The sequence below is a fragment of the Notechis scutatus genome, chromosome 2 (assembly GCF_049901735.1).
Source record: "Notechis scutatus isolate UNSWTSFEM ecotype Mainland chromosome 2, rNotScu1.2, whole genome shotgun sequence".
Taxonomy (NCBI): Eukaryota; Metazoa; Chordata; class Lepidosauria; order Squamata; family Elapidae; genus Notechis; species Notechis scutatus.
Window position 1 is genome coordinate 75,535,120 of NC_142010.1, and position 133,121 is coordinate 75,668,240.

Below are 133,121 nucleotides of genomic sequence, written 5' to 3' on the forward strand. Positions count from 1 at the left end.
GGGAAATAAGCAAACTTTGGGAGAATTGAGCTTCCAACATGGATTAAAAAATTGGGAGGGATTCAAAGAAATGCTCAGAGAATCATTGCAGAACATGTTGGTACAGTTAAATAATGTTAGATTCTGGACTGAGTTTTATGCCTCTCTTGCCTTATTTAGCTCCATGTACTAATCCTTGAGTGTTCTATCAAGTGTGCTGTACTCAGAGGCTACTGTAATCAACTTCATTGAGGTTTGTTTTTGCTCCCAAAGGTTTTTGCTCTAAAGTTATTATTGTAAAAACCTAACAGAGTTCTTACAGCTATCTTGGAGAGGAGTTGAGGAAAACACTGAACTCCATTACTCAATGTTGCACATCTACACAAAGGGAACATCAGTCTGTATGCAATACACTGCCATTTAAAAAAAAAACACAAGCCAAGGCTTTAAGCATTCAGGATCACAAATTTACTTGGGAGGAGTGGTCTTCCCCCACCCATCCAGAGTAGATTTTTGTGGGTACATAAAAGGGTGTTTGGATAGGAGAAAACAGATTCTTCTGCATTCTGCTGACAAATGTATTCCCATCAGCTGAAGCATGTAATAGAATTATATTGAATATTTCTTTCTAGTGCTTGAGCTATAGTGTATATATCTACATGATGTTGTTGCTCTCATGGACTATGAATGTTTATAATTGCAATATAAACAGGTATTTTTCACTAGTTCATAGTGTTAGTAAATGAAAGTGCATGTGACTTAACACGTTATACTACACCAATTTTTTTGTCTAAATAAACAAATCTCTATGGCTTTCCCAACAAAAAAGCAATACCAAATTCCAGTTGTTTAAATGAACAAGAATTTTGCCCTTGTTACAGCTCATCCAGGTTCCTTATCCAGTGGTGAATAATAAAAAGACTGCAGCGAACAGATTTTGTTTTCATTTATAAATCTTAATTGGGTTCAACTGGGATTTTAAAGAATCTCCTTTCCAGGTTTTAGGTCAGAAGTGGTACTATTCACAACAGGATTCTATATTGAAGGGCATCAGTTGGTTTGATCAAAGACCTATTGATACCCACAGCTCATTCTTTGCATATTCCCTCTGCATATTATTTAGGAAGTTTTAATCGCTGACAAGATGCATGGGAATCCAAATTTATGTAACCCTCTTCCTATATTCTGTACTGCATGTAACATTCATAAGCCCTCATTAACCTCATGACAGGCCAAGCTTCCTAGCTGTCACTGATTGCAAACGGTATGAGAGAGTAGTTTGTTTAAGCAAATCATGGTGTACAGAAATGAACATTTGTTACTTCCAGTTTATATCTGATGCTTATCACAGGCTCTTCTAGAGGGACCTTAGACATTGTGTGTGTGTGAGGGCTCCAACAAATCCCCCTCATTCAAAGCAAAAGTCTCTAGCTGCATCTCAGAAAAAGTAAATTGGTTTATTAGAAATTGTCATGTTGGCGTGTGACTGTGTGCAGCCGATACTAAATCACATCATACATTTCCCCCTTGACCCTGGTCTTCCCCCCCCCCGATATGACTTCTCCAATAGGACACATCAGTCTCCAAGTGTCATCCATCATGATCTCCAATAACTTTCTTACGCTCCAACAACTTTGGGCTGCTGAGTTGATTATCTAGGCATTTCAAGAATGCCTTGTTTTCTCCCATTCCCTTTTTCTGGTAGCTAAAAAGATCAAAGGAGTATCTTTTTAGTTGACAGTGTGACTGAAAGAGCCGTCTTGCTAGCAATGTCAGATATCCCAGAAGCTTCTTCAGAAATTCATGTTCTTCTGTACAGGTAGTCCTCAACATACACAGCAGTGCATTTAATGACCATTCAAAGTTACAATGACACTGAAAGGAATGACGTATGACCGTTTTTTCACACGTATGACTATTGTGATGTCTCCATGGTCACATGATCAAAATTCAGACTGGCAACTGACTCATATCATTTATGACCGTTGCAGTGTCCAAAGGTCATGTGATTCCTTTTTGTGACTTTCTGACAAGCAAAATCAGTGGGGAAGCCAGATTCATTTAAACAACTGTTTTACTAACTTAACAACTGCAGTGACTCACTTAACAATTGTGGCAAGAAAGATTTTAAAATGGGACAAAACTTACTTGATACATGTCTTATGTAGCAACAGGGGCTAAATTGTGATCAAATGGAGGACTACCTGTATTTATAGAGCATGTAGTGTCTCTTCCCAGAAACACTTTTAGATAACTAATTGGGCTTTTATAACAATGTTGGAGAAAAATAATAGCATAACAACCGAGATAAGGAAAGGGAAAAGAAAGCCACTTCTATGTAATTCTTCTTTTTTCCTTCTCCTTGATCAAGCCAACACAGATTATTTGCACAATGAAGGAGAAAAAAGGAAGGCTGCACTGCTGGAGAAGCAGATGGAGGAGACCACTAGGCTCCAGCAACAACTACAGGAAGAGGAAGGTTGTCTGAAGGAAGTTCACCATGCTGAGACTCACAGACTTAGCCAGGATATTCAACTCCAGGTTAGAGTTGCCCTAACTCGCCAATTCAATATGTATCTAATCAGGTGCTCACATATATTTCCTTTCAGTTTGGAATTTTGTTTCTTCTGTTTTCTGAAGTAATCAGATTCAGATAAGCCCCTAATACACTCCTTGGGGATGCCAACAAACTCAGGATTTATATGGCTCCCCTTTTTGTGTCACCTGAGTAGAGTACTTCTGTATTTGAAGATGAACAACCTTGTTATATTATTTCAGTTGGTTTAAATTCACGGTTTTTAAAGACCACATATTTGGACTCACTTGGGATCTTTAAAAAAAACTACGAATACAAATGTTAGCTTCTCCTCTGTATGCTGTAAACGTCACCAATTTCACAATTGCTTATTCCCTTTCCTGCTATTTCCCATTTTCTTGTTCTTTGTGGAGAGTGGTACTGCAAGAGAAATCCCTGTGGGTTTTCCCAAAGTTAGGGGAAGTTTGCCTACTTCCTTCTTTCTCCTTTAATTGAAGCTGTTCAAACTGAGGAGAGTTGTTTTTCCCCCCAAAGTGCACTAAGATAGTGTTGCTTGGGTAAATATGGAGACAAAGTTAACAGCTTTACTATTTGGCTCCTTTGTCAGATGACCATGGGGCAGTTTCTGCTAATGGTAACTAGCTGATTTACAGTAGTTGCCACCCAAGATTTGTGAGATAGGGCATCATTACTGAAAACAAGCTATGCTATTTCTACCTAAATCATCATATGTGTTGTGACCCACCAGCAGCTAGTGGAGCTGGAAGCAGAGTCGGACAGTGAGGAGGTTGGGGAGGAACATGAATCAGTCCTGGAGGCTGAGGAAGACTCGGATGAGGGCTCTGCGTCAGAGGCAGAGATGGGGCCAGGGCAGGCTAGCAGCCATCAGTTGCCTTTGGAGTCGGACAGCAGTGAGGCGGGGGAGCAGCTGGAGCCAGTTCCCAGCCTGCACATGTGCAGAGCTGCCAAAAGAAAAGAACATTTACAAACAAAGGGTCAACGTGGGAGTAATGCCACAGGTGGACAGTGAATGCCCCCTCCTGTAGGATTTAAACAGGGAGGGGGCTTTTGTAGGAAACAATTAATTCTTTGCAGCAGTGTGAAGATCTTTCTGTGCATCTCAGAGACTCTATACTGAGTCCTTCCTTGTCAGCACTGCGTTTGAAAATATTTATTTGGCAGCTCTCCAAGCTAGATAAGGTCTGTGCTTCTAATTACATCTTTGAAAGACTGTTTACCAGGCCTTTGACTGAATGTGAATGCAAGAAATTCACCTTCATTTAATAAAAGGGATTTTGCCTTTTATGGGGAAGCCAAAGAGTCTGCTTAGTGCTTTTTGGGGAAGCCTAGGTCAGAACAATATGTTAACATCAGACTCCACTGAAGATGTTACCTAGCCTGGTAATGATACATTCAGACACCAACCCACATGCTTGGAGAACGAACCTTCACTCTCATCCTATACCCAAGCTGCAGATATTCACCACTATTGCAGATTAGAATATCCTTAACAGCCACCAGTTGTTGGTTGACTATGGATATGAACTAAACACTAAGTAATCTATCATTTTTCATCCATCAAGTCTGCTTCTTTATCTCTGTGCCATAGTGCTCTTGTTAATAATTAACAATTTTCCATGATAAAAACATACTTTTTGCAATTGATCCTTTTTTTTTTTTTTTTTTGCATGGGTTTTTTCCCCCTCATACTTTAAAAGCCTACCAAACCTGTTTGATCTGATATTCAAGTAGGGGAAAAGAATGCTTCTAACATCATCAGTCTCTATTCAAAATTCTATGTAAGTATATTCAGATGCAGATTCATTAGGGTTATTCACAAAGCTGCATAAAATTAAAATGCTAATCTGGCCACTCCCATTTCAGTCAACTGGGAGTTTGGGAGTTGTAATTTAGAAGAGAGCAATATGAGGGAAACTCCTCAAAATTCTTTTTGGATGATTACAATGCAGAATGTTTTATGATAATGTTTTATTTTTGTTTATCTACAGCTTTACCTTTTATACCTTTCTCTCCTTTAGGTAGAGAAAGAGGACTTACAGCACAAACAATTCTCTGAAAAATATGATATGTTGAAGAGAGAACAGGAGGACACACTGCAAAGTAAGAATCTAAAACATGTTTACGGTATTTATGACACTTCTTCTGTTTCTGACTTTTTAAAAATAAAGTACCAATGTATGCCACCCTGAATTATATATAAAAAGGGCAGAAATAATAATCCAGATTAGTGTAAAACGAGTCTGTGGCAAGTCTCTACCATTAAAGATGAAGGCTGGGAATGAAATAAGTATGGCTCCCCACATCTAGACAGGATCAAGTTTTATTTATTTACTTAAAACATGTATATACCCACCCCTCTTATAAACAACTCTGGGCACCCCTCAATCAAACGTTCAGATAACATGAAAACCACAGTGAACTGTAAAACCAAATACATTAAAACATAATAGCATCATTGACTGAGTTGAGTGGCCATAGAAATTTAACAAATAAATGAATAAAAATTAAAAACAATAAACACCTGACACCAAGTCAAACTTCTAATGTGCACTTACCTATTCTTATCCCATCACTTGGGGGGAAAGCTGGGTCTTCAAAGCTTTATGAAAGGCTAGGAGGTCAGAGGCCCGTCTGTTCAGAGTGGGAGAGTGTTCCTTAGGGCAGGGTAGGGGCTGTCACAGAAAAGGCAGCCATCAGAAGGCAATATGTAGGGGAAGGGAATAGGACACTGGCCACCTATCTGACCTGGTATGAGGTGCAAATGTCCTTTGGGGCTTTGAATAGAGCCTCGGTGGTGCAATGGTTAGAGTGCAGTACTACTGCTGACAGCCAGCTGCCTGCAATTTGGCAGATCGAATCCCACTCAAGGTTGACTCAGCCTTCCATCCTTCCGAGGTGGGTAAAATGAGGACCCAGATTGTTGGGGGCAATATACTGACTTTGTAAACTGCTTAGAGAGGGCTTTAGAGCACTATAAAGCGGTATATAAGTCTAAGGGCTATTGGGGCTCCCTTGCCTTGCAGTTTAACATTTTGTTTGAATGAGAGACCTTCGGAAGAACAAGCTTCAATTTACACATACTGTACGTGTTGATAATAATACAGATTCTATTGCTTTTCTTCATGGGCTTGGTTCTGGTGGTCTAACATTCCTACAGTGAGATTGCCAAATTGTCCATTGGATCTTCTGCCTCTCAGTGCTTTCCCTTTGGGTCCTACCTGTCACAGATAGTTGTCTTTTATTAACAGCAGAATTAAGCCTCTTTCTCCAGTTTGATGGGAAGGATGCCAAAAGATGGCTGAGTGACCAAAGCGTAAGTAATAACCACAGAGACTCAGCAAGAAATGGCAGCAATAGCATCACATTTATGAGCACAGGTTTTAATGACTGATCACTTATCACCTCTAAAAAAGCTTTAGTTGTAATTTTGCTATAAAGAAAGAGGTGCCTTCAATTGCTTCTCTGGCAATTGGTGATGCTTGCAGGAAACTCTTGGCTCATCACCAGTATGACATCTCCCCAAACCAATTTGCCATCATTCAGTTCTTGTTCCCTATAGAAAGCTCATATTCACTTGAGATGCACAATACTTTAATAATGTGGCTCATCCTGTTTTTCAGCGCCTTCTGGCTCTTTGTCTATCCAATTTCCTATGCTCTGTTTGCTTACTCCATCTGCCTCCTGGATGTGACTCATTACGAGTGATTTCTCAGTCACTGCATATAAAGAGATCATGGATACATCAAAATGGAGCTTGTGTTTTCTCTTGTTTGGACCCCCATTTTGTCTTTCTCTTGCAGAACTCCAGAAAACGCATGATCAAGAGAAGCTGTTCCTAACTGAATCCTACCAAAAAACTCAGGCATCTTTGCAGGTACCAGTTTCTCCGCTTCAGGGAAGCAGAAAGCTCTAGATTCAGTACAGTGGGGATCAAAATGGCAGCCAAAAAGGCTATCCTTATCCCACCCCTTCACCATCCTAGCCCTAACACAGTGGCGTGTATGAATATTCATCTATAAATTGCTACCAGTAATCCTCAGTGAACAGTCATTTGTTTAGTGACCATTCGAAATTATGATGGCGCAGAACAGAAAGGTTTACCGCCTATCCTTGAGGTTGCAACCCTCACAGTGTACCTACAATCCCATGATTGTGATTCAGGCATTTACTGACTCACACTTATGAGGCTCACAGTATCCTGCAGTCACGTGATCGCCATTGGCAATCTTCACTGCTGGCTTCTGACAGCAAAGGAAGTTGCAAAAGGAAATCGTGACATCACTGATACCTGGTGGTGCAGCAGTTAGAGTGCAGTCCTACAGGCTACTTCTGCTGCCTGCCAGCTGCCTGCAATTTAGCAGTTCGAATGTCACCAGGCTCAAGGTTGACTCAGCCTTCCATCCTTCTGAGGTCGGTAAAATGAGGATCCAGATTGTCGGGGGCAAAATGCTGACTCTCTAAACCGCTTAGAGAGGGCTCTAAAGCACTTTGAAGCAGCACATAAGTCTAAATGCTATTGCTATCACACTTAACGGTTATGAGGGATTCACCTAATGACCTCAACTGAAACTGCCAATCATAAGGTTGGCACAATCATGTGACAGTTCACTTCACAATCGCGTCGCCTAGCTAGCTATTACATTTCCCAGCTGTAATTATTGTAGTTGACTAAGGACAGTATAGGTCTGGGTGCTTTCATGTGTGTAAGTATGATGTGAAGATTTGCATTTTTGGGATGATTTGGAAGGAGGGGTGGCACTGGTGCCTCATAAGTTTTGGTGCCCTAAGCCAGTATATTCCTGGCCATTTAGGTAGCCCTTGCCTTATCAACTGCCTCAATTAGCAACCATTCAAAGTTATGATGTTATGAAAAAAAAACAGCTTTGCAACTAATCTTTGCATTGACATCCATTGCAGTAATCCCATGATCATGTGATTCCCGTTTGGACATTTTGCAACCAATGTGCATTTACACCTGTTGCATGTCCCATGGTTGTTACATGATCACCATTTGCTGTGCTTCCCAGCTCACTTCTGACAAGCAGAGTAACATTGGAGAATACAGAAGTCATTGTAAGTTGCAGTCTTGTGATGCATCAATTTTGAACTCTGTTTATAATGAAGTACATGGTTTGTACTCTTGAATGTATGACAGTTGAAAAATCTGTTGCTAAAAATTGAAATATGGTATCAGGAGGTTATCATTAACAGCAGAACTGACAGACCTGACAAATCAGTTTGCTTAAATAACTGTATAAACTGCTCCTGTATTATTAAATATATTACTTTTGAAGGAATCATCTCTCTGCCATGACAAAGAAAGGAGCCATTAAAGTTACCTGTTGATAATTACAATACAGAGTTCAGTAAATCATAGTGAAGTATATTTGTCTAATAATGATAAAAACGTCCTAAACTTTCATCTCTGTTTTGATCTGCATTGTTCTACCTGGTCCCTTCCCAATTATACTTTCGTACTTCTATAGGACACAATGTTGGGGGATATAAATTGGATCATTCTATTATAGATTGTACTTGGAGGAATTGGGGATCATGAAACTAGCTGTACTATAGGTGTGTAGTGGTAGAAAATTATTATTGCTATTCTGTTCTTGATTGGAAACACCAACATTCTTATTAATGGCCTATGGCATCTTCCAGAGTCTTCTACTCATAATAAAGAAGAAACAGGGGAGGTCTTGTGATATCACAAAAATGGATGGATACTGCTATAATATCACTGGTGGAGAAATGTCCAAAACCAGTAATATGCTAGTATAGCATTCCAACTGCTATGGCTTCTGTATCAGAAACGGCAAAAGGAAATTTTGCTCCAAATCATTAACCTTTGAGGTTCTGATGAAATTAAAAATGAGGTAGCCAATGGTGAAAACAACTCATTCCAGCACTATGGCACTGAGTGTGGAGAGCAGGGAAAATCCGATGAAAGTCATCAAGAAAGAATAATCTGTCTTATTTTTCTGCTCCAGGAGACTATTGACAAGCTGACTTCCCAGCTGAAGGCCTTTCAGGAGAAAATGAAACGGGTAGAAGAGTCAATTCTGAGCAGAGATTATAAAAAGCACATTCAGGTGACTTTACCACTGTGCGGGGTAGCTTGATCTGTTCATTTAAAGACAGCAAGTAAGAAAGTCTAAACAGCAGGGTCTTCTGAATATACCAAAATAAAACCACAATAAAAAAGTTGGAGGAAGGATATTTATATTCTTTTGCTTTCAGCAGCCATTGTGCACTACCAGGTCATAAGAACAATTATTTTTCCCAGTTCCCATTGCTGCTTGGTTTAGTGTGCTTAAAACTGTTTACAGATAGTCCTTGAATTACAACTAACTAACGTGGTCATAAAGCATAATGTCACATGATCACATCACTTGGCAACGGTAAACCCTGCAGTCCTTGTTGCTATTGTCATTAAGTGAAAATAGTGGGTTGTTAAGTAAATATTTTCTCTCAACTTCCTGTTGGTTTCCCACAAACAAACTCGACATGGAAGTCAGCAGGAAGTTGCAAACCCCAGGTGGCTTGCAAACAGGACAGAGACTGGCAAGTGGCTACTGCTGGGTGGGAGAAGGAGAAAAGGAATGCAAAGATGGCTGCAGGTGGGGTGCAAGCATACATAAGTAGCAAAGGACACACAGCGGAGCATGGTGGGGCTTGGGGTGACTGCTGCTGGGTAGGGGAGGGTGCACAAGTTTGTGCAGGTGACCAGAAAACAAGCACAAGCACACAGTCTCAGAGAGGGTACACAGGTGGGAAAGACTTACCCAAGAAACTTGCAGCTTTCTCTGCTGGCTACCACATGACTTTGCTCGTGGGAAGCCAGCAGGGAAAGTTGCAAATCGTAGTCACCTGATTGAACGATGCTGCAATTATTGTAAATGCAAGTCAATTGTCAAGTTCTTGGATTGCAATTATTGTCCACAGTGGTGGTGGGATGGCCAGAATTTCAAGGAACAATCATGATCACCATTGGTTCAGTGCCATTGTAACTTTAAACAGTTGCTGAATGAGTGATCATTAAACAAGGACACCTGCTCTTATTATGCTACCTGAGATTCAATTACTGTACTTTGTATGGCTCACAACAATCAAACAAGAAATTACAATAAAACAAATGAAATAAAAAAGATGGCATGCATATTGAAGTGAGAGGTCTCATCCTCTCTTGCCAAAGGCTTACAGTGGGTGAAGTGGGGATCATCTGGATCTTCGGGGGAATCTCATTCCAGAGGGCAAATGCAGAGATGTGCACTTCCAGGATCCTTATAGGGGATATTGCTTCATTAAAGGAAACTGGAGTGTGTCAATTCTGCAGGACTGAATCAACAGGGCAGACACTATAGGAAATAGCCAACCTCCCAAATAACCAGGTCCTATGCTATGTAAGGCTTTCTAGGAAGCAGCCACCTCCCTGGAAGCAAATTGGCAACCAGTGTAGCTTGCAGAGCACAGGTGTCACAGGGATCAACCAAAGCATGCCCATTCCTGCTTTGGACTAGTTGAAGCTTAATGCCTTTTGTTGCTAGCTATTTTGGCAACTTATATTGGGGGGTGGGGGGAAACAGAGCCGCTACAAACAAATAAATTCATTTCTCTCTTTTTAAAAATAAAAACCTTTATTTTAAAAGGACTATGGGACCCCCAGCCAGTTCTGGGAGCAAGAACTAGAGAGTCTACATTTTGTCATTGAGATGAAGAATGAACGCATCCACAGCTTGGACAAGAAGCTGCTGAACCTGGAAATAGTGGTGGGTTACTTGTATGAATTCTAAATGTAACTGAAAAGACTAATAAAAGAGCTGTATTGTGCTTCAAAAGAGAGAGAGAATCGCCTGTTCCCATTTTGTGCCACTAGATACTCTGGAATGAAAAGATAGGAATACAGGTAACTGCCTTATTCTTCCAAATGACCAATTTTTTCATGGCCCAAATCATCTAATCTCACTATTAAAATGAAGAATGGCTTGAGAGGCTCTTTTAGGACACTGCGATGCAGCAGGTACTGGTATTTTCACATGTTTATGAATATGCAGTATTTTCAGAGAACGGACAGTCCAGTTGAGAAAGTCCAGAAATATTTCACAAGAAGAGTTATCCGCTCCTCTACTCGTTGCAGAATACCTTATCCCACCAGACTTGAAACTCTAGACCTAGAAAATCTAGAACTATGCTGCCTTCGGTCCGATCTAAGTATAGTATATAAAATTATACATTGCAATGTCCTACCTGTCAATACTTCAGCTTCAACTATAACAATACAAGAGCACACAATAGATGCAAACTCAAGGTTAACCACACCAAACTTGATTGCAGGAAATATGACTTCAGCAACAGAGTGGTCAATGTCTGGAATACTCTACCTGACTCTGTGGTTTCTTCACCAAACCCCAAAAACTTTAACTTTAGACTGTCTACTATTGACCTCACCCCTTTCCTAAGAGGCCTGTAGGGGACATGCATAAGCGCATCAATCGTGCCAACCGTCCTTGTCCTATTGTTTCTTTTTTTTATTTTTCTTATACATATCCATTTCATGTATTCATAACTATGTTTATACTTATGCCTGTTATCTTGTAAGCGATTGACAGATCAAATAAAATAAAATAAAATAAAATTTCCCCTTCCTGGTCATTAGATAAGCAAAGAAACATCTCAGCCAATCAGTGGTCATCTACCAGCCTAATTAGGGATGCCTTATAATCCCACCCCTCTGATTTGTGAGGAATTACAACAAAGCCCTTCCTTCTATTCTCCAGAATGAGCAAGAAACCACAAGCCTTTTATCAACTGGCCATAGCAGGATCCCTTTATGGAAACCTGCCATTCCCCTCTTTGCCTTATGAGATAATGGGAGCAGGGAGGTGGAATCAGGGGTCTCCTACAGCCTCATAGGCTGCTTGCTCTTTGCAAGACAAGGCTGTGATTCACTTCCACTTTGGCAATGGTACTTGTTTCCATTTTGCACAAAACCTCCCAAGTGCAATGGTAGGGAGGAGGTGACAGGCTAAGCATCTAGTGATTATGTTGACAGATCACTAGGGGACTCAGTTCTCCTTGTGAGCAGATCCATGTAGAACTCAAAGTCAGATCACTGATAATATTGAATATGTTTTATTTATACTGGTAAGGATTCTTGAGGGTTATGGATAAGCATTTTTCAGCCCGAATTGGAACTGTTGGGAATTGGAACCTTTGACCTTCCCTGAAAATCATGTGCTTTTTCATAAAAATACATGCTAATGTTTGGAGTTGTAATCCAAGACTTTTGGAAGGTGCATTTGGGCTTGAAAAATGCTTTACAACCAGTAATGTTCTTCCGTTTCCTTCAAAAGGCAAGTGATTCCCAGTTCTTGACAGATATGAAGGCAGAGACCAGGATTTTATTAGTGCACTTATAAATCTACAGTTTCTAGGATGAAAATGTGTTTAGGGTGATCACATTCCTATATAAAGTTCCGTGGCTTGCTCCTTTGTCTTTATGTGACTGTGAACTTCTTGTGTGCTGTACCTTCATTGTATCTGAGGTTTGTCACCCTTCTGATCCTCTTTTAGATGGAGTCAAACTTACTACTTGAAGAGAAAATTAAAATTCTACAACAGGAAAATGAAGATCTCCAAGTACGGATGCAGAACCACATGACAGTGACAAGGTGGAGTCTTCACTACAGTAACAACCCTTAAAAGATTTTATTTTATTTTATTTATTAGATTTTTATCTCACCTATATTACTTTATAAGTAACTCAAGGAGCAGAAGAACCTATTTTCCACAGAACAAGAAAACTGTGAATTGGGTGGAGTCCAGAGCTACCGCACTTAGTAGCATTACAAACATGTAAAGAACTACTCAATTGGGCAGTTTTTTAAAAAACAATGTTTATTTTCAACAATATATTACATGTGCTTTTCTCCCCAGTCAGTAATTTCTCCTAGTAGAGAAATGGGTGCATGCTTCGTGGCTTCCATATGTTTTTAAACTGCAGCTTTCCATTATTCCTCCCAACTGATAGACTAGCTGGGCTCATACCACACGCTAAGCCATAATGGCATTACTCTGGCTTTGTCTTAAAAGCCACTAGGGTTTGGAAATCATGGTTTATGACTTATAATGATGTATTCAAGAAATTATGATCAAGGAAATCATGGCTTAGCATCTTGGGCAAACTCAGGCTACAGCTGATGACAATTAAGAGTTCAGTAACATTTGAAGAGCCACAAATAAGAACAGACTCTATAGGACTTTCTGACCCTGGAATTAACTGAGCTTGTCATTTTTGAGGCCGCAAGGATTTTCCTCCAGAGAGTGAGACATGTATTTTGGGGACAATGCAGAATACCAGCTATTTAAAGGGGTAAATTGGCCATTTTAAAATATCTTCAAGGAATCAAGAACCTGTTATGGTAATCCCCAACCCTTCCCCAATGCAGAAAATAAAACAAATTATTAGATCCAATTAGAAAGGCTTTGAAGACCACACAAGCTTCAAAGCCTTTCTAATTGGAAAGTCTTTAAATGTAGCCACTAAGCAGTGGAAGTTTTACACCTGGTTTATATAGAAGAAGTGGCAAATCCTTGGAATGAAAACTGATGCATACTTCTTCCTTCCTTTCTGTACAACGTAGTCTAAGAATTGTAATTCTTACCATGCTTTAATAGGCAGCTGTCTGAGGAGCTTCTGACCATTCGTGATGCCCTGGAGAAGGAGACCCAGCTGAGGGAGCAAGGTCACCGAGAGAAAGAGGAGCTCTTGTACAGGGTGCTTCATGGCGATTCAGGCCACTCCTTTGCTATCTCTACTGAGACCTCACTCATTGCCACATAGCACTTTGAGAGGCCAAAGACACTGACGTGGTATAAAACCAGAAAAGGAGGGAAGGAGACCACAATGTGACTGTTTCATCATTGCATTCTACTCCAGAGGTGTTCAGATATTTTTTTTTAAATCCCATGGACTAAGGTGGCCTTCAAGGGACATGCCGTAAGTCACACTCCTCCCCAACAAATGAGGGCCAATTTAAGAAATGGGAGTAGAGATAACGTTCACATTAAATGAATTAAATAATTATTCCCTGATTATTTAAGAATTTTCCATTTCTGCCACATTAATAATTGCAATGTATTGGTGTAGAGGGGATCATGCCGAAGGCTGGCAAGGGAGGGCTTGGGTCCAGGTTGTACATCACTATGCTGGCCCTGGTGTTATTCTATGGCCTAAGGACAATTCTTGTCGGGATTTTCTCTTAAGCCCTTATTCCTTGAAATCTTGAAGAATGGGATTTTTGCATCTTCCTTTCAATTTCAGTGCTAGTCAAGGAGTTCATCCTTTGGATATTTTGTGGTATTCAGCAGTCAGATCAGGTTTTGTCCCTCTCCCAAGAAGTAGCAGAATTAACTACCTCATATAATAGACCATGTGAGGGGTAAAAAAAAAAATAGAGAAGAAGGAGTAGGAGCTACAAATAAAGTGCACTTCACAAAGTCACACATCTGTGAGATACTAGATTCTAAATGCAAGGTTTACACTTGATTTCAGTCAATGGAACTAGAGCTATACCAAAATTCTAAAGTAATTGCTTTAGAGCCAATGCTTTGTAAATTTGAACAGATTTATAACTAAGTTTCTTTCTCCATTGCATCTTTCGCCTGTTGTGTGTCTCCATGATATTTCTTTTATCTTGTGCCTAGCTCATGTGTGACTCAAAAGCTTAAGTCATCCTTAGCTGTGCTTGGATTAAAGTAGTACAATATTTTCACCTTATTCCAGTCTGGTCAAGGATGACCTTTCTCATCTAGTAAAATCAGGGGACTATATGAGTAGTGCCTTAAAACTAGGACAATTGTAAGATTGTCACCATAGACTTAGGATATAAATTACCAGTGGGGCAACAAATTTATGATGTTCTACTGATTTAAGGATGGTTGGATAGCACTTAACACAATAATGGAAAAAGACCTTAAGGAAGAGGTTCTTAACCTGGGGTGACTGCATTCTCAGGAAATGTGAGATGCAATTTCAGGAGGCATGACAAAGAGTGACTTGTGTTCCTTAGTGACAGGTCCAAGTCATAATTACTTTTTTAGGGGGTGCAAATATTAATCAAACATTTTTTGGGGGCATGGGGCATCATAAACAAGTTTGGCAACCACTGCTTTAAGGGAAGATGTTGTACTTTTTCCTGCCACATGGGGCTGCTTATCCTTGATCACTTTTCATCTCCCTAAGAAAAGGATTTAAAAATTTCTCAGTTATGTGAGCTTGATTGTTCTGGATCTCCCCATTTTCTCAGTTGTTAGAATTATGACCAGTCCCTGCCAACATCTTCTTATCTAATCTTCTAGAATCTGGATAAAATACCTGGTTCTCACAGATTTGGAAGACAACAGAAAAAAAGCATCATTTTAGTTCATTTGCTTCCAGAACCAAACTCTTTTGTCTTGTTTGACAGGGCCTCTCTGTGCTGGTTCAAAATTTTGAGGATGGTATATTAGAATGGTCCTCAAAAATTGAACAGAGATCGAAATTCTTATTGTATGATTGTTTTGTAAAGCTGATAAATGACAATGCCCTCTACTGATTGTAGGGTGGTGCTACAAGTTATATAAAAAGTAATTGTCAAATTGGAAGTACTATTATAGACATGTAATAATTTAAATTCAAAGACATTGGATGTTAAAATGTATTGTTCTAATGAAGAGATTATATTGGTGTTTATTGTGGTTCTAGTGCAATGTAGACACTGAATGAAGTGAATAAATATTGATAGTTAGCATTGCAATATATTGAAGGAAAGTTGATTTAGTTTTATCTGGAAAAAACATTAGATTCAATTAACTTCTGAACTACTCTCTAACTAAATGCAATGATCTGTGTGACCCTCTCCAACATATAATAATTTCTATCCAACCGAACTAATTGTTTAGGGCAAAACTGTTCCCAGGTAATTTTTCCACTCTATTCTGCCCTGATTAGACCACATGTGGAATATCACATCCAGTTGTGACATTGCAGTTCAAAAAGGATATCAAACTGGAGCAGGTTCAGTGGAGGGTGACCAAGATGGAGAACAGTTAAAGAATCTTGGTGTATTTAGCCTACATAAAGGAGGAGATATATGACAGCAGCTTTCGAATATTTGAAGAACTATCACATAGAAGAAAGAATGGATGTATTCTCTGTTGCCTAATAGTATAGAACCAATGGATTAAAACTACAAGGCAGTAGATTCAGGCTAGATATTAGGAATATCTTTCTGACTGATATCCTTCGGTAGAATAGGCTGCTACATGAAGTGGTGAGTTCTACCTCACCAAATTGTTGGTCAGCTGTCAGAGATGCTTTAGTGCACAGGTGTCACACCCATGGTGTCACATTGCTGTCACATGATGTTTCATGATGTTTTTTCCCCTTCACGGAGCTGGGGTGGGTGTGGCCTGCACATGATGCATCTGGCCCTGTGAGCCGCCAGTTTGACACCCCTGCTCTAGTCTAGTGGATCCTGTATCAGCAGGAACTAGATGACCAAGTTGTACTATGATTCTAGGAAAACTCCATAAAAGCTCTTTTTATTCAACACCAGCACTTAGGCAATAACTGATTAAAAATTTCCTGGGCAACATCACTCTACCCATTATTTTGATTGGTTCTCTTGACTTACCATATTGGCCAAGCCTAGTTCTCAAGAAGTGAGTTTTATAGGAACATCTACTGTTTTTCAGAATGAAAGATTTATACAAAGGAATGTACAGGCTTATGTACCATGGCACTACATTATGCCAACAGACAATGGATAAATGTTATCCTATAGATAAATATTGAAGCCCAACGGAACATAGGATTGCAGCTTGTAGGACCAAGTCATATACCTGGGTTCTGAAATAAGGTAATGAAAGATAAGAATAGCTTATTGAAAAAACAGCAGGTGAGAAGTCAACCCCAGTGCAACAGACACACCTTTGGCCCCAATGATACCTACCACTTTTGTCAATCCCATTTACAATCATAAACTCTTTATTTCCCTGATCTTGAAAATCTGGTACAGGAGAGGTATTTGGTTTTGATTCTTTGCTTGTCATAAGATGTTAAAATTAGGAATTATATTATTGCAAGTATGAATCACTGTGACATGAGTAACATTTGAAATTATCATCATAGCTCCAAAGCTTACAAAAACTCTAGTAATAGTTCAGATTACAGGAAATATGTATTTATTTAATCTCATCTTTATTATTTTGATGAGTAATTTATAAAGATTCACTCTGGATAGTGAGATAGATGACATATAAATTTAATAAATAAATAAATAACTCAAGGCAGCAAACATACCTAATACTCCTTTCTCCTGATATTTTCCCTACAACTCTGTGAAGTAAGTTGATATAAGAGAGAGTAACATCCAGCTGACTTACATGCCTAAGGTGGGACCAGAACTCTCAGTCTCTTGGTTTTTAAAAAGCCTGATACTGTAATCACTAGACCCAACTGGCTAGCTAGAATCACTAGATCTGAAATACTAATTCCAGATAAATCACAGATGGCAACAAAAAAATTATACTTTTATCTCCTTACTGCCATCTACTGCCAGAGTTATTAGCTCAGTTCTCAAAGTTTTCATTATTTCCAGCAGTAGCTATTCACTCATATAATTATGCATTTAGAAAACCACTTTATTAGCAAGTACATTATCTGACTTTACTGCCTGCTCTGTATTTCAACTAGAGATCCTTCCATTTACAGTACTACTAGTTACAGAACTAAAGTTTTAATAAGAACAAATGGAAGTCTTATTCCTGGACTAACTCAGAAAAAGGCACAAATCAGCCACTGCTGTTTTTCCCTATTTTTTTGTGCAGAAAACCAATGAATACAGTTTTTTTTTAAATGAAAAAAAATAATATTTATACAAGTATTTGCATTTTTAAATATATATTCTCAAAAAGTTCTTTGGGCTTTTCCCTATAATGCCTTAACAGATGCCGTAAGATATGCTACTTAGAAATGGTGGAGACAAATGATACAATATCAAAAATATTCACAACTTTTACTGACATTATTTTAAAATGCTATTTTATAGATACCTATTTTTCTTACTGTGTGAATTTTTTTTCTGTCAACACATCTTTTTTTCATTAAAGCACTTCAGAAAAAAAACTGATGTTTATGATTAAAAATATGAGGAAGGTGGTATTTGCATATTGGTGCAGTTAAAAGTGAGGGCTAGACTTGGTCTGATCTACAACTGGTAATGGTCCTTTCCTTGAGGTGCAACCATTTAGTAATGACAATACCTTCTGTTCAGTAACAAAAGAATATTTCTGCCCATTTCCTAAAAGAGACCCTCTTCTTAATGCAAATTCCAAAACCATAGAAAGCAAATATCTTCTATTATGAAAAGGAGTTGAGAAAGTATTTCCAGAAACGAGTTTTCTGTTTGGAGGAGCTATATATAAATAGCCAGCAAACTCTCTTATTCCTATTATTTTCCCTACTATTGCTTTTCTTTGTGTTTTAAATTTGCACAAGCTGTCTTGTTATTGTTATTATGAAAGACAGAATAATGAATTGAAAAATATAACTGAAGGCTTACATAAGACTATAGGTAAAACAAGTGTGGATCCTTGACAATGTAATTCTTTTCCTACTCTTAATGCTGGTACTTATAAGAAAAGGAAATTATTTAAGGGTAGGCTAACCAGCCAGCAAGACGAGTCATTGCTTATCATTGTTTTATTTTACTTTTTTAGCCATCCTGAGAAAACAGCCCCATCATTATTCGTGGATCATGATAGCCTTTTGTTCATTTTTCAAAGAGAGTAATGCCAGAGATCACCCATAGACCAAAGATTTGGAAAAATTGTTCTGCAAGACAAGCTCCCCTCACTACCTACTTGTATCTCCTGTCCTAGTAGCCCCAAGTGAAAACAAGAACAATTTTTGGCTCTCCAAAAACAGCACAAGGGACACTGCAATTGTTTCTGGTCTGAAAGGATGCTGTTAAAGGGTTGCTTGTGATTTAGGAGCTGAGGAGGTTTGGAAAAAGTAGAAACCAAAGACAAATATGTCTCCTTTTTTCCAACACTTTGGCCATTATAGATTCAAATATCAGCTGCCTCTACACTCAGAAGTGCTTAACCATAGCTATGAAGATACCAAAGTGATGGTTTCTTTTACATTACAGAAAAATATGTAAGGGGTAGGGAACGTTCAGGATGATGTTCATGGCACTGTGATTTGACCTCCACCATTTTGGTAATGTGTAGGTTTTCTGCACTGGCACTGCGGTCGTCCAACCAGCAAGCAAGCCAAAGTCCAGAGATCTGCAAACTCAAGAGGTTTTGGAAGCCAAGAGTCCTTTTTGCCTAGAGCTTAGAGATGATAACTGTAACAAAATAAAGGCATGGCACAGGTCAAGTCTGACAAACATAACAAATCCCTCCTCCCCCCAAAAAGACAAGAGGCACAATATTGTGGAACATGATATTCAAAGTACCACAGTAAGCATGGCAAACATGACATGAAATTCAAAGTACTAAGGTAAGCATGGCAGAACTTGAGACTTGAAAAGTTTTTCCACGTTTTTTTTCAGGGAGGGAGGCCAATCAAGAAGCCAGGCTGAACCACCTCCCAGAAGCGCAGATCAGCTATGTTGCTCATTGGAGTCTATTCTCCTGTCTGCCAGCTTTCTTGGCTGGTCTGACTTGTGAAGATCAGCCCTCTGATTCTGTATCTTTAAAACATGCCTCTGCTTGGGACTGGGTGGGTAAACCTCAGAATCTGAAAGGTTTGTTAGTAGGTTCAGGCAAAGATTCCTGCAGGCTTGCCAGACCTGCCTCAGCAAGAATGGAGTCATTGGTTTCAACACCGCTACAATCACCTTCTCTAGTGTAGCTTATAAAATATACTGTATTTGAGATTCTTGTAACTTTGGTTCCCCTTTACCTTGTTTAGCACAAACAGTTCTGTTCTTTCAGTTGTTACCTTGTTTCTGTTGTTTCTATAGCTGTTTCTTTTAACAATTGTTGGATTGTTATTATCCAATCCCTATATGCAGGTTGTGGGAACACCAGAGTTTAAGAATACTTGGTTAGTTTATGGGTTAATTTGTCCTTTGCCACTCTGCTGCAGCCTTCATCTAGAGCAGTGGTTCCCAACCTTTTTTTCGCCCCGCACCCCTAAAGAAATTTCACTCGAACCTTGCACCCCCTGAAATTTATATTTTGCTCAAGGATAAATTATGCTAATTCCGAATAATATTTTATCAAAAAAAGATTGTTACTTTATTCTTTAATATAATTTACCTGGACTTTTCTCGTACCCCCTGGAATATCGTCTCGCACCCCCAGGGGGTGCGAGCACCCCAGGTTGGGAACCCCTGATCAGGACAAGGGTCTTCAGACTTGACAAATTTAAGACTTGTAGACTTCAACTGCCAGAATTCCTGAGCTAACATGACTGGAGGAGGAATTCTGGAAGTTGAAGTCCACAAGTCTTAAAGCTGTCAAGTTTGAAGACCCCTGATCTAGTGGATATGAACGATTAATTAATTATATGTTGTTCTAATTTTCTTCCAAGTCAGTTTTTGATTCTTGGTAACTGCCTGGACTAGCCCCTTTGTTGGCAAGGGTTTTTGGGGGGAGGGTGGGGGATAGCTTGCTCTTGCCTCCTTCCTCAGGTTGAGAGAAGGACTTTCTTAAAGTCACAAAGATGTGAGATTTGTGCTTAAGGTGGGACTTGAATTCATCGACTTCAGGTTTCTAGCCTAATGCCTTAATTTCTACACTAAACTGACTTTCATTTCTGTTACCTATTGAGAAATAGAAGTAAATGGATAACATTGAAAGCATTGTTATGAAATAAGCCATTTCACGCCATGGTTTCTTTAGAGTCATTTTTAAAAAGTGACATTTGAATCTGTGCTGTTTGTTAAATGAGTTGGTTTCTCTAGAGATGAATCTTTGTTCTTCTTCTCCTCTGTGCTGTGACAAATTCCGTAGCCAAAGTAAATGAGAAAACCTGCAACACATAGGACCGCAGCATCACTCTTTTCCTTTCAAAACATAAAATAAATAGAATAACCCCATAACAAACACCCATATAAAATAACATTTATAGTAATATAGTCTATGGTTGACTTTGTAAATAAAACACTTGTTATCAAGATTATGAAAGTTAATACCTCATCCCTGAGTCATAATTTATTTTACCTACAATTGACCAAAATCGACATAACGGTAAGCCAAAATGTGCCTTAGTTGCTTTCAACTCCAGCCAGTTGTGGTTTGTCCAGTAAACCAAGATTAAACAATGGTTCACAACTCACTAAATCAAAACCCCAAACCAAACCATAGCAGCACAATAAGTAAATGAAGTACATTTCTTGTGGTGCTATGGGCTAGTTATTTTTTATGAGTTGTATGTGATTTGGATCTGATTACACTGCACAGGCCCTTGATGGCCTGCACATCTCATTGTTCTGACGGGGTACAAACAAATTTAATTTAAAAGCATCGGTGATACCCCAGTCAGATGCATTAACCAATGTTTTAATTTAAAATTTAACCTGCCCTATAGCCTCAGAAACAAAAAAAAGAAAAGAAAAAAGAAGAGGTTATTTAGACAATAGAATCCATCTCCCTGCTCAATGCAGAAATCCATATTCAAGCATCTCAGACAAATGGCAGTTTAGCCTCCATTTGGACACATTCAATGAAGGAGAATCAACCACTCTTCCGGGTAACTGACTCCACTGTCAAATAGCTCTGTGAACCCTGAGGGAAAAAAAAGAGCTGCAACCAAGTTAAAGGTGATATAAGCAGGAATGGAATTTGAAAAGTGTCTCAGAATTGACCTGCCTCATTCCACAATCCTTTCTTCTGTCAAAGAATAAGCCATAATTATAATTTAGCAACTCTAGTGAGATAATAACCAAGGACTTTGCCTTATCAGTATTCAAGGGACACAGATGGACAAATCATGATTGATTTGAAGCCTATTGAGTACATCTCTGCACTTACCAATAAGCAACCATATTGAGAACAGAACCCAGGTCTCGTAGCTCAGTTGGGCCATCAGAAAAATATTGACGAAGATACTGAAGATGGGTAGGAATGGCAGGCATGGTACCTAAATTAACACACATATATTTAGGCATTCAACTTTAATAAAAGTGTGGCCTTCTACAGGCTTCATAAGACATATCAACATTCCTTTTAGGATTCCCAGACTCTTCAAAAATGGGTGAAGTCAAAATTGTTGGATCTTTTTCTGCAGTATGAGAGGGTGGTTAATGGGTGTTTTAAGCTTTGCATAGACTTAAAATATCCAATGTATTTCTTAAAATCTATGCAAACTCACAAAAAGATCAGGTACTTTTCCCAGGTTGATGGATTTTAATGAAATAAATAGAAGCGTACCTTTTTATAGTTAACTATTTCACCCTTCAAATTTCCCCCAGTTTCCCCTCAAAAACAAAAAAAGTATCACCTCCTATGATGATTTTCTTTTCTAATTCTTGTCCTTTTAATCATTAGGAGCTAAATGGGTGGTGGGGGTGGAAATCATAATAGTCTTTGTTTATGAGAATGACTTCGCTATATTATTATAAAATAAAAATAATAGAAGGAAAAAAACAAAATAAAGGGAAAGAGTGCGCCTGCCAATTTTTTGAGTTTGCTCCTGACATGTTATATGAAGGTTATCACCTCATCATAGGAGGTGACACATTTTTTTGTTTCTGAGGGGAAACCAGGGGAAATTTGACTTTGGCTGATCTTGTATACTTAAATCAAATACAGTAGGACAAACAGTACTTGAAAAGGACACATCCAGAAAAAAACAGGACTGGGAAGAAAAAATGGTGCTGGAAGAAGGCAGTGGTAAATCACTTGTTTTTTGTCAGGAAAACTACATGGATGCACCCATAAAATTGTCAGGATCAAGTTAGATTAAAAAGAACTTACTGTGTTTTTTTCCGAATCATTATAAAGAAAAACCAACTAATTAATTAGAGAAACTTTAGTATATCAGAATTGAGTCGGGACAACTGTCAAAAGGAGAAAGTCAATCATTCTACTAGGGGAGGGGTTCCCAACTGGGGTGCTCATGCCCCCTGTGAGTGCAAGACAATATTCCAGAGGGTGCGAAAACTTGGGTTTAGCAGTTTTAAAATTATAGTGTATATGCATAATTATATGCATATAATTATTTACTTTTGTAAAGGGTGTGAGAATATATCAGAAGCATTCTAGGGGTGTGGGGTATAGAAAAGGTTGGGAACTCCTGTATTGGGAGGGGGGTCAGCATTCCTCCGGATTAAACTCATGAAAATCTGCATATTGTAGAAGTGATTACAGAACTCCTATCTTATGCCTAAATATCATGTCGTCATCACTGCTCCACCACAGTTCTTAACAACACTATCTCCATGGGCAGAATTCTTCAAATCATTGAGAAAATGCTAAACCGCTGAAAGTGTAGAACAGCTTTGAATCATGAGAAGAACAAAAGAAGAAGAGGCAGCTCCATTTTAAAAATGTACACTTTGACTTAAAGAAAAACTAGAGGAAAAGAACAGACTACAAAGAAACCTATTAGGCCTTCTCTTCCCAGGTCTTCAGGAGATTCCACCCAGCTAAACCTAATCTCAGCATTAACAAACATAACCTACCCAGGAAACATGTTTTTGTTTTTAGCCTATCTCCATGAAGTTACCTTCATTTTGTTTCCATTCCAACAAATGAAATAGGGTTAAGGTCCCTTTAGGTGTTAACAGTGTCAAAGTGGTTTTTTTTACTCCATTCTGCCATTGTAACATGTTAGGGTACATAAAACTTGTTAGCTTTGTCAACCATAGGTTTGAGTGAAGTCAAGTGACCGTAGTGATTTGAAATAAGGACTGGATAGAGACTGATAATAGGGAAAAAAATCAAACAAATCTGCTTCATTTGTAGATGAAGATTACTTCAGTTCATGAATGGGTGGCTGCCCAGTGTTCATACCTCATGCACATATTTGGCTTGCTAACCAAGTATTTTGCTGCTTACCTTGAAATCTACTTTCTTCTGACTTTGAGGCTGTCTCCAGATGACCAAAGATGCCAGTAGAATCCCCAGCAAGTTGGAACAAAGGCAGATAACACACCACAGAGTTCCAGATGTCAAACATGGCAATTTTGTGGAGATCAGCATGCACACAGCACAGATGAAAAGAACTGGATAGAATATAATCTGTGAAAAGCATGCAGGGGACAGGCACATTTTCCTCATACAAGACTAGACTATCCTATACATCCCTTTATATGCAATGGAAAAGCATGAGACAGAATGGTGTGACTGTTTAATCTAAAACCCTTTAGGAACTAGTAAAGCTGTTGTAAATCATTAAGCTAGTTATGCCTTTTTTTCTAGGGTTATTTAGCGGTTTTGAATGTTGTTCAGCACACATATGATCTGACTGTTTCTACTCCAAGGGATGGCTGTAATATTTAATCCATATTTATGCATTTATCTGATGCAACACTTTTCTTATCTGATTTTTATACATTCAGTGAACAACAACTCAGAGATAATGGTGCCCAAGATGGATGTTATGTTTGGTCATGGGCTCAATGACGATGAACAAAATGAAATATAGACTAGATAGGATGTTAGTGATCAGATTTTTATCATCTTAAAACAACTGCTTGTAGTCTGAGAGAGCATTTTTCTTTTAAGGTGGTTGCTTTTAAGGTGGTTAGATTTAGCCAGAGGAATTCACACCATGATTATGTTTTAATTTAAAAGCATATCTATACATTTTAAATGGTGCAAACTACAACAGTTAGCTTTCTAACTAGTGCATGATAATGTATGTGATTAAATTATAAATCTGCATACATTTCCACACATCGATCTTAACTTTCAAATATTTTAAAGCTTAGCTATATTCAGAAACCTGTTATAAAACTATTTGAATGCTTTGATGGTAGTGTTTTGAAAATACATTAATATACTTTTGTTATTATCCATACAAGAAATAACATTCTCCTATGTTGTTCCAATTTATGGAATGTACTTTTTCAGGGATTATATTGGACCAAATGTTCTTTGCCTTTAGAAGAATAGTCAAGGGATAACTTTCTTTTCTTATGTTGATTCTTAATAAATTTAGTGTTTTTTTAAACCTTGCTGTAATGGGCCAAATCCATTGTGTGCCAAGCCTCACGTGAGCAACCTCAATGGTTCCGGTGCATGCTAGGTCTCACGTAGGCTGAAAACAGACACCAGGAACAAGACCATAAAACACGTCACAAGGGCAGTTAACTGAAATGCAGTTTGGTTTGCTAGTTTAAATTTACCATGGCATTGTTATTGGGAGATGCGATGCATCCACTAACATTCCTACGCATGTAACATAATGATTGGATAAACTCACCCCCTTTGTGTGTTCCCAATAAAAGGAGTTCCCCAAACCCTGATCGGGCAGCTCACCCAAGATAGAACTTGTGTTAGTGTCTTTCTTGATGCATTCGGCCACCCAGTGGGCAGCCTTCCAAATGCGGAGCAAAACCGCAATTGGTGACCCCGACGTGATCCACTAAAAGGAACGGGTGCGTCTCTCTTCGACTGCCTATCTCACCCGGCCGGGCGAGCCAGTTGCAACTCAGGGAAGCCGTCTCGTGTCACGGATCCCTCCCCAGGAATCTTCATCAAAGAAGACATCCTCCTTTCAGGTGAGTATGGGCGGAAAATTCTCCAAAGAGCAGATGGCACATTTGCAGGAATTGGAAGAATTAACGAAGAGTTCAATTCGTATTTTTGGGAGTCAGGGCAAGATGCTCCTGATTCCAACTAAAAAGGACCTTATCACCCTTTTGACTTACATTTACATACAATATCCGGCTTATCCGGATAAAGGGTCCTTGACAGTCTCCACATGGCAACGTTTGGGTGATTATTTTCATAGATAACCCCAGGGCTCCACCAAAAATTCTGACCACGTGGAGGACAGTCATGGAATGCTTAACAATCCATGGCTCAGCGCTGACTAAAGCCCCCTGGGGATCCTCCTCCTCCCTATGCAGCTGAAACCAAGACAAAGGACGCTTCCCATTAAAAACTCCCCCCCACTGCTCCTGAACCCATGAGTTCTCCTAACTTAAATTCAGCGGAGGATCAAACACCCATGGGAGCATTCGCACAAGCCATGGTGCAGGGACGCAGAGAAGGCTCTCTTACTCTAGAGGAGGTCTCTCTCTGTCCCTTTGATGCCGAGTTCGTAGAGAAGCTTCAGAAAGCCATTCATAGGCAAATCTCTAATGAAGAAGCTTCTGTTAAAACTGGCTGTTGAAAATGCTAATGAGGATTGCAAGAGGATCCTGCAGCCTCTATCTGCCCGAGGGGGTTTCCCTCTCCGGACTATATGTTTGAAAGTAAACAAGAAAGCAGCAAGGAAAAAGAAATGGGAGGGCAACCCTAGTGGGCTGGCCTTTCCAGAGAACACAGATTGATTTCACCGGAGTACTAACTCCATACGCATATCTGGGCTATAAAATGCTTTCTGCTACTGCCTATCCTTCACTTCCCTCTTTGTCTCTACCTTCTCAACCCACCTTGGTTCAACTATCTGGGTACCATAAACTGGTACCATAAATCTTTCCTGTCTTTAACCACTGATATTCTTTCTCCATTGTTTGAAGCCCTTACTTGGGGGAAAAGCCTGCTGACACAATATCCTTGCAGCAACCTAAGCTTCAAGCAATACATCACCACAAAGAGCTGAGCTTGCTGCAACCATATTAGTCTTCCAGAATTTTAACGAACCCATCAACTTGATCTTAGACAGCCTATATGTTACTCAAATAGTCTCTACTATCCATGACTCTTACCTCTCTCCTGCAATTGATAAAACCTCCTCTCTCTTTTTGTTACATTACAACACCTTGTTGCACAGCGTCAACATCCTTTCTTTGTAGCACACATTCGTAGCCACCAACCCTTCCCAGGAATCCTCCAGGAAGGCAATGATGTGGCGGATCAAGCAGCTGCAGGCATCATGACATCACACACATTGACTCCTTGGGAGAGTCATTCTTATTTCCATCAAAACACCAAAGCTCTCATGAAACATTTCAACCTCACGATGGCTGAAGCCTCAGCCATTAGGCAACAATGCCCCACTTGCAGTCAACAAGCCCATTCCATTCCCTTAGGGGTAAATCCCGCGGGTTGAAAGCCTGCGAAATATGGCAAATGGATGTTACTCAATTTCCTTCATTTGCCCCCTGGAAGTATCTGCATGTTACAATTGATACTTATTCAGGGTTCATAATGGCAACTCCGCAAAGAGGAGAAGCCTCCAAACATGTCATCAATCATTGCATTCGCACTTTTGCATCGTTGGGACGCCCAAATGAAATAAAAACAGATAATGGTCCTGCATACACTAGCACAGCTATGTCAGAATTTTGCGCTAAGTGGCAAATTACCCACAAGTTTGGTATTCCTTATAACAGCCAGGGACAAGCCCTGGCAGAGAGAGCTAACTTAACGCTAAAAACAGCGTTAGAACGACATTTGATCAAAGGGAAAGAACCCTTGGCCTCCCGGCGATGCAAGACACTCTTAATCTCTGTCTTTATACCCTCAACTTCCTCAACCTCTCTGGCACCCCTGCTATGACAGCAGCGGAGCGGCATTTTTCCTCCCCCTCCTCTGATTCTCCCAAACCACAGGTATACTACCGCCAACTGCCAGACCCTACTTGGAAGGGTCCTGCTGCTCTCCTCACCTGGGGTCGTGGCTACGCAGCTATCCAGCTTCCAGATCGTGTCCTGTGGGTTCCTGGACGGCACATCAGACCATACCACCCCAAAGTAGAAAAGTCACCACCTGCAGACATATCAACATAATTCGTCTCGTTGCCTTGCCAACCCTCTTCCTCTTTCTTGCTGCACATGCCTCCAAGGTCTCCATTCCATCTCGAGTGACATACTTCACGCCAGGCACTCCCCTCCTGCTGACCTGCACTGCATCTGGGGACATCTTTCCCCTTACCTCAGATGGTCAACGCTCCCTAAGCCGTGGCCCCACATCTCCAGCAATGCTTCCTTCCAGATCAACACTTTTGAACATCCCCTCGAACTACACTCCTCATACTTCGCCCCACTGCCACCACCTATTATTGCTCCGGTCGACGCCTCTATGATTCCATAAGCAACATTTATGAATCCTGGACAGTCCTTAGACCCCGTTCATCTCGTCATTATCACAGACAATTCGCAAGTCAGCCTGACATTTATGCTCAGGCCACCCCTTTTCTACATCGAATTAAGAGATCGCAGAACTCTGCCAGCGCATCAGATGGTTGCACCCCTGCCTGACCAAAACCACGCAGGCAGGTTCCACTCAAATAACTCTCATCTACCATACCCAACAACCGCAGAAGTGCCTTCCTACGGGAAAAACTTGCCAAAACAATGGGACCATGTACCATCTATGCAAGATGAACTCAAAAACCATTTGCTACGATCCCAAGGCAGCTGTACGTCTCAACGTCACCTTATGGGCAGGACTTCCAAAAACCTCTGGCAGATCCGATCCTGAAGGGGAAGGAAAACTTTATTACCTAAACCACACCACCGTGCTCAAGGACGGTACTAACCCAATTGTTTTAACCTTTGATGTTTGTGTTGCTTGTTCTAAACCAGGGGGACATTCATGCGGGTCGGATGACTGGAAATCAACGTACGCCCACAATCATAAATACTTGTGTCATACACCCATTAACTGGGCCATGGGGAACCCCAACCACTGGACCCCTTGTGGAGGTTCCGTTGAGTGCTCGGGTTGGTCTTGTGTCTGTGATTATACCGGGGAGGGTACTCAGGTTGCAATCATCTGTCACATTTCAAACGAATATCAGGGTCTACCACAGACAATAAGGTAGAAATCACTATCTCCAGGCAACACCCTGCCTTGGAAACTTATGGTATAGGGATTGATGGCACAGGAACAGACCCAAATACTTACATTACCATAAAAACTGAAATAATTTATGAAGGCGAGGAAACATCATTAGGCTGGTCAGTATATAATAATTTAAGGAAATTAGAAAAAGCCCCTGATACCAGCATTATTGCAAAAAACTTGTTCATGGATATGGCAGAAAAATTGCAAAACAACTTGCAGTAACCAATTGTTTTGTCTGTGGGGAACCACCACAGGAGAACAATGGCCATGGCAAGCCTTAGAAGCCTCGCCATCTCTGTTTAATAACATGTCTTCTGTAGGAAACATAACAGCTAGAATAGCTTCCGATCCACTTATCTGGACAATTACCACTAACTTAATCGGTAGAAACTGTTTTTCCCGAAATGGATCCACTCCAGTAGGACACCTCCTTTGCTTAGGTACATGGGATAACTCCTACCAGACTTGGACAGCACCTGACAATGCTACCACCACACCTGCCAAATTCAACACCTCTCTCCTACCTTATCTGTATGACACATCCTCTCAAATTTGGACAGCTCCAAATAACATGTATTGGATTTGTGGTAACCTAGCCTATCCGTCCCTTCCAGCAGATTGGCAAGGGTCATGTGTATTGGGGTGGATAAGACCTTCCTTTTTCCTCCTACCGATCTCCATCAAGCAAGAACTGGGCATCCCTGTGTATGATACATTATCCCACAAGAAAAGAGACACCGATAATACCTTTGCAGGTTTCCCCTGTCAATCAGAATATGAAGGGGACACCTGGACCTCAGAAAGAATCGTCTGCACCTTCAGCATTGCTAGTTGGGCCCAAGACGGCTCCTGGGGTACAGAACCCCCATATACATGATTAATAGAATTATGCGTTTACAAGCTGTTTTAGATTTAGCAGGACAACGTATAGACAAGGCTCTAAACACTCTAGCAACTGCTACGGACAAATTACGCACAGCTGTCTACCAAAATCGTTTAGCTTTAGACTACATACTAGCCAAAGAAGGAGGGGTATGTGGTAGGTTCAATCTTACGAACTGTTGTCTTCAAATTGACAAAGTTGGCAAAGTAGTAGCACAATTAACAACTGAGATGCGACAATTAACCTACAATCCTAATCAAGTATGGCAAGGTATTGATTTTAAGAATATTTTTAGTTCTTGGTTCCCTAAACTACCAGGATTACAAGCCATAGTAGCTCTCATAGGTATGATTGCTGCAGGATGCGTTATTCTTCCATGTGTATTACCAATATTTGTTCGTACCATCTCCAATAGTCTGTCTTTATTAGCTGAAAAGCGTGCCATTGCACAGGTTAATGCCCTCTGGGAAAAAGAACCTCTGTACAAAGTCATACCCTCAGAAGACCCTGATGCGTGCGCCGCACAAGTTTTTGCATGGGTAGTGATGAAGATCCAGAAGAAATTCCTCCATATAAAACTAAAACAGAGGAGATGCTGTAATGGGCCAAATCCATTGTGTGCCAAGCCTCACGTGAGCAACCTCAATGGTTCCGGTGCATGCTAGGTCTCACGTAGGCTGAAAACAGACACCAGGAACAAGACCATAAAACACGTCACAAGGGCAGTTAACTGAAATGCAGTTTGGTTTGCTAGTTTAAATTTACCATGGCATTGTTATTGGGAGATGCGATGCATCCACTAACATTCCTACGCATGTAACATAATGATTGGATAAACTCACCCCTTTGTGTGTTCCCAATAAAAGGAGTTCCCCAAACCCTGATCGGGGCAGCTCACCCAAGATAGAACTTGCGTTAGTGTCTTTCTTGATGCATTCGCCACCCAGTGGGCAGCCTTCCAAATGCGGAGCAAAACCGCAACCTGTGTTTCCTTATTTTTCTACTTGGTATTTTATATTTTAGATGTTATCTGTCAATTGAACCCATGAATATGCCCATGGACATTTCAGGCTCCTTATTACTTAAATTTTAAAGATTATTAAAAAATAATTGGAAGGAAAGGAAAGAAAAAAGCTGGCTAACTTCAAAACAAAACCTCTAATATTCTTTTATTGACAAGAATGGCTCCAGGATTCTCATAGGCATAATTAGAAAAAAATAAAAATGAAAAGAGTGGGTAGCTGCAGATTTAAAGAAAAAGAAGGAGCATTAGAGAATATCCTGAAGGGCTACAGGTGATGATAGAAAGCAACCAATTGACTATGGAAGTAAAAAGGGAAACTTAATTTTCTGTTTTTCTTTCTCTCTTTGGTATATACATGAAATAGAAAATGTAATTGTTTATATAAAGGATATGAGGAAACAGAAAATATGATAAATTAGAAGGGACTATATGGGAATATAAAGTATTTATAATGAGAGTATATTTGATGATTAAAAGCAGGGGAATGGGAATTTATAAAATTATATAGGCAAACTTTGGCCAAGCAGAAATAAAGAAAAAATATGACTAGGGATTGCATTGGAATATAAAGTATTTATAATGAGAGTATTCTATTATGACTAAAAGTAGGGGAATGGAAAACTATTAAATTGCATAGGTAGATTTTGGCTAAGTGGAATTATAGAAAGGGCAAAAAAGGGAAATATGGAATGATTATAGGCACATGTTTTGGAATAAATATAAGATATAATGTAGATTGGGGGGATATGCCATGTGGATCCCAATTCCATTAGTTTTATTTTATTTTTACTCTTTTTCAATTGTTTATTATATATGATCATGACGTATAAAGTAAAATAAAATAGGTGGTAAGCTGAGAATGGAAATAATAGGGGATAAAGAATTGAAAATATATCTGCGGATGAAATGATATAGATATTGGATTAATGAATTGAAATATGAAATGGAAATTTATTTAAAGATTAGTGGATGATTTGAGGTGATGTTAAATAAAATAGATGGAAATGCAACTATGACTATGTATAAATGTAATCTGGAACCACGTTGCTCACGTGAAGAGATGTGTTAAAAACAAAAATAAAAAATCTTTTATTAAAAAAAAAGAAAGCAACCAATTGACTATCTATCTAATGAATGCTTCTGACAGGTCATGCCTACTATTTTAACTAGTTAAACCTTTCTCCATGACAGCCATTTTCTGAAGAGACCAAAAGCATGCTCTCAGAATTCTAAATGTGCCCAGCCCAACATTTACCAAGAATAAACACTGTCCATGCCACTAGTCTGGAAGAGTGATGGGATGGAATTATGTCAGGGTGTATTAGGAGGTCTGTCCAGGCCATTCTGCTTACAGTTGTCTTTTCTATAGAGGCTGGAGAACTAGGATCAGGTTGGTACCTACAAAAGAATTTAACAAAAAATAAATGGTGTCTTATTTGTGCCCGATGGAATTGGCATCTCCAGATGGTGTTAGAAATATGTCAGAGCCATTGCAACTAAAGTCATTTTCAGATAATTAAAAAGGCTAAGGGAGGCCATGGAGACATATGAGTATACTAAACTACAGCTTAGTTTTTGTGGTTTTGGATTCTGATTCAAATTCCTCACTAAAATTTACACAATAACATAACAGTTGCGTAGAGAGAGAAAGGGAGATGCAGAAATATGAAACTGCAAAGAAAATCTCCATGGGAGTAATGGTCCAATGGTCCAGGAGCATCAATGCTATTTGTGGAAATGAACTGAATATGAAAATAATATATCACATTACATCATTAGTATTCTTCTAATATTGAGTCATTCTATATCCAAAGAATTGTATGAATATCTGGAACCTTCTACAATCATATATACATTTTCAATATTTTAGTTTGGTAACAATAGCTAAAAGTGCAGCTTATTACCTGAGAAGTAGAATGGAGACAGCAACTAAACTGTAGGCCAGCAGTGTTCCAATAGACATCACATTAACCAAGACCTTCAGATCAAAAAGGACAGCCAGCAGTGCTGTGAAAACAGAAAAGGGTGCCTACTGCAAGCAGAATCAGTTGAATAATTTCTGTTCTGATAGACATCTGTATAAGGACAAGATCTTCAATATTTTGCCAAAACAGCTCTTGAAAATACTTGCCCTGATTTCAGTCTCTTGAGTTAGAAATTAGGCAAGGGAGAAATTATGTATGAACTTTGAAAATAATTCAGAGTACTCTGCAATGAGTACCTCTCTGCTATTCAATAAAGCACTCAACTTTCTGGTTTTGAGTGAGACTATTAAAAAAGGCACTACTTTAGGAAGACAACTTAAGATGAGGGTCAAAAGCATCTCTAAACTGTTTTGGAAGTATGGACAACCCTAGTCATGATTCAGCAACTCAAGGAATATTTATGTTCATTATTTTTTTATGGAAAAAGAATACCTAGACTTACCTGAAACTGCTCCAGATACCAAAGTTGCAATAACTGGATTTTGTTGGCTGTTCACTCTGGCCAAAACATGAAAGAGAAGTCCATCCCTTGCCATTGCAAATAGAATTCGTGGCATTGGGAACATAGAACCCAACAAGCTGCAAAAGAACCCCAAGAAAAAAAGTAAAGTATCCATGTTAATAACTCTTTGTTTCCTGTGGCAACCTGCATTAAATGTGTTATGCAAGGAACAGATTTTGAAAGGGAAAAAATCTTCAGTAGAATCATGGAATTGATATTTTGAGAATGTTATACTTCCATAGAGCTTGATGATAAATTAACGTTTTAGGAAACCATTGTATTTTAACCTCCATTATGTCATACCTGATAATAAGTAAAATAATCTGCAACATGTGTGGGAATAACTCTGACTCCAGTATTGAGTAATGATTAATCTAAGACCTTATACATACATGTCTGCCTAAAGGTCACCTAGATAAAACAAGGAAATTAAAAGTAAACACCAGAAACAATCAAGCAGCTCAGACAATTGTAAATAATTCTGTGTATTATGTTTAATTATTGTAATCCACAATGTGAATGCTTACTATGTGTAAAATTCTCAATAAAAAGGGAGCACTAGAAATTGCTCTAGACTCCCATCCCGAGTTCACTCGCTTGTGTCTCATCCTTTCCATGGGAGTCCACCACAAGTGGTGACCCCGACGTGATCCACTGCAGGTGGTACGTGTCCGGACCTCCGTGTTTCCTCGCCTGGAATAGGTAAAGTACATACTTAACTATTGCTGGACAATAGGTTTTTTTCAGGGAACATGGGGGGAAAACTTTCTCAGCCACAGGAATAGCATGTTAGTGAGCTGCTGAAGTTAGTCAGGACAAACTTATTTATCTTTAAACCCTCTGGGGGGGAGCAAATAGTTCTTTCAAAAGGTAATGTGAAAGAGCTGCTGCAAGAGATCTGGCGACAATGTCCCTGCTATCCAGAGAAGGGATCTTTAAAGTTAGACACATGGAGGAGAATTGGAACTATCCTTCATGAAGAGCCACGGGCAACAGCTGAAATTTTGATATATTGGAAGGTTGTTATGACTGCTTTAGAAACTCAGCAACAACCTCTTTTAAAAACTTTAGTAGAACCTCCTCCTTATGAAGGAGTTGTGTTGCACCCCCCAATTTCTAAATTGGAATATGCCTTCTCAACCCTAACAGCGCTTACGCCTGTAGAGGAGAAAATCCAATCACAAACAGGGAAAGTTCAAGCAATGATGCATCAGGCTTTCAATGAAGGGAAATTAGAGCCTGACGAGATTACCCAGATGAATTTGTTTCCAGTTAACAGAAAAATAAATACTCAAGGCAATATGGAAATTGAATGGATTCCGATTCCTTTGGCTGTTCTTAGGGAAATTAAAAAAGCAGTTAAAGATTATGGTATTCAAAGTCCTTTTACAAAGGGGCTTCTGACAAGTTTGGCTACCTCACGTATGATTCCTAGTGACTGGAAAGATTTAATGAGAATGATATTGAGCTCTACTCAGTATGTGGTCTTTGACTCAGAATACCAAAGAGAAGCTATCACTAGGGGAAGGAATTCAGGGGGGCTGTATACGCCAGACCAAATCTACGGGGCAGGCTTGTTTGAATCCACTGTTGATCAAGCTACTAATTTGCCTGATCACGTATTTCCAGTGGTTATGGCAGCTGTCCTTGGGGCATTGTCCCGCATCCAGGATGTGGGAACCCCAGCACAGTCTTTTTCTCAAATTAAGCAAACAGCATCTGAATCTTATAATGATTTTGTGGAAAGGCTACAATTGGCTATTTCCAGACAAATATCTAATGAAGAAGCAGCAAAGGAACTTTTGCTGAAATTGGCAGTTGAAAATGCAAACGCTGACTGCAAGTGTATCTTTGGTGGCTAGAGGTGAGGTTACTCTGGCTGATCTGTTAAAGGCATGTGCAGTGGTGGGTTCTCAGGCTTACAACATGGAGACTTTGGCTATGGCATTACAAAAAGGGATGAAACCTACAGGGAATTGTTTTAATTGTGGGAAACCTGGCCATTTTAAAGCCCAGTGCCGTGCCCCTGGGGGGGGAATGGCATTTAACAAAAACAAAATTAAGGACGTTCGCCCAAAATCAGTCTGTCCAAAATGCAAAAAAGGGTTTCATTGGGCAAATCAATGTCACTCTGATCAGAACCAAAATCCGGGAAACTAAATTTGGAGCGTGCAGCTAGCCCCGCTCCCAAGGCTGTCACAAAAGCATTGCCTGCAATTACTGGGAGTACAGGTTTGAGTTTAAAAATGTTGAACTCAATTGATGTGACCTTTCCTAATCAAGTGTACATTGAGGACACTCATTTGCATGGGCCACTGCCAGAAAAAACAGTGGGATTGGTACTTCCCAGGTCTTCTGCATCAGAAAAAGGGTTTTTTGTTATTCCAGGAGTTATTGATCAAGATTATAAAGGGGTTATTAAGATACAATTGTACACTGATACTCCTACATCATTAATGGCCGGTGAATCTATTGCACAGTTATTATTGCTTCCATACATTCCTATGAATCCTTTAATTGGGATCCCACGAACTGGCGGTTTTGGGTCCACTGAAATGACCAGTTCTCCAGTTGCTGCAGAATTGCTAGCGCTGAGAAAAAATTTGACTACAGACCAACCAAAAATGACAATTGAAATTCAAGAAAAATCATTTTCTGGCCTTATAGATTCCGGAGCAGATGTCTCTGTGATACGCCAAAAGGAATGGCCAAATGAATGGGAGCTTGAGGACTCTTCGGCTGTTTGTGGAGTGGGTGGTATGCAGTTTGCTAGAAGTAGTGTACATTGGTTGAAGGCATTGCATAGAGAAACTGGTGAGACCGCAAGGATTCAACCTCTTGTGTTGCCCTTGCATATAAACTTGTGGGGTAGAGATTTGCTATCACAATTTCGCACAAAAATTGTTATTGGATAATGGAAAAATTACAATTGTTAACCTCTCAGCCAGTTGGGATTGACCAATGGCCATTTCCAAAGGACACTCCTTCACATAAAAACAAAAACGGGGGAAGTGGATGGATATAGCTTGCCTTACATACAAAACATTCTTAATATTACATTATATACTTAAAATTTTCTAAACATGACAGCTGCTACAGCAGCCAGTAGGCATTTTGCTTCCTCCCCTTCTGCAGGTGCGCCAAGACCGAAAGTTCGGTATAGGAGACTACCAGATCCAATGTGGAGAGGACCTGTCCCGCTGATAACTTGGGGCAGAGGATACGCTGCTGTTGAAGATGAGGGGACAGTTGTTTGGGTTCCTGCTCGCTGTGTTCGTCCTTATCATCAGCCAAAGGGGCAAGGGGATGGATTTGGGGGAATGGAAAAGAAACACGTTGATCCAGGACATGGGAAAGCTAGCAAACCTTCATAATAAAACTGATTGTTGGATATGTATGCACATGCCAACTCACAAAACATCAGGGCTTCCAATGGTTGCAGTACCTCTGGCTGAAGGTGACTGGTATAAGGGACAATGCTATGGTTGTTCAGGGACGTGGTCTAACAGTTGGACTACAAGTAACATAAATACATTGCACCTTGGAAGCCGAATCCAAGAGGTGGCGGGTATCTGTTGGACCCACAATGAGACAGTAGAGAATATGACTTACTTGGGGACATATCCGTTTTGCAATAAAACAATTGTTATTAGCAATGGAAGTCAGGTTTATCCGGATGACATGAAAACTAAAAATCTCACTTACTTTGTGCATAACATCACTAAATTTTCTATCACAACTTTGATCAATGAAAATGGGTGCCCATATATTCCTGCTACATGTTGTCCCAACCACGGAGGACAGCAACCGGTTGCCTAAATGTGCAAATGGGGAATACGCACCACCGTCCACTTATTTGGCTATGTTAATGGAATCCTTTGCACAATTAATCTATGCTGAACCAAATACGGTTGGTCATCTCCTGGGAGCAAATCTATGGTTGCTGTGTGGACGGATGGCTTATGATCGCATGCCAGCACGATGGAAAGGAGTCTGCACCTTTGGGAAAGTAATCCCATCTCATTTCATTCAAAAATCATTGGGGACTGCTCATATCCGCAATGCGCGTTCCGCAACGGAAGTAAACTCTGTTTTGACTCATGACTACTGGACACAAATATCGAGGGGAGTTATTCCTCCTTTAGGAGTCATGATGAACTATAGAGATTTACATCATTTAAACAATTGGACAATTACTATGTTTAAAGAAACCATTAAAACTCTAAAGCTGCTTGAAGAAGAGCAAGGAAAAATCCTTGACTTTGTCCTGCAAACCAGATATGCGGTGGACACTATTTTGGCAGCGCAAGGGGGAGTTTGCGCTGTGATTCATACGCATTGTTGCATGTATATCTCTGATTTTTCTCCAAACATTACAGCTACTATACAGCATATGGAACAAACCCTGAATGAGAATCCATTACGATTGGAAGACGAGGGACTGGACGTGTGGTCTGCACTTTGGTCCTGGTTGCCAGATGGTTCATGGATTCGTCATTTAATTGTTGGAGTGATATTGCTTTTTATACTTTCTCTTTGTGTATGCTGTTGTATCCAATGTCTCCCTGGACTTTTAGGAATGTGTCGGGTGAAGCCTACGGAAGGAGAGCTGTTGTTGCAGATGGCGAAAAGCTACCGAGGCATCCGCGATCATCAAAAAACTAAAACAGGGGAGATGTGGGAATAACTCTGACTCCAGTATTGAGTAATGATTAATCTAAGACCTTATACATACATGTCTGCCTAAAGGTCACCTAGATAAAACAAGGAAATTAAAAGTAAACACCAGAAACAATCAAGCAGCTCAGACAATTGTAAATAATTCTGTGCATTATGTTTAATTATTGTAATCCACAATGTGAATGCTTACTATGTGTAAAATTCTCAATAAAAAGGGAGCACTAGAAATTGCTCTAGACTCCCATCCCGAGTTCACTCGCTTGTGTCTCATCCTTTCCATGGGAGTCCACCACAACATGTACTTGACATACCTGAGACACATGAGAAAGGAAGTTTTGTACTTATAGTGATTTGTTCTTATAATGAGCAAAACGGGTCAATTAAAAAGCTGATCACATAAAGGATGGACAAGCTAAAATGTATTATGTACAGTATCTGCCCTCTTTTGTTCCATTGTTATGTTTTGTTTTAATCCTGTTCTTATGTAAACTGCTCCAAGTCCCTTTCTACTAGAGCAGCAGAGAAGCCTAGTAAAATAAACAATAATCAATTACTGTATTATGTCTCAAAAAAAAATATCAGTGAATTATAATGAATGGCTGTATACTCAAAATAATCAGATGGAAAAACCTGCTCATAAAATGCATCATTCATTCATTTACAGAATTTGCTATTCCAAAATATAATGATTGCCACATATAAATTTATTAAGCACTGATCTACCAGTGTCTGTTAATGACAGTTAAATGGAACCCAAGTTTCAGAATCTTTAAAATAAAGGGTTATCAAGCCAACATTGTGTAACATGTTGCCTTCCTGCCTTTGTCATGGTCTTGGACATATCTGTAGGGTTATAGTTAGGACATCCTAGATAAGATGGTTCTTGTTACTGTATGTTCTTAAAACATAAGCATACAAGGTAGCTCTACCTGGTTGTAAGCGCACAGAGTGACCCCACAGCAACAACGTACTTGGCTGATCTCCATCGAACATATTCAAAAGCCATTGGTAATGGGCTTAGTGGATCCAAAAGGTGGTAGGGCATCATGAGGGTCAAGGCAGCAGAAACACCAAAATATATCAGGAAACAGATGAGAAGTGAGAAAACGATTCCCAGGGGGATAGATTTATGAGGATCCTTCACTTCTTCACCTGTTAAATGCAGACATGAGATGCCCTAAGATCACTTTGAAATATACACTTTCATACATCTGATTGTTTATTTAATAATTAATTATGCACAGATATAAAACCAAATTATGAAAGAGAAATGAAGCCCAAGTAATTTCCTTTTCTCAGTATCACTGGGATTGGAAGCACACTGAAATAATATGGCTTTAAGTTACTTCTAGACTCAGTGAGTATGGGACATAAATGCCTCAGGGAAAGAGCTCTGAAAAAGGCCTGTCTGATAATCTATCCCCTTCTTTCAGTGGCGTGGGGGGGGGGGTGTGAGCCTTACCACTCCATCTCTAGATGACCAGATTTCATGGGCTGATTCAAATCTGGTAAAGTATTGTCTAATTATCTTATTTCAGACACCAAAAATGAGAGCATTTTCCATCTTCTCCTTAGGAGAACAGAACATAGGATAACTTTTAAAAGACCTATATTTCTTCTTGAAATCACACCAAGTTTTATAATAATAATAATTTGTTAAATTTGTATGCTGCTCAACTCTCAACATCTCTGGCTCACAACAATTAAACAAATAAATTCCAATAAAGATTAAAAAAAGTAAGCTCAATGAATTAAGGGGTCTCACTCTTCCTCCCCAAAGGTCTGGGTCTTCACAGCTCATCTAAACAACAGCAGAGCGATGGCCATCCAGATCTTAGGGGAGGGGGGCAACCTTATGCCAAGAGGCAGGCACTGATATAGAAGAGGTACATTTCCAGCATCCAAATAGATGATATTGTTTAATCAAAGGAACCCAGAGTGTGTAAACTCTGTAGGATCAGATCAGCCAGGCAGGTATTATGAGAAATAATTATCTCAAATAAGCAGGCCTCATGCCATATAACTGCCAAACAGGAATATCAATAATTCAGCAATTGCATTGCTCTATACTCTTACCTATCCATGGACTAACCATTAAGCAAAATAAGTACATGTTTATGGCACCAAGGGAAGGGGGCACCATAGGGTTTCCATCCCTGGCTATCTTGCTCTTAACTTTTTCACTGCCGTGCTCTGTTTTCCAGCTCTTGTTGAGACTTAGAAGAGCCATGTGCACCATTGTTGGGCCATGTGTAGGACATCAGTTGGCTTTAATCTGGCACTGTTCTTACCTATAGTTGCAATGCAATCAAATCCAACAAAAGCATAGAAGCATGTAGCAGCTCCAGCCAGAGTGCCTGAAAAGCCATATGGCATGAACCCTCCAGTTCCATATTTCCAGGTTCCATTGCCAGCCAGAGTTTGGTTACTTTGAAGAAAAATTACATTAAATAAATCAATCTGAGAAAGAGCTGAATGGGTATAGTTGATTTAATTTGGGCCTTTGAACAACAAATGAAGGATATACAAAAAACTATAAATGGGAAAACTGTACAACAAAACTATAAATGGGAAAATGCTCAAGGATAGAAAGAAAGTATTTTAAAGGAGAGTTGTTTTTCTGGGATGTTCTTGTTGAATTTAATTACCAAAATCAATTAGAGTGCTATGGGGATAGAAGAAGGAATGTTAAATTGGGAAAAGTTAAATTCAAATCCTAGTTTAACTGTAAAATTTATCATTCTTCTTTAGCTTAAGCTATTTCCCCAGATACATGCTATCCTGATTTCTCTAGAGAAGGGGAGGTTCACCTCACAAATGAAATAAATTCTAGCTAATCCTCTAACTATAAATAGAAATATCATGAATACGGTACCTTGCAGAAAACATTCACATACTCAAAGCTTTTTTTTTTTCTTTTAACTGACCCTAAATCTTTTGAAAACGTATTTTGTGGATATTTGTTGGTTTTTACTTGAGCACTGATCAAACTATTTTTTTACCTAAGGTTACTGTCAATTAGCCTTCGCAGATCATCTTCACTTAATCTCCAATTTTTCAGGTCTCCTTTGAATAACCCACTAATTATTATGAAGATAAGAATGGCCAGATTAATAGTTGTAAAGACTTTATTCACTGTGGTAGATTCTTTTATACCTATGGAGAGGAGGCCTGTAAAGTGAAAAAAAAGCAGAATTATATTTGTGCTAAGATCTTATTATTGTCAGGTATTATGCTATATGAATGCATATGGCACAGTCTGAAAGCATGTCAAGAATATCTGGACATGGTGTAGAAAAAGCTCCAAACTGAAAGTACACTTGCTGGTTCTAAATAGCTTGTAAAATATAATTGCCAAAAGAACCAGCAAGAGATATTCCCTGCACTATTGTATTTATTTATTGGACTTGTGAATGCTACCTAACGCCAAAAAGATTCTGAGCGGCATTCAATAAGTCTAATACATAGATTAAAAATTAAAACCACCTAATTGCCCAGACCAAAACAATACTCCCCAATATACAAAACTTCAGCAGCCCCCAGGCCTAGAACCCAAGCCCTGTCTTAGGAACTTCTAGAAACCAAGGAAAGTGGGAGTCCTGAGTATCTCTGGGTTAGGGCTCATTACAATCTTAAAGGATGGGACTACATCAAGCACGCCAAATAATGTAATAATGGATTGTGGAGGTGCTCATTGTTAAACTACAGATCAGAATGCAGGTTTTCTATGTCAAGTATCTTCAGTGCAATCTTTAATATCTCCCAGCAATGCTGTGAAAGGTTTCTGAAGTTCTGAAAGCAGTCCATATAACCCCAATGGAACCTGGTCTGCTCTGAAATAAGGCAGGCATGTTACATTGTTGCACAAAACGTGTTCAGGAAGATAGCTAGAAAGTAGTCAGAGGAATCTTACTTTTTTGGTTCCTACAGAACTCCGAGAAGATTTGGAAAGCAAATAACAAACTTTTATGTAGTACTTTAATGTCAATGTCAACGACTTCCTGCAGCCTTTTCAAATCCTACGTCCTCCCAATGAGTTGGAATTTAACACCCAAAATTCATAGCCATGCATATTAATTTAATAATGAATAAGAAGCTATTCCTTGCCCTGGAAACAGGCATAGTAACAATAGCTGCAGTAAACCTAGTGAGTGTGTGAGTGGCAGCTGCAAGGTTGGGAAACTGTAACTGAGATTCTGATATCATCATTTAGGGCTGCCTGAGATGAAGAACAAAGGGCATAGAAGAATATAAAATTGCTTGCTTCTAGAAAAATGGGCTTGGTTTCTAATAGTCACAAGATTGAGAAACAATCATGCAAACATACCTGTCACCAGAAAAATGAGGCAAACAGCGAAGATATCTGGATATTCAGCCAGACCTGGGATGCTCAGGGTCAGATGTATGTTGAAAACATTCCCCAGGTTTTTGCCCAAAATCTCATCAAAAGTAGCACTCCATGCTCTGGCTATACTGGAAGCTCCTATAGAGAACAAACCAGGTGTACCAAACATTGTCATATATCAGGCAGAGCATATCAAAATTTTAAGAACAACATATTTTGCACAGTTCTATCACCTCTTTTTTGAGCACACATTTACATTGCACAGGAAGATGTTGATAATTGCTGGGTTCTATGTGGGGGGCGGGGGGAGGAGGAAGAGGAGAAGAAAAGAGGAAGAGGTAGAAGGAATTGTAAGTCCAGAGGCCGCCTAAGACAAAAGTTTAGTATATGACTTGAGATGGGTGACTCTAGAAACTGAATAAATAAACAAAGTCACTCTATCACTTTTAATATCCCACTCATATACAATCTAAGAGTCCAATTCTTCTATTTCACACAGGCCTCCAATTGCACACAGACACACACAATCAGAAGGAAGCTTACTACAAAGCTGCCACTTCAGTGCATTTAAAACACCTTGAAATATACAGTGAATTGACTTTGTGCCTCCTAGCATTCACAGGCCAATAAAGAAACCTCATGGGTTGAATTACGCTAGAGCAATAGTTATGCTGTATGGCTTTAGATTCTTTAGATTCTTTAGATTCTACAGCATTTTCAACAATGGCCTGCCCCAGGGCAGCCCAAAGAGATGGGGGTTCGGAGCTAAATGGGCTATAATACTGAACTTCATTCTCTCTAAAAATTCAGATCTACTTAAGCATTGTCTGGCTATCTTTTCTTAGGCCCAAAGCCCTGATATAATTGAAATCTAACACAGTACTAGAATGGAGAGGCCCAAGCCATGATAATACCAATTACATAGGACAATAGCAGGTTCCACCCAGTGACGAATGCACATAGCTCTCCAACTGTGACGTAGCTGTACAAATAGGCTGATCCTGCCAGAGGCACCCGGGCTCCAAATTCAGCATAACAAAATCCTGCCAAAATGGATACCATAGCAGCAATAAAAAAGGAAACGATAATACTAGGTCCTGAGGTATTCTTGGCTACTTCCCCTGCTAAGACATATACCCCTGCACCTAGAGTACTGCCCACCCCAAAGGCTACTAAATCCAAGACAGTGAGGCAGCGGTTCAGGTGTGATTCTCCGTAGCCATTGGCAGTTATTACTTTCTGACGAGAAACCATCTGAAAGAGGGAGATGATGGAACTCCAGACTGGCATCTGAAACAGAAAGAGAAGATCCAGATTTTCTTCTATATGTGATATCCTTTCAGATATTTGAAGAGTGCTATCATATCCATCCTGCATCATCTCTTCTGATGACACATAATGGCAACGTATGGTCCAGATTTGATGATAAATCTCAACTATTGAGTTCATTCATATAGTTATTTGTATTTATCTTATGAATCTTTTTGGTTTTTATTTTTTGTCTTTTTCTTTAGTATTCAGTGTATAATTTTTTACTTTTGTATGTCACTTATTAATTTTTTTTAAAAAAGCACACTTTTTTTGCAGGTTCATGGCTACAAGGAAAAGAATCAGAATGGAAAATATTTTTACATGTAAGTTGTTACCGTACGGTTAGATGCATGGACAAGCAAATGGAAACAAAACCAAAGATGTTGAAATAATTATATACTATTACATAAAAGCTTGTTCTGGTGTACTGTGCAAAGAACATTTCCTTAATCATTTTAATGCATCTGCCATATTTTAATTTAGGTGAATCAATCTTAGAAAAAGCTAATTTGGAGGGCTGTGTAGAAAATAATCTCCTGATATATTCAATTAATCTGAGGGTTTATAGGTGGTCCATATAGGACTTTGGAGCCAGTTCCAGATTGGTGTAAATCACATGATATCCCACAATGGTCTTATTGTAGAGCAGCTACAGCATAGTCCATGCAGAATTGCAAAGTTTATTTTGGAAATGGGCATGCTGGAACTCTGCAAAGCTTGGGGGTGTGGGGCATTTCTCATTCTTAGAAATGCCTGTTTGCTGTTTTTTTTCCTCTTTTCTCTTCTAACTCTGCAATGTCCTTATGCTGAAGATTGTGAATCGAGAGAGAGAGAGAAAGCTATACATAGTTTGTCCATCTAAGGAAAATATGCACAGTGGCTGAGGGAAGGAGGGCACTAGTTGAATTGTATAGTCTGTGCTCTTCTAATGGGCAGCTGCTGAATCATCTGGTCGTCTTGGAGGCTGTGCAAAGGACAGCTGCAGGCCATTGAGAAACTGGTGAAAAAGATCTGGGGAAAGTTCAGGAAGTGACATGGGCAGTTGTGTATAAAAATACTCTCAGATATTCTCAGACAAAACTGACTGAGTAGAAAGGTTGACTCTGTTGCTGTTCTCTCTTCAATCAGCAGGTTGCAGAGTTCTGTAACATAGTAACCAAAGGCTGATTTATTTGAAGATGGGTTTTAAAAATAGACTTTAAAAAAAACACTATTCATACAATAAGCCATCATGGTGGCTATTCATGAATATGAAGAGAAAATACTGAAGACTGATGCTTTAATCAGAATGATCAAAGCTGGAATACATAAGCAAATTAATCTGACTACCTGTACTTGATCTGAAGTCAGGTAATATTTTTCAATTGTTCTTGATCAAGCACAGAAAATTGTTTTGGCTACGCCTTTTTCTTTATCTTGCTTTCTAGCAATTAATTTGCCTTTATACTTGTATCTTATTTTCTTTCATACTTCTCCAGACTTTCAAGATGCCCACTTTAGATCCTAAATATGGATTTTTATTTATAAACATGCCAAATGATAAAGTAGTGTTTTTAGAAGTGAAGATTGTTATTTCAAATTCATCTAGCCACTTAGTCTGTTTATAAATTCCCAAGTCAACATTCTAATAATCACTCTACAGTTGGTTCTCGATTTACAGTCCCAATTGGGACCAGAATCTTGGTCATTGAACAAAGCGGTCCTTAAGTCGGTGCTTTGTTCAATGATCACAATCCCAGCTCTCCCAATTGTGATTGCTAAATGACCATATGGCTCACGCAATGACCACAAAAGATTGGCCCAGGGGGTGAGGGAGGCTCTGGGAGGCCTGCCATGGTAGAGGTAAAGGTATCTGTAATTGTACCTGTACTGTTTAAAGCAGGGGTGTCCAACCTTGGCAACTTTAAGACTTGTGGACTTCAACTCCCAAAATTCCTCAGCCAGCAAAGCTTTGGTCTAGTGGTTAAGGCAACAGGCTAGAAAGAGAGATGTGTTCTAGTCCCGCTTTAGCCATGAAAGTCAGGTGAGTGACCTAGGGCTAGTCATTCTCTCTCAGCTCAACCCACCTCACAGGGTTGTTGTTGTGGGGGAAATAGGAGAAGGAAGATATGTTGAATGTTTCCTATCTTGAGTTATTTGTAAAAATAATAAAGACAAATAAAATACAGGCCCGTTGGCATGAGGAAACTGCCAGAGCTAGGAGGACTGGGCCCTCTCCACACCCAACCACACCAGGGAAGCCCGAACCCTCTCCCCAACCCTACTTATGTCTACTTACATTTGCCTTTTCCTACCACTGCTGATAAAGCCTTTCTAGCGTACACAAAAAAAGTGAAAGCCTAGCTTTCACTAGGCCTGAAAAGAGCCTTTCTACCTATTATCTTTCTAGAACAAAAGAGAAAAGAGACTTTCTAGCATTCGGAATGAAATAGAAAAATTGCCTTTCTAGCCTTCAGAACTTTTCTGGTCCTTTTGGCCTAGAAGCTAGAGAAAGCAATCATTCTGAAGGCTAGATAAGTAAACTTGTGCAAGGCAGGGTGGGAAGAAGGCCTGGGCAGTGGAGGAAGCTAGTCAGGGAGCAGACCAAGGCCTAAAGAGCTATGGCACTTTGTGCATACCAATGGGCCAAGTCGGCTGCTGAGATAGAGGAGAGAGACAGGCAGTTGGGGGTGAATCCTTGTGCTCCTACAGCTCTAGAGGTGGGCACCTTGTCAAATGCTCAAATTTGGATCATGTGACTATAGGGGTGCTGCAACATCTGTAACTTCAAGCAGGGACATTTAATGAATACTTGTAAATTGGGGATTACCTATATTCCAAAATAATTTTTAAAATTCTTAAATTTGCATAAAATGTTTTTCCCTAAAGATTGTGGGAGTCTCATCCAGGGTATGAAACTTGCCATTCTGATGATTTCTAATATCAAAAAAACCCAAAACCAGTTAACAGGTCATTTCCAAAAGTAATTAAGAAACAAAGTATGCAAACCTTTTGAGAGTGCCAAACCATGGCTTGGCCCAAGATGGTGACTGGTGACCCCTTGATCCCCAGAACAATAAATCTGCTGCGGACTGCTGCTTTGTATTTCCTGGCAGAGAGCTTTCCTTTTCTAGAGAACAGGGAGTATAATCATCCGAAATACAGTAGAGCAAGCTAATTATGTCAAGGAATTCATTAATCCTTATTCCCAAATACTCATGGATAATAGCTCTGAAATGTTATTACAAAAGTGTATTGAGTCCCAAAAAAAACAATGTAAAGTAAAACAAATGTTGATTTAAAAAAAACTTATATCATGTAAAAGATTTTCAGAAAAGGGAGCAGAATTATAATAGAGATATGCTTTAGAGCAACTCCCAATCTGGCGGTTATAATTACTGGGAATAATAGCAAAAAAGTAGTTTAACATAAATGGAAGACACTAGGTTGGGAAGAGTACTTTGAAGAAGGAAAGCTGCTTTGGAATAAACTGAAGATTCTGGCTTTGGAATAATTAGCAGTTAATGTTTATGATGAGAAGTAATGTTAAGTTAGTCTTTAACATAATGTGAGTTATACAGATGCCCAATTTTCATACCAGAGTGCAGTTTTAGAAATAAATTACTCATAGTAGGTTAATCAGATTAACCTTCCCTTTTTTTTAAAAAAACAAACAAACTGTATTGAATATACAATTAAAATAAACAAACAAATACATACACAACATAGAAAAATAGAGAGAAAAAAACGAATAAAAGGCAATTCCATTATCGACAGTTTGTGGTTCCTTATTTGTTATCATTATTGGTGTCATATTTACAATAAAATCTTAAAGCGAGTATATAGTTACTACCTTCTTTACGGTTTAATAATGTTTACTATTATATTATCTATCTTTGTTCTATCCAATCATATCAACATTCCCAGCTCTTGTAATATTCTGATGATTCTTTATCCTTAAGTGCTAGGGTCAATTTATCCATTTCTGCACAGCTTACTATTTTCTGAATAGTTATTTCCTCTGCTAGAATATCAGCTTGTTTCCAACATTGTGCAAAAGCTAATCTAGCTGCAGTAAGTATGTGTAATATTATATATTTATCTTTTTTGGGGAGTTGTCTATTGAATATCCCTAATAGGAAGAATTCTGGTTTTAATTCAATCTGCTCAGCCATTATTTCCTCCAACCATTTTTTGATTATCCATCAGTATCTTTGGGCTTCTGTGCAAGACCACCACAAATGGTAGAAATGTTCCGTGTTTCTTTTCACATTTCCAGCAATTCGGATTCATGTTAGGAGACATCTTCACTAATCTCGAAGGAGAGAGATGCCATCTGTAAAACATTTAATAGGCATTTTCTTTATATGTTGCTGATTTTGTGATTTTATTATTCCTGATCCAGACCTTTTCCTATTCTATTAAGGTAATGCTACATCCTATATTTCTACTCCAAGCTATCATATTGCCTTTGACTACTTCCTAGATAAAATCTTACTAGGTTCAGACAAAAAAATATAACCAAATTTTACAACTACCTATTAGAGATAGAACTAGAGGAGGAATCCTTTTTCAATGGATTTAAGAAAACCCATGCTTAGAGGACAAGGAGGAATTTATACTAGTTACCAAGCTACTGTTATTGCGAGAATGAAATGGCTGCTCTGCATCTGGCATAAAGGCGCACACTGTTGTTTACAGATCTCAGCAGTGAAAACTAAAAACACAAGCAAACCAAGTATGCCACATTAGAAGAATGAAACATTCAGTGTTATACTTTATTTAATGAAACAGCATCTGCTAAGGGACGGGAGGCTAGCAAAGCTTTTTCCTAAGAGATCGTATTTCATTGAGCCAAAAGAAAATGTTCTTTTAAAAAAAGTGGGAAAGTTATAGTTATCCATATATGGTCAGAAAGTTAGATTTAGTGAGATGTTGTCTTCAATTTAGATCATGTGACCCATCTGAGATTTTTGAACTCTTGTCCATTGCTGCAGCTGGTGCTAATGCTTACTAGAGCCAAGTCTGAGGAAAATCCTCTCTGGTGGGACTTCCCTTGACTTTTGGCAAGCAGGATCAGCCCTATTGTTAGGCTGAAGCTGTCAATTTTGGCAGCTATTTTGGAGTAACCTCGCATAAGTAATTAGTATATTTGTTGTGATGGCTTTTAGGAAGGAAGGATTTTTCTGCCTTAGGTGTCAATAGAACTTGGTTATTCTTGTGCGAGTCAATTTAGAAAAGGGAGTATAATTTCTTTTTTCTACCTTCTGTGGCAGTAGCAGCAGCTACTACTGCAGCCAAAAACTTTTCATTAGCACCATCTTGCAGGTTATGTGGCAATACTCAGCATTTTTCCAGGCTGTTAAATCTACTTTCCATTTTAATTTTCTTCAGGACTTTGGAAAGATGCTGCACCAACAACATAGCATCTCCATGTCATTCATTATCTAGATGGAGACAGAATTAAAGAAGATCACGACAAATCTCTGTGGTGGGCTCATGACAACTGCTCAAGGATGCTGGTCCCAGTCCTAATTAGGTTATTTAGATATTCATATCATTCTACCTAGATGATATGGACTAACTTGAGTCAGTCTTCCCCAGCCTGGGCCCTTCATATGGTGAGATGAACACTCCCAGCATGACCTACCAACTGAAAGTGATTTTCTCTGGATATTCGATATATTAATCTAATCGCTTTCTTGACACAGTGAAGGCAAGTGATTTAAGTTTAAAGGTTGTGTTTTTATTTAAACCCAAGACAGAGTCATTTTCCAGCATCGGTGGGGAAAACATTGGATGAAGTAGGTTGCATTTTATTAAGGACTATACATTTTTTGTGTGTGTGCTAGAGGGGGCCCATTCACGTTCTTGCTGCAGCCTCATAAACATGCTTACTCAGAAACAATTCAACAGAAATCCATCTGCCTTAAGGCTGGGTCCATGTGCAGAAATTGCAATTGACCAATTATTCAGAACCCCCTCCTCTCTCCAAACCCTGCGAGGAAGGCGATCCTAATGTTGTCTGAATTCAGAGACAAGATACATCTTATGCAAGCCATTTTCCTTACTGTTGTACTCTGCTGCCTCTTTTCTCGGAGTGTTGGAGATGTGTAAAAAAGAGGCTCGCCTGCTATAGCGAGCGTGGCGCTTCTCTGCAGCAAACACCATTCTCTCCCACCCCTCCCCAATCCCGCGCGAGAGGGGAGCGAGGGTGGTGCCAAGGGCCGTCCAGAATTGGAAGATTCCGAGGCTTGTGACGTCGCGACTCGAGCGGAGTTCGGAGGAAACAGCTGCATTGCGCCGAGGCCGGCCTGCCTGCCTTTGATCCCTGCCCTAGGAAGAGCCCGGTTGCCTCGCGGTGGATCCTGCGGCCTCTCCCTTCGACAGCCTTAGGAAGCAAAAAGAGGCCTCGGCCCAGCAAGGTAAGGATTTGCTTGCTTGTATCTTTCTCTCCCTCTCTCCCTCTCCCTCTGTGTGTGTGTGTTTGCACACGCGTGTTGTCCTGAAGAGGATACGAACAATCCACCAATTGTACTGGAAGCAGCTGCTAAACAAACTCATAACTCATTTAAGAGGGGAATACTGCCACATGGATTCACACGGGGGGGAGACGGGACACACCCATCGCTGGTGACTTTTCTCAATAAATTTATATTTGTAAGGTGCCGGTGAGGATGGCTCAAATCCAGGGTATGCGTTGTTTGTTTGATGATTCTGTCATAGAGCACTTTTTCTTTTCTTTTCTCCACTTTCTCCTTTTTCTTTTTTTAAGCCTTTTATACGGAGGAGGATAAATTAGGGAGTAATTTAGGATGGTCTTGTTGAACTAAAGGAAAATCTTTTGGGGGGATTTTGTCAACGTGGTTCCTGTGAGTGAAAATAGTTCCAATAAATTGGTGATCCCCCTCCCAGTGTAATTCAGTCTTTGCATCCCTTCATCAAAACAAAATAGGCGTTTGTTTAAACTGTCACCACCAATCTGAGAGGTGAAACAGTACCTTTCATCTGTAGGATCTTGAAAAATCAATTTTTTGTAAACCGACTGATAAACTGAAAGAAGGCAGATACTGCCTATTTTGGGGGCTTTGTTTCTAGTATTTATTGTTACTATTGTACAGTTGCTTTTGAAAATTATCTTTTCCTTTGTTTTTTACCACTGTAGTAAGCAGGCACAGTTGAAATCTTATGGGCCCTTTTTGAGGGAAACCATTTTTGGCCTTATAATCTAAACATCAGTAGGATGTATTCGACAGAGACTGTTAGTTGTAGGAATTAAATCTCATGGAATTAAGTATCAAAAAAGAGAAAATAAAGCATTTCTAGTGTTATTTTATTTTTTTTGCTTTCAAGGCCTTAGCATCTCTGAAAATATTTATTATAATTGATTTATTAGGGGAAATTTACCCAGCTATGCTCTCTTCCAAATGTTCCACAGAATTTCCAGCCAGCATGGAAAAGACTTTATCCCATTTAATACAGAATAATACTTTTCAGTTAAAATTCTTGCCATATGTTGCAAAGGCATCAGAATGATAACTCTAAGCCCCCTATTGCCCTATTCCCCTCTCGAATCCCTAGGGGCTGGGTGGGGTCCTGAGTATCATACAGCTCTGGAAAGATTTTTTGCACGCTGACTTGGAAAGAATTCCTTCTGAAATGTATGCTATACTGTTTATTTAAATTGGGAAGCTGTTTTCTGATGCTGCAGGCAACAACTGTTTTTAATTATTGCTTTCCTAAGTGCTGCACTGTATTAGACTGTTGATTTATTAATGAAAACTTTATTTTGCTACAGATTTTTTAGTTACATTAAGTAATGGTGAGTGAGTACTTGGACAATAGTTTAAAATCCGAGCCTTTGTGTAACTTTTTTCCCCTCACTATCTTTAAGAGATTTGGCAGTTCTCAGTAAGGGACAAAAGAGATAAGGCATAGTTACTTTGCAGTGTCTATGGTGGAGACCTTGGATGCTTGAAGGGAAAAAACCCTGACTGTTATCAAAAGACGGTGCTCCTATTTATTATTTAATTTCTTGCTGAATTTTCCTCTAAGAAAAAAAAGCAATAGAGAGACAGGGAAAGGAGGATCAGACTTTTTTTTAAAAAAAAGAGACCTATGACTGCCTTCATCCAAAGTTTTGTTAAAGAAGCAGGGTAATAATCATATTAAAAGCTTTAATCTTGAAATACCTGCAGACTGTTCTTAAAAGGTTAATTATGGTTCCTTGAGTCAACTTTTTTCTCCCTTTGTGGACATAGCTGCAATTTCATTCATTTAGCATAATCTGGCAAATCATTTATGAAGCTGCTTTCAACATTGCTGTTTAAACTCCTGAAAAAGAGTTTTCTCTTTTAGACCAGATTTAAAAAAAAGTTTTCCAGACCAGTATTCCTGGACAAAATCCAATTGAACATACAATGAATCTGGGAACAAAGGGCTCAATGTTTCTTTCTTGACTTCAGTTAATGAGAACCAGGCTTACAATTTCATTGTCTGCTTCAATGGATCCTCTTGGGATGTTGTGTATCTTTGTGAATGGATTTTTTATACAGTAGATGTATTTTAGAACTACACCTTTGATGCCTGTTGTAATGCTTCATGGTGCCTCCTTTCTCTGGCTTCTGTTTATCCTTTTATATTTACCTAACTTGGTGTATTTGTCAGAGGACGGGAAAGAGTCTGATTTTTTTTTTCCAGAATGGAAAAATGGCAATCTAATGTTTCATAGGATCTTAGTTCTTACTCATCTAGCTTTAATGAATCACTAACTTTGACACAAATGTGGGTCACCATAATAAACTGAAAAGGATGTTTGTCTAATACCCTCACCCCAGTGCAGCTTTCCCTGCAGTAGTGCATATGAGAATTCTAGTGTGTTCCATTTTATTTTATGTGAGTGCAGAATATCTCCCTCAGAATACTAAGAAGTATGTATGCAGAAGGAAGAATGTCTTAGTCATGTAATTTAGGTTCTTAGATACCTGGATGATTTGTCAATTTTAATTCCCACCAGGTTGTGTTTTACTGGATGTCAGCATTGGACAAGATGCTTTTTTCTCCTCTGGCCATGTTAAAAAGTTATGCAAATGAGTTTTCTCAATTTGGCAACGTGAAATGCAAGATACATTATTTTAGATAATAAACATATAAACTTGGAACAGGAAATGAACTACAGTCTGTGTGCATCCAAACTAAAAGTACTAATTTCTCACAAGCATTCTTACCACTAAATTATATTATTCTGAACGTAGCAACAGCCTTATTTGATCAATATGTCATCCTTGATGGATCAATGCCAAATCTTTCTTACCAGAAGTACAAAGCATTGTTTTCTTCCTACAAGTGCATTCAGTAAGCTGTGGAGAAGGGCAGCTGTTGTTTCCCTCTCATCCTGGCTCAGTTATTTTCTGTTTCTGTCGTTTCATATGTTTAAGCATGCCTCATGTCCATCCCTTTATGCTGATTTTTCTTGACCACATTTTGGGAGATATGCCAAAGAAGACATTGAAACATTACTTTGTTCACCATGGAGAGCATGTGCTGACTGTGATATTGTCTATGGGAAAATTGAACAAAGCCCAAACTGGTTTAGCTTTATGCATATGCCACACAGCTACTCACATTTGGTTACATGTCTCTATCTATCTAGGTTAGAGTGAAGACCAAATTTCTTGCCTGCTCTTATTAGAGCCAAGATAAACATGGCACAATTAATTACAAGCATGCATATATTCTAAGCAAGAATCATAAATGGTTAGCAAGGGAGTTTTATAGAATAACATGAAAATTTTGGTTTTATTAAACATGTCTTTTCATATTCCACCCATCTCTTTTATGTTTTTTTTTCTTTGCTTTAGGGATGACCTGGATGGCTGAAGTTTTTTCTATTTTAATAGCCAGCACAGTTTATGGTTTCAATCAGATCATCTGTAGTATGCAGCCATCCTCTGTTTGAGTGGAGTCTCTTCTTCTTCCCGGTTATATAAATTATACTCATATCAGTCAATACAAAGCAGTGATTGTTATTCCAGCTTTGAAAGTTCTCACAGATTTCTGTTGTAGTATTACACCACTAACATTTCAGGTGCTTCCCAATACCACAGGATGTTACAGACTAAGGGAAGTGAGAATTCATAGTCTGGATTCATACATCTTGCTAAATAATAATTTGTTGGTTTGGACTTTGGAATCCATGGGAATCTTAATTCATTTTTACTTATTCAGCAAATTATTAGTTAAAATAAATTGTGATTTAGTATGATAGAAGAACTTAGTGGTATATTTACTAAGTTCCAATCAAAAACCATTCATAGCTAAATTCTACCATAACCAGGAAATATAGCTAGTATTACAGATACATGTTAAAGGGTAGAAAATGTACCTGCAATCTAATGTATGTATGGCTGATGTGTGATGATCACAAATGCCTTAATGAGTACTGTATGTTTCTTAATTGTTAAATTCACACATTTCATGCACCATTATATTTTTATGAATTTCTGTGAAATACTGAAGATAAGCAAGTAGTTAGTAAGAAGAAATAGGTGCCATATTTCTTTACACTGACAGTTTTGCTAAAGGCTTTAAGGGTCTTCTCATTGAATCATATCCTTGTAGACCAGGATGTGTGTGTCAAACTCACATTGTCACTGTGACATCACGTGACTCATCTGGCCTGTGGGCTGGGAGTCTTACAGTCCTGCTGTAGACCTACTGCAGTGCAGTGATGTGTTGCCATGCATTTTTACTAGCTAGTGAGGCCTCCTGTATCATAGAAATAGTTGTGCTTAACAGTGATCGTTATGCAGCTGTGCAGGGTAGAAAAAATATCCACCTTTGTATTTAACAAGCTGATCCTGACCTGCCTTTGTTAATCCTGGATTTTTTGCTTGTCCTTTCCATAAATATTTAAATGCTTCAGCATAAAACACCTGAATTTATTTAATAGATGTGGCTTCCAATTAAATATATTGTCTTTTTTGCCATCAGCAATGATTTTTTTATGCCTTTATTATCACACATGTCTTGCCAAATCCAAAAGTTAAGAATTCAGAACAAATGCCAAGGATCAACAAGTATTATTTATTGTAAAAAAGATATCTATAAATAGCAAAATTGCAAATCACTCCTGAATATATGCTACATATATACCTTTCTCAATACTGGAGCAATAAAGCAAGGTATTGAAAAATAAGTCAGTGTTCCTATTCAGATATATTTGGTATATTTTATGACTACGTATTTCATTAGCTTTTACAAAGTTAGCCAAGAATTTGAGGAATTATAGCTGCAACTCAACTGCAAGGGGCCAGATGGCGGAGTCTGATTTGAGTTATGTAGCTTTTCATAAGCTTTATTTCTGTATATTTTAGAACCATGCTTTCAAAGAATAACCAGTTTTTTTATTATTTACAGCATCCCAAACTTCTGTAATATTGGAACAGAAAACATGTCAAACAAAGGAAAGGTAAGAAACATTTGGTATCTAGTTATGGAAAAACCCAAGAAGTGATGTGTCAGACGCTGCTTGAACACAGAACCTCTCTGCTCTTCATTAAGGCACATGAGCTTGAGAAACTATTATGGCTGTCTTTTAGAGTCTGCTGCTAGAACAAGTTAGCTTATTCAAGCAGCATGATATTTTTTTTCCGGGTTGTGCACATAAGTAGCAGAGATTCTGTGCTCACACAACAACTAAAGCACTTGTTTGGAATTATTTTAAAATGTAGACAATCCTAATACAGGTAGCCCATGACTTACAATTGCATTTGAGTCCAACAGTTCTATTAATGTGAGACAGTTAAGTGAATTTTGCCCCATTATATGACCTTTCCTGCCATAGTGACTGTTAATAACACAATTGTCAAGTGAATCTAGCTTTCCCTTAACTTTGCTTATCGGAAGGCTGTAAAAGGTGATCGCATGACCCTGCAACCATCATAAATATCAGTCAGTTGCCAAGCATCTGAATTTTGATCACATGACCATGAGGATGCTGCAGTGAACATAAGTGTGAAAAACAGTTATAAGTCACTTTTTTCAGCACCATTGTTAACTTTGAATGGTCACTAAATAAACTGTTGTAAGTTGAGGACTACCTTAGTTACTTAGTGGGTACAATGGGAATGAGTGCAATATGGCAGAAAGAGAAGAGAAGATTTTGCAAAACCATGCGAAACCATAAACAGATAAACATAGGAAGTAGACAGTTTGATTACTAAAAGTACAGTGCTCCTTATGCAGAGCATGGCTTTGAAATCCCATTTGATTATGTAGACTTATTCTGAATGTTTCTGTCTTCTGATGGGTTTTCTATTGCCTCTTTTGCCTCCTGATACCTTTTTGTGAAAAAGTAAGTCTTGATTACAAAACAGTGAGTATTGTGCATGTTGGAGTAGGCTGTGTTTAAACGATTCTTTTGAAGTAGTATATAAGACCTTATTGCAGAGAGTTAATATATACAATAATGATTATAACAATTGAGGTACCTCTTGTAGTTTTCTGAGATTTGGATATGTAAACAGAAGATTAACACATTCAGATCTGTATTTAAAAGGGCAGAAAAAAAGGATTATGTAGTAACTAATAAAAAGAGTCCAAAACAGTCATTTGAAAACACACCATCTTAAAACATAGGTGTTGCTTAAGCAAATACATTTCAGAGGCAGAGAAGCAGAATCTTGAGTGTATGTAATTGTGTGAAGATGTTGCTTTGTTTCAAGGTAAGCTGCATCTGTAGAAAAAGAATTGATATTTGAGTTCTAAAATCAAAGACACTAACTACTCTATAGAAAAGCTTTATATTTCTTATAAGACTCTGTGGGAGGCCAATAATATACATTTAACAGAGTTGAGCATGAGTTTAGGATTTCCTTAGGCTTAGGTTTGCTGTCTGCAAAAATAAGAGGCAATATCTGAAGAGAATAATGTCTATGCTAGTGGAAACAATAAGTTGCAAAATTGAATTAGAATGCATATGTGAAGAACAGAACAAGAAGATACATTTAGTCATTAAGTTCCAAGTTTCTATTTGTGCTAGTGCAGGTCTATCACATAAACATTATAAAAAGATGCTAATGCTACATAGAGTGCAGATTTCAAAGAGACATGTATATCTGAAGGTTTGAAAGTTTTGTATATTTAATGTAGTGCAAGATTGTTATCAAGTAAGAACTTGATGCAGGCTTTCTTTATGAAGATAATGGTGTAAAAGAAAATAACTGAACTTTAAAATCCATGGTGATACTATAACATTTTTTCCAAGCATCTGGACAAGAGCTTGTTTGGGGAAAATTAATTTGTGTCTGAAAATGCATGAAGTTTTAGGATGAAAACAGCAAGATTTGAGAATGGCAGCTGAGGTCATGTGGATACCATAGCACCCCAGATAATTGATTTATGATGCACCAAATGTGCTGCTGTTCTGCTATTAGGAATTTGTTGCCATATGTTTTTCCTCATATTGCATTTCTTTTCCTTAAATTAAACTACAATTTTATAAGTGTGTTGACAAAAATTGTAAACATGTATATTGTTTTATGTTCAGGTTAAGTGTTAGCAATAGTGAGGAATGCCATATACAGTGCAATTTCTGAAACTAATGTATGTGTTTGGATCACCATCATCCTGCATTACAATTATTATTTAATTCTTTAATGTGCACTCCTTTAAAAATAAAAAGCTGAATGTTCTCTTGCTATACCAGAAAGTGCTGATATGGTTTTTCAAATAACGAAAAAGATGTCATTCCTTGATGATGTTTGCAATTTTGAGAACTTTTGTGTTACATCTTGTTGTAAAAATGTCCTTTCTATGAGACATACCAGAAGAAAATTATTATTTTGGAGTACATTCAAGTGTCAAATCCTTTGCTGTGCATGTTTCATATTTATTTAAAACTTAAGAATAACTGGTAGGGATGCAATTCAAGTATTACCTGACAGCTGAAACAATGCATTATAGATAGCATCTGGTGTCAAAGGAAAAATTATGTATTACTGGAGTGCCTCTTTTCAAAAATTGCTATTTAAAAAAAAAGTGTGATTTCTGTTAAAAAATGGGTGCCCGTAGAAGATTTACAGAGAAAGATTGTATTGTCACATTTGCATAATCACATCTGTTAAAGAATACAGATATGCCTGAAGCATTCTTCCTTCTTGTGATCAGTCTAATGTATGATCTGGTAAATAGAACCATTGTGATATAATATAAATGAATTAATCAATGAATTTATTTAGGATATAAAATTACACTTGGAGCTGTATTCTGTCCAATTTAAAATTGTGGTCATATCAATAAATAAAAATGTCACAACATATCTGAAGCTTGCAAGGGTTGGCAAATCCTGTTCCTTCACGACAAGGACAACCAATAGAGTATAGGAGCATAGGAGATGGTAGGAAGACAATTAGCAGTTTCCCCATCTGGTGGTTATGTGTGATTATTGTATTAATGATTCCAGAAGAGACAGAGAGAGGAATAGTTGAGAAATGATTCACCCTAACTCACTTTCAAATATCTCAACAAATATTGTAGAAAATGGAAGTATAGAAAGTGGAGGAAGATTACAATCTGGATGAGAGAAGGCAGTGAATCAGAGTCTGGGTCCTGTTCTTTTTGTGGTAGTACTAGAAGAGGTGAAGATGTGGAGGCATGGCACAAACATGGTATATAAGAAGTCGGCATTACCAATAGAAGAACCTAGGACAAAGTAGTTCTATTTATAACTTCAAGGCTCTGGCCATCTGTCAGAAAGCCAGAGTGACTCATAGATGTGGGGGAAGGGATATGGAGTAAGAAGATCTATTTTAATTATACAAGTGAGATTTCAGTTGGAGTCTGTTACTCAGATGCTTTAAGGTTCTTCCAATGTTATATCCCTACTTTGCCATGGTCATTTCCACACCATTATTTGCTTTTTTCACATGAATAGTTCCTAGCCCAAGGCCAGGTGCATCCTGGGGAAGTAAAGGAATTGTGTTATAAAGAAATGTGGAGTGTGATAGTTCCCATAAACACAAAGAACAGAGGTTTCAACTCAGTCATGGAAATCAAAATGGGATGTATTCTGTGACTGTCCTGTTGGTATGTGGTTCTAAGTGTATATGCAGCCAAGTGGCAGTCACAGCTGTCAATGTGGAAAAGAAATTGTGAAATTGTATGTGCCACAGTATCATTTATAATCCTACATTTACCTTTATCATCACACAGGCTGCATCTAGTGAGAAACAGCTGGGAGCTGGCTGTGGAAATTGCTTTCTGAAAACAATTTGCTACAGTCTTTATTATGATTTGAATCAGGGAATGGCTGAATGGAGGGAAGGTGGTGTAATAGGCTACAGTGAAGCGGCAGTTTCCCAGGAAGGAGGGAGCATATTCCAAGGAGGGGAGGGACAGACAAGAGATAGTTCATATCAGAGCTGGACTGGATCGTGAGAAGAAGAGGAGATTTAGGATATCCATTCCCTAGAATCTCCCATGATATATCCATTAGGCTAGGCTTAGTCTTGCAAGATTCTTTCTATATGGTGTAAGCAAGTAAAGAATTGAACTTTGGTTGGATTGTGTTATAGCATTCTTGGCTTAAGCTTGACAGATATTTGTGAAGAGAACTGTTCCATATCTATGGAGATTCTCGGTCATCTAGGTCATGGTTGTCCCAAAGAGTCTTTTCAAAAGACAACTGAGCTTTCTTTATTTTTTTCTTAAAGATGTTTCACTTCTCATCCAAGAAGCTTCTTGAGTTCTGCAATAAGCTTCTTCAGTTCTCTTCTTTCACGTCTTGGGTGAGAAGTGAAATATCTTCAAGGAAAAAACAAAGTCCAGTTGCCTTTTGGAAACCACCTTTGGAGAACTGTTCCAACTTTTCTCTCAGAACATGTGATGATCAGCAGCTCAATAAATGTTCCACTGATCTGCATTGTTATTTCATACATTTCTATATTATATATTCATCTCTAACTACCCCAAAGGGAAAAGACAAAAAGACTCTTTTGCAAGAATACATGTAATAGATAATTTTCTTACTGTGAATTAATCCAATGTTTAAAATTGGATTGGGGAATGCCACAGTTCTGAAATTCTTGCTTTGGTTGAGTCTTGTAATCTTAAAAATATCTGTTGGATCATATGAGTTAATTGTTCTATTACTACTATGCAGTTTAAATACTACAAGTCCATATAACTTTAGATTTTAATGAAATTCCAAGAGGAACACTCTACAGTTCTGGAACTACTAGTTGCATACTGTTTTATTGTAATATTATCACAGGAAATTATAGTTCCACTCTATGGTACATTGTTTAGACCCGGCCTGCATCCACTTCTGATTACCACAATACAAAGAGGACATTGAGTAAGTAGAAAGAACATAGAGCAGAGTTACAAAGATGATGATGAGGTTTTAAGGCTAGATAAAAAAAATTTAGCTAAGGAAGGGAAGGGAAGAACAGAGATTTGTTAGTTGTTTTCAAATATTTGAAAGTCTTTCATAAAAATAAGGTATGGATTTATTCTGCATAGATCCTGAGGTAGGACAAGAACCAACAGGTAGAAGTTTTGAGGGAGATCCAAGCTTGAAATAAGAAGGGACTTCCTGACCATGAAAGTTTTTAAGCGTTAGAGCAGCCTTCTTCCTGAAGTCATGCATGTTCCATCACTGGAGGTTTTCAAGCAGAGGTTAAGTTATTTGTCTGGAATGGCCGGAGGAAGAGAGGGGATTGAAGAAGTAGCTCTCCAGTAGCTCTCTCTTTTGAATCTATCATTCTATGATTATTGTACCTGTTTTGAAATTATTAATTTTATTTTTATCATCTTTTTTTTATTCTAGGCTGGAAGATATAGGGGTTCGGTGAAGGATTTCCCAAACTTTGATCCCAACCAGGATGCAGAGGCACTTTACAATGCTATGAAGGGATTTGGTATGTCTTCAATATTAACTCTTATCACTCTGAATGAAAATTGATTTAAAAAATCAACAGCAGTGTTTTAGGCATGCAGCCAACTAGAACAACGCAGTGGCAAATCATATCTATAAATGTTGCTTAGAAAACTGCAGGGAATTGTCCAGATAGTTGCCAGGATTAAAAAACTTTAAAATGCCCCTCCCACCAACACCAAAAATAAATTCAGTAAGAGCAATCCATATCAGTGACATCATCTGCACATTTTCTTTTTCTATGAAAATTGTGTGCAAGAATGGTGAGAAGAAGAGATAGATTATATATTTTCTAGGTTTGGCATACAAGTAGACCTCGATTTACAGGAGTTCATTTAGTGACTGTTCAGAATTACTACGGCACTGAAAAAGTGACTTCTGACTATTTTTTATACTTACTACCATTGCAGCATCCTATAGTTATGTGATCAAAATTCAGACACTTGGCAATTGGTTCATATTTATGACGGTGTCAAGTGATCACCTTTTGCGACTTTCTGACAATCAAAGTCAATGGGGAAACCAAATTTACTGAACCATGTTATTAACTACTGCAGTGATTCACTTAACAACTGTGGCAAGAAAGGCCGTAAAATGGGACAAAATTACACTTAAAAACTGTCTTACTTAGCAACAGAAATTTTGGGTTCAATTGTGGTCGTAAGTTCAAGACTGCCTGTATATATTTTGTACCTGCTCGGCTTTGAAGAAGATGAAATAACACTGATCCAGTGATGACCAATCTTTTTGACGAGGAACTTGCTCATCACATGCTGATGAGCAAGTCATTGAGTCATTGAGACAATTAGTCATTGAGACAATTAGATGTGACTCAGCAGCAGACCTACAAACTAGCATCCCTACTTGAAAGTCACCTAGAAAAATGTTTCAAATCTTGCACAAGGTCAAACAAAGTTATACGCTATTTTATAAGCCGCTTGCCTGAGAAATTTGTTGTAATTCTTCTAATAAATTCACTTATTAAAATTGTGATGGTTCTTAAAGCAGGCAAAGTCCTTTCTCAAGCTTGCTGATAACCTAGAAGCAACAGATTGTTTTAATGAATAGCACACACGTCCTCGGCTTAAAAAGGTGTAAAGTACTTTTTCCAAAATATTTTCAAAATATGTACAACTCTACTATAATCTTTTATTCTTGTCCAATTCCTCATTTCTTTGTCAAATTAAATATTTAGAGCACAAAAGAAATTTTGCAACTTAAAAAAATCATAGTAAACATTTTAGCTCAGATTAGTTTGAGGAGAAAGTGGTAGGTTAGGCATTCTGATAATTCTGAAGGGAGAGAGAAATTTAGGAATTTATGTTTATGCTGATGTGCCAACAAAGTTAAAATTTCAAAGTGGAACTGTTCAAAATGGTAAAATAGTTCTTTTAAAGACCAGGAGAGATAATATATAAGAATTGCTTCTCCTTTCCCATAATACACTAAGCTACTTTCTTTTTCTCTCATTTTCCATGGACTGGAGTAGAATGTATTTTACTCTTCCAGCTAATCATGGCTGTCAATGTGCTTCCTGTTTTCTCAGTTTCAATTCAAACCAGAAATGGGACTGTTAACCAGATTTTTTCAAAGGCGATTCTAATACATGTTATATAACTTTGCTGTCAGTTTTAAGACCGTGTTATCTTAAAATGACTGAAGCTTTTTTCTTCCTGCAGGCAGTGATAAAGAAGCTATACTAGATCTCATAATATCCAGGAGCAATAAACAAAGAATCGAGATCTGCCAAGTGTATAAGGCTCTCTATGGAAAGGTCAGTCTCAGAATGGACAGGAAAACTAGAATCTTATACAAGGGTTGTAATTTCATATTTGAATACTGGATTGTGAATGGCTGACTTCCATTCCTCCAGATATCTTGATCTCTTCCATATATGAGAGGAATTTTATCTGATGTTATAGACATGGATACACTTCATTACATTACTTCTCTACATCAGAGATGGGGAATGATGGCCCCTTTATTACTTGTGGACTTCAACTCCCTGAATTCCTGAGCCAGTATGAGCTCAGGAAAAGGTTTACAATTCATAAATGGGCTATCTTTTCCCATCCCTACTCTACATTACATACATCTGATTCTTAAGGTTTTATTCCACAGTCATGATATGCCAGGAATCAGACTGAGTTTTTACTTCTTTCAACTAAGGAACCAAGGATATACTTAAAACAGAATTTTAGGATCTGTTAATCATGATGCAAAATTGCCAGTGGTGAGCATATATTTTACTCTGGCAGCTGCTCCCATACTCCAAGGCAGATACCCCTCCCATCTTTCCAATCTATTGTACAATATATACATACATCTACCTATATGACCCTTTCTTGTTGAGGTATAAGAGTAAATAGGTCCTAATAGGTCATGATAAGTGAGTGCCCCAAGCACATAAGTTGCACAAATAGAATAGAAACAGTTTGTAATGTAAAAATTTCTTACTTTTAGCCACCACCTCTTTGAGTCTCTGGAATTCAGGAGATCAAGTGGGGTCTATTTCCCTTTGCAATACATGTCTTCCAAGAGATGCAAACATTCACAAAATTTAAGGGGAATGGGAAGAGTTGTGGCAGCCACAACTAATGAATTACTAGTGTAAGAAATTGTTGATCGTTTTATGACATTTAAATCTCATAACAGTTCTTTCACATGTTGTGTAATAATAAGTTTGTCCTTAACAGTGGTACTCATGCAGATTAGATTTTAAATTAAAAAAACATTTGTTTTTTTGCTTTCCGCTAGGGAGATTCTAATTAATATTTTAACAAAATTAAGTATATTTGTTTCTGCTTCCAGTGTTGAATTCAGTTTTTAACGATCCTAAGACTTTATACTTTTTTACGATGAATGGTCTTCTAACAAACTCATCTTGTGGGGTGGAGTCTGGGCAACTGAATGGTGCTAGCAGAGTGTTTTAATGGTGGATGACCTTCCTGTCACCAATGCAGGTTTTGTTCAGCAGATATATTCTCAGTGTGCCCACAGAGAGAAATATCTGCCTCTACCTAGGGTTGAACTCACAGCCTCCTGATTGTGAGGTGAGAGCCCCACCTCTAGGCCACCACACCACTTGGGTCTTCTAACAAAAACAAAACAAAACAATTTGCTTTGCTCAGTTTGGTCTTCTAACAAACAGCAAAGCAAATTGTGGTTTGTTTTTTATTCCTTACCTTGTCTTCCTTTTTATTAGGATCTGATTGCAGACTTGAAGTATGAATTGACTGGAAAATTTGAACGACTGATTGTGGGTCTAATGAGGCCCTTGGAGTACTTTGATGCCAAGGAAATCAAAGATGCCCTAAAGGTAAAGAAAGAATTTGATTATGGTTGTCATTATTTCTGGAGCTCATGAGAATATTGGTCTTTTTACTTTTAAAGTACTTTTTTTGTTTTGGGGAGCATTTATTTTTTCATCTTTTTAAGTAACGACACATTGTGGCTGATACAGATAAGTTGTGTTCTTTATTCCTAGGGGATTGGGACTGATGAGAAGAGCTTGATTGAGATTCTGGCATCTCGGACCAATCAACAGATTCATGCTCTGGTCGAGGCTTACAAAGATGGTGATTACTGCAAGATCTTTGTATTGAGTTGGTTTCAGCTACTCTTAATCCACGGCTGTTCAGGTTGCAATAAGATTGACAGGATCATGCTGGAGAGATTATCACTAAAATGAAGGGGTCTTCTTTCTGTCTCTAATGCAGGGGTGTCAAACTCAATTTCATTGAAGGCCGCATCAGGGTTGTGCTTGACCTTGGAGGGCCAGGGGTGGTGTGTGTGGGGTGTGTGTGGGGTGGGCATGGCCATGGTGGCATGGGACTGCACCTCCGCACACATGGTTTTATACACTTATAAAAATAGAGAGGCATACATTTGTGTGATTTTGTTTTTTTTAATACTTACTTGATTTACTTGATTACCCTATGAGAGAGAAAACAGATCAAGAAACCGACTCTGTAGGATGACTAGAACTATACATTATTGACATAGGCCAGCGGTGGCTAACCTTTTGGGACTCCTGTGGCAAAAATTGTGCACTCACCAGGGTGTGGGCACTTGCTTGCCAGCACCCAGAATGCGCGCCCTCCCTATGTCCCTTGTGCATGTGCGTGCAGCCCCCCCCACTCCCTTACCTGCACTGCGCCTCACAGCTGATTTTTCGGCTGGTTTGAGGCCTTTTTCGGCTTTTCAGGTTGAATTATAGGCCTGTTTCATCACTTCCGGTATTACAGGAAGTGATGAAATGGGCCTATAATTTGGCCTGAGGCCCACGCAAGTGCACTGAGATAAGTATGCTTGCGGCTCACGTGCCAGCACAACTGGCTCTGTGTGCCACTCGTGGCACGCATGCCATAGGTTCGCCATCACGGACATAAATTATAGTAGCAGAATCCTGCAAGCCTGAAAGGTAAAATATTTTACCTTCCCTCCCTTTTATAACCATTTGAATCAAGGACGGCCTCCTGCAGCACTCTGGCAACTAAAACGGGGGGAGGGGGGGATCTAAGCACTCCGCAGGCCGGTTTCAGCCCGTGGACCTGGAGTTTGACATCCCTGCTCTAATGGATATTTTATCCTGAATATCCTGGAATAGTTTACAAATAACAAGTTTCAGCTTTACCTCAGTGATGATGAACAAAGTGTCCTTTCAGCTTTTTGTTCAGTTTATGTAATTATCTTGTTATATTGCTTTTGTCCTTGTGCTGTTAGCTTGTGGATGGAATGCATTTATGAATGCTTGCTCAGTTTTGTTTTTGGCTGTGTTAACATACAATGCATTTGTGTATCAGATGAGGAAAACAGCAAGATTTGTTTTGTATGGGTTTTTTTTAGCATATGAAAGGGATTTGGAGGAAGATGTCATAGCAGATACCTCAGGACACTTCAAGAAGATGGTCATTGTACTGCTTCAGGTGTGTTGGTCTTTATGCTCTTTTTTAGCGTTTATTACATCCTTTATTTAGCATACTAATAGAACTGATGCATTGTTGTTTTTTTCTATAGGGAAACAGAGAAGAAGATGATGTTGTGAGTGAAGATTTAGTGGAACAAGATGCCAACGTAAGTGATGGTACTGCCTAAGTGATGATTCAACAAAGGAAGAATTTGATCTTTTTTCAAAGAACAAATCTAGACCTAGAAAAGAAAGCATATTCTAGAGGGTGTTCTAAGTCCTGTGTAGATAATTGTTGTAAGTTCTGACATACTCTTTCTCTGCCAATTCAACAGTGTATGGCCCTCTGTAGTAATAAAAACTTAATACTCAGAAACACCCATTTTAGTGTAAATGAGAATAGATCTGATAAATGCTTGTTTATATTATCTCCATCAATAAACAAACTCCTAATACTGTATTGGTCAAATTTTTGGCAGCCTAGCTCTGATTGGTTTCCTAAGCCATTATTCTTTTGATGTAGATAATATTTATAGTTTGTCAATGTAAAAGGATAAAGAATAGGACTTCAGAAATTCTTAATTGAATACTAAATTCAAGGAGATATTCTTATTGGACTTTATAGCCCCAGAATTTAGATTGATCTGTAGATATATTCCTGAGGCTCTGACAATCTGCTATACATTTGATATATTGTTTTGTTACATATTTAGTTATTATATTTATATAGTACTTTTTCATCAGGAATTGAAAGTGGCATGCATAACAATCCTTTCTCCAATTTTCCTCACAATAACTATATAATATAGGTACGTTGCCTTGAGAGAAAATGATTAGTTAAAAATTGTCTAGTAAATGTTAACATAAAGTCTTAATTTTTATTGAGCTATCAGATCAATATTACATATCAGTTTTGAGAATTCAGTAATGCTAATTCAAATTATATGGATCATTATTTTATGCTGGTTTAGCGCTTCCAGATAAGATGCTTAGAAAATGTTGATGGTAACAGTAGTTGTTTCCTTTTTCAAATTGTCCTGTGTACTTATGTTTTCAAAAAGGACTTGTTAGAAGCTGGAGAGCAGAAATGGGGCACAGATGAGGCCCAATTTGTCTACATTCTTGGAAACCGAAGCAAGCAACACCTTCGGCTAGGTGAGCTGGAACATTGTTGTACAAGAAATAATAAAAACAATTTGAATCTCAAGAATCTCAGAAAATTTTTCGCAACATGTGATCTCTTTCAGTAAGGCATCATGTGTTTTCCTAGTATGATAGTGATGCATAAGTGATGAGTAGTGGGTAGGTAGGTTGATAGGTAGGTAGGTAGGTAGGTAGGTAGGTAGGTAGGTAAGGAAGGAAGGAAGGAAGGAAGGAAGGAAGGAAGGAAGGAAGGAAGGAAGGAAGGAAGGAACTTACATTAAGATCATTCTTTGAATCTTATCACTAGGCAACATGGACTGCTGAGAGTAGCTTTCAGTTGCATCAGAATCTGATCTGTGATATTGTATTTGAATATCTTTGTCACCAAAATACAGATCCATGATTCTTATTCTTCTTCCATAAATGTGAAAAGGTAATGCAAAAGGAACTGATTCTTACTGCTTATTTGCTTGTTGCTTGTTAATCATTTCTTTGTTTTACCTTGCCCTGTAGGAAATTGCTTTATGATGAAACTATTCTGGTTCCTGTTTTTTTTTTTAAATGCGGAATCTTCTTCTATTTAGTATTTGGCTGGGTTTACTTATTATGCTAAGCAATTGGTGGTTTCTTTATTTTTTTATTTAGCATATTATATGAACTACCATTCTGGTTGTAAGCTATTGATGATAGTTTAGCATTATTTCTAAACTCAGTATTGCATTTTATTCAAAGCCTTTTATGAAACAAATAATAGTTTAACTTAATTTTTCAATAAACTAAAAAACAAAGTTAATTATTAACGCAATAAGTGACCCTTATGATATTTTAGTACTGTCAAAGCTAAGAACACTTTATGGAGTAATGTTTGTTAAAAAAGATACGTTTGAAGGCATAAGTAAGCATTAGTGTTTAAAGTATCTTAAACTCTGTATTCTTTTTGCTGCAAAAGAATGATGTCCTTCTGAAAAAAAATAGTTAACCAAGATTGAAATAAAACAGCTATTAATAAACAGCCACGTATAACCGCAATGTTGAAGGTTCTTTGGGAAATATTTTAATTGCAGTTATTTCATTGATGTAAATTGAGGAATATATTGTTTCATAATCTCTGCTATATAAATATATGAGTTTTTCTATTGTATTGCCAAAAATAGTTAAATTGAAATATTGTGCATGATTCAAATGTTTCCTAAAACAAAACTAACATTTGTAGAATGTTTTAAAATGTTTAGGGTATGTTAGATGAGTCAGATTCTCTATCCTTGCATCATTTACATATTAGTAGCATAATACAACTTGTCTTTACCAGAAAACTTGAATCTAAGAAGAGAAAAGTGAAAGTCTAAAATGTTTTTTTAAAGATTATGAATTGTTGTGCTTATAAATTTAGCTTGCTCTTTGGCATTTTTAAAACATAAAAAAAAACCTCATGGACCAATATATTCGCTGAAGTATTTTCTATTGCAGAACATTTCCACCTCATTTTATTACATAGCTAGAGATCGGTGGTTGTAAAGGTTATTAATTTTCTGAAACAAATAAAAATAAATAGAACAATGGCGTTGCAGGATGCATCAAAGTTAATTGGCCATTTACTGCTTTTGTTTTCACATTGGGTTGGCAAAGGAAGTAGCTACCGTTTCATGAGTTCATTTAGAGTTTTGGATGCTAACACATTTAAAAAAAATAGCCAAACTAAAGATATTTTAAGACTTTTAAAATGTAAAACATGTCCAAAATCTCCTGAGATCCCAGACGATGACATAGAGATATTTCTAGACTTTGCTATCTCCTAAGTCTTGGTTTGTTTTTCAAAATTCTGTTACATATAATTATAGTTACAGGGCTTCCTCTAGTAGTAATGGATGCATGATGCTGCTAATCCCAGTTTTAAACACTATGAAATGGCTGTAATGTTAAGTATTCCATTCAAGTTACTGTACATTGTGATAATGAGGTAGCTCTATATACTGTAAGACAGGTGTCATTTGGAATTCAGCTGAAGATACTTTAGATATATCAATGAGCCAAATGCATATGTGTGTATGAGAGAGTCTGAATATCTGTCTCCCATTTTTTTCAGTCTTTAATGAGTATCAGAAGATTTCGGGAAAATCCATTGAGATGAGCATCCGAGGAGAACTATCTGGGGACTTTGAAAAATTGATGCTGGCTGTAGGTGAGCTAGATCCTATATTTTAAAGTATTTTTGAAGAACAAAAGCAGGGATGAAGGGACTTCAAAAGCCAAATTAAATCTGGGCATGCATGTAAAACAAGTACAAGCCTCAAAACACCAGGTTCCATACTTTGAAAACACTATATGTATATATCAAGAGGCGCTTTCCTCAATTCTTCTTCAGGGTTAAACAACTTTGATTAAGATGAGGTAGATACAGAATGCCTGTAACTAACTTCTATTAAAAAGATGTAGATGATTTCCAAACATCTAGAAAATTCATACAATTTTTTTGAGATAGAAATAAGGAGAGAGGGGGGCATGTCTTTCTCTGATTGCTAATAATTACACCATTCATGGTTAAGGGTAGTAGTTGTATGTGCAGAGAGAAATGTGGGTTGTTCAGAATAAAACTTGGCAGTAACATCTGAGATATGAGCATTTTCTTTGTGAGTTGAGCATATGGAAATCATGTTGTAAATAATGTGATTTGGTGTCCAAGAGGAGGGAATGGCTGCCTGTAACTCTACTCAGGAGTGCATTACAGTGCAAGATTGAACAGCATTTTTTTTATCATTTATGATGCCAGATGGTAGCTTTTGAGGAGCTTCAGAAAATGCATTTTTGACCTAAAAAACTCTCTCAATGCCCTCTCCACAGTGAAAAATATCAGGAGTACAGCTGAGTATTTTGCTGAAAGATTGTTCAAAGCAATGAAGGTGAGTACCACTCCAGGTATTCTAGAGAATAGCTTTCGTCTCCTACTATATGTACTGTATCTTCTGAACATTAGAAGTACCACTGCTGACATCTCTAGATTTTAACTGTTTGGACTTTTCTAGTATCAAGATTAAAACATTGAGTGGAAATTTAAATCCATTTCCACCTATTCAATTCCAAGGAATGAACACTTAGCCAATTTTAATAATTATACCCTGTGACCTTTTACTATGATAGTTCATAAAAATGAGATGCTAGCCTTTAACAAGTGTGCTTTGAATCAGTGTCAGCTCAACTATACAGATTCTAACTGTGCACAGGATATTATGCCACCACATGTTTTTGAAAACGGGTTTGGAGTTACTGAATAAATTAAGTCTATTTAAACAGCCAAGTTTGTATCATAAATGTTATTGCAACAAGAAGTAACTTGCTTTAGCTTTCACCAGTCACAATTCATTATAGGCATAATGTGTAATCAGCATTCGTACAAAGAGTGATACAGATAAATGTTTGATGTTTTAAAAAAGAAGGTCAGAGAACAAGAAAATTAAGAAAATGTGTTTTAACATAATTCATATTTCTAATATAGGGTTTTAAAAAATTTCTTAGCCAAAAATTGACTTTAGCAAATAGTATTAAGAAGCCATATTTAGAGGAATGTATTCAGAATAACATATGCAATTAATAAAGAATAAAATATAATCAATTTATCATAAAATAAAGGTTAAAGAATATTGACAGAATATTAATCAGTTACTACTATTATAGTTAATAACTGTATTCTTCTGCTAATAAAACTATTGCAAATCCATTCCTTTCAGTTGGGTTTATAGGTTATGAATACTATTCAAAATATTCCAGCAGTATTTTGTCTATAAATTTTTCCATGACTGAAAAAACTCTGACTCTTCTACAGTTATGAGGCACAGATAGCATGTGCTCTTCATATTATATCTGACATTTTGAAAAATAATGAATTCTGCTGATAGACGAACTATTATACAGGTCGCATGTAGAAAGAAGAAAAAGCCTTTGAAGGTTTTTTTGAGATGCATGTGACGATTGGGAATAGCCTCTCATATTGGATTCCAGCATCTTCTATAAACAACTGTACTCATTAAAACTTTTGAACATCCCATGTTCCTTTGGGATCTTTGTGACCTTAAATGATTCATTCTAGGGCTTGGGAACAAGGGATAACACGCTGATTCGCATCATGGTGTCACGGAGTGAGATTGATATGTTGGATATTCGGGAAATATTCCGGACTAAGTATGAAAAATCTTTGCATCATATGATTGAGGTAAATACTGTATATTTGCACTGCAGAAGTTGTGCAAAATTTATCATAGCTTTTTGTTTGCTTTTATAACGCACTGAATATTACTAAGAAGGGATCTAGTACTCCTGAAGGTATCTGGTATCTCATTCTTCATGTTATGCTTGGAAGAGATCATCAACACAGAATGATTCAGGCAACCTTAAAGAGAGATGATTGGGTTAAATTTGTTTTGTGAGAGCTTAGGTTAGTTTTCGTGACATGCCATTTAGGTAATATAGCTTCCATCTTAAGGATGATTTGCACTTTGGTTATAATTGTGAAGAGCTGAGTTTTCCTCTCTCCCTTTTACAGAGTGACACATCAGGTGATTACAAAAAAGCACTACTGAAACTGTGCGGGGGAGATGATGAGTAAGTCCAATTCTGAAGCATGGTTTCTTATGGGGGAGGAATGCTTTTTAAATGGCCCTCAGTTGCTGAAACTTCTTTGGGGCCTGTACCTCTAATAATGTTATTTCCCAAGTGGAATATTTTTTTTTCCCCTTGCAGGGCTAGTTTCTATCATAGCAAATACCTTCTCCCAAAATTTCAGTAGTTTTTCTAGAAGTGAGGTTTTTCATCTGAAGATGGTCAGTTGAATTATCCTTGAACAGCAGGCCCTTCACCTCAATTTTTGTTGATAAGCTAAATATGTGTTTGTCTGCTTAGAAGGACTTCGAGCCTTTTAAAATACTCCTAATATTCATATTATAATTATGGGAGAAATCTATGTGTTCACTAAGAGTTGACACAGTCTTGATGGCACATAATCAGTCATATTGTAATGTGTTTTTAATCATAATGTCTCAGCCACAAAATGCAGTAGGAGCATATTGCTATGTGTTTTGAAATGCTCTGATCAGCAAAGAACTGATTATTATCCTTTTCCATGATTAAGCCTCCATAAACTAGATCTAAGCAGGTTCAGCTTCCTCTCTCTTTCTCTATAAATGCATATCAGAACTTGATCCAGTGTGTGGGTATATACTGCTACTGCCCAAATTCAGTAGTTGAACCTGTGAGATTTTATAGATTTGATGTACATTTTGGACCAGCCTTCACTAACCTATTGCATTTCAGATACATTAAATATTAACTCTCACCACAGTTGTGATAGCTACAAATATTAAGTAGTGTAGTTGGGACACCTAGAAAGTAGAAGAATGGATGGGAGGATAGCTTGGGCAAATTGCATATGTCAACATTAGTGCTGACCAATATTGAATGATCAATGATTTACTAAGCATGAGGACTACAGATATATCTTTTACATGGAAATCAATGCAGAGAAGAGTGGAAGGAATAGCATTTTATTTTAAAGAGATCTTAGAATCACTTGCACTACCCTATTCATGTACTATTTTTTGCAATTCTCAAATGGCATTGAAATAAAGTATTCAATTGAAGAAGTAGCCTTACAGGCTACATTTGGTATAAAGGGTACCTTCATTAATTGTTTTCCCACCTTTTCATTCAAAGCCCAACGCTATATTGATGTTTCCTTTTTATTCAAAAGCAAAAGATTGGGCTCAATCAAGATTAGACCTAATTAAGGTTTTAGAGTTGGGCTAACATAGGCTTTTAATAATTTCCCTATGATCTTAGTGCGGATTAAGAAGGACTGCAGCTGCCTTTTGCAAAAAGAAAGAAAAAAAGACCCTCACCTTTTTCTTAGGAAAAATTCTTAGGCAAACACATCAACTAGCCTTCTTTCTACCATGCCTCTTATGAAAATGTACCAAGTTATTACAGAAAAGGATGGATGGATGGATGGATGGATGGATGGATGGATGGATAGATGGGCGGGTAGATGGATAGATGGGCGGGTAGATGAATAGATGTTGTTTGGACATTTAGGTGGGAGGGGGTGGATGGGACAGTGTGACTGGCACCAGCTAATTTGCACTGGATTTGCATCTTCACATTTTACTGTGTCTCTGCAAATGTCACCCACCTTGTATCTTTCCATCCCTCCCCTTCCAGTGCTGCAGGTGAGTTCTTCCCTGAAGCTGCGCAGGTGGCCTATCAGATGTGGGAACTTAGTGCAGTGGCCAAATTGGAGGTTAGAAGCCAGCCTTCCCTTCCCCTACCTGTGGCTTGCTGGCTCAAAACTACAACTGCTTCACTCTATCCGCTGCTAACGCTCTAGACCTCTTGGATATCTTGCCTACTCAACAATTCTCCCTTTCTAACATTTTCTAAACATGCCACTTTAACTAATATGCATTCATAGTTAGAAAAATTATTTTCCCCTTCCTTAGTTTTCTGTATTGTTAAGAATTAACATTTGAGGATATTGGTTATTCCCCAACAATAGGCTATCTGACGATAACACTAAAAAACAGTTCAATGGAAGTGCCCATACACACCCAGGAGAATCACTGCAGCTTCATAAATGCATCTGCAATATGGATCCGTAGAGCTATGTTAAGAAAACAATCCATAGCTTCTGTTATAAAATCAGATTAGCAATAGAGGGGTTTTCTTCCTTGGCTTGTTTTTCTGTGTGAGCTAGTCAACTTACTAAACATTTCACTTATTGTTTTTAAAGGGTGAATTCACAATGCCCCTTATTAGTGGATTATTTTACCAAGTAAACCTCCTCCTTTCTCAGACTGTTCTTCTATCATGACTTGTACTGCCCAGTACAAGGAAACACACAATGATTAGATTACTCTATGTAATCACTGGAATGGGCTCTGTGAATTCATCCTAGGCTTTTTGCATGTAAAACGGTTGGAGAGTCAGTCCTAAAGAAACCACGTCTTTTTGAATTAATGTCTAGAACATTGCTGATGTAAATCAGAAATAGGCACTGCGAATTTGAAATATCGCTGAAAGATGCCCTCCACATGCTGACTTTGGGAGATGCATGAGCATGGAATTTATCCAGTTGTTCTCCAATTGTTTTATTATATTTTCTTTGTTTTAAATAAAATAGCAATAGTTAGGAGATAGATGGAGTTGCCTTATTTGGAAGCCCTTCTGCTTGGCCCCCTTTCTACGCCTTTCCCCTATTAAAATACATAATTTTAATTTAAACCACTCTTAACTTTTCTACAGCTGAAAGGAACCATTAGTCCAGCTGCAAATTTCAATGCTGATGATGATGCAAAAGTGCTCAGGAAAGCCATGAAGGGATTTGGTAAGTGACTCTTTGTAATGCCCTGATGCAGAGCAAGAAACAATTACTCTTCTTTTTATTTGGTGGTAAAGTAGTAACATTTGTAGGTTTTCCGGATAAGAAGCATTATTTCTTGGCCTGATTTCTTCCTAAGGCAGGCTTTTTTGGCTGAATGATTTTAAAGTGTAGGTAATTTTCTAAATCCATTCCCCGTTTCCAGTCACATTCAGTGAACGATGTAACCTGCATCTCAACCTTGCCATGTAGAACTCCACCGCTAGGTTTTGTTCTACTAGAATCAATACCCAATGTTAAAAACACTCTAAAACAGTGGTTTGAAACCTGTGGTCCGCGGACCTCTGGAGGACTATGATGTTGTCACAGGTTGTCCACGAAGACATTATTTAAATCTTGGGTTAAGTCTTGGTGGTCCGTGGTCATGGTACATGCCACAAAAGGTACGCAATAGCAATAGCAATAGCACTTAGACTTATATACCATTTCATAGTGCTTTACAGCCCTCTCTAAATGGTTTACCGAGTCAACATATTGCCCTCAATAATTTGGGTCCTCATTTTAACCGATCTTGGAAGGATGGAAGGCTGAGTCAATCTTGAGCCTGGTTAAACTTGAACTGTTGGTAGCCAGCAGTCAGCAGAAGTAGCCTGCAGTACTGTATTCGTACCACTGTGCCACCATGGCGGGTTCGTGATGAAGAAAAGGTTGAGAACCATCACTCTAAAACAGGGGTGGGCAAACTACGGCCCGCGGGCCACATCCGGCCCGTTGGTCTGTCCAATCCGGCCCGCCCCTGAAAAAAAATAGCTGGGCGTGGCGTATTGCCCTGTGCCGCGTGGCCCCCAAAGCTGCAAAACAGTGCGGAGCGCTCTCGGGGTAGGAAAGAAAAGAACTTTGCAAAGGCCTCGGCTGGGAGTTCGAAATCACCTTCGAGTGTGACCTCTCCAAAGGTGAGTCCCCGCTGATCATCCTTTTTTTTCCGGGGCTTCCAGGCTTAAACTTTGCAAAGGCAAAGTTTGCAGGCTGGAGCGTCTTCCCGCCAAGGAGCGGGAAGGGTTCCGCCCGGCGGGCGGGCGGGCTGCTTAAACTTTGCTCGGGCGGCACTTTAAAAGCCTGCTCCCAGCACCCGAGCAACTTCCCAGCAACTTTCGGCTTCCTTTTTCTCGCGGGCGCGCCTGGCCCTGAGCGCCGCCGGGTCGCCTCCTCCAAGCAGCCCGTCCGCCCACGGGCGGAAACCTTCCGCTCCTTGGCGGGAAGACGCTCCCGCCTGCAAACTTTGCCTGTGCAAAGTTTAAGCCTGAAGCCCGGAAACCCGAGCAACTTCCCAGCAACTTGCGGCTTCCTTTTTCCTCGCGGGCGCCGCGCCTGGCCCCAAGCCGTGCGCGGCGGAGGGAAGCCCGGGCGGGCGGGCTGCTTGGAGGAGGCTCTGGGCTTCCCCTCCACCAGGCGTGAGCGCCTGCGAGTTAAAAGGAAGCCGAAAGTTGCTGGGAAGTTGCTCGGGTTTCCGGGGCTTCCAGGCTTAAACTTTGCAAAGGCAAAGTTTGCAGGCTGGAGCGTCTTCCCGCCGAGGAGCGGGAAGGGTTCCGCCCGGCAGGCGGGCGGGCTGCTTAAACTTTGCTCGGGCGGCACTTTAAAAGCCTGCTCCCAGCACCCGAGCAACTTCCCAGCATCTTTCGGCTTCCTTTTAACTCGCGGGCGCTCACGCCTGGCCCCAAGCTGCGCGGCAGAGGGGAAGCCCGGCGGGTGGGCGGGCTGCTTGGAGGAGGCGACCCGGCGGTGCTCTGGCAGCAGCAACAGGCAGTTCCGCCCGGGCTCCGCTCAGGTGTCCGGCTGGGGCTGTCAGGAGTTGCTACCGCCGGCGCAGCTCCGCGCAGCTCCAGTCCCACGTTGCCTTGGGAAGGAAAAGGCAAAACCAGGAGCCGCTGAGCCTGAGCCTCCGGTGCCGCTGCTCCTGTTGCAAAGCACCGCCGTGGCTCTTCCTTTTTGCCTTTCCCTTCCCGAGGCAACGCGGGACTGGAGCCGCGCAGAGCCGCGCCGGCGGTAGCAACTTCTGATTCAGGGGGCCTCCGAGGGGAGGGGAAGGAGGAGAAGAGGGGGGGAAGGGGGGGGCGATTCCCAAAAAATCTTGTGCTGACCCGGCCCGTCTGTCAAATTTTAAAAGTCAATGCGGCCCCCGAGCCAAAAAGTTTGCCCACCCCTGCTCTAAAACATTTGTTGGGTATCAGTGGCTGATAGTTCTCCCTCAGGCCATTTGCCTCATGTAGCTGATTGGAGAGATTGATAATCTGACTAAATCCTAGGCAGCCATGAGAGAGAAGCCAGTGCAATGCCAGCAGTGTACAGTGCTGAACTTGCTGCACATCACAACTGCCTATGTTTTTAAGGAAGATGATACACAGTTGTGAAGTATGTTACTATGTCTGTTATGCCATTTAGTCACATTTGATACAAGGCTGTGCAACTGTGTAATAATGCAAAAAGGAATATTTTAAAATTAAATAAGCAGAAAATGGAAAAAAAACAACACCTCCACAAATGTTGGGAGGGGGCCTTGTTACTAGATTTACAAAAAGGATATTTTGAGATATATAGGTCACATTCCTGAATCTTCATTCATGGAAGAAGAAGTGGTTACTCTTCTGATTTTGTGATTCTGGAAAGAGAAGAATGGTTCTGGTGATCGGTCACCATCTGCAAGTCATCCAGGCAGCAAATGCTCCATAAAAACCGTATCAATGCAGAGTCCTTGCATCCTGACAGTGACCAAATGATATTCTGCTTCCTCTTAAGACCCAGGAGACCGCACTGTTGTATCAAGAAGCTCATTATAATTAGGAAAAATGTTCAGGATAGAGAACCCATTGCCTCTCAAGCCATTGCCTAGTCTTGATACTCTTATCAGTAGCTCTTGCCATTCTGTTTAACTTCAATGTGGTAGGAAGAAAATGAAGAATATAGTCAGAGTGATGTCTAAAAACAGCTGAATGTTTCTATTTGTTATGCTTCTATATTGCTAAGTAAGAGACATTCCCTCAGCATTCAGTTAGAATACCATAAACCAGGGGTCTCCAACCTTGGCAACTTTGAGACTTGTGGACTTCAACTCCCAGAATTCCTCAGCCAGCTTGCTGAGGAATTCTGGGAGTTGAAGTCCACAAGTCTCAAAGTTGCCAAGGTTGGAGACCCCTGCCATAAACCATATTGCATTGGTTCATTGATTTATACTTGGAAACCTGACAAGAGACTTATTCACTTCCTGAGACTTAACAGGTGGCTTACAGGTCTTTTAAAAAAATAAACAGAATAATAAGCTATATTTTTATTCATTAAAATAATAAAATCCAAAATACAACCTCTCAAATTAGGTAGTAAAATCAATGAACTAAGATTTATTTGGTGTGACCCTGTTGCATATAATTACTCCCCAAAAGCTTTCTGGAAAAGCCACATTTTACCTCAGAGAAGGCCGGTGGGGAGGGGGCATCCATGCTTTGCGGGGCGGGAAGCTATTCCTAAGGAAGGAGCTATTGCAAAGAACATCAACAGTCACATTCCTTCCTGCTCTATAACAACTGTAATCAGTAAGATGTGGGCTTGCAAAATACTTGACAAGTTAGAGATCATGGTTTGCATTGAATAGCATGAGCATGATTGGGGTTTGAGTTGTATTAATGGTAATAGTTCATATGCAGTTGCATCTCAAGCTAATTAAGTGTGTTTCTCCTTGCCACTCCCAAATCTATTTTTAAGACGGGAATGAAGTTACAGTCTTTAGGGCCATGTGGTAACCATCTGAGCAAACTGCAGTAAATCATACCCCACAGGAATAATTCAGGAATTTTCCACACAGAAACCAGAAGCAAAGTGCTGCGGTTATTGAGCTTATCCACTGATTTGATTTTTCTTCAATCAGTTGTAATAGGGATAAAAAAAACTCTAAGGATGGTGAGTTTGTAAGGGATCAGAAAATAATAGGATTTTTTTTAAAAAAAATCCTATAGGCAGTAAGTTGAGTAATTGATCTTAACAAAGAGCGAATATGCTCTCTCTCAACCCAGTGGTGGACAGTTTCCTTTTTGTTCTTTCTTGGGGTTACTTCCCTGACTAAGTGCAAGAGTCAAGATTAAATATTATTGAACTGGAAAAAAAAATGGTTGAATGTGTTCTGTTTACTGGGTTCCAGGCACAGATGAAGATGCCATCATTGAAGTTGTCACACAGCGGAGTAATGACCAGAGACAAGATATCATAAAAGCATACAAGTCTCATTATGGCCGGGTAATTAGTACAATCTCTTCTTTTGTATCTCATTCCTTTTCCCCAACATTCAATTGATTGATTTATTGCAGGAGCTCTTATGCAATAACTCTTACAGATGGCCTATTGTAAGTTTGGTGTTACTTTTAAAAATAAAGAATTAAGATCATTCTTTCACTGGTTGCCTTCCCCAATTAGATGCCTTCTAGACCTTCTGCATAACCATTTCAACTGCTAGTTCAAATCTATGGTGTGTGTGCATGTGCATGCATGCGTGCATGTGTGTGTGTGTGTGTGTGTTTGTGTGTATGTAGCTGAATACATATTAAAGATCTGTTGATATCAGGATGCTTATATAAATATGTAAGGTATGCTGGAGGTCCATGTGTCAATATTTGTTCTTTTTTTAAAAAAAGGAAAACAACAAGCTGCACAGGAGGAGGAACATGATTATAATACTCTGGAAATTTGTAGAACTTCCCCCATTATCTTTCTGAAGTTTTTGTTTGTTTTATGCCATAAAATTCTTTGCATGCATGAGGCATTCAGGATGAAAAAAACATATTAAAATAAAAATTCATTCTCCCTGCTTTGTTGGGTATCATGGACCAATCTTTACTCAAATCACCATCAATGTCTGTTAGTCTTTTTTTTTAAAGACCATCTTTTACCATCTTACTCAGACAAGATGTCTGAATGCCTAACCTTCTGAATGCCTGAATGCCTAACCTTCAGTTGACACTTGTAAGCAGGAGATGAAAAGGATGAGTTGTTATATATCTTCCATGTATCTGGCAAACTGACCTATAAATATAGAACGATATTGAAGGATGCAGTGTATAACAGATTACTTTTAATCTGTATGCAGATTTTGACTCTGGAGAAAAGCCTCTTATCAAAGCAATAATTATTAAGCTCTTATTATTATGCTCTACCTGCATGTGGAGGCAACTACATCTAGAGTCTGTTCTTAAGTTAAAGCAGGTCTTCTCTATTTGCTGCCATTCTTCCTTCCTGCTCTAATCACAGAAAAAGTTAGCATTCCAGAATATTGCATGCATTATTAACACAGATCTAATGAGCCTGAGGGGTAATAATCAGCCCAATAGAAGTAGATGGACTTTCATTTCATAAAGCCTCACTGTTGATCATGCTTGCTAGGACTAATGTGAGATAAAATTTAAGAATAATTGAGTGGCCACAAGTGGCCAATCCCTGTCCCATTTTGTTATGTCAGAACCTTTCTTCTAAACATCGTCTTCCTGAACTGGCATCAGCTTTTTGGAGTGTCTTCTTTTAAATAAAAATTTATTAGAATTTTGAATACAGAGAAGGAAGGAAGGAAAATGCAGAGATCAAAGAAAGGATTTTAAAGAAAAAACTTCTAGTTTTCTCTTATTGCAGTTATAAGCATAAATATAAATTAACATCTTACTCTATGATTATAGCATTGTTTACATTTTCTCTATAATATGTTACATAAAACCATATATCATTTTTACTGTTTCCTAAAAAAAAAGTCAATAAGGGGTTTCCAATCATTATTAAATGTCCTGTGTCTAATTTGGCCATACTTCTTTGGAGCTTCCGATTCGTTTTCCTTCATGAGTGTCTCTTCTGACAGGACCTTATGGCAGACCTGAAATCTGAAATATCTGGACCTTTAGCTAAGGTTATTCTTGGACTGATGATGCCACCTGCCTTCTATGATGCAAAACAGCTGAAGAAAGCCATGGAGGTAGAACACCTTTTTTAAAAAATATTGTATTTGAAGAACAGAAAGATAAATTTGACCCATACGGAGAAGGAGAGGAGAAAAACCTTCTTTTGCCTTTATCTCAAAGAGTAATTAAGAGAGAATAGGGGATTTCCTTCTTGCTAAAGATTGCCAACTCAGGCTGATAGGTTCAATTCTGAGCCAACCATTAATTTTTTCAGAAGTGGAAATATCAGGATGTCAGCGCACTAGGCATTTCCTATAAATGTGAGCGCTTAGCTGACCTGAAATATTAACAATGACTAAATGATCAAATATCTTTACATCACTCCAGGGGGCTGGAACTGATGAGAGTGCTCTCATTGAAATTTTGGCCACACGGAATAACCAAGAGATTCAAGCAATTAATGCAGCCTATAAAGAAGGTAAAAAGAGTTTCTTCAATAATTCTTCAAGGGGAAATGACGTAGGAGACTAAGAAACAGGAAAATATTTATCAGTTGTTGCATAAAATGCTTAAATTTTGCCAGTACACATTTTATTTACTTGCTTGCTTACTCATTGGCATTTTCTATAGGGCTCCCAATCTAACAGGATGACAAATCACTTCTATATGGGCAAAAAAAAGCAAGGTAGACTGTCCTTATAAATAGCAGGAGTTGAGCTTGACTCAAAGGAAATAGTCACCTCTCACATTGCGTCAGATCAAGGTTGGAAGCTACTGACCTTCAAGGGTAGAAGCTACTCAGAACAGAGCATTCGCGTGGGCTTCATTCCATGTGAATATCCTATTCACACACTAAGAAATGGAATCAGTACTTGGATGGATGTTTTCTAGTGTTAAGTCTGCATGTAGCTGACCTTAAAGGATTAAACAGGGCCAGGCATACAGTAGGTAATTTTTGGAGAGGAGAGCACTGGAAGATCTCAGGGCTACAGGCTAAACCAAAAAAAAAAAAAAACATTCTGGCAACCCAATTTGCATTTTTTTAAAACAACAACAACAACACGGGTATATCTTTTTAATCACCCAGGAATTGCATAGGAATCTAGGGTGTCTCGAACACTTTCTTCTTCTTTTGTGTTTTTCCAGCCTATCATAAATCTTTAGAGGATGCACTGAGTTCTGACACTTCAGGGCATTTCAAAAGGATCCTGGTCTCTCTGGCACTGGTAAGAGTTCCCCCCCCCCAATACATTCTTAAATCTCCTTTAGTTAAAGATAAGTGTTTTCTGTCTGATACTTCTGAATATCTAATGATCTGAATCCGTTGTTAAACCACCTTTAAAAGTTGCCATTCTTTTTATTTATTTCTTTTTTAATTCATCAAGGAATCTTGTGCATTTGATAGTGGTACATTCAATTGAGAAAAAACAAAAAACACTTCTATGCATATTTTTGCATGCAGGGACAGTAATGCTGCCGAGCTGTAATGGACCCAGGTTCAAATGATAATTTCTGCCTCAGTTCATATAGTCAACACCAGAAAGCAAGCAGGTTGCATAGGACTTGAAAGCAGCTTCTAGCTGTTCAGTTTTTATTTATTGTGCAACAGCAGATAAAATCTAAAATTGCTCAGCACATGAAAACACTTCAGATAGCATTCATTTGGTGTCTATAATTTGTTTATCCTCAATAAGAATGAAAGAAATCTCATTTTGAAAAAATAACTCAGTACAGTGTTTTCTGAAAAAGGAGTGGAAGTAAACTACTGTATATGCTTCCCAGGCCTGTGCTCTTTTCATAATTGCTGCCAAAAACATATTTTAAGATATAAATATCCTCCCATGTCGTTTATTTTGCTGGATATGTGCAACAGGGAGGGGACCATACTTAAAGAAGGATAAAGGCCAGTGCTAGAGGACATTTTCTACTAATAAGCATCAGGTGGTGGCATTGTAATTGACCATGTTGCCTAGGTCAGAATATATATGGCACACTGGATATTATGAGGTTCAATTATCAGTTGCTCAATTGCTCTAGAAAATATGGCCAGTGATAAACAAGCCAGTAGTAGAGCATATAAAATCAGATGTATCACTGGGGGGCAAAATAGCAAAATTCAGGCTATGGCATATAATCAAACCCTTTGGGGAAAAAATAGCTATGCTCAGAATGGTCAACAGGAAAAGGAAACAAGGCTGCCAAAAAACATAAGACACCATCAAAGCTGACATCAGTCAGAGCATTAAACAACTGAAAGAAGCTGTACAAGATTGGAAAATATGGAGAGGGCTGGTCCATAGAATTGTCAAGAACTGGACATGATTGAATGGATATCATCATCATCATCAAAGAATGCTGGGAGTTGTAGTTCTGCAGTAGATGGCATGTGGAGCTGTCTGATCCAGCTGCAAAAATCTAAACAATTAAATTGCAGCAAGTGAATACAGAAAACTCTAATTCTTTGGTGTCATCTAGTGGGCATCTACATTTTTAAAACGCAGATTTTGTAGCTCATAGCATTGCTCCAGGCCTATGGGCAATTAAACTAGTAGTTGCCAAAAAAGGTAGTGAATTATTTAAAGATGTTAATTTCTGCCCCCTTCCCAGGGGCCTATTTTTTGCATCTTATTAATAGTTCTCAATGTCTAACTGCAGGGTAACCGCAATGAAGGAGGAGAAGATTTTACAAAGGCTCATGCTGATGCTCAGGTAAGTAGAGATACATGTGCAGGAAGGATTCTGCTGTGCCTGCTGCCTTTCTTCCATGATGTAGATTTGGAGATTCTAGAGTTGATAATAGGTTAATGTTGGGTGGCATGAGCTATGCTTTGCCATAAAAGATACTCCCAGAGCAGACAGGAGTAGAGAACATGTGAAAAAGCTCCATTGAAGTTCTTGCTCTAAGCCAAGGGCCTTCAAACTTGGCAAGTTTAAGACTTGTGGATTTCAGCTCCCAGAATTCCTGAGCTAACATGACTGGAGGAGGAATTCTGGGAGTTGAAGTCCACAGGTCTTAAAGCTGTCAAGTTTGAAGACCCCTGCTATAAGGTATAGAAACAGATTTGGGACAACACCATGCAAACACGATTTATTTAGGCTTTGCAATTATTTTGCTGCAATTGTTTGGGTTCACACAACACACTAAGCCCATGCCAATGCCTTAGTATCATGTGTGAACCCAGTTGCACTGTGCAGGTAATTCATGCATGTCAAATTTTAATGTGGGTTTTTTGATTGAAGCTTTTCATTTCCCAAAAAGTAATAACCGTAACTCATCATATATATTTTTTGCAATTCCATGTTAAGGGACACTCATAATGTTAAATTGGTTAAGTAATCCATTTTTAATACATGCCATATTCAGGAAGAAGAGCAAATGTTTATAAGTCACCAACTGAACTCTGGATAATGTGAAGTGATGCAAGTAGGACTGTTTCCACGAGAGGGAGTTCTAATATTTCTGCAGGCTATTGCATGATTTTGAAAGCAATGCTTGTGGCTGCTGCATCTAAGTAAGCAGGAAAAAGAGTAGCAGAGGCAAAAGAGTAGCCCAAGTGTGAACTTTTTAGCCAGATCATAGGAACTTAACTGTATTTATTCAATGATTAAAACAAGCTGGGAAAACAGAACTGCTTCAGATCAACATACCGCATTGTCCTTAATCTGCTGTAATTTTAGCATGGGTGGCATGTTCTCATGCTGAAGCTGGAAGTATTTTTCGCAGGCCTTTTTTCTTCACCTAAAAATTAATCTTTTTTTGCACAAGTTAATTTCTGTTATCTTCCACATTTCTTTGCCTAAATATTTTTTCTGCTGATGTCTTCAGTTAGCTCATTGTTCCTTTTTCTTTGCTGTGTTTTCCTTTCCTATTGAAAGATGTGGGGAGCAAAGACTTTAGCCTTTTTTCAGATATTCAGGAAACTGTTGACAGTTTACTTCCTGTCCCTACATTCCTCACATAGAGGCATATACCAGTAGCAATAGCATTTAGACTTATATTTGTGCTTTATATTACTCCCTAAGCTTTTTACAAAGTTAGCATATTGTCCCCAACAATCTATCTCTTCTGTCTGTGACAAATCAAGGGGAAAATTATGGTCTTTGGTTGAATGCTGAGGTTCTAAGGATAAAGAAAGTTTTCTGGTCACAAATTGAAAGTTTAAACAAAATCCCGAAGACAGTTTTCTATGCTGCTATTTGAAAATGTGGGACCTCTTTTAACAATTTTTTTTGGGTGAAGTTAGGAAAATGTATTTTTAAACATTATTGTTTCAGAAAAAACCACCTACTACCGTAATAATATATAGTAAAAATGGATAGGTATGCATGCTACATGTGCACATTATGTCATATATGCTGCAGCTTTTTAATCTTCCTTTCCCTCCCACCCACCCTGGAAATATTCAAAGAGCTGTCTCTGGAGCAGGGAGGGATATCAGCAGACTGCTAGCAGTTTCCTAAAATGCTGGAAAGAGGCTCCTTACGCCAAATACATGTAATCAGAAAGCATTAGTACAAACATCACTTATGTGCCACGGGTGACCTTCCTTTATGTAGTCCTGCTTATTTCTGTTTCCATGCTCCTTTCAAGATCTCCTGTCCCCCTCTGCTTTTGCATTAATTGGGAAGATGGCATAACTTTTCAAAATAGAGAATTTCTAGCCATTGTCAAAAATAAAGTTAAGGGATGTGTGCATAATTAGCCCCTTCAATATTGAGGAACTGCATCTGATAAGAGTATCTGAATAAAACATGACAATGGGACTCCCTTTGTTGCCATAATTAAGCAGGCTATATTGGTGCCAATGTCATCTTGAGATCTTAGAATGATGCAATTTAATCATGAAATCCGTGGAGTGACCTGTGCCACACCATCTCTGACTTTGTTCCCTTCCTCTCCCTCCCTCCCTCTCTTTCTCTTTCTTTCTGTTATCAGGTGGTTGCTGAAACCCTGGTGAGTGCCGGCCCTTTATTTTTCCTTGACATGTTCTGAATGTCTATGACTAGTTTTCCCAACTACATTGCCTAAAAATTCTTGAAAGCAGCTTTAGCACATTTGCAAGATGCAGGTTGGGGAAGGATGATCTACAAATACATTTGCTTTTCTTACATCAGGTTTTAGGGAATGGTAGAATTAATGCATTAAGTGTAAAGTGTGGGTGAAGGTAAAGTTGAATTAAGTGAAGGGTCTGTGATCTCATCACCAAGAAAGCCCTTTGGGCAACAAGTGGCAGAATACATCAAGGTTGACAAAACAGCAACCAAGGGTCCATATATTCTATAATTTTATTGTATCTGCTTGGGAATACCAAGTAGACAGAGAGAAAGAGAAAGAGAGAGTGTGTTTTCTGTTGTGCCTTTCGTAACCTGGTCTTTAAGTGGTTTACCTTATCTGAGGTCCCTTAACTGGGAATGCCAAAGATTTCAGAGACTTTTTGAATGAAAAGCATGCGGCCTGTTTGGAATGAGAAAAGAGATGCGCTATCAATCTGATTGCTGATGCTGTGCCTCTCTGGGCTCACACAATAATATTTTTCAAATCAATATTAATTTGCTTCCCCAATTTCAGATATTGTTCTGTATTGCCTGGGCTCATGTGCCTTCCTAGCCTGAGGTGACTGAAAAAAAAATGTGTGTGGATAGAATTACAGATACTGTGGTCCTACTTAATGACCGCAATTGGGACTGGCAACATGGTTGTTAGGTGAAACGTCACAAGACTGGACTAGACCTATGATGTCAGTTCTGCTGCAGTCATTAATCACCCACAGTTGTTTAAGCATGACATTACTGCAACTTGCAACTTATTGCTGCTTCTTCGTTGACTTTGCTTATCAGAAGCTGACTGTGAGGCTTGCAAATAGTGATCAGGTGACCATGGGACTCTGCAACAATTGTAATTTTGGTGACTGATCATAAAAATTTTTCAATGCCATCATAAGTTTAAATGGTTGCTAAGCAGTCATTAGACAAGGACTACCTGTATTATCTGTTTTGGGCTGTTTAGGCTTCATTTCCCAACTGCACAGTTGGCGGAATGGAGAAAAAGAACACTATCTTGAACTTACTGCAAAGCAGCAAAAGAGCAGCCAGGAACAGCCTGATAACTATCACATAAAGAGAATTAAAGTTATTGGGGATAATTTGTACTGTCCACTGATGTGCTGTTTATTTCTCTATGCGTAAGAATCCCATAGGAAAATGGGTCCTTGCCTGTGCTTTCTTATGGAACTCTGCCCCACCATGCACTAAAATGAATTCAAAAAATATCTTCCCTTGTTTATTTATTTATTTTTTTTGCTAGATAGAAAAGCAGTTGGATACTCACTTGGGATTGGGGAGAAATCAGACTCCATAACAGAGATGCTCATATTTTTAAAAAATTAAATTTGACTCTATCTCTGTAATGGTCTTTTGACATGGAAATTCTTATGGTCCATTACTAGATCTGCATGAATGACAGTATGTTCTGTATTTACTGATTAAAAAATAAGACGTGGTGAGAGAAACATTATATCATACAAGATTTCCAGGGTGGATTTGGGCTGATAAATATTTTCTGTCGCTGCACAGTACTAGTGAAGAATAAAATGCTGGCATCAAACTCAATAGATTGGACAAACAGATTTATAGCATCTTAACAACATTATGACCACCTGATTAGATTATTCCGAAACAGACTTTTGACATTCACTAGATCCCATTTTTTGCTGTTCTCCTCCTCCATCCCTTGATTCTTCATTGATTTTGCAGAAATTGTCTGATGTTTCCGGTGATGATTCGACATCCCTTGAGACCCGCTTCCTGAGCATCTTGTGCACCCAGAGCTATCCCCAACTCAGGAGAGGTAGGAAGGCAACAGGGATGTGTTGCAATGATTATATCTTACAGCTCAAAGCAATGTATGTCATGTTCCTGCCTCCTATTTTTCCCACCAAAAGCATGTACACCTTGGACTGGTCCAGCCAGTTTTCAGGCCTAAAAGAGCAGTAGAACTCCTAATCGAGCACCTATAACGACCTCCCAAAACTGGCTCTCCCAAAATGTATGTTTTTTATGCCATGTTTATAATCATGACTAAGCACAAAGTAACTGGTTTGATGTTTCCAGCTATATAGATGTCTGAAGCAATTGTTTAGGTAAAGCTGTCAGAACTAGGCAGTGAAAAAAACCCAACAGTCAGGAGAGTTTCCTTTATCTAGGACTAGAACAACTAGCAACAACGCTAGACTTAACAACTGCCTCGATCTCATCTTCTGCAATAGTTTGAATTCAAGTTACGGAATACAAATTAAAGAACCCTTTTCCAACAGTGACCACAACATGATTGACTTTTGCCTCAACATTCATCCACACAAAAATCATCACAACGACGGAATCCCCAATTATAACTTCAAAAAAGGCAACTATGATCTTATAAACAACAATCTCTCATCCCTTGATTGGCAATTTCTATTCACTGGATGCAATACTGTTGAAATTACAACACATTTTTACTTGAAGTCAAAAGAGTCATCAAACTATATGTACCATTAACAACTCTCAAAACCAGAAAAAACAAATTACCCATGACAATAAGGAAGCTTCAATCCAAAAAGAAATCACTTTGGCGGAAAAACAAATCTGGTCACGTTGCCAACTTCAAAAGCCGATACAAAAATTGATGCCACCAGATAAAAACTGAATGCACCAATTATCACCTTAAACAAGAAGAAAACCTACGCACCAATTTCACTTGCGCTTTCTACAATTTTGTAAACAACAAACTAAAAGACTCAAGGTCCATCCCACCCCTGAAAGGACCTAATGGTAAAGACTGCAACGATGACACTATTAAAGCCAACCTCTTTAACACATTCTTTGGCTCAGTATTTGTAAACAGCAATGGTTCATGCCCAGTATTTCCTAGTCGAACCACAGACAACTACAATGATCTAATACATGTCAGTTTTACAGAAGACAATGTTGAAAAAGCACTACGCAATCTAAAACCATCTCTATCTATTGGACCAGACGGAATATGTGTCTACTTCTTATAAAAGCTATCCACTGCCATAGCCAAACCTCTAAGCATAATCTTTGAAAAACCTTTCAGGACCAGCTCCTTGCCAAAACTATGGTCACAAGCCACGGTCATCCCCATCTTCAAAAAGGGAGACCCCAGCCTAGTTGAAAATTACAGACCAATCTCCTTATGCTGCATCACCTGTAAAGTCATGGAATCAAATTATTAACCAATCCATCATCCTCCACTTAGAAACAAACAACCTACTCTCTAATAAACAATTTGGTTTCAGGAAAAAACTATCATGTAATCTGCAACTCTTACACTGCAAAAACATATGGACTACACAACCCGAGCAGGGCAAAGCAATAGACGCAATCTACATAGACTTCTGTAAAACCTTTGATTCAGTGGTACACGACAAACTACGCCTAAAACTAAAATTTTATGGTATCTCTGGTCACCTGCATAACTGGGTAGAAGCATTCCTGTCAAACAGACAACAAATGGTCAAAATTGGGAGCATCCTATCAAATTCTGTACCTGTCAACAGTGGTGTTCCCCCAAGGCAGTGTTCTAGGACCAACTCTTTTCATACTCTACATAAATGACCCCTGTGATCATATCAAGAGCAACTGCATTCTCTTCGCTGATGATGTAAAGCTGTTCAACACCACAGACAATACTGCTACCCTTCAAAAAGACCTTGACTATGTATCAGAATGGTCAATCAAATGGCAACTTCAAATCTCAAGTAATAAATGCTCTGTCCTACATATTGGCAAAAAAAAAATCAGAAAATAAAATACAGGCTGAATAGTCAAGACCTTGTTGATGATCCAAACTCTGTCAAGGACCTTGGAGTACTCATCTCTAATGGTCTAAGTACTAGAGCCCACTGTAACTACATAGCCAAAAAGGTGTTAAGAATTGTTAACCTAATCTTACATAGCTTTTTCTCTGGTAATATAACACTAATAACTAGAGCATACAAAACATTTGCTAGACCAATACTCGAATACAGCTCATCAGTCTGGAACCCACATTACGTATCTGATATTAACACAGTTGAGAAAGTCCAGAAATATTTCACAAGAAGAGTTCTCCACTCCTCTACTCGTTGCAGAATACCTTATGCCACCAGACTTGAAATTCTAGACCTAGAAAACCTAGAATTACACCGTCTTCAGTCCAATCTAAGTATAGTATATAAAATCATACATTGCAATGTCCTGTCAATGAATACTTCAGGTTCAACCCTAACAACACAAGAGCAAACAATAGATACAAACTCAAGGTTAACTGCACCAAGCTTGATTGCAGGAAATACGACTTCAGCAACAGAGTGGTCAATGTCTGGAATACTCTACCTGACTCTGTGGTTTCTTCCCCAAACCCCAAAAACTTTAACCTTAGACTGTCTACTATTGACCTCACCCCTTTCCTAAGAGGTCTGTAGGGGGCGTGCATAAGTGCACCAACGTGCCTACCATCCCTGTCCTATTGTTTCTTTTATTTCTTTTATTTTTCTTATATGTATCCATGTATTCATAACAATGTTTTTACTTATACCTATTATCTTGTAAGCAATTGACAAAAATAAATAAATAAAATAAATAAATATTATGTTCCTGCCATCTAATAGCCACCTGGATTTTTGCAGTCCGGATCTGGTAGCCCTGCGTTTTGGGAAAGTGTTGGGGCATCACCTAAGGGACTGGAAGAAAAGGGGCTGGTACAATCAACTTGCTAAAGAAAGTGGGAAAAAATATTCTTCTTTGTTGGAGAAAGCCAGCATTTTTGGACATAAAAATTCGAAGGCAGGAAGTTCATTTAATCAGCTAAGGCCCTTCCCTGTCGATGTTAATAGTTCGTTCTGCAAGCTTTCCATGGTATCCCCTAATTGTTACCAGCCTCGAAACTCAGAATAATCTTTTAAGTCAATCTTGCATTGGAAATTTAGATTTCTTACATTCTGTCTTTGATCATTGTAGTCTTCCAGGAGTTTGTTAAGATGACAAATCATGATGTGGCCCATGCCATCAACAAACGGATGTCCGGAGATGTCCGGGATGCCTTTTTAACTATTGGTGAGTGTTGTTTTGTATGAGTATGGTATAGAGGATTGTGGGTTTTTTTTTTTTTCATATGGAATGCAGACTTTATTAAAACCTCTCAGAATCAAGTTGATCTTGCAATATTTTGACAGTTGAGCAATTTTCTGTGATTTGCATAGATGAAGCAAGCTGGCCTAAGCTTCTTGTGAAAATGTGGCTATGTTGCAAAATTGGATTAATATATGAGACAGAATTCATGTGCAGTATGGTATGCAGCAGTGGGGAAGGGAACCAATTGCCCTGAAAACACAACAACAGATGGATGGGCTGATTAATAGAGATTTTCTACAGGCCAGCTATCAAAATGCAACACTTTTCTGATTGTTTATTTTCAGCTTTTTCTGTACCATCTCAAAGCTAGAAAGCTGACTGTTTTTGAAAGTAACATTGATCCTACACATAATGGCAAGTGTCATTCTTGGCTGGAGTATTTCATGTTGCCTAGTGTGACTGTGGCCAGGCAAAGTTCTTTCTGGCTCAGATTAAGCTTCTATGTATCAGAGGTGGTATTCAGCCAGTTCTGACAGGTTCTGGAGAACCAGTAGCAGAAATTTTGAGTAGTTCGGAGAACCAGCAAATACCACCTCTGACTGGCCTCGCCCCCATCTATTCTCTGCCTCCCGAGTCCTAGCTGATCGGCTGGGTCTTCTTTGGTTGCCTTGCATAGGAGAACGGAGCTGGAAAGCAGGTTAGTGGGTTGGGGAGAGAATGGGATTTTACAGTATCCTTCCCCCAGGAGTGGGGAGGGAATGAACTGCATCCCAGTTTCCATCCTTTATGCACAGACATTTTCTGAGTGCAGATTTTCAACTAGAAGGGTGTATCTTCATTGCCATAGTGATGCCTCATAATTTAAAAAAAAAAAGCAAAAACCAAATAGCTAACAACAGGAACAAAGAACCCAAAAAATTCCCCCCTCAGTTCTGTGAATTGCAATAAGAGGGATGGTTGGGCAGCCACTTCCTGATCTGCTAGTATGCATGAATGAGGAAGTTTTTTGGGGTATGGGCAGATGTGGCTTCTCTCTCCACTCTTCTTCAGTACCTGTCTAGCCTCTGGGTGCCATCAGACAGGACACAGAAGAGGCGGGGAAAAAAGGTCCATTCCACTCCAGTGAGGGCATTACAAGCAAGCAGGGCAATTGCTTCTTGTAAGCCATGATGAAGAGAAGAGGTAACAGGCGAGCTACCCAATGCCCAAGTATACTTGACCATACTAGGGCCAAACAGTAAGCCTGCACAAAAGCCTGGGCTAAAGGAGTCCAATACCCATCACAAATGGCTGAAAATAAGATGATTAAAGGGTTTTTCAGTTCCACTGAGGTTTCATACACAGCAGTGGTGGTATTCAAAAATTTTTTAGTACCAGCTCTGTGGGCATGGTGTGGCTTGGTGGGCGTGGCCTGGTGGCAGGGGAAGGATACTGTAAGATCTCCAATTTGTGAAAAGCTTTTTTTAAAAAAATAGAAATATGATTCATGTCTTATTTGATATTTATTAGGATAGCCTTATTAACAGATCTTTTTGAATGGCTGTTGTTGACAATCTCCTCAAGGCCTATATTTCTTGTTTCTCATTTCCTCTGATATTCTGGATTACAGCCCCTCATTCCGTCTGCTCCCACTCTCCCTATTTTCAACCACAGCTGTAATTCAGGATAATACTTCATGCACTTGATGAAGCGTGGATACTAGTCAATTTGACTCTATCTCTGTAATGGTCTTTTGACATGGAAATTCTTATGGTCCATTACTAGATCTGCATGAATGACATTAAACCAACTCATAATATAATTGTGAGTTCTTAAAAGAGTCATGCTGTTTCTTCTGCAACAGATGTCTTTGGAAATTGCTCCCTCCCCCATCTCCCTCCCTATCTGGAAGTTCAGTTCCATAACTTTACATGGGCAGGTTTTTTTGGTCCCTCTTCCTTCCCTCTTGCATTTGCTAAATGAAAAGCGATACTATAACCAGATTTATTAAGAACTTATTGAGCGAGGAGTGGGTGAGACAGAATACTTTGCATGCAGACAACTGTTGGTTATTTCTTAGCAATACATTCATGTTCTCCTCTTTGTTCTCCCTCTTTCTCTGAAGTGCGGAGTGTTAAGAACAAGCAAGGTTTCTTTGCTGACAAGCTATACAAGTCCATGAAGGTAAAAACAAACATCCACTTGTTGTTGTTGCCCCAGGAAGGAAAAGTCAGTATACTGATCAAATATTTTGGGTCTTCTGGTTTTAAAGAGACCAGAAATGACCTATTTATAGGGAGGTGATGCTATATACAGAGACATTTTAGGAAATGTATTAACTTGTCTATCCTTTATATAAAAGAGAATTCCTTAAGAAAATTTTGCTAGAGCTCAGGTGCAGACCTGAGGGACACTTTCTCCTTTGGTCATCCCATCTTTAGAACTAGGATTCAGCAGGCTAGCAGGAGCCAGATACCCAACACCCACAAAGAAGGGAACTCAGATTTATCAATGCTGATATATATATTTGCAAAGCAGGATGTGAAGCTTCCATTCAGTTGCTTGTACTTTATAATTGTGGGAGCAAAAGTATCCTGTTGCTAGGTTATAGTTGTTGTTGCCATCTCTTCAAAATATTTTGCAGCAATAATGTGAGTGGAAATCCACTGTTTCCTGCCTCTCAGCCACCTGGTGTGTTTTTAATCTCTTCAGGGTGCTGGCACAGATGACCAAACTCTCATCAGGATCATTGTTTCAAGGAGCGAAACTGATCTGCTCAACATCCGGCGTGAATTTTGGGAGCTGTATGACAAGTCTCTATATCACATGATTGAGGTAAAAGAAACTTTTTCAAGTGTTGTGAACACCACTTTGCCTATTTTAGTGTCATAAGTGCTTTGACCTTTATCGTTCACCTCAGTTTTTGCCTATGACTAATTAGTCTCATGGCAGCTTGGGTGAGTATGAAATTCAAGAGTACAAAAAGAGACTGTGTAAGCTGAAAAGAACAAAACAGATCAATCTGTAGGGTTAAGAGTGTGTCTCACACACAGAGAGACCTGTGTTGATGTAAGAACAAGTTCATGCTCTAAAGCAGGGATGTCAATCTCACAGCGTCATGTTGTCGTCACGTGATGTATCCCAATGTTTTTTTCGCAGAGCTGGGGTGGCTATGGCCTGCGTGTGACGCATCCGGACTGCAGGCCACCAATTTGATCCCCCTGCTATAAAGTATATATATTTTTTGATACCGGTACATTTATTAGCCAGCTACACGTAGTCCTGGACTTAACAACAGTTCATTTAGTGACTGTTTGAAGTTACAATAGCACTGAAAAAAGTGACTTATGACAGTTTTTCACATTTGCAGCATCCCAATAGTCACGTGATGCAAATTCAGCCGCTTGGCAACTGACTCATATTTATGATGATCCCATGGTCATGTGATCACCTTTTGCAACCTTCTGACAAGCAAATTCAATCGGGAAGCCAGAGTCACTTAACAAGTGGGTGACTAATTTAACAGCTGCTGTGATTCACTTAACAGCTGTGGCAAGAAACGCCATAACATGGGGCAACTCACTTAGCAACAGAAATGTTGGGCTCAGTTGTGTCATAAGTCGAGGACTACCTGCATATGAATAGCAGCTGCTCAATCAGCGTGCTTTGCCTATGCTGACATAATCAGGGACACCTTCTCCTTTCTCAGATTGGTACGGAGTTTTTAACCCAAAGATCTAGTTCCTCAATCAGGCTTCTTTAGGAATATACTGTTGCAGAGAACATGTTTAGTATACCTTTCTAAAAAGATGCTAAAGCAATGCTTTTCAAACCTGGCAACTTTAAGATATGTGGCCTTCAACTCTCAGAACTGTCATCCTGGCTGAGGAATTCTGGGAGTTGAAATCTGCCCATCTTAAAGTTGCAAAGTTTGAAAAACACTATGCTGAAGGAACCCACTCTAATCTGGTCACCTCAGTATTTGGTTAATGGTAGTGGGTAATAGCAAAGTGAAAACAGTAATCCTACACACCTGGAGGGCATGAGGTAGGAAAAGGTTGAATTTTAAGGATGTATTGTTTTAGTGTAAGTTTAACCACTATGTTTTTTCTTAAAGAATTATGTTAATGGTTAAGGGTGGTACAATTGAGTTGCCAGCAGAACTACAATTCTCATGGTGCCCTGTACATGGTGCTTGTTAAACCAGTTTTAAGATATGTAGAGTGGTTACTCAGTAAATTCATTTACATTTTTGCATACTTGATGATTTTTAGTGACTTGATTTTCCTTATTTCAGAAGGATACTTCAGGGGATTACCGCAAAGCACTGCTAGCTGTTTGTGGAGGAGAAGATTAAGCAGTCAATCAGTGCTGTAGAAGCCCATCTTACCTGAGCTGTTGTTACTCACTTATGTGCAACCTAGAAGTTACAGTTGCTTTGAAAACTTCAAGGATATTTTGGATTCACTGAGGTCTCACATTGTGTTAGAAAAAAATAGCTATGTTATCACAGAAGAGTTTAATATTGCATATAGCAAAGACCACAAGGGTAATCAGTTCAATGGTTGGGGGGAGAAGAACTGTCAGATTTTGTCAAAGCTGACCAGTGTCCACCTGTTTAAAAAAGCCATACCTTCATAGGTATATTGTGAACCAAAGTAATAAAATGTATGTTGCCGGGCATGCAATTGTTCTTGTTTGTTTTGGAATAAGGGAAACACAAGATATAAGATATATTCTAATTTTCAATAAAGTTTTGGGCATACAAAGATACTCTTCCAGCAGTTTATAAATATAGTCATGTGTGCTGACAATAACACATGCAAATACAACCCAGTTTAAAATTAGAGATGAGCTTCAAAAAAAATTGAAGGCATAGCTGCACTTGCTTGGGAAACCCTGCAAAGTGCAGCATAAAAGGAATCAGATTTATCTATTTGTTTCTTTATTAAATTCACATGTATTTATGAAACTTGAATACAACCAGATTCAGTAAATTAGCTTACAGGAGTTTACAGCAAAATAAAAGGTATCCGCTCTAAGAAACAATGAAACAATCATGGAGCAGAATTAAAACAATTAATTATGGGTGGTTAAGAAGTTTGGTATATATAAATAAATACATCACTCAGAGCCCCTTTGTGGGGGCAGTTAAGTTTGATATATAAATTTAACTTTAAAATATCCAGAATAGATTTAAAAATAACATTTTAAGCACTTGTGATGTGAAATAATAACAGCTAATCTTAATGGTATAGGAGGCGTGGTGGTGCAGTGGTTAGAATTCAGTATTGCAGACTAATTCTGCCAACTGCCAGCAGTTCGATTCTAACCAGCTCAAGGTTGATTGTTGGGCCAATATGCTGACTCTATAAACCACTTAGAGAGGGCTGTAAAGCAGTATGGGGTGGTATATAAGTCTTGTGTGGATTCTTATGGAAGAATTCAATCTTTCCTTGAAAACTTATTTCACTGAATATAACAATATAACAATCTATAAAGAATAAGGATTAGCAAATCTCATGAAATCTATGAACACATTGGGATTGGGAAACTTGGAGTAGGTACGATCAATGCTTCAAACTCATTTTCCCTATCTGAAACCTTAATAACAATTGTCCCTGGGTGGATATGGTGATGTGTATTTACATAGAATAGTATTACTGTTCATAGGACTATTATGAGTAACCAGCAACTGTTTTTTTTTTTTTTTTTTTGGTAAATTTTGAGTTTTCACAAAAAAAATACAAATAAAACATTGTTAGTGTTTGGGGATTAACCCCTAGCGAGATATCTAAGTTTTATATATTTATTCACCCAAACCATATTTGGTATCAATGTTATACTAACATACTCCCTTTGGGTGAAATAAATATATAATACTCATAATCTAACCCCAGTTTTCACAACTCTCCTGGTGCTTACTGGCACCTTGGGCTTTAGTGAAATTATCAGCTAAATTGTCCTCCACATACAGTACTCTAGCTGAATCATCTTACTTCTTACAGATTGTCTCACGTTTAGGTATCTTAGATCTGTATGTTTGCTCCTTGTTTTTACTGCAATATTTGTGGCCATTTGAATTGCTGCCTGATTATCTTCATGTATAATTATAGGATAATCCACAGTTATACCTATATCAATTAACATTTGTTTATACATTATTAATTCTGTACATAACAGAGATAAACAGAGAATTCTGCCTCCATAGTAGACAAACTTATATGATGTTGTCTTATTGACTTCCAGCCTATTAATGTCTTACCCAGCATTATGGCTGTTCCTGAAGTCGACTTTCTAGTGTCTCTTTCTGATGCAAGTAGCGTAATCCTGGGTTACATTTCTTCGTACAGACACAAATTCAATTTCATGCTCATTTTTATGTTCTATTCCATATCTTATTACTGTTTTACATTTTCTGCATAGCTTCTCCCCTCTTTTAATTTTCTCAATTTTATTTTAATTATCTCGTCTCAATTCAAATCATTATATTTATATTTTTTGTCTGTCCTGTTTTAATTATCTATTATCTTTTCTCATTAAACAAAGTTTCTCCTGTACTTACTGATTGGAGTATGACACCTTTATATCTTTTAAGTTTATCCATTTAACTTATTTAGGCTTCAATATATACCCTAAAGTTATAACATTCAGTATAATACATAACTTCCATTCGGATTCTGCTTGGTACATTCTTAAAATACACACTATATTCTTAAAAAAAGAAAAAATTATAAATATATGTAGTTAAAACAACACATTCCATTCCAATTCAATTCTATCATTAATGTTAATATTCATTAAAATCTTAACTTCTTTAACATTACTTTTCAATTAAATATCATACTTCTATGGGAACAATTATAAGCTTTCCATAATTAATTCCCCCCTTCACTTATATTTTATAAAACATTAACTAATTAAAATGTTCCTGTCCCTTCCAAATTCAATTTTCTCATTTATTTTATTTCACTTATTTTATTAACAAACATTTCACTAAATTACACTAACTATTTTATCCCTCATTTTAATCATACATTGTTTCCAATTTTCTAAAGTTATTTCTATTACTAATATAACAATACAATCTTATGTACCTTTACAGAATCCCTTTTTCAGTTAAATTTTCACCCATTATCTCTAAATAGGTCCTGTTTCTCTATATCTTGTTCCGGTCCTTTGTAACTTCTTTTCCTTTCCTTCTTCCCTCTCTTCTCTCTCCCCTTTTTACCCCCTTGTCTCTCTACCTCTATTTCTCTCTTCTGTATTCCCCTCTTCTGTTGCTTTCCAGTATTATACTTATTTTTCGAATTATTTTTCTTTTCTTTGGTTGTTTTTTTAAATCTTAAATTCTCCATTCTCTTTCCCCCCTTTCCTTTTTCTTCCCCACATAGAATTACTTGTTCATTAAAGATGGCTTCTTCTTTGTCCCAGTCTTCTTGTTTTGCAGACGTTTCTTGTTGTTTCTCATAGTTCCAAATCTCCATTTCTAAGAATTGAAAAACGAAGCCAAAAGAACCCTTCCCTTCTTGTGCATCTTCTTTATACTTTTTAAGTTCCATTTTCAATTCATCCAAAAGTAGTGCCATTGTATAAATTTTTAAACAACCATCCGATTAATTTTAATCATTCAAATGCAATAACCAAGAATCCAAAGATCATCAAGTAATCCAAATACACGCAAGCTGTTTCTTTTTGCTCTTTTTTTCACTTTCTCTTCCTGGGGTTCTACTGTTTAGTTACAAAGTTTCAGTTAAAATGTATCTTTTAGAAGTCTTGTTGAAGTTTTACTGTAGATTCTTTTTAATTCCAGGCAGTCTCCTCCCTCTTTCCAGATCCTGCCCTTTTATTCTTTTTCTCCCCCTTCCTGCTTACGAAAAAAAAATTTAGTGTCCAGAAATCTTTATTATCCCTTTGACATTTTGTTTTATTTTCAGCTTAATTGCCTTTTGATGTCAAAGCTGATTTCTTATTTAAGTCTCTTAGTTGTCAGTATAGGGAAAGGGAGAGAAGAAGAAAAAGCCCAAACCTTTCCCTTTTCACTTTCCTTTGCTGCTTCCGACTCTTCTTTGGGAGCGATGTTATTTTTTTGTAAATTTAAATTCCAGGGTACCTTAGTTGTTGCTTTTGCAATTTAACCTGGTCAGCCAAAACTTTCACTTCTTATCTTCCTCCTGCACATTCTTTTCCGGTCGAGTTCTTCTTTGAGGTGGCCATTTCTGACCACCGCTGCAACCGCCTTCGGGAAAGGGAGTTATGGCCAGCTGAGGAGGAGAGATGTGGCTCTCCTCAACCCTGCTGGCAGTCTCCCCCCTCTTCACCACCTCTATGGGTGGCTTAGCCCTGAAACCAGCTGGCTCGGGGCGCTCCAGCGGCGAGCCCAGACCGAAACCACGCACGATCACGGATTTCTGTCTGTTGCTGAAGGAACTCAAACCGGAAGGCAAACCAGCAACTGTTGATACTTGATACCAGTTTCCTCGTATCAGAAGCATCAACGTTTGTTTTTGATCCCATCTTTAGGGGTCAGGCAAGCTGAATATTAATTATTAAAATGAGCTACACAAGTTTTCTTAAATTAGGAAAGAGCTCTCCCCCTCCAAAAAGAAAACCTAAGGAGTTTGATAGAAGAGTCAATGAATACTTCAGCTTCAACCATAACAACACAAGAGCACACAATAGATACAAACTCAAAGTAAACCGCACCAAACTTGATTGCAGGAAATACGACTTCAGCAATAGAGTGGTCAATGTCTGGAAGACTCTACCCGACTCTGTAGTTTCTTCCCCAAACCCCAAAAACTTTAACCTTAGACTGTCTACTATTGACCTCACCCCTTTCCTAAGAGGCCTGTAGGGGGCGTGCATAAGCGCACCAACGTGCCTACCGTCCCTGTCCTATTGTTTCTCTTATTCTTTTATTTTTCTTATATGTACCCATTTCATGTATTCACAACTATGTATACATTTATACTTATTATCTTGTAAACAATTGGCAAATAAATAAATAAATAAATAAATAAATAAATAAATAAATAAATAAAGAGTCATAGATGAAATAGCAAATGGAAGAATGGGCCATACAGCCTACAATGAAAATAATGGGACAGTCTGATAAGAATAATTTACTAGTGTACTGGGAATGGACTGTTCATTCTGAGTACTGGGAGAGTGTTGGGAAGCCTAATGGACCTTTGGATTGCTTCATTTGCTTTTGTTTTTTTCTTCTAATGTATCACCACAGATGTTTACTTTTAGAATATAACCATCAAGCACACCATACTACTAAAAAGATCACTTAATGTGAACCACGCTAAGGAACTTTCTGAGAGTAATCTAAACAAGAATCTCATTTAATTGGGGTAGGTGTTAAAACTTCACTGCCTGAGCCTTGAACGACTTTAGCTGAATTATATCACTTTCTGGAAATGATAATAGAAATAAAAATAAATGTTAATCATTTAAAAACATTTAAGGAACTTGCAGAAAAGAAAAGCTTCTGTTTTTGTCTGCTATATACAGTACACGTGAAATTTGATGACACCACATATGAGGTCTAGGCAATGATGTATACAGCTATCCCACTCATGTTGAGTGTGCTACTTTTTGCAAATATCCTTATGTTAACTTAGCAGATTTGTTGCAGTGCTATCTTTCACAAATGGCTTGAAGCAGAAGCATTAATTCCAATCATGGACATTTAAACTACCGCGGTTAAAATAAAAATTAAAAGAATCGATTGCACCTTGTTATTTTGCAAACAGTTAATAGTGTTATTTAGCTAAACAGGCTGGATCTGAAATGATGAAAAGGGAGGGATAGATAGAAGGATGACTATACGGATGGATAGGTAAATGGGCAGATGTGAAGATACCAGGCACTTCAATTAACCTCAGTGAATATTTGCTCTTATATCAGCTTGTAATTAAAAGGTTTTAAGATTATTTCACCCTTCATTGAGTGGGTATCTTAGACGTTCCATGTTGGCTAGAATTTTGTAAGATATAGTCCTAACGTACTGAATCTAGAGCAGGGCTGTCAAACTCTTGGTCCGCGGGCCGGATGTGTCACACACTGGCCACGCCCACGCCCGGTTTAGTGAAGGGAGAAAAAGTCCTGATGTCATGTGACAACTCTGTGATGACGTGAGTTTGACACCCCTGATCTAGAGGAAGCCAGATAGTGACATTTATATTAAACTATCATTACATCCCACATTTTTCATTTATTGTTATATAAAGTTTTACATTTATGTCTCACTAAATATGTTAACCCATAAAATAAAGGGAAGTGAAAACCAATGGGGCTTAATAATTGAAATGATGGGTTAGGGATTGGGATGTTCTAATCCTTATGTATGGTGGACTGCTGGCTGACCAGGGGCCAAACACTCCCTTACAGCCCAAATGTAATCAAACTCTGCAACAAGCCAGCCTCAAAAAACAAACCTCATATCATGGATTGGTAAACTTTCCCGTTAGAAGGCAAGTGCAGATTCTGCAACAAAGCACAGCAAATGCTAAGAAGAAAACAACAACAGGGGAAGTCCAGAGGAAAAAAGACCCCAATGAACGCAATAAACAAAGAGATAACACAACAGAAGCTGATGAGGGATTATTCTTGATGACACAAACATAACGTTATAAGAACTCAGTACAGAGACTATCCTGGCAAAATGATGCCCATTGAGAGACAGAAACACAGCAAACAACTGAAAAACAACAGCCCACAGAAACTAATGATGGCCCTAATACAACCATTCTCACACTTATCATATTTACTTCCGTCACTACTCGGGCTTTGTGGTTTAGAAGCTTTTTTTTTTTTTTTGTCAGAAAGCTAACCAAACTGTAAACAAGTATTCTAGCTGGTAGATTCATTTTGGTGGGAGGGCATCAAGAGTTACTGAGTTCAATTTCTAATTCCAGAAGCATTTCATCTTATTTAAACCATTTTCTTCATAAGGAACATTTAGTCAAAGCATGGTGGCGCGTTGCTAAATGTTTATATTCTATGCTTTGAGAAAGATTCCTACATAAGATCTTGTAAATTGGGCCCTTTAGACTAGGCACACTTTCATTTTTATTCTTATATTTTGGGAAGCAGCATTACATTCAACCAACATCAGAGATACAAGTTAGTGATGTACAACTCTTCTGGCTGTATCTGACCCTTTGTAAGGGATTAGGTAAAACAGGTAAACTAAACCAGAATAAATACAAGCAATTGATTTCCCTCCTGTCATGGTAAAAATAAGGGCCTGGCATCATTGGAAAACAAGGGGCTCTGGAAGTCACACAAAGCTTTGAAAGCTGGATACAACCTTAACAGTTCTGGTTTTTCTACCTAATGTAAGGTTTAGCAAAGGAGAGTCTTCAGCCCCTTGCCTCCAACCTAGTTTCCATTTATCCCAATGTCCTTAAACAGTGAGTAGGGGGACACACGAATGCTACCACCAATGTGCTATGTGTCAACTCATAAAATATTTCTATGGTCTTTTTATAGTTGCCAACAGAAAGGGAGGGGGGAGCAGTGCTGCAGCTTGCAAACTGAAAGTGCATTCCACAAATGTTTTCAAAGATAGTAACTAAGTGACTGAAGTTTCTGCCATGCAAAATTCTAACTGGAGAGCATGACTGATATCTCTTGGCTTTGGATGAGTCTCATTGGAGAATATGAATTACGATACACCCAGGGGTTGGGGAACAATGAATTATGTGTCCCAGAGTTGGCTACACCCAGGCAGTGCCAGACATTTTAACCCCCAATAAATCCTTTTTAAGTTTTTGAAGTTTGGTTTGAGACTCATGATTTAAATAGGGGTAACTGTTGGAATCCTGACATTATGCTTATGAATTATGGGATATTATCCTTCCCCACCTGTTCTAATTCATACTCTAAATAATCATCTGAGGGAATTTGAAATATTACATTTGAAAGATGGTGGCCTGGGTCATACTTTGCACTAATCCAACACATGGGTTATTGGGTTCTATTTGTTTTTTGAATTCAAACATTGAACAAGACCAATGTCTAAGGTTGAATGGAGATTTGAACCTGGATATTCCAGGCCCTAATTCATTGCGCCTAACATGGAAACACAATGTTCTTGTTCTGTGGAGGCTTAATGAAATAAAGTGAAAGAAAAATGAATCTTTATTTTTGTGATTCAGCTTGATTCTGAAGTTTAATTAAAGTTAAAATTACCTAGTACAATAATAGGAGATCTATTCCAATTTTATATTTCTCTAGTCACTTTTCTTTTTAGCTGATCTCTGATATCAGGTATACACCTCCTAACACATTCCTTTACACACACACCCCACTCCAAGAATGTATACAATGTGTAATATATGCAGATTAGATTTATATTTACTATCATTACTCCAAATGGACATTGAGGAGTTACTATTCACTTCTGAGAATTATTCTGACATATTCAAAATTGCTAGATGACTTAGCTCAGGCCAAGGATCTATTTCTGTATTCCTTAAAGATTTCCACCCCTGCCCCCCCAAAAGGATCCAAGAGCTAACTTATTTTCCACACTCAATTATACAGGCTGTGTGCACAAACACTGCATGCTTGAACTCAAAATAGTATTCAATCAAAGTGTGGAAAACTATATTTTTAGAAGGATCACATAAAATGTAAACAAATGTCCTAATTCACAGAAGACCATCTTTATTCTTAAAAGAATAATTGTTTATTTTAGAATATTCTCTGATCTTGAAAAATTGGTACTCTACATTTAATTCAGAGGAAAAAATAGAATAGAATAGAATAGAATAGAATAGAATAGAATAGAATAGAATAGAATAGAATAGAATAGAATACTTTATTAGCCAAGTGTGATTGGACACACAAGGAATTTGTCTTGGTGTAAATACTTTCAGTATACATAAAGAAAAGGTACATTCGTTAAGAATCAAGAATCATAATGTACAACACTTAATGATAGTCCTAGGGTACAATCAACAATCAAACCATACTAGGAAAATAAATAAAAGGGAAAATGCTGAGAAATCAGTCTGATTAGGCACATAAATAATTTGATCACATCTTTCCCACTAATGTTGCACACATCCTGTTTCAGTCATGATATATTCATTGTTTCTGGACGATCATCTATCTATCTGTCTGTCTGTCTGTCTGTATCAATATATCTGTATCTGTCAATCTATTTCTATCTACCTCTATATCATTTGTCTGTCTGTATCTCTATCAATCAATCTATCAATCTATCCATCCATCCATCCATCCATCCATCCATCCATCCATCCATCCACACACTCTAGAGTAGATTGACATTTGCCATTAGAGAGCAAGAAGGAAAAGAATATTATAAAATATGGGGTTTATTTTATCAATGGTTAGACAAGAAATTAGAGAAATATAACATAATATAATATAAATATAATAGTTAAAATAATAAAATGTAAAGATATGTTATAAGCAATTACAATGGAAAGAATTATAATATGATATTCTATGCTTGATTATTTGGAAATGAATGATTTTTTATTTTATTTTGTCAAGCAATTATAAAATAACAAGTATAAGTATAAACATAGTCATGAATACATGAAATGGATACATACTGTACAAGGAAAAAAAACAACAATAGGACAGGGATGGTAGGCATGTTGGTGTGCTTATGCACGCCCCCTACAGACCTCTTAGGAAAGGGGTGAGGTCAATAGTAGACAGTCTAAGGTTACAGTTTTTGGGGTTTGGGGAAGAAACCACAGAGTCAGGTAGAGTATTCCAGACATTGACCACTCTGTTGCTGAAGTCGTATTTCCTGCAATCAAGTTTGGTGTGATTAACCTTGAGTTTGTATCTATTGCTTGCTCTTGTGTTGTTATAGTTGAAGCTGAAGTATTCATTGACAGGTAGGACATTGCAATGTATGATTTTATATACTCTACTTAGATCAGACCAAAGGCGGCGTAGTTCTAGGTTGTCTAGATCTAAAATTTCAATTCTGGTGGCATAAGGTATTCTGCAACGAGTAGAGGAGTGGAGAACTCTTCTTATGAAATATTTCTGGACTTTCTCAACTGTATTAATATCAGATACGTAATGCGGGTTTCAGACTGATGAGCTGTATTCGAGTATTGGTCTAGCAAATGTTTTGTATGCTCTAGTTAGTAGTGTGATATTACCGGAGAAAAAGCTATGCAGGATTAGGTTAACAACTCTTAATACCTTTTTGGCTATGTAGCTACAGTGGGCTCAGATTGTACAGTTTGTACAAAAGATTGTACAGTTGCATTATGTCAAACATTATCCATTTTTATCCTCTTTTGTGGGTGTGCATAAGTAACTATTCCGAAATACCTACGGCTGGAATTAATTACTTTAAGGGGTGATATCTGAGTATTTTTTGCTTTTCCTGAAGCCCCCAAGGGGCATATTGCCAACCCTAAAATACAGAAAGGCATCTTCCTTAGCTCATGGTAGCCTGACCAAGGATTGTAGAAGAGGATGGAAGCAACAAAAAATAATGTCTTAATGTTTAGAAGAGGTGATGGCGCCAAAAAAGAGAAAGGAAGGAAGGAAGAAGTCTAGTTATGAGGAAACAAAGTAATACTCTAAGTCAGTGGCCCCCAATCTTTTTTGTGCCGCGGCCCGGTACCGGCATCACAAAATGATCTGCGGCCCGGTACTGGCATCAGCACGCATGACAAGGCAAGGCGAGCGACCGGCCAGCCAGCTGTCCCCTGCTTCTCCCCGCCACCTTCAACTCCTCCTTTGTACCTTTGTCGATGGGCTTCGCTTCAGGACGGCTTCGGGACGGTCGCTCGGCTCGCGTTGCCTTGGATGCTGAAAGAATCCTCGCGCCTTAGTTTCGTTCAAAGCCACCCCCCTTCGATGAAACTAAAGCGCAAGGATTCCTTCAGGACCCAAATGCCGCTTTCCAACTGGAAAAGCTCACCCGGAAGCACTTTCTCGTCAAACAAGATGGCGGCACCCAGCAAACCGGCAGCCCGGTAGGAAATGTTCCACGGACCGGTACCGGTCCGTGGACCGGTGGTTGGGGACCCCTGCTCTAAGTGATTTCCACAGGAAAAACTACACTTGCTAAAGATCAGAAGCTAAGAGATGCATACAGCCATATTGCATGGTTTTGTCTCAGGCCAGTGAAATATCCAGGAAAAACAAAATTTTGTTTCAAAAATTGCGACTTTTTGGAAAAAAAATACAACCCAAATAATAACATGTCTAACAGAGATTGAATCCAGATGTCTGGCACTTATTTGTTTAGCCTAATAACAACAGTATTTCACATCCTCTTTTACCACTGTCTGATTCCTGAAAAAAAACTGGCTTTCAGCTTCATGTTGTACTTTTGTAGACATTTTTGCTTTGTTTCTATACAATATAAGCTAGTACTACATTTCTATTTTTAATTACTCTCCCTTCAAATGAACTTAAAAAATTACTTATATTTTTGAGGAGGAGGAGGACTAAAAAGAGAAAAGGATAAGGAAATACATATGGAAATGTTTGGTACTAGATTCTAAACACACACAAATATCAGCCAAAACAGAAACACCAAAAATTTAAAAATCAAAATACAAGATATAAGAACAATTATTTGGGGGGCAGAATCCAAAGCCAAATATAATTGGGATGTTGACTAAACAAGACATCTTATTAAATTGCTGGAAATTTTCATAAAAACTGCAGGATAGATATTATTGAAATATTTGTAATGCCCATACACAGCATTACCTCTGATCACTGTTTCTTTTCAGATTTCACATTCCATCGTTCATTCATTCATGTATATTGGTAGTCCTTGACTTACAACAGTTCATTTAGTGACTGTTCAAAGTCCAATGGCACTGAAAAAAGTGACTTATGACCATTTTTTCACACTTATGACTATTGCAGCATTCCCCCATGGTCATGTATTTAGATGCTTGACAACTTGTTCATATTTATGACGGTTTCAGTGTCCTGAGATCACCTTTTGCGACCTTCTGACAAGCAAAGTCAGTGGGGAAGCCAGATTCATTTTACAACCATGTGACCAATTTAACAACTGCAATGATTCACTTAACAACTGTGGCAAGAAAAGTCATAAAATGGGACAAACCTCACTGAACAAATTTCTCACTTAGCAACATAAATTCTGGGCTCAATTGTGGTCGTAAGTCAAGGACTACCTGTATAGAGCAGGAGAAATTTATCTAGGGAGTTCTTTAGTAACAAGGATCAGACACATTTGTTCATGCATTATTATGGTGTTGAAAGGCAGCAAAGACTAACCTAAAGAGGGCAACCTTATATAAAAATATATGGAAATGACTTATAATTGGTTCAGCAAAACAACTGATCGGATATATAGTCATAAATTTGATTGCATGCTAATTTGGTAAAGACGATGAGGTAACAAAAGTGGTATTATAAAGGCTTTAACAATATTATTGTTGAGGTGTTAGTATCTTCAGGTGTTATCTTCCAGCAGCCTTACTTCCCAGCACAGATGTTGTCTCATAGAGACTTGATTGACATTCTTTGTGTCTAAAAGTTTTATAGTGGAGCTCACAGTTTATTTTCCTTGGGAAAATGGATTTGGGAGGGGTAATTTACTTGTCTTAACTAATGCTATTTCTTTCTATTGCAACACCAAATTTCTCATGAGAAAAAAACCATGAGAACGCACTGATGAACATTGAAAATGCACATCTAATGAATAAGGGGGGGAAAGTCACACTGGAATCTGCTCTGAAGCATAAGGTTTTTTTTGGTCTCCCATTTTCTGAAGTATCCTAAGCCAAGACTTTTTTTTTTTTCTTTATGAAATCTACACACCATCTCAATCTAGTTATACGTCCAAGGAATTTTACTAATTCAGATTAAAGTGAATTATAAGGAGAGGGAGGAAGGGAGGAATCCCTCTGAATTAAATGAGACTCATCATCAGAAATAGGAATAAATCTGTTTTGTTTCACAAATCTCTTAACTACATATTCCAGAGAACATTTCAAACTGCATTGCAACATCAAATTATAAATGGCTACAACTACTGCTTACTGCTTCCAAGAACTCTGTTAAACATATGCATTGATTTTGCAGAAAAGAAAACATTGCCCCATGTCCATTGAGTAATGAATGGATTTTTTTTTTGTTATATTGATTAACCCCTATTTGTTCCTCATAAGAATTATGCTGGAGTAGGAGAATGCAAGAAAGGAAGAAAAAGGAAGCTCTTTCATAAAAGAATTTCCCTCTGTCCTTTTTCTCAAACTGACTCAGAGGTGTAGTGCCTTAGGTACCCCAAGAAAAGAAAATGATTTTTTTAAAAAATCTCTAATGCCATTGACCAAGTTGCTAACAGATTTTTAACACACATATCTGAAAATAATTTTAGTTTAATTAATAGAAAAAGAAACAGATCTGATTTTATCTAACAGAAAGCAAAACCTAAAGAACATATGTTCCTTAATATTGAAAAATTAAACAGTAACAGAATGGGGGGAAAAAATTACAACAGACTACATCTATCTACAAACTGCCTGTCAACCACCCCTATCTAAAAATAACAGTGCATCCCCACATAATCCTAATAAATATTTCAGCAGACCCAATTTGTCACCTCATGAACTCAATTGGTTTCTCAACTTATCTCAGCAAAAAGCCAAAGAACATACAAATCGTAGTCTGGAGCATTTTTCTTGGTTACCTAAAATAGCATGTTAAAATATGTATTTTAATTACCTACATAGGTGGTGAAGAGTTTCTGATTCACTAATCACAAAATGAGACTACTGTCTGTATAAATTGTTATCTTTGGAATAAGTTCTAAAGAACTCAGCAGGTTTCACTTCTAAGTGTGTGTGTGTATATATATATATATATATATATATATATATATATATATATATATATATATATATATATATATATATATATATATATATATATATATATATATTAGAACTCACAGACGAACACAATACAGAAGCCTGATGATGGCAGATGAGATTCTGCCGAAACGTTGCTACAACTTTAAAAGCACAACTACAATGATGTGGGAAAATACCCGAACAAAGCTGAATACCATACATACATACATACATACATACACACACACACACATACATACACACACACACAAGTTTGTGTGCTGTAATTCCCTATGAAACCATTCTGCCTATTTCCACAGCTATTTACAGTTCATTTCACCAGCGTCAATCTATTGTCATTCTTCGTCTCTGCCCTCATTTGGGAATGGGGAAATACAGGAAAGTCATCAAAAATCTTTGTAGATAGAGGATGAGGGCTCAGAACAAAGATTGCTGTGGAATCTAACTAGAAAATGGTTTCTTTGCTCCCAGTCATGCCGGAGGTGGGGAGATTTCAGTAGCTTTTCCACGTTCTAATTTAAGAAGCATTCGAGCCTTTTAACCTGCCTCAGGGCTTTGCTATGAACCTGCTCACCTGACAAGGGCATTCCAGTCAATGAATGTAATTGTTGGACCCAGAGGGCTCCATCATTCATACTGAGATAAAAACAAAGGCTAAAAGATCATATGGAGGATAGACTCCTGAATGAACTGATCTGTCAGGTCAGGTTATTTACTTGGCGAATGGTCCTTTGGAATGATCTAGATTCTGAATTCAGAATTAGGCCTTTCTCAGTAAAGAAACTGGCGGGAGGCCAAATATGGTGTCCGTTGATGCATTTCTCAAGGGCTGAGCTCAGAATTAACAGAATAATAGAGTTGGGAGATCTTCTAGTCCAATCCCCCCTGCTCAAGCAGGAGACTCTATACATTCAGAACAGTCCCTCAATAGTTTATCAACAGAAAAAAATCAATTCTTATTAACTCATAATTTAACTAATCTTTTTGTTGCTTCCCTTTAATTGTTTTATTAATAATTAAGTAGAGAAAAGAAACAAGAAAGGGAAATACATATATAACATAAAAATACATACATAACATTATAATCCTTAATTCAACTTGTTATTGATCTTGTTATTGATCTTTTGTTGTTAATATTAATGTTATTAGAAACATTAATGTTAATATTAATATTATTAGTTAAAAGTTTGTACGAAGGTTACGGCTAAAATAAAAATTCAAACAATGAGATACAGTAATGAAAATAAAACAAAAAAATATATAAAATAAAAATGTACATTTTAGGAAAAAACATTCAGGTTGCTCTCCTCTCCTACATTTTCCCTTTTCTTCTCTTGTTTTTCTTCCTCTGGCCCTTAACTACTACTTAAATATTTTTATATGCTTTAAACATCACTTATCTAATCTTAACAGAAGCAGAAGACCTGCTGCTTGGGATTTAATTAGTAGTGTACTTTTACACATACATACACAAAATTACAACCCTTTCTCTCAGCTAAATAAGTGTAGAATTGAAATAACTTAAGTGTCAACAATATTCCTGCAAGGATTAAAAAAGAGGATTAGTTTTCTGGCCGTTTTGCCATATGTGGCCTTTGAGGCCACATTCAAAAGAGCAGAGGGATCAGGACAATAGCTACATTTAATTTAATTTACAGTTTAAATTCAGTTAGACTTAAAACATAATTGATATGTTTACTCTGTTAATGTATAAAATAATTTTATGCCTTCAAGTGGCAACTGCCAGGACAGGTCTCTACTGTTTTCTTGGCAAGAAAATGGTTTGCCATTACCTTCCTTTAGAGAGAGAATATCTGATGCAAGGTCCCCAGAGTGGATTTTGTGACCAGATCTCAGGGTCTCAGTTTCTAGCCTGGTAACTTAACACTACACCAAATTGAAATACTACTGTATGTTCCATTAGTACTGATTAAAAACAAATTGTCAATTAATTGAAAACAATTGACAACATTCTTCTATCATCTTTCACTGCTGCAACGTGGAAGTGGGGCTGTAGTAGCATTATTTGCTGAATTAAAAGCGTTAAGAGTGTACAAAAAATGTTTGACTGAAGTATTGCCCTTTTTACATGTATCCCATATGCAATGCACATTAAAAAGGGACGAGGCTCCAATTACATAGCTGTAGCTACCATCTTGACTGTTTCAACTAAGCTACGGACACCCATGAGGCTTTTGCTTTCAGCAGTCCCATTTGAGCCATAGTGGTGCACTAGTTAGAATGCAGTATTGCAGGCTAATTCTGCTGCCTGCCGGCTGCCTGTAATTTGGCAGTTTGAATCTCACCAGGCTCAAGGTTGATTCAGCCTCCCATCCTTCCGAGGTCGGTAAAATGAGGACCCAGATTGTTGAGGGTAATGTGTTGATTCTGTAAGCTGCTTAGAGAGGGTTGTAAAGCACTGTGAAGCGGTATATAAGTCTATTGCTATTCCTATTGATTGTAGCAAGAAAGCCATTGAGTAAACACCCAGTTTTGAATCCCACAAATGAACTCTGAATTGGATTAAAATGCTATAATGACAGATTTTTGATCCCAAGTCAATGCACAAAGCCATTACACCTGCGCCAGCTGAATAGCTGTGATGTAAAAAAGGACCCTGATGGGTAATATTTAGAAGGACAAACACTTATTGCTACCATAGACTGACAGAGTTCTCCTTCTGCAAGATCTCAAGTTAGTTTAGTTTGCATTATTTTTGTATTCCAGTTTGTACTACTTCTATAAAAATCACAGAGTGGTTGTTTTAAAGCTGGAAGTGGCCTAGGTACTTTCAGGGAATAAAGGTGTTTCTACTTTTGACTACCCATGATGTAGAAGTAAGGTTGAGCATTGATTCCTTGATCTTCAGATAATGGCATAAACAACTAGATTAGTTTCAGAGCGAAGGATTAGATCGATGCTTCTTTTCTTCCTGAGGCATAACTTAGATTGATGATGAGTTACTGTGTGATTTTCAGATACAGGCCAATTTCCCACTGGGTGACTTTGAATGTCAACCAACCAGGCATCGCTGAGGTGATTCAAAACTTGTCCTCGCTGCTCTTATTGCAGGACCACAATGATTGTAAGATAATTCAAGAATGTGCTGGAAATCATGATCAGGGATCCTGCCTTAGACAACTAATCTGGGGCAGGCATTGCTCTGCATCTTCTAATGATCCAGAAGAGCTTTCCCATTCTGTTTGATCCTTGTACAATTTCTCGATGTCACCTTCCCTGGTTCCCCCTTTGTTCTTTGAGGTCCTTTTCACTCTCCAGTGGCGCAGGGCCACCTTTGACTGTGAAAAAGATTCTGGCTTGCTCAAATGTACTCAGATTAACCCTGAGTATATGATTTGCATAGACAGTAGAGATCTCAATGTTCTGGAAATCCCCTTTCCTGACCAAAACTTCCTCCCTGGACTCAGATAGCGTCATCATTTTGTTTCACTGCTTTCTTTCAGTGCAAAGTAATGCAACAGAGCGGTCTGAAGGGGTAAACAAAGAGCCCTCCAGATCTCAGAAAGGAGAATGTCCTGAGAAACTTTCAGTGCTACCCTTTGTACCCATTCTTGGCCAGCAACTAGCCTTCCTGCCTTGTTGATTCTACCTCTTTTACTGCTTTGGGCCTTGTTTTATTGAAGACACCTTTCCCCTCATTCTCTTTATTAATCATATTGATCAGGGAAAAGTGATCTCCCATCCTACTACATGCTGCATGTATATTTATGTTTATATTATTATTCATATGTACATGCATAGCTTTTCTTTCTGGGAATTTACTGAAAACTGCTGATTTATCAGAATATTCAAGAACATGAATGTATTGGGCACCCTATTAATAGGCTGATCTTATTTACAGTTTGACTTTGAATATGCAAACTTCCTGGATTCCCTTGAACTCACTGGGACTGATTTCCAAGTACACTCTTTGAGATTCAGGGATATTGTAGGTTTTCTACATGCATTGAATAATGGTTAAAGGAGAACCAATAAGACCCATTCGCAACCATAGAACGCTCACTGGATAACCGGGCCAGTCATTCTTGTGTCATCAAACCCACCACACAGGGTTGTTGCTGTGTGAAAAATGGGAGAGGTGAATGTATTCTATGTATTCCACCCTCAGTGCCCAAACAAAAAGCAGGGCATAGTTTTAATAAATAAACAAGTCTCTTCCTTCCTCCCTCCCTTTTTTCTTTTTCTCCATGTTTGTTTTTAATAATGTCCTCCAGCTTATTTGATTCATATGCAATTCACTCCAGCCTTCCAAGGCATTCAAAGAAGGAAGGAAGGAAGGAAGGAAGGAAGGAAGGAAGGAAGGAAGGAAGGAAGGAAGGGGAGGGAGGGAGGGAGGGAGGGAGGGAGGGAGGGAGGGAGGGAGGGAGGGAGGGAAATTGAGCAACCACTATTTTTAGATAGATACCTGCAAAGTGTGTTTTTCCTCTAGAATAATTCTGGATCTAATCTAACTCTAATTCTAAATCTAGGAAACACAAATATTATCCATTTGAAAGCAAGCACTGGTTGAGCTTCCAATAACACAAACAGGCATCTTTGTAAACAGTGCAGACAAACATTCCCAGAAGCGTCTGTACCAAACCCCCGTGATGGCAAAATAATGACATGCATACAGTAAGATTTCCAGATGTATATCAACCTTATCTACTTGTGTTTTAATGTCAAGTGCAGTGTGTCATTTGCGTGATGATATCAGCCTTCCTGCAGATGTGCATGTTCATACTCAAAATCATTGAATGAACATTAATTGCCTTTGAACTGAGTTACACATTGTGTCATACAGATTGTGTGGGATGATGATTTAAAGCAGGAATAGGGAAATATGGATCTTCCAGTCTGTCTCAGCCCTGGTTGGAGCTGATGAGGTTTTTGGTCCAGCAATATCTGAAAAGCTACAGATTTTAAGGATGAAAAATTGGGAGTTTTATATATTTGGAACGAATCTCTTTATAGCTGATTTGCATGATTCTAAATCATATTGGTGATAGTTACGAGTGCAGAAATGAGGGGTAGGGGTTTATTCCAGTTTCAGTTGTCAAAAAAGCAACATTGCTTGTCGATATTCTCTGAAATAGAGCCTTCATAACTGTATGTTAATCATTCAAAGCTGGTACAGACACACAATTCTCTGACCTTGAGATATAGAATAGCATCCAGATCTGATTTTGTGAGGTTCCTGGTACTCCTTTAGCTTGGTTGTTTTCTTACAGATGTTTCATTAGGTAACTAGGTAACAACATCACTGATCATCATGTTGCTACCTAGTTAGGTAATGAAACATCTGTAAGAACACAACCACACTCAGAGAGCACCAAGCACCCTCACAGTTCAATCTTGAGCTACAAACATTCTCTTAGATCTGATTTTGAACAAGATAACCATTTTCTCTAAAACACAGAAATCCTCCTAGCTCTTATGGGAAGGTCTAGCTTATCTCACCTAAGATCTGGATTTTGTTTTTGTATCAGCAGGCCCGTCTCTGCCTGCTATGGCCTGAAGCAGTCTGATCTGTGTCTGTCCACTGTGCACTATGCCTTGCACTATTTTCTCTTTCCTGCCATTAAGGCTTCGGAATGGCCTATAAAATACCATGCAGAGAGAATCTGGGTTCAAATCTGCCACTGATCCCATTTTACTGAAGATGAATTTTGATGTTGGATGACAATTCAATACATATATATTGTACACAGAGTTTCTCAGTCATCCAGATAATGGTTGTCCCAAAGGTGCTTTTCCAAGAAGCAAGTCCAGTTGTCCAGTTGTCTCTTGAAAAAGCACCTTTGGGAGACACACTCAGAGACACACATCTTGACTGTGAGAAGAGAAAGTCTTCTTCCCATCCTCCAAATCAGAAGTGGGACTGATTATGTGATGAGACTTCTCTTCTTCCCAAAATGATATTGGCTTGACATCACAAGAGAAAGTAACGCGCTGTCATGGCCCCCTCAGAGCCCAGTTCAGAAGAGGAGGGGGAAGAGAAGGAGGAGTTGGAACTGGGACTCTCCAACAGGGAAGGCACCTCAGGGGCTGAGGACAATGCTGTCCCGGTATCCTCAGGCACTGAGGGAGATGCCTTGCCTTGACCACCTGACTCATAACGTGCACATATGTACTCATATGTGCAGGCCTTTTTTCCTGTTTATCATCCAGATCAAAGATATTAGCCAGTCCACACTAAGAATGATGCTCCAGAAGTCCTGTGAATTGGGCAGTATCATATCTTGCCTTTGGACAGATGGTGATTTGGTGGCAGATAAATAGAAGACATTTTATACATTTTCATGTATAAAATTTATTTCCTATTTGCTTAAACAGCCTCTTTATTTTTCAGTTGCATTCACACAATATCCTAAGCTTGGTTAGCATTAAATGCTGGAGTATTTTTTTTCTTTCTTTCCCCCCATAATTTATGATGTAGTTTGTTTGTTTGTTCAATTTATATGGACACCCCTCTCAGTGAGTAACTCTGGGCAGTGAACATAATTAAAATAGAATAAGGACAATAACAAGCATTATAAAAATTAAAAATACAGGCAGCCAGTTAAGAACAGTCCAAATCATGAACACAACCAAGAAACAAGTCCCTGCACATACTTGGGGCCTTAGGTACAGGCACATTATAGTTTAATATGCTATATTTTGAAAACTCAGAAAATCAATGCACTAATCAAGTTGAACATTTAATACAAACATAAATTTTAGGTTCTCCTTGTACCGTACTATTTATAGTGTTCTCTGAAGTTCATTGATCCGGAAAGAAAGCTAGAAGCAAATGTTTTTGCAACAAATCTATCTAAAAAGAGACTCACACATGTGATATCGTAGATAAAAGTTTGGTCTTGGGCCCAGTACTCTTTAATATCTTCATAAATAATCTAGAGACAAATTTGCAGATGACACCAAGTTAGGGGAACTGCCAACACTTCAGAAGAAAGGCTGAAGTTTCAGAAGCTGCTTGACAGACTTGAGCATTGGGCCCTATCCAACAAGAAGCAGTTCAAGGATGGGAAAAAGAAAGATCCTGCACTTAGGCAGGAAAAACCAAATGTATAGAATAGTTGGTACCTGATTCAATAAGTAACTATGAGAGGAATCTAGGTGTGCCAGTGGATCACCACTAAAGTATGAGCCACTAGTGTGCTGCAATTGCCAAAAAAGCCAATGCAGTCCTAGGTTGCATCAACGAAGGGATAGCATCAAGACAACAAAAAGTGACAGCACTGTTTTACACTGCACTTGTGAGACCACACTTGGAATACCCGATACTATGCTACAAAATAATGATGATGATGATGATGATGATAATAATAATAATAATGATGATGATGATGATGATGATGATGATGATGATGATGATGTGACATTGGAAAATGTGCAGAGAAGAGCAACAAGGATGATAAAAGGTCTGGAGGTTAAATTGTATAATGAATAGTTGAGGGACCTAGATATATCTAGATATATATTAGTGCATAAGCGCACAATCATGCCTACCATCCCTGTCCTATTGTCCCCAATTGTTAGTTCCTATTTCTTATATTTAAACTTATGTTTATTCTTATTTCTATTGTATTGTAAGCTTTTGACAAAATAAATAAATAAAATAAATATCTAGTTTATCAAAGAGAGGGATCAGGGGGACATGAAAACTATCTTCCAGTACTCGAAGGGCTGTCATAAAGGAGAGGGGATTGACTTATTCTCTCGGGCAGGACAAGAACTAATGAGTGGAAGTTTGTCAGAGAGATACAGCTCAGAGGTGGTATTCAGCAGGTTCTGACCAGTTCTGGAGAACCGGTAGGGAAAATTTTGAGTAGTTCAGAGAACCTGCAAATAACCACCTCTGACTGGAGATTTTACAGTATCCTTCCCCTGCCACACCCACCAAGCCACACACACAGAACTGATAGTAAAAAAAATTGAATCCCACCACTGATACAGCCTAGAAGTAAGTAGAAATTTTCTGACAAATTTTCTTTGCGTCCTGTGGTTATAGGTGCTCCATCACTAGAGGTTTTCAAAAATAGACTAGACAACCATTTGATTGGGATGGTATGAGACTCCTGCCTTGAGCAGGGACCTGGACTAGAACACCTCCAAAGTCACTACCAGCCCTATAAATCTGTCTTCTATGTTCTAAATTTTTGGTTAATTATTTAATTTTTCTTATTGTTACTTTGAAAGTTGAAGGAATGGGCTGTTGATAAATAATGAGTAATTTCCTGATATTGCATTTTATTCAAATATTTCACATGATTCAGTGGGGACAGATTCAATGTTTTCATCCAGTAATAGCAAAGCAAATAGTACCTTAATTGTTGATTCATGCTTGACTCCTGCTGACACTGCATATCCTCGTAGTTTTCTTGGAAATGATGTGGAAGTGACTTTACATTTCCTTCTTCTGAGTTATTTTTCCTGCTTCCCCCACAGTTCTAATATTCCTTAGAAATGTCCCATCCAAATACTTAATCTGGTCTGACCTGCTTAGCTCTCTTGATATCAGTCAAGAACTGCTGGATACTACTATACATTATGACAATTTTTAAATTTCCATGGTTGCGCACATGGCTTAAAGTAAATGCCAGTATGCATTCCCCATCCAATCGTTATAGATCTTGGGCTTGAAGTATAGAGTTTGATGAAATAGCTCTATTTATAGTTCCTCAGATCAGGGCCATCTTAACAGCATTATGGGACCCGGGCAAAGCAGTGTACTGGGGCCCCTACGACAACTACTCATAAAAATGTAAATGGTTGATAAAATTAAACATATATTTATTTTATTGGCACCTCCAACAAAATCAGTGTTGAACATTAAAAACATGCTGTGCAGTAAGCCATACAGTGGCTGTATTTATATGATACAAGGTGCATTGAAGGGTTAATATACACAGATTAATATGGGGCCCCTATGCTCGTGCGGCCCATGGGCAAGTGCCCATCAGGCCCAATCATTAAGCCAGCCCTGCCTCAGATGCTGATGGAGGAACCTGTAAGACTATACTGACTGAAGCATAAATCCAGTTCTATAACCGAAAAGGATTTCCTAACTTTTCTCCAGGTATTCCCAGAAAGGCTGACAGCATGGCCAGAATTCAGGAAACTGAAGTTTCAGATGGCAGGAATTTCTGCTTATTGACACCTCAGTATATCTGAGGTGGAACAAAATATCGCAGAAAGTTAGCAAAGGTTTCCTCTGGGATGAAAAAGTGCTTAGTCATGAGCAGTGTCTCCCAATCTTGGCAAGTTGAAGATGTGTGGACTTCAACTCCCACAATTCCCCAGCCATACCTCAAGTTGCCAACACTGAGAAACATTGCTTTAGATGACATCAAAAAGCAGTATTACTGTCTTATTCAGTAGGAGCTACATATCCTGCATTGTAATAAGGTTCAAGCAAACCTTTATTAAATCTTTGATATTCATATCTTAGCAATGGAAGGAACAAGAGCAAATCACCCACCTCTATTGACAACTTTGTTCTTAGAAAATGAGTTATCTGAAACTCTCATACCTTTTGCCTTGGAAATATGAATGATTTTAGAGTAAATTATTGTACTCTTATAATAAGTTACCTTTGGGAAACAGTACGAGTAATCCTTAACTTATGCCCATAATTGAGCCTCAAATTTCTATTGCCAACAAGACAGTTGTTAAGTACATTTTGCCCCATTTTACAACCTTTCCTGCCCCAGTTGTTAAGTGAATCATGGTAGTTGTTAAGTTAGTAACATGGATGGTAAGTGAATCTGGCTTGACTTTGCTTGTCAGAAGGTCACAAAAGATGATCACATGACCTCAGGACATCGCAATCATCATAAGTACATGCCAGTTGTCAAGTGTCTAAATTTTGATTACGTGACCATGGGGATGCTGCAATGATTGCAAGCATGAAAAATGATCATGTCAGTTTTTTTCAGTACCATTGTACCTTTGAATAGTCATTAACCAAATTCTTGTAAACCTCTATAACCAGCTTGTGAAGAGTCTTGAAGTATTTCTTGCATGAAAAGAAAAATCACAGATTTCATAAATCAGGGGGGAAAATATGAGTTCATCAAAAATTATCTCAAAAGAAATGTCATAATGCTTTTCAACAGTTGGCTAGTAAAGATGTTCTTGAAATACTGTCATTACCATGTTTCTAAAACAAAGGTACAGAAGATCAGTTAAAGTACAAAAAAGGGCAAACTAAAATAATCAGCAAGACTTGACTAATTCCCCATGTAATGGCATTTGTGCTATTTTAATTTAGGAAAAAAAATGTGTAAGGAGCTTGACAGAGATATGTAACATTGTGCGTACAATAAAGACAATAGACACGTTTCTCTTTTGCAGTACTATACAATTGCTCATCCAGCAAAGCTGAATAATAGAAAAGGATAAAGTACTATTCATAACAGATAGTTTAAACCAGTGTTTCTCAACCACTGTAAGATGGGTAAACTTCAACTCCCAGAATTCTCCAACCCAGCTTGCTTCAACTTGTTGAACTGTGGAATTCATTGCTGCATGATACAATAATGGCCACCCATTTCCATTCTTAAACTGAACTATTAGGCAAAATCCAGATGGCTGTTAGATGTCAGCAATGAGTTAGATTTCCTGTACAGTATCCCTTTCCCGCCACCTACTGCTTTAGCAGGACACCTAACCTTTGTAATTAAATGGAGGTTTCACTCTCCTTTCCTAGAATCCCTCAGTGTCATGACACCTCAGCTCCCGCAGCATACCTGTTGTGGGTTACTAGTTGTATCTGTGTCACCTCGTCTCCACGGAATGCTTCTGTCCACCATCCTTCCCCATAAACCTGCTGTGCAAAGAGAATTAAGACTTCCCTATCCTAGGACAAGTAAAAGAGAGAAAAAAATGAAATCATTCCATAGCACCATACTATATTTTGGTCCTTTGTATTGAAATGTGTAACTAAATGAATTAGTTCTAAGTTTCACAAAAACCACACAATACTGAGCTTGAAAAAATGATAAAACAACATATATATTTGAAACCAGAGACATTTTTGCTGGGCATTCTACCAGACAGGGAATGTATATCTATTTTACATGTATTGACTGCAGTGAGAATAGTATTTGCACAACAATGGAAAAGTAAAGAGATCCCAACAGATGAAGATGTGATTAGAAAAATATTAGAATATGCAGAAATGGATAAGCTAACACAATTAAAGAAAAGGAAGAAACTGAATATTTTTTTGACTTGGGACTTATTTTATCAGTGGTTAGCTGACAAAAACAGGAACTAGAAACAGGGAAATACATGAAAGGATTAGTGCAATGGTGGAATTCTAATTTTTTTACTACTGGTTCTGTGGGCGTGGCATGGTGTTGCTTGGTGGGCATGGCTTGGTGGGCATGGCAGGGAAAGGATAGTGTAAAATCTCCATTCCCACCCCATTCCAGGGGAAGGATCCTGTAAAATATCCATTCCCTTCCTACTCCTGGGGGAAGGTTACTGCAAAATCCCATTCCCTCCCCACCCCAATAACTTACTTTCCAGCTCCGTTCTCCTATGCATGGCAACAAAAGAAGACCCAGACAATCAGCTGGGACTCGGGAGGCAGAGAATAGATGGGGGCAGGGCCAGTCAGAAGTGGTATTTGCCGATTCTCTGAACTTCTCAAAATTTCCACTACCGGTTCTTCAGAACTTATCAGAACCTGCTGAATACCACCTCTGGATTAGTGATATAAGGAAGATACATTAACTTGATTAAACAATTTTTTGATTATTATGGTTATTAATATTAATATAATTGATATCAATGCAATGACTATTGTTGTAAATACTGTGATTGTTATTTCCTAAAATGATTTCCTAAAATATGAAATAATCATTATTATTATTTGTTAAATTTATTTGCTACCTATCTCACTGTCGGGCTACTCAGGTGGCTTACAACAATAAAAAGAAATGAAGAGTATAAACAGGACAGAAGTAAAAAAAAATAGAAAAATAAAATAAACAATTAAGAAGAACACAACAGGAATACAGGCTGTGTTCAACTTACAACAGTTCAATTAGTGATCTTTCAAAGTTACAACAGCCCTGAAAAAGTGACTTGTGATCAGGGGTGGGATTCAAATTTTTAACAACCGGTTCTGTGGGTATGGCTTTGGTGGTGGGTGTGGCTTGCTGGTCATGTGACTGGGTGGACATGGCTTGGTGGTCCTGTTATTGACTGGGTGTGGCCAAGTCAACATCACTCACATTGAGGCACGCATCTCCTCACCTGGCCTCTCATGACTGTGGGGATGCTGCAACAGTCGTAAATGTGAAAAATGGTCATAAGTCACTTTTCTCAGTGCCATTGTAACTTTGAATGGTCACTCGACACAAGCAAAGTACCAGCAAAGAAGGGGGGAAAAAACTTTAGAGACGTTCCTGAGACAGGAAGTCTAGTCTTTCCAAGAATGTAATAAGGGTTAACAGAGAGGCAGTTTCTGTAAGCAACACCAGAATGTTACCTTCCTGCCTTCCTTACAGGATTAGGCCAGTAATTTCTTCTAACAACCGGTTCTCCAAACTGCTTAGAATGTTAACAACTGGTTCTAGCGAATAGGTGCAAACTGGTAGAATCCCACCCCTGCTTGTGACCATTTTTCACACTTACAAGCTTTGTAGAATCCCCTTGGTCAGGTGATGATCACCTTTTGCAACCTTCTCACAAGCAAAGTCAATGGAGATGCCAGATTCACTTAACAATTGTGGTGATTCACTTAACAACTATGGCAAGAAGGGTCCTAAAATGGGGCAAAACTCACTTAATAAATGTCTCACGTAACAACAGAAGTGATGGGCTCAATTGTGATCATTAGTTGAGGACATATAAAAGCCAGTTTTAACTCTATTGTTGTGGCTGCCATAATGACTTTTATTGCTATGGCATATAGACATCTCCAACTGAGCCTGAAACATTGTTCAAGGCCATCCAGCAAAAAAACATAATTAAAAGGAGAGCTAAGTGAATGTTTACAACACTGCCTTTCAGATCATTTACCCTTCAAAAACTCTGTTTCCTCAGAATGCTTTTGCTTTTCTTATTGAATCTTTCATTTCTCCACAGTGTAGCAATTTTCTGTCAAAGAGTCCACATGATGCAAAGCTCATAATGCCCCATTTACACAGTATTATCACCCTTGAGTCAAAAACGATTTACTCAATTAGCTTATGTTTTCTGGTTCTGCAGGATGTACCAACTTATAAATTGGCAATACAGCTTGGATTCACATAACCTGATAAGCTAAAGTACGATTATTCTGTGGCCCAGAGTGTCACATAAACTGAGCTAATAGGAGCGACTTCAGTCACTGCTTACAGCAGGTTTGTCATGGAAATTTGATATTATGGGGTGATGACAGGCTCCAGGGAAGAAATAGTAACCTACTGTGAAGACTAAAATGATTCTCCCGTTTATTTAGTCCCTCCACCCCAGTTTCTATTGTTTGGACCACAAGTTTTGGGTTTGATACCACATGTCAACATTTCTCTGGTACTCAAGAAAAAAACCTCAATGAAAGCCAGTTTCCTAGCAAATAAACATGGGATTCCATCTACTGAATATATTTTCTCAGTGAATTAACTATTCACGTAGCAGTGACGTACTTCAGCATCCCCCCTCTGGGCTACAAGGGAGCCCTTTAAATGATCTTTGGATCCTTTTCAAAACCACCAGAAAAGCTGTCTAGGGCCTCCTTCATGGGGAATTCCCCATCTCCAAGCTAAAAGTAAGCCTGGGTGTGCCTTCCTTTCTGCAGTTGATTAAAGCATCCTGGAAGGCTCTTTTCGACCCTCTCTCTCTCTCTGGTTTGCCTGAGTGAGTAGTCAAAGAAAACTTTTGCTACAGATTTTCAACCTTGTGGGAGTTTAGGGTAAGATAATTCTCTGGTTTGGGTATAATAGAGAGATTGCACTACCCCTTAATTTAGGATTTCCATGTTTAGGGCTACCCGATAGAAGACCAAAAGAAAGCAATGTTTACCGATTTCAGCAACCTAGGAGAAAAGAAGAAACTTAGGTTATTGCAGTTAAAATAAGTTTTTTTTTTTAAATAGAGGCAGAAGAAATTCAAATAAAGGTTTGGATAATGGTAGAGCTTGGATTAAACACAAGAAACAGCTGGTATATAATCGCTAGAAAAAAAGTAAATGCTGTAGTGTATCAAGGAGATGGACAGCTCAGCGAGAAGGCACTTTATACAAAGTTATCTTCCAAGGAATATAAAATAGGGGATTTTATCTAACAAAATGCTGGAGAAGAAACCCTGGAAATGTGCTTCTGAAGGTGACTTTGCAGAGACTGAGCTACTTGATGGGCTATTTTTAGTGGCCTGGCTGCACAAGAATAAGCATAGCTTAGCTCGATGGCATTGTCTTTAAAATATAAATAAATTATAAATTCCATTAAAGAACAAAAGAAAATTCTGAGCAGAAGAAACAACAAGCAGGAAAACAATACATATAAATTCTCTTCAGTGTTGGTGTCTTGCTACATAAAGAACTGAGAGAACTTTGATGAAATATATTAGGTGTCATTCACAATTGGTTGGAACAGCCACTTGGCTACAAACTGTGTTGTTAAACTAATTGCTACCCACCCTGCCTTTCTTAATTAACCTATTGCATGCTGATAGTAAGGATGTCTGTGCAAGTTATCAATCTCTTTTAAACTCTAGGTTAAGAATTTATTTTTAAATGTTTGTTTTCATAGTCAGTTTCCCAATAAGATTTCTATAGCTATAATGAGTAAATTTGAATTACCATATACCTTACTTTCTATGTTGTATTTCCATACCAATTACAAGTCAGAAGGGTTTTTTGTTGTTGTTGTTGTCATAATGCTATTCCTTTCCAGAGGCAATGGACAGTTTGCTGGCAAATCCGAAATAGATTTGTTATGTCAGTAGGGTGAATTCAGAAATATATCCCACACCGAGAAAGAATATTTTTTCATGATTTTTAAAATAGAAAGGTTAAAATTATTACAACATTATTAAAACATTGTTAAAATGAGTGGGTGTGTAGATTGATACAGGTAATCCCTAGGTTACTGAGCATTCCCTTAGCTAACTTAGCTAACGTTCGAAGTTACGTGATTAGCGCCCCCAGTGTTTACAAACAAGTCAAGAAACTATGAATCTTTTAGCACCGTGGCAGTTGCTCATCCTTACGAACAACCACAGAGGCTCTGCAACATTTGTCCTGCATTGCGCAGGCCTAAACAAAATGTTGGAGCACCATTTTGGCCAGCAAACTGGGGCCTGAGGCTTGAGCAGGCTTAAGTGGAGCATCACAGGGGTGTGCATGGCTGAGAAGCTGAAGAGGAGACTGCTTGCTAGATCTTCGCATGGTGACCCGGCGCGGCAGGTTGGGGGGAAGCAATTGTGGAGAGCATATTTCAGTGGGTCAGGGAGGCCTTGGGTGGTCTTAAGCAGGTGATTTGTTCCATCACTAGCCACCCCCCCCCCCAAGGCCTTCCCCACCCTGAAATAACTCATGTGCACTTAATGATCCATGCATTCGATTAGCGAATGTGTGGGCGAAAGGAGGGAGTGATCCAGTTCAAGGTACGGGATTCACTCCCACGAATCCTCACTTTATGAATGGAATGGGCAGGCTCCATTTCATTCGTAATTCGAGGACTACCTGTATTCTCTTGCATCTCCAAAATCCAGTATCTCCTGATCACAACCACTTAGTACTGTTGTTTTTTAATAGTAATTTTAATAAAAATTATAACTACAGCAATAAAAAACTAATCAACAAATGTTCTCTTCTTCCCCTTATCTATAAACAAATCTTTAAAAATCCTTGTCATTTCAGTCCTGATTAGCAAAAGCTCACTAAGGGCTTACCAGAGATAACATGTCTATTAATTCTGATATAGTAAGCCAAGTTTATATTCATTCTTTTTTACTTCTAATCATCTTGATATTTAGTTTCTTCAAATAATGTCTTAAAACAATTTGTTTTCAGTTTTTCTTTGTCCCTTTTTATAAAGCTGCTGAAAAACTTTAATAGGTCTGTTCTGAAAATCCAATGTTGGAAAGTTATCCAGATCACTTTCTTGATTTCTTTATCCCTTTTAATTATTAAAACATCATCTAGCCTCTTTTGTATGTCCAATGTAGCATCTTTTTCTATATCATTCCTGTAGCTTGTCATTTTTAAATCCACTTTCAGATCAGCTTCAACATTGTCCAGTAGAACCTGTTCCTTTCCATAACATCTTTTAAACATAGTCTATATTTAGAGGAAGACACTTTTGAACTTAACTTCTGTGTCTACTGTTCAAGAATATTCTTCAATATGTCAAATGTCAAATATTTTGCTCCATTCTGTGTAAATCAAATTTAAGTGTTCTTCTCATTTAATTGTATCTTTAGTTCCCTCTAGAAGTATCTTCAACGTATGATCTGTAGTTTAATGACCATGTATGTCACCTCCCTCCCCCCACACCCCACATACAGATGGGCCACATGAGATACACATAGGAGGATAATTTTTCTAAGCCAAACAAGTACCTTAAGAGTAGTATCTCCATTGGTAGCCTTAGTTTACACCAACCCCAGATCTCTTGTGAGAATTTTTTCTCCATTGACACTTCAAGATACTGTTTAAAATGATGAATAAACCTGATTGAGATTCTTATACTAGTAATCATCAGGTTTTTCCCAACTTTGTATTATGCTTGAGATTTCTTGCTTGATTCAGAATTAAGCTCAATTATGAATGAAACATTTTCCTGAAGGAAAAAAAAGAGTCAGCTTTAAATTAATAAACTCTTACAATGAGTTACGTATTTTCTCAGATGAATTCCTTTTATTTAAATGGATTGCTTTAATGCTCCTATAAAATAAGTATATATTGAAGGCAAATTCAGGTCAGATCTTATGAAATTATACAGCTGTTTGCAAACCAAAATGTTTTCACAATAGGCCAAGCCAGTGAGCACACCTGTCATTGCTTCATGGAAGCCTCTGATACAGAGATGTGTAACCTTGGACCCTTAGCCTAATTTCTCCCCTCCCTGACCAGCCTGCTGAACAGGGAGGGGAGAAAAGTGAGAGGCGTGGGTCACAAAAAGGCAACAGCCACCTGGCTCCACCTGCCAATAACATCAGTCCCATTTTCTACTATCGTGAATCTCCTGATAGATTATGAAATTCTCACCAACATTTACAACATTCCCATGTGATGCCTCTGGTATAAACTTTCCCACTTGTTAAAATTCAAGAAAGAAATCCCAAAAATTATAGATCTACCAGAGGGCCATGAAACTTTGTAATCCCAGGTGCCTGGTAAATGCACAAAAATACTGTAGATTGTCCTTAACGTGAACTCACATGAAATAAAATAACCATTTTAATAGCCAAAATCCTATAATATTAGAAATTCTGTCAAGATTTGGTGTTCTCAGCTACATTCTCGCAGGACTGCAGAACAGAACTCTATGACTTTCATAACAGAACTTTCATGAGATTTTGTAATCTTATGAGATTAAAAAAAATTAATTCCTGACTAATGTTGATATTCCAACAGGCATAGCCATATATGCATGATGTTAACCAAAAGCAATGTTTCATCAATCTGGTTATGTCATGGCTTTAAAAAATTGCAGTGATGATTCTGTGGTCCACATAAATGGAGAAATACAAGATGCTAGCCGAACACATAAGGGTACCCCCTAGTATAACAACCATGGCTCTAGGGGTTCATAATTATTAAACACCATTTTTACAAGCCCCCTCTCATGGGAAACTGTTGAAAGTTCTGTAGGAAAGGTCAGAATAACAAAATGCTTACAAGATTAGCAGCTTCACAAATGATTTGCAGTGTCATCCACATATTTGCATAAACAAACATATTAGTAAAAAAAAAACTAAGTTTAGTGAAATATACTCCCAAGTACATGGATTTCAAACTAGAAGTTGACTTAGAAAAAAGTAACCTTGCTATTAAAGATATTTATCTTCATAAGAAAAAAATGCTATTAATATGGCTAATTACAGGAAACCATGCTTTTGATAAAATCTGTGATATGAAAAACTGTTACCTATTTTTCCATTCCTTCATCTCCCATACCTATCAATTGGATTTTTTTTAAATCCCATCTTTATTGTTAGAATAGAATAGAATAGAATAGAATAGAATAGAATAGAATAGAATAGAATAGAATAGAATAGAATACTTTATTGGCCAAGTGTGATTGGACACACAAGGAACTTCTCTTGGTGCAAATGCTCTCAGTGTACATAAAAGAAAATATACATTCACCAAGAGTCAAGAATCATAAGGTACAACACTTAATAATAGTCATAGGCTACAATAAGCAATCAAATCATACTAGGAAACAGTCAATAAAAATAGTTAGGATTCATGCAACAAGGTTACAGTCATACAGTTAACTTTTATAAGTAACTTAAGGTGGCAAAGATATTTAATGCTCCTATTTTCCCACAACAACCCTGTGAAGTGAGTAGGATTGAGAGAGAGTGACTGGCTCATCACCCAGCCAACATTTCCTTTTGAGGGCTAATATGTTTAGGTGACAAAACTCTGGGTGACCACTAGATGGCAACAAAGACATGTATACAAGAACTCTAGAATCTTTGTTGCCACCTGGAAGTTTGTAGCCCCGATCTGTTAGTCCTGCTTTTCTTTTTCCCAGGAACTCATTATGACATTGCAATTTTTTCAACAGATAAACATTCCAAATTCAGATCCTAGCCTGGAATATGGACTTATCTTTTCCTCCAAACTTTCCCCTGCAATGGTTCCCTTTTTCACCTGCTCTGTTTACCATCTTTTTATCATAGCCAAAGTAGCATAACTTTAGTTCTGGACTGGGTTGCACTACCCCAGACAGACCCAGTTTGCAAATTGCAGTTCTCATGGATTCACAACTCTTGCTCGATGAGCAGGTGAAGTTGTGGCTAGAAGTCTTTCCACAACTTTGTGTTGTGTGCCTTTTCTTGGACTGGGAATTGCTGCGCTCCATCATTCAAGCCCTGCTCATCTCATGCTTGAACTGCTACAGTGAATTCTACATGGGACTACCCTTGAAGAGTATCCGAAAGCTTCAGCTGATACAAAACACAACTACATGGGCAGTTCTTGAGGCTCCTAGGGTGGCCCAGAAGGACATTGCTGTTGTAGATGACCAGGCTGAACCTGATGGCGAGGTCAAATGCATCATCAGTTTGGAGTCTCTACGCAACTGTGAAAGACCTAAGTCCAGCCCCCTTTGCTTCAGGGTCCAATTCAAGGAGTTGATTATCACCCTTAAGGCCCTGCATGGCATGGGTCTAGGCTATCTCAGAAACCAGGTTATCTTGATGGGATTAGCCTGCCCCACCCATGCTGGCAGAAGGACATGCTACAGACACTGTCAGTCAAGGAATTTCTACTGGCAAGGTCCAGAAGAAAAGCCTTTTCTGCAGTGTCAGAACATCTCTGGACCATCTTGCCCCCAGAGATCAGATCTGCTCCCACCCTTTTGGCCTTCCAAAAAGCCTTGAAAATATGGCTATCACAGCTAGCCTGGGGCCCTAATGGCGGTGTAACACATTGCAGGTGGCTAAGAGTAAGAATACCCTGCCTCCTCCCTGTGCATACTTTGCTCTCTTTTTCCCTTTCTATCTGCTTAGCTTTATTTCAATTGATTTTCTAAATTTAAGATCTTTATTGCTTTAATGTTTATACTGCATTTTACTTAATTTTTGTAAGCCACCAAGGATTGCCTTTGGCAAGATGGGCAGCCCACAAGTTCAATAAATAAACATAACCAAAAAATGCTGGGTGCTTTTAGATAAGGCTTTTACTTTATAATTGTCTTACCTAATTCAGATAATTTTATATGGAAGTCTGAATACAGCCAACTTCCATTTGCTCTTCTCCCAAGTCCTTTTATTGCTTGTTGTTTTATTCCTTGCAGGGGAAAAAACCCATTAGGAAGGGCCGAAGGAAATGATTGTGAAATGTTTTTTGACAATTAGCACTAGCAGTCACATATCTGGAAACAACATGTGTATTGTATTTTAGAAGCAGTGAGTACCTTAGGTGACCAGAAGCTGTGGGTACCTTAGGGTGAACATTCCTGAACAAGAACTCAGTAATAATAAATCAGATAATGGCATTTTGAAAGATGCAGTTTTTGTTACCACCGCAATATTTACTTAAAAAAATACAGAAGTCTACTCCCTATGCATTCAGTCACATTGCTCTCCCACTTTTTCCTGCTGTCAGCATCTATGCCGATAATTTTAAAAAATGCATGACCCTCCCCATGTTGAAGTGATGCTGAGCCACAGCATTTACTCGTTGTGTAAATACATGCACAACCCCCTCCCCCAATAATAATCCCTGAATATAATTGTTTTGCAATACCAAGCTGCTATAAACTAGTTTATATAAACACCTTACCAGCACATCCTGCGAGCCTACCTTTTTTTTATTTTTTATTATTTTAATCATGTTCTTAGCCCATATTTAACCTATTGGAGATTTCACACAAACCCCCGCCCCCTTTTTTATTTTTGTAAGAAAAAGAAAGAACGAACCATTACATTTATTTTTCACATTCACTCTAGTAAGAGGAGGAATCATCTGGTTGGCATTTTTGCCACGGCTCTTCAGTTTGCTGCCTGTCAGACTCGATTTAATTCTGATCAAATCCCACCGCAATCGATCGCCACCGCTTTGCAAAATGAACGCGGCGCTTTATTTCGGGAAGGGCACGGAGCATAGAGAAACAAACTGAAACGTTTAAACCGAGCAAACTTCAAAACCTCCCAAGGGAAAGGTCAGCGAGGAACGCACCACAAAAGGGCAGGCCAACCATATTTCTTGTTTATACGGAAGAGCGTTGCGGCTAAGCAAGCTCCCAGGGCGGACTCGGGACATAACGTCAGAAGAGCATTATTGTTTAACTCGCGGAACCGAATCACAACCCCGCGCGCTAGGACGAACGCCAGCCCATCTGGGCTTCCCCGCTTCGGTTCCCCTCTTTTGTGCCTCCTCCGGCGACAGAGGGGAAAGTTTGCTGATTAGCCGAGCGGCTTGTCAATCACGCCTGGGAAATTCCAAAATGGGCGGATCTGGGTCCTTTTGGGCAGCGGAGAGGAAGTCAAAGCGATGCCTGTGATGCAAAGCTTTGGAGGTCCCGGAGCTGTTTGGACCTCGATCCGTACAGTTTTTAGCAGGTAGGACTAGCTCACCTCCTCCCCCATGGCATTCATGTTAAACGGAAAGAGGAGGTGGGGAAGGATGGAGTCCCTGGTGCTTTCGGTACGTGTCCGAGATGCTCTATGGATGGCACGGCTCTTTTTAAAAATACCTACCTACCTACCTACCTACCTACCTACCTACCTACCTACCTACCTACCTACCTACCTACCTACCTACCTACCTACCTATATTAACGAGTATCTCTGTAAGGGATGCACAGGCAGAGGCAGGTCTGAATGCTCTCATTTGGACCACTTTCTGGTGATTGACTTTTCTTAACCTCACTTTGTATGGCAGGTAATAAACGGTGATCTTGTAACTGTATTGAGTTTGGGGGGGGCTTATCAGGAAAAAAAAAGGGGGGGGATGTTCCCTTTGATGTTGAATGTAGAGTCTTTTTAAAAATATCCCTTGTCCAAATGCACAACTGACATTCTGTTGATATATTTCTCTTTGCTGTTAAAAGGCCAGATCATCCTGTATGTGGCAACTCTTGAGGTGCACGAGTGGAAAGATCACATCAGATTGTGTTGTCATGTAAATGAATTAAATTACTGACTCATTTGCTAAGGAACTGTTCTTGTTTGGGAACAACTGATGTGTCTGACATTTGTGGCCCAATTCTTTTCATTTGTTCAAAGTTAAAATATGCAGATTCCCAGATAAACATGCACAGGATTATAACCTTTTTTAAAAAAATGTGCTCACAGTATTTTTATTCTGACTTTCTTCCATAGATTACAGGTTTGGATATGTGGGAAATATTTTATTTTCTCTTTCCCAGACTGAGTTAGATCCATGTAATTAATGTTAAAAGATGATTGGCTTGTGGCTAGTATGCTTAGTAGGATGGGTAAGTCCAATTGATGGTGTTCATTATATAAACAGTGGTTCAAGTTAATTGTTGGTTGATCAGTATGTCACGGTCACAGTTGGTGAATAGCTAGTAGTGAGCAAGGAATTAAAGCTAAATCTCATTAGTAAAAATAACATCTCCTTCAAATTGGAGGGGCATGGATCTAGACTCGAGCTGGGAATCTGGAAAACAATGTAAGCAGGTACATCTTCAAATATCCTTGGTAATAATATAGTAGTGATTTGCTCCTAGAATATTATGAGAGGGGTTGCTTCTATTTTTCAGTCTAGCCTATATTCTGGGAATTTCTTGTGATCTTCTTTCCAATCCTAATTAGGCCTGAATACGTTTTGATTTATTTCTTTTTGGTGGTGGTAGTCAGGAGGAATAGTCCAGAATTAGTCTGTTTCCATCATCTGCTATAACAAATTCCCAGTTCTTTTTCGGTTACATTATTTTGGTTTGTCAGTTCAATTTCTCATTCTCTATTTCTCAGAATTAGGGAGAATAAGCATAATCACACATTTTTCTAAGATACAATACAGGTAGTCCTCAATTTACAACAGTTCATTTAGTGACCATTCAAAGTTACAGTGGCACTGAAAAAGTGACATAAACATTTTTCATACTTATGACCGTTGCAGCATCTCCATCCATGGTAACGTGATCAAAATTCAGATATGTGGCAACTGACAAGTATTTATGACAGTGGCAGTGCCCAGGATCATGCAATCACCTTTTGTGACCTTCTGACAAGCAAAGTCAATGGGGAGGCCAGATTCACTTAAAACCATGTTACCAACTTAACTGCAACGACTCACTTAACCAATGTGGCAAGAAAGGCTGTAAATGGGGCAGAACTCACTTAACAGCTATCTTGCTTAGCAACAGAAAAATTGGACTCAATTGTGATTGTAAGTCGACTACCTGTATTGTTTTATTTGGGCTTAGAGTATTGTGTGAACTGAACCACTTGATTTGAAAACCAAGGTTTAGCATAATGTGTGAAACCAACTAATGGTTACTAATCCAGTAACAGAGCAGTGAAGCTAATCTTGGAAAGCTTCACTTCTGAGTAACTTTCTGTTGGGAGGTATCCTTGTGTTCCAGGCTTTATTGAGTTGAATGAAAGTAAGAATCATTTTTTGTCAATTACTTGATACTGGTGTTTCAAAACTGTCTATTGCAAATATTTTTGTTTTTGTTTTGACAGAACCTTATTATTATATCGTTGTTGAATTACACGCAACCTGATTTTCAAGGCAAGGTAGCTCTTTTTAAAGTATTTTTTTATTCTATTCCTGCTTTGCTGTTGGCATCATACAGTGGGCACGTTTATGTTCAGCAATGGAGTTGTGATGCAGCCATTGAGGTGAAAGGCTGTTTAAAAAAAAATCAACTGAAGTCATCACCAGTGGCCTGTGTACTGAGTATGGAGATCAAGACATAGGTAGATTTGTGAAAAAGTGTTGTTTTGTGGCATATCCCCAGTTTAGTTTCTGTTACTCCATATGCAAAATAACATTGCAGTACATATAGGCAATCCTCCATACATGACCAGAATATGGAGATTGCCCGTTGCAGATCTATGTTGTGACAGTCATAAAACAAGTTGGTCATGTGACCAACCTGGTTTTATGATTATTATTTTTTTTACAGTTGTCATAAGTGCAAACACAATCACAAGTGTGAGCCTGTTGTTTGCTATGGGTGTAATTTTGCAAAAACATGGAAGTAAGTGTTGGGTTTTGGCAAAACCATGTGTCAGGTTTCCATGTGTCAAGTGCTGAAATCCATTTAAAAAGAAAAGAACAAAGTCCATCTTCCAGGACAAATTCTTTTATTTAGGAAAACATCAGATTGGTGAAGTCCATGGTAATTCCGGATCTGACACAACCCAGAATTACCCCACAGTATTACAAGTTAGAAACAGCCCCCAAAAGTCACATTCTCCAATAGAAGTAATTCAACGTTGCTTGATGTCATAAATCTCCACCTCAAGGGGCCTAAGCACGGACAGCTCATTTCCCACAGGACGAATACCTAGCCTAAACAACTCTATCTCCACTCCTCCCCCCTTTTGGAATGTAGCAAGCCTGAAACCCTTCCCCCCATGTCTGCCACAGAGAAAGTAAGAAAAAGAATATATACTAAGCCTAACTAAAATGGCTACACATGTCAATTTCGGGCTTGACACCATGGTAAAAACAGTCACGTGTCTGTGGGATGCTGCAAATAGCCATGATTGTGGTTGTGTTGCTGAGTGCCCAAAGTGTAGTTACATGACCATGGTGGGATGGGTGGATTGGGGGGTGACTATCAGAACTTTGAACCTGGGTCATTAAATTCCCATTTTCAGGCAGGTTGTACCTTGAACAACTGCTAAACAACCAGTCGTAAGTTGAGAACAATCTCTATATGTATTGGCTTCTACATGACTAGAACCTGCATTATCAAGTTCTTGGCTCATATAGAAGCCAAGGAACATGCACTGTATCTGGAAGGTTTTTCTCTTGCGCACATCAGTGCTAAATAATGCTGATATTGTTTGAGTGATGTTTGGTTGCGCACAGAGCTTTTTCTTAAGAATGCTTGATGGGATTGCTCCCTTGTCCTAATAGAATCTCCCAGAATCCATCTAATCCATCTGTAGATTAGTTTGTTTGATTTTGTTGTTGGTGAGCCTAGACAGTGTGGTTTATTCAGTAGCCCTGTGGTTAAACCATGGTTTAGTATTTATATGAGCCAAGTCACCAGCTCCTTATGGTAACCTTTGGGTGAACTCCTATATTGGTTACCTGTACTGGAAGTGGTTGGGCTCTCATAGGGTTCCAGGACTCCCTCTGCAACCTGGAGATACAGAACTTCTGCTTAGGTAATTCTAACCAAATTGTAAGAAGAAAAGAAAAGTCAGGATGAAACCAAATAATTTTAGATTTTTGCCCTTGTGTATCTGTGTATGTATATACAGGTAGTCTTTGACTTATGACCACAATCAAGCCCAAATTTTTTGTTGCTAAGCAAGACAGTTGTTAAATGAGTTATTTACCCCATTTTACAACCTTTTTGCCACAGTTGTTAAGTGAATCACCGCAGCTGTTAAGTAACATGGTTGTTAAATGAATCTGGCTTCCCCATTGACGTTGCTTGTTAGAAGGTCTGAAAAGGCGATCACATGTCCCTCGGACATCACAAGCGTCATAAATATGAGTCAGTTGCCAAGTGTTTGAATTTTGATCAGGTGGGGTTACTGCAACGGTTGCAAGTGTGAAAAACGGTCTTAAGTCACTTTTTCAATGACGTAACTTCAAACGGTCACTAAATCAACTGTTGTAAGTCAAGGACCACCTGTATACCAATGGTGGGATTCAATTTTTTTTTACTACCGGTTCTGTGGGCGTGTGTAGCAGGGGAAGGATACTGTAAAATTTCCAGTCAGAGGTGGTATTTGCCGGTTCTCTGAACTACTCGAAATTTCGCTACCAGTTCTCCAGAACTGGTCAGAACCTGATGAATACCACCTCTGCTGTATGCATACTGT

General features: G+C 38.4%; 4 protein-coding genes across 32 annotated transcripts in view; 3 read left to right on the forward strand and 1 right to left on the reverse strand.

Annotated features, from left to right (window-relative positions):
- Positions 1-1,863: 1,863 nt before the first annotated feature.
- Positions 1,864-15,333, forward strand: CCDC69 (coiled-coil domain containing 69). The gene is made up of 8 exons (XM_087954176.1): positions 1,864-1,888; positions 2,351-2,520; positions 4,555-4,636; positions 6,337-6,410; positions 8,527-8,628; positions 10,186-10,305; positions 12,110-12,207; positions 13,214-15,333. The coding sequence occupies exons 1-8, from the start codon at positions 1,864-1,866 to the stop codon at positions 13,377-13,379; spliced, it is 837 nt and encodes a 278-aa protein (XP_087810302.1). The 3' UTR covers positions 13,380-15,333.
- Positions 15,334-20,187: 4,854 nt separating this feature from the next.
- LOC113423587 (cationic amino acid transporter 2-like) lies at positions 20,188-43,300 on the reverse strand. Its single transcript, XM_087954177.1, has 11 exons — positions 42,835-43,300; positions 41,903-42,058; positions 40,578-40,746; positions 39,867-40,003; positions 38,505-38,727; positions 32,836-32,972; positions 32,313-32,415; positions 31,664-31,806; positions 23,597-23,763; positions 21,569-21,677; positions 20,188-20,567 (listed from the first exon to the last, which is right to left on the reverse strand). The coding sequence occupies exons 1-11, from the start codon at positions 43,298-43,300 to the stop codon at positions 20,446-20,448; spliced, it is 1,932 nt and encodes a 643-aa protein (XP_087810303.1). The 3' UTR covers positions 20,188-20,445.
- Positions 43,301-49,307: 6,007 nt separating this feature from the next.
- ANXA6 (annexin A6) lies at positions 49,308-94,265 on the forward strand. Of its 4 annotated transcripts, none has more exons than XM_026686041.2 (26): positions 49,308-49,635; positions 54,629-54,680; positions 60,042-60,132; positions 61,829-61,923; positions 63,355-63,468; positions 63,637-63,727; positions 64,998-65,077; positions 65,169-65,225; positions 66,120-66,213; positions 68,285-68,380; positions 69,040-69,098; positions 70,283-70,405; positions 70,736-70,794; positions 72,406-72,484; positions 73,486-73,567; positions 77,748-77,842; positions 79,446-79,559; positions 79,873-79,963; positions 80,632-80,711; positions 82,141-82,194; positions 84,422-84,439; positions 86,239-86,332; positions 89,485-89,580; positions 91,703-91,761; positions 92,290-92,412; positions 93,875-94,265. In XM_026686041.2, the coding sequence occupies exons 2-26, from the start codon at positions 54,663-54,665 to the stop codon at positions 93,932-93,934; spliced, it is 2,022 nt and encodes a 673-aa protein (XP_026541826.1). In that variant the 5' UTR covers positions 49,308-49,635; positions 54,629-54,662; the 3' UTR covers positions 93,935-94,265. The 4 variants fall into 4 exon arrangements, with proteins under 4 accessions (XP_026541826.1, XP_026541834.1, XP_026541842.1 ...); XM_026686049.2 differs by having other exon boundaries at positions 93,878-94,265; XM_026686057.2 differs by lacking the exon at positions 84,422-84,439.
- A 26,982-nt stretch (positions 94,266-121,247) lies between these two features.
- Positions 121,248-133,121, forward strand: part of TNIP1 (TNFAIP3 interacting protein 1) — an 80,397-nt gene continuing 68,523 nt past the window's right edge. For 7 of the 26 annotated variants that reach the window (XM_087955129.1, XM_087955150.1, XM_087955153.1 and 4 more), the window contains exons 1-2: positions 128,617-128,699; positions 130,794-130,847. The gene's annotated coding sequence lies outside the window, so the exon portion shown is untranslated. Of the gene's footprint in view, positions 121,314-128,616; positions 129,022-129,461; positions 129,578-130,793; positions 130,848-133,121 lie in introns of those variants that run through there. The other 19 variants (XM_087955130.1, XM_087955140.1, XM_087955137.1 and 16 more) reach the window with 9 other exon arrangements.

Excerpts from the sequence above, each read along its gene's own strand:
- CCDC69 (XM_087954176.1), top strand. The coding sequence starts at position 1,864 with ATGACGTATGACCGTTTTTTCACAC. Across the intron at positions 6,411-8,526 it reads AAACTCAGGCATCTTTGCAG|GAGACTATTGACAAGCTGAC; the intron begins GTACCAGTTTCT and ends TTTCTGCTCCAG. Across the intron at positions 12,208-13,213 it reads AACCACATGACAGTGACAAG|GCAGCTGTCTGAGGAGCTTC; the intron begins GTGGAGTCTTCA and ends ATGCTTTAATAG.
- LOC113423587 (XM_087954177.1), bottom strand. The coding sequence starts at position 43,300 with ATGATGCAGGATGGATATGATAGCACTCTTCAAATATCTGAAAGGATA. Across the intron at positions 31,807-32,312 it reads GTCTCCATTCTACTTCTCAG|GTACCAACCTGATCCTAGTT; the intron begins GTAATAAGCTGC and ends ATTCTTTTGTAG. Across the intron at positions 23,764-31,663 it reads ATGGACAGTGTTTATTCTTG|TTCTTTTCATCTGTGCTGTG; the intron begins GTAAATGTTGGG and ends TATTCTATCCAG.
- ANXA6 (XM_026686041.2), top strand. Across the intron at positions 63,469-63,636 it reads AAATCAAAGATGCCCTAAAG|GGGATTGGGACTGATGAGAA; the intron begins GTAAAGAAAGAA and ends CTTTATTCCTAG. Across the intron at positions 70,795-72,405 it reads CTGTGCGGGGGAGATGATGA|TGCTGCAGGTGAGTTCTTCC; the intron begins GTAAGTCCAATT and ends CTCCCCTTCCAG.